At 43.4% G+C, this 144,179-nt stretch overlaps 1 protein-coding gene and 1 long non-coding RNA gene across 6 annotated transcripts; both read right to left on the reverse strand.

The window, feature by feature from the left end:
- Nucleotides 1–2,665: 2,665 nt before the first annotated feature.
- CUNH11orf24 (chromosome unknown C11orf24 homolog) lies at nt 2,666–68,245 on the reverse strand. 5 transcript variants are annotated; one of them, XM_067540475.1, is made up of 6 exons: nt 67,814–68,245; nt 45,506–45,613; nt 45,347–45,415; nt 12,418–12,669; nt 5,695–5,811; nt 2,666–4,523 (listed from the first exon to the last, which is right to left on the reverse strand). In XM_067540475.1, exons 4-6 carry the CDS (start codon nt 12,596–12,598, stop codon nt 3,328–3,330), a joined length of 1,494 nt encoding a protein of 497 aa, XP_067396576.1. In that variant the 5' UTR covers nt 12,599–12,669; nt 45,347–45,415; nt 45,506–45,613; nt 67,814–68,245; the 3' UTR covers nt 2,666–3,327. The 5 variants fall into 5 exon arrangements, with proteins under 5 accessions (XP_067396576.1, XP_067396580.1, XP_067396577.1 ...); XM_067540479.1 differs by having other exon boundaries at nt 45,332–45,415; XM_067540476.1 differs by lacking the exons at nt 45,506–45,613; nt 67,814–68,245 and adding exons at nt 54,674–54,737; nt 55,375–55,503.
- Nucleotides 68,246–85,120: 16,875 nt separating this feature from the next.
- On the reverse strand, nt 85,121–94,879 carry LOC137148037 (uncharacterized). Its single transcript, XR_010918423.1, has 2 exons — nt 94,746–94,879; nt 85,121–86,954 (listed from the first exon to the last, which is right to left on the reverse strand). It is a non-coding gene; the product is annotated as an uncharacterized lncRNA (long non-coding RNA).
- Between the last annotated feature and the right edge of the window lie 49,300 nt (nt 94,880–144,179).

A 144,179-nucleotide genomic window follows, 5' to 3' on the forward strand; every position in this document is an offset into this window, starting at 1 on the left:
ATATGGAATCACTGACATAAAATCAACATAGAACAGCCCACTGCCACTTGGCTAAGTAGAGCCACACTTGAATCATTATGGATAATTTAACGAAGATCTCTGGCTTGTGTGCAGCAACACATTCAAAAGCAAGACATGCTGGGACGCATTGCAATGTAGTAAAAAATACAGAAGGACAGTAAACCTGCTTCTAGCCACACCAGCTCTAGCTGAGGTCACCTCAACTCTAAATAAACTAAGCAAAGTCAGGCCAAGTCAGTAGTTGGATGGGAGACCTATATGGAAAACACAGGGCTGCCGAAACTGCAGAGTGCCTATGATTAGCACACTCTTCACTGTGAGCAAGTACCAAGTCTTATAGTGGTAATTTCTTTCAGCTGTGATGCTAAAGCAGCATTCTGATGGTGTCCATTATAAATCCCATGGGACTGTTGCAACAATAGGTCCAGGCCAAATTCCAGATCAGGTTTTACATCATACCTATCTAATGCCCCCAGTATTTTCAGTTTGGAAAAGGTTTTATTCTCTTCCTCCCTAAAATACACCATTTTAAAATGTTTTTTATGGCTCTCCCATCCAAAAAATTAGTACAACACTGGTGTACGTTCACACAAAACACAACCTCACATCATAAAGTGGTGGCCCAGAGAGAGAAGTGTGTTCAATGTTTGTCTCTTGCTGTCAAAACCATCCACAAAAGACCAAGTGATATGGTTAGAAGGTAGGTAGCATTCGCTGAGAAATAAAGGTTTTGCAAACATTTCCATGATGAACAGAATTAGAGAAGACTGGACAGTCATACATTTGACTTTATGGAGAACAGTGAAAATGGATCATCTCTTGCTTTTAAAATTGTTGCCTAATACCAAAAACAGATGTCATTTGAGGGCATTAAAGGGCAACACTGATATTATTTCAAAGAAACAAATAGATGTATGTCCTGCAGCACAGAATGGGCTGGATTGAGGCAGAGGCGTTATAGGCCCATGTCTAGAGACATACCTCCAGGAGTCACACGATTACACCAGAATCTCAGGTTTCAATAAATTTCTAGACTTCATGGCTGAAGAACAAAATGTGACCCATGTATAACTGATGCAGTGACATCTGCAGACAGCTTGAAACAATAGCTTAGAAAGAAAAGAATTGCCCAATGCATCTCAGTGAGATGTTAACAGCAGAACAGCTCTGGGGGACCTGCCAACACCATTCCAGCAACAGACTGTGGTGGGAAGAGAAGAGTTCTCATTCAGTGTCTGGAGAACGGAGGAAAGTGGGGGTGGGTTACAGTTCCTGCCACAATGAAGAAGGGCTATCCAAGTTACACTACCTCAAAACCCCACTCTGAAGAATTACAGGAGTTTGAGGAAATGAAGTGTATCCATCTACAAGGAAATCATGATCTGCATAGGGATTGCACTCATGGAAGTGGAGATCATGTTGAGTTTTGTGCTCTATATTGATCTTAAGTGAGCAGCAGGAAGACCCCCAAACAACATGAAATGTGCCCTATAAACTTGACATACAGAACATCCAATGCATGTGGGTTTTAATTTAAAAAATATCAGGAGTCAGGCAAACCAGTTCAGTTACAAGTCACACAGCACATAATCAACCTCTGACCAGAAGACATGGAACTGAAAATAAACCTTTTATGTTTGAAAGAAGTTTAGGTAACTTCACCACCCGCCCAATTCACCCTCATTAATCGCACACCACTGTACTTTGATTCTGGCCAGAAAGCATCAAAATACCATACAAAAGGATGGAAATGCCACAAGAAAAACCTGACTGGAAGCAGGAAATACTGGAAATCTTGCAAGAAAAAGCCTGCTCTTGTGGGAAAGTTCCATCCAAATTTTGAGGAGCCAAGAAGTTTGGATAAACAACTACACCAAACACCTACTGAGGTTTGCCTGTCACTAGGCATGTGGGAAAGAAACTGATTCTAGTCAAAGCTAGTAAAAATGGCAAGCACATATTGGTGCAGTTTTCTATTAATGTTAACATTTCACCCAAAGGAGATATTTTAAGTCAGCCCAGAACAGTTGTGGAGGATCATTAAATGTATTTACTGCCCTCACCCCTCGACTATGGTCCTGCTGTAGGGCACCTCAGGAAGAAGTCAATCGCCTTTGAGAAGGCATTGAAAAGCAAGCTTTCATGATTGCTAACATCCCAACCGTACACTGTTTTTGTGACTAGGACAACGTGGTGAGTGAATGCTTTCTTTGGCTAGTGGGCAGGAGACCGTGCTTCCACGGGCTGGTTGTCTTTTCCAGCAAGGTAATTCATCCTGCAGTGAGGATCAGATCCATGCAGGCTTTCACCCCAAATCTGAACTGAATGCAAATGTAGACCCCCATCCTGCAATGAAGTCAATGTGCTCTGTGCAGGTGAACAGGCCTGTGTACATGTAGTTCATTTGCAGGATCAGGGCCTCAGAGAATGAAGACCTTATCCTGAAAGGAGATTAGTATTTCCGGCGAGGTGCTCCGTGCCCCCAGTGCACTTGAGGGCATTCAACCCTATGCAGAGGATTGGGCCCTAAACTTGGAATTGTCATGCTGAGCTTGTTCTGGAAGCTGAGAAGACATACCATCTTGCCTGCAAGATGTGTTTTGGAGGTGGGGTGGGGGAACAGATACATAAATACAGCATTGCATGCCTACCAGGTCCCCTTTTATTGAGTAAGTGAATACAAAAATAAGATCCTATAGGTGCACCAACACAATGATCTGCACCATGGGAAGAACCATTTTAATCAGCAGAGTGTTAATAGTGTCTTGTAAACAGATCTCTTTACAAGGAGGAAGCTTATTGAAACGTGATGCTCATTGGATTAAAAACTCTCCAATACAGTCATAGTAATACTTGGCACTTCTATAGCGCTTCTCATCCAGTGAGCCCAAAGCACTTTGTAGAAGGTGGGTGAGCACTGTCATCCCCGATTTACAAATGGGAATGTGCGTGAAATTAACAAAACCCAAGAAATTTAAATCAAATGTAAACACAGAGCTTAGGAAGCACATACTGTTCTCAGAGTATGATTGCTCACCCGATAGCTTCATTTTGCAATGAAAAAATAATTGGCAGAAGCACTGTAGGAAGAGTTCTAGAAATGACTACCTCTCTATGGCAACCTGTTACGGTTGATAAAAAATAAAAATTTTATATAGTACATGGCATTTCTCCTAAATTGCACCGGAAGTAATTTGGAAGCACTTTCAGTTTGTCTTATAAGCGAACACGGGAAAGAGCGAGTCACAGGATTTCCATCTCCTTGATACATATTTAAGCCTCTCTCCGTGCCCCTGCCCCTCCTTGTCACATTTCTGAGTCCGCATACATTCCATTGATTAAATAATCCACTTGCGTATAGTCCTTTTTCTTGTAGCTTTCATAGGCTTGCATGGCAAATAGAACTAACACCGTTATGAAAAATATGATACCAAATAGAAGCACTGCCAGAAGCAAACTGGTGTCCATCAAGTACTGAGTCAGAGGCTCTGTGGCAATCAGCAGATTGTCATAATCTGTGTTTTGCTGAACTCTGCCAAAGTCCAAGGCTGTTGTTTTGGGTGCATTTGTTGGACGCATGGTGGCAAGCTTAGTCAAGAAAGTGCTATATGTTATCACCACCCCAGGCCTAGTGCTGGCCTTTGTCATTGGCTGGTTAGTTGTTGAAGTCTTGGCACCCTTCGTAGGGACTGGGAGAGTAGGAGATGGCTTAACAGCGGTCTTTTGGGGTTCCTGCATTCTAGTTGTCACAGGCTCAGGAGTTGATGGAGTAACTTTGATTGTTGGCATTGTGGGACGGACACTCATTGAAGATGGACTGGTGACGGCAGAAACTGGGGAATGTGTTTTCAAGTACTGCAGGCTGTCAGAGGTTGCAGTTATAGAAAAGCTTGTCATCTCTGGGCCAACCCCAACAGTAGTAACCATACTAAGGCTGGGAGTGCTGTATGTGGTAGCAGCTGGGTTGGGCTGCTCTGTTGTTTGGGGCACAGAAGTTCTAACTTTTGATTCAGAAGTAGCAATAACCATAGTAGTACGAGACAAAGGTTCCGGTGTTAGTGTCCTTGCAGTTACTGAAGTGGACACCTTATTACCTGTCTTTTCAAAGGTGGCTGTGGGTGTGGAGCTAGCAATATTATTTGAAGTGACAGAATAGGCAGCTGAAGATGTGGTGCTAGTAAGGATACTAGAATTTGCAGGGGTTGTGATAACTATTTCATTAGCTGTAGCTGATGGAACAGTTGTACTTATCTCACCTATGGCTCCCTTTGTGGATTGAGTGTTGTTGGCTGTGGCTTTAGTGCTGGTGGCTGTTGTGGCAGTAGTTGTAATTACTACTGTTGGGATTGTTCTGGTACCTTTCATTACAGTTGTCACTTGAGCTGATGTTGAAGGTGGCACAGTTCTGAGACTCTTTGTCTGCTTCTCTTGACTTGTGGTAGATTCTACTTGCCTGCTGGTTCGCCTGAGTGCCCGTGCTTCTCTTTTCTTAGGGACAAGTTCTTTAAAAACAAAAAACGAAAGTTCAAAAACCAGTGGGCCTAATTCTGATCTCATTCACCTGAGATGAAGTGCAGCTTACTTCAGTGGAGTTATGTCCTATTTACTCTAATGTAAATAAGATCACAATCAAACCTAGCATATCCTCTTTTATTTGCCTATAAATCCTCTCATAAGATGAGCCCTTTCCTAGGTTACTGTCTATGCCATGGACCTCTGTCATTTGTCTCTCCAAAACTGAAGCCCTCTGAATTGCTCAAAGGAAGGGTAACACTTCACCTTTCAAACTGGTTCTCAAAAACAGAGAAACAGTACCCTTCACTCTGACTTGACCAGTGGAAGTAAGGAGCCAAAGGCCTGTGCTCTTATACGTTAAAAGGCACCATTCAAGGCCTTTATTTAGGTCCATAATTTTACCCCTCTTAAAACTTTTTGAAAATTTCCCCTTAAATATGTAAGCTGCCTCAGTTAATGATTATTTTAACAGGCTTTTAGCAGCATGAATCCTATAAGCATTAAAAGGGTTAAGCTATTAAATCCTCAAGCAAGCTTTGACAACACAAAATGAACCATGGACGAGGCTTGAGGGAGTTTTTTGATTTTTTTTTAAAAAAACTCGTGTACAGAGGAATTTTTAAATGCATGTTGGCAATTGGGAAATCAGTCTTGTAACAAGCTCCATTTTGTTATGGTGTCACTTTTAATTAAAACTGAAGCCCCTGCTGCTGTAAAACCACGGCTAGCAATTGCTGCTAATGCCTCTCTGATTACCCATGCAGCCTGCTGCTTCTGGCATGACATCCTGGCAGTCAAAGGAAATCCAATTCCAATGCATCCTCCTTTCAGTTTTGTTTTGTTTTTTTAACTCCTTCTGGTTGTGTCTTCCAAAGGACAGAGTATGGGGAGCAAAACGTGTGGCTAGAGAGTCTAACAGGGACAGGCTAAAAATCATGTTGCTTTAAAAAACACACCATGTTCTTCCAGTGTTACAACTGCCAGAAGAGACAATGGGACAAATCCTCCAATGGACAGATTCTAAACAACAAACATTCCTGTGCTCCCCCTTCTCAGCCAGAGGTGCAGCAAAGCACTGAGTGTAGATAAAAAGATGGCATCATACTAAAGGTGATCGAGATACCTGGTTTTACCCGGAGCCCTACAGTGCAGAATTACCTCCAAGTAGATCTTTAAAGTCCTGAGCGCTGGCAGTCTGACACACACTCAGATGGCGACAGTGTAAAAGGGCACAGCGATTCTGGTAGAACACTGACCAGTTGCAGTAGCGATTACCTAAAACACAAGACAAGAGGCCAGATAAACAGATTCTGATTTTAAAGGACATTTAAGGGTCCTGATTTTCAAGGACATCAGACCCAGTGTGGTACTGAGATTTTACCGTTAGCAAAGCTACTTAAAAAAAATCTGTGCAACGAGTTTTACTTTATACACAACAGATGAATGGACCAAAGTGTGCTATACACAAAGTTCTCTACTCTGTGGTTTCAGTTCCAAGTTAACCTGCAAGTCCTACAAACAGTTGGTAAAAGGAACCTCTGTTACCAAGCCCGTAACAATGAGAGCTCCAGCAGGAACACATTCAGACTTGGTCCAAGTGGTTGGAACTCCAGTGAAACCAATGGAGCTGCATTAGGTGTGAATTTGGCTCACATAGATCAGTTCACAGGAGTTCCCCACTTGAGTCACTGGAACCAAATGTATCACCCTGAGTCGCCCAACAGCACTGCTACTGGCCAATTAAGAGAAGCATTAGAGGAGTCCTATGTGATCTTTATCTGCTGGGAAGTCACATCATTAGTAAAATTCTTACCCCATTTAAGACACTGCTGAGAACACTTTCTTTACTGGTGTCCTTCCCCTACACCACAAACTAATGCACTCTGGGGTGTGAAGTCCCAGAGTATGTGAAATGATCGTGACTGCGACCCTAAGAGTATGTCTACACTGCAATAAAAGACCCACAGCATAGCCATGGCTGGCCAGGCTTGGGCTGGAGCCCAAGCTCCGAGATGCCATGAGGAGAGAGAACCTCAGAGGCCAGGCTCCAGCCTGAGCCTGAATATCTATAGGAAATTATTAGCCCTACAGCCCCAGCTAAAGTCAGCTAAACCAGACTCAGACTCGATGCCATGGGTTTTTTAATCGCTGTGTAGACGAACCCTAAGAACCTTTTAATGCCCACTGGCAAAGGGCTCACTGCCATGTATAAGCAACTCCTATCAGGCCTGAAACTCACTACACCTAACACATGGCTGTCACAATATTTATCTATAAAAAATGTGTAAGGTATAAAACGAAAGCTGTTGACATTCTGGTCATTAATATCACTGTGAAATGCATAAATCAATACTCCATAAGGAATTATGGATACTCACTGATATTATGCTTTAAAGTCTGCAGCCAAACAAAGAGAGAAACAGATTTTCTTTCAGACAAGAGAGAGGATAGTTATCTGCATGTCTAATGTAAACTGAGTGTGGTGATGTCAGAGGCAACAGTTCACTCGCAATGGAAATAAACAAGAGGAGCAAATTAACATGAGAACGTGTAATCAGCATGGGAAGACGGGTTCATTCTGATTCTAATGACAAAGACAAACTTTGGGGAGAATAAGAAGCAAGAAAACATTTTGCTATCCATCAATAAGAGGGCAGAGAGTTCAGAGCTCTTTACGTTCCATGAACTTGGGTGACACTGAAAAAGTTGCTTAAAGAAGCTTCTCTTATACAAGGATTGCAACCTGTTAAGTTTTAGTCTCTAGAACATGTGATTATACTTTTGTTTTATTTGTAACCATTTTCTATTTCTATTAACTCGGCTTAGTATCACTTAAATTTATTCTTGTTTTATCAGATTCATCTCAGTGCTATTATATTAAATGGAGGTGTGCACTCCCAGCTGAGTCAACAGGCTGGGATGTAGATTCTCTTTTGGGACAGCAGACTTGGTATTTCTGTCAGCATCCAGTGACAGGGGCTGGATGCTGCACAGAGATGCTTCTGGAGGATCCAGGAACTGAAATACACCAAAGGTTAACCTGTAAAGCAAAGTTAGGACAAGCAGAGTCCTAAGAAGTTTGTTTGGCTGGCTAACAGCCTTGGGTGGCAGAGAGCTATCACACAGTATAGCAAAAGGAGAATTTGTTGGTGCTAAGGCAGAGGGGTAAGGGGGTGTCCAGAACTGTAAATCACCCTAAGAGAGTGTGTCAGTGACCTAATGAAAATATAGTCAAGTGAACATGGGAGGAGATGGTACAAGCTGGCTGGCCAATAAGTGGGGAGTGCTTGGAACGAAGTAATGAGGGACCAGTCGGGCAGTGTCCAGTTGGTCAGTCAGAAGCCTATTACACTGTACTCATACATAACAGTATACCGAGTGACTCAGCTTCATGCACTCTTAAAAACATGAAGTGTGAGCAGGAGAAGAGCATTCATATGCTGTATGTAGTGTATTTTTTGTTTAAAATTATCTCCAAAGGCACTGATCCTCACCAAGGATTATGACTATGGCAAGCTTGAAATTTTAAAAATAATTACCCGACAATAAAAAAGCATCTGGAAAATTTCTTAACTTGTGGGGAGAAAAAAAAAGTGTTTTAATTCTTTGGCAACTCAGAAAAGAGCCAAGTGGAATTTCACTGAGATCCATGGTGGTTGAGGGCATTCAGTATTTCTCAGCGTCAGGCCCTTAAGGCTCTAAGCCGCTTGGGCCAGAAAACACATCTTCAATTCAGCTGTATAGCATAGAACACACCCTTAATGCTTGGCAAATTGTAATCGAATTGCATGCATCAGGGCAGAAGCTGATCATGGCAAAGGTTAGGAAGGAATTTTTCACCCCACATATAGATGGCGCAATTGGTTAGGTGTGTTCGTTTCCCAGTCCCATCCTTTGAAGCACTACCACCAGTGCAGGAAACCAGGCTAATTGGACTGAACAGGTATCACAAATCCTGTAATGCCTGTGCTCATGGGAGAAAAAAGCCCCAAATATCTAACATATTTTCTACCTTGTCTAAATACGCAGTTACTTACACTGAAAGATACCAGAGATAAAAAACTGGACAAATAAAATCCATTCAAAGCAACTTTAAAGGGATTAGTGCAGGGACACAGGCCCCAAGACCTGGCCCTACATAGAATTTTGACACTTTTTTTAAACCAGTATAAATTAAAAGAATTCTCAGCCTCCGAGACAAGGGGTAGAGCTGTGAAGAGCTCTGCAGACAAGCAGGAACAAGCATGCAGGTGTGCAGTGTATGACAGGAGCAAGGATGCTGGCTTGTGTGGACATGCTACACAGTCCCTCCATTCTCCTGTGCTGGGTAGAATGTCCCATAATTACAACATTAATTCCACTCTTCTGAGCCAGCTGGGGATCAAAATTCCCTCAAATCCTGTGTGCCAAAGAACGAAAATATTCTCTATTTCAGCCTCCAGCTGAATAAAAAAAAATCCAAAGCCAGAATTGCTTGGAGAATGGGGGACCACACAACGCCACATACATAAGACAATCCCCTCCCAATACCCATTCCCCCCTACTAGAGTCACTGGCTTTGCTCATCCAGTACCTGAGAATTCCTGGACACAGTATTCTTGCCAAAAGCCAAGAGATTTCTCCATCGTTATTTGCATCATGGTAGCATCGGAAGGCACTAGCCTAAACCTCCTTGTGCTAGGCAGTGTACAAGCATATAACAAAGAAACTGTCCCTGCCCCAAAGAGTTTACAGTACAGTGGCAACCCTTCCCCTACACCAATGAAGATGCAGCTATATTGGTTTAAAGTGCTTAGATCAGTATAATTTATTCCCATACGGGAAGAGGAATAAGCTATATTAGTATAAATCACCTTCATACCAGTCTAACTGTTTCCACACTAGAGCTTATAACAATATAACTACATTGGTAAAAGAAAATCACCCCCTAAACTGGCATAGTTATAGTGGTATAACTTTTCTAGTTTAGATCAGGCCTAACAATACAGACAGATAGATAGATACCTTAATGTTGCTAAAAAAAAAAATAAATCTCATGCTTCAGAGGTTCAGCGGGGGGGTCAGGAAAGAAATCCTTCCCCCTTCCCCCACCCCTTAGCCCAATGTATTTTGGATTTGGGTTTTTTAGTCTCCTTCCTCTGAAGCATCAGAGATGGCCACAGCTAGAGATCAGACACTGGGCAGAGTGGGCCAGTGTCCTAAGATGGTACTGAGAATTCTGTTTCTCAGGTGCTTGGCTGGTGAATCTCCCACATGCTCAGAATCTAACTGATCACCATTTTCGGGGTCAAAAAGGAATTTTCTCCCAGGTCAGATTGGCAATGACCAGGGATTTTTTTCCACCTTCCTTTACAGTATGTGAGTGAGACTCATGTGCCAGAATTATCTATATATAGCTCACTAAATCAATTCCCTGCCGTTACAAGGGCCTTGGGCACTGGTGCCCCTTGATCGCTCCGATTCTTTACCTATGGCACATAACAGTTTAGTCTTCTGAGAGCTGTAATACTTTGGTCTAATTTTTGTTGTTGGGGTTGGTGGAGAGGGAGGTTGGTGGCCTGTGATATACAGGAGATCAGACTAGATGACTAGCCTTAAACTCTGTGACCTTGTGCTCCCCTCATCCATTCCTAACAATGAGATATCGGGGGGAGTACCAAAAAATAAATTTAATTGGGGAGGGTAGAAGCACAGAATAAGGAGGTGTATTTTTGGGCATGCACCCCTAGAAGTGTCCTTAAAGATAACCAACGAAAGGAAAGGGGAGTCATTCCTTTCTTTCCAGATGATCTTTCAGCACACAGTACATTCTTGAAGAAGCAGAGGTGACTGAGAAATTTGGAGAGCATACACCATCCACCAACGTGCATCTACCATGATGAGGGTCAACTGGTGCCTGTCCAGTGTGAGATATCAAACCATCACTTTTCTGATGGCACCAATGGTTTCTACAAAATTTGATGGATTAAAAACCTCTTCAAAGCTCTAATTCAGAAAAGCACTTACTTAAGTTGAAGCACATGAAAATACTGCAAACTCCAAGCATTCAAAAATCATAAGAAAGGCCCCTAAAATCAGGAGAATGGATTACAAAAAAATCATGCTTTCAAAAATAAAGAGATCCAGAAATTAGTATTTCCCTTCCGATTCACATTTGCAGCTTTTCTCTGCAGCCATGAGGGCTAGAAGGTTTTTCGTTTTTTTTTTTAAAAATGAAGCTAGGAATCTCATATAATCACATGATGCCAGGTGCCACGGGTGCTCTGTAAATCAATAAAATCAGCATGTAGGTATAGTGTGTCCCCAGTTTGCCAGTTGGAAAGGCCAAAGTTTTCCAAATTTAGGGCTTAAGTTCAGCACCTTGTAAGTGGTTGCTCTTAGTGCCAGAGCACCTCCTGGCATTAGGGTGTTGTAGGGGACTTTGCCTCTAGTACCTCCCACCCACCCAGCCAGTGTCTACATCCTGGGTCCTGCCACGATCTGTGTCTGTCCAAATCTTCCAAGGCCTAGCCCTCTAACCAGGTAATTTAGAAATTCAATTCCCAAAGGTCCAACTGCAAGATTATCCTGGAAGTCCAAATAAATATCCAAACTAATAGTTCCTCTGCCTCTCTTGGGCTACACTGAAGTTCTCTGCTTCCCTAAGGACCTGCAATAGTGTCCCTCAGGGATCTCCTTACAGGCCTTGTCTCAGTTTTCCCCTTCTCACCCCCCCATCAGGAGCCTGACCTGCTCTCTATGGGTCTCCACCTGCTTGACTTCTCCAAACTCTTTCCAGAGAGGGAACCCTTCCCTCTAGACTTAGTTCACAGTAGTTGTCCTCTCTCAGATACCTTTTAACTGGGGTCACTCATCAAGTCTCCATCATACTCAGCTGGGGAATAGCTGTCCAATCACTGACCAGGCTGAGCCTGGCTTGCCGTAAAGGGCCAGCCAGCCTGTGACACACCTAAATAAATGGCCTGATTTTCAGTTTTACCTGACACTTTTGGAAGGAAAAAAAAAAGTCAAGCCACATATCAAGGTATCCATATTTGAAAATTCTGGGCATAAAATGCATTTTAATGTTCCCCAATGGCCTGACACTCAAGGGAATGTGTGTGTTACTGAAGGTAAATTAGACCCTCTCAAGGACGCATGAATATCACACACACTGCAGCACTGCTCTAATTTGTCACAGAGATCAAAATTTTCAAAAGTGATTTTTTGGGCCCTAATGGAAACACTCCTCAAATGGGCCTGATCAGAGAGGGCTGAGCACACATCCTTTGAAACCAGAGGGTTTTTGGCATCTCACATTATGCACCCAAAAATCACTAGTCACTTCTAAATGCTCAATTCTCAACCAAGATAGTTCAGAGTTAAGCAATGGGCTTCTTGCAAGACAGAATACATGCAAGTGCGAATATCAGCAAGCAAAAATTGCTCAACCAGCACAGCTGTCTGCTGTAGCAAAGATCACTTACAAACATATGGCTGCATGGTATGTTGATCATCAGAGTTAAGTGACCTCACACCATTCGAATGCTTAGGGTTGCCAATTTTGGTTGGACATATTTTTGGAGGTTTCATCACATGACAATCTAATTCCTGGAGACTCCAGGACAATCCTAGAGGACTGGTAACCCTACACACACTATCAGCACACATGCACGCTGCTTCTTATGGAAGCTAGAAAGGCCCTGGGAAATGGCTGCTGTTTTCAATTTAAACAAAATCGTCAAAAATTATTGAGCCACCGCAGGACTGCACACAGAAGCCATAATATAAATGCCTGTAAACAAGTGGAGTAAAAAAAAAGAGAAACGTGTGGGGAGGGAAAGAGCCCTTTAAAAACATGGAAACCCAGACAGTTTTTACATTAAAGAAAGACAAGCTCACCTGAAGGCGACAGGCCTTTACAAGCTCGTCTGCAATGCTTTTCACTGCTCAGCCTGTTTATTCTTATCACCCGAGTGCCTCTCTCCTTTAAGATGGAAATCTTTTTTTCGGATACGCACAGGGAAATCAACAGGAAAAATACAACAGCAGTCCACATCTTGAAAGCTGGCTTTGGAGTCATGCTAGTCTTCCCTAGAGCCTGTTGTTCAGGAGAAGTATTTGCCAATTACCTTCAGATCCTAAGCAACATATCTGTCAAAAGAAAATATTTTTAAAAAGTGTATATATATATCAAGAGGATGCATTCAAGATTTAAATGGTTAACTCCTTTTCATCTTTAGATCTCACAGCATTTTAAAAAGGAAGGTAAGCAACACTCTCTCCATCACACAGATGAAGAAACAGGCAGACAGAGCTTGAGAAATGACTTGCCAATGTCACACAGGTCCCTGGCAGAATTAGGACTAAAACTCCCATCTCCTTAATCCAGCACTCTACACACTGCAACTCATAGTTTAGGATTAGTTTCCAAAGGTCCCAAGTCAAGATGTTTTAAGGCCCACACATGCACAAGGTACCCTCCACATGGACATGAAAGAGCTATTGAAAATGTAACAAATTCCTCCCAGTGTCATTCTGATCACGTCCGGGGGAACTGGTCTAACCACTGTTGAAGCACATCACGCAGAGACTGGAATAGCAGAGGGGGAATCAGTCACAAGCCATATGCAAAAGGTGATGAGATGATACATCTGCTGGAATTAGTTCACACATTTTCAAGATGTTAACTGATACCCACAACCAACATCAAAACCATGGAAGGAGGCTAATCCAGGTACAAAGCTGCATGTTGCTAATCAAGGCTTTAAAGTCAGACAGACTGGTGGGCTGTGTTCAAAACAGAGTGAAATTACAAAAGAAAAAAATCCACGTTTTACACACACAGAGAAGAGACTAAACTGAGCTCCACATTTCAGGCCAGGGGTTAGAACCCACCCAAAGTTTGGACTCATGGTTTTGATCAGTCCTTCTTACATACACAGCACATCTTATTTGGCAAGAATACTGCACGTAGCCTCAGGTTTCTATCAGTTTTCAGCCTGTGGTATGGGAGGATGACATTATTTTTTACATTACAGACCCACATCAAGCAAGACGTGTCGGTGTCACAAGCTGGCTTACAAGCCTCATAGGAAATGAGAGAGGGTACATAGCCACTGTGCCTGGGACATAGGGGTACTTTGTCCTGCTAAAGGGGTAAACAGGAGGATTCTAGGGTGGAGCAGGAGATGAGCATAGGGATCTGTACACTTGATACACCCCTAAAACTGGCCCTTTTTTTAATGTCAGGAAACATTCAGGTAACAACTGGCTCAGGTAACAACTGGCTCAGTTTCCTGCCAATGCTAAAGGTTCTTTAAAAAGTCCTTTTAAATTCAAATCAAGCTATGAATCCAGATAACCCAGGAAATTACAAGAGATCACTCAGTGTCCCCATGGTTAGTTGGGCAGGTTCACACCACTCGCAGCCTAGCAGGCTTTGTTCCTCTATATGCAACTGTATGAGTCGATGTGATATTGCTGCAAAAAAGGGAACATCACTCTAGGATGTATTAGCAGGAGTATTGTAAGCAAGACATGAGAAGTAATTCTTCCACGTGCCTCAGCACTGATAAGACCTCAAAAGGCGCACTGTATCCCATTTCCCCTTTTCCAGTAGAAACAGAAAGTCCTTGTCCAAACCTGGAGCCTGATCCCATTGAAGTCAGTGGAAAGACCACCACTGACTTCAGTGGACTTTGGAGGAATCACAGCCTTATTTTTATCTACAGTGATTTTGCTGCCTCAGAACTTGAAGTGTCTGAGGTAAGCCTGTGCTTACAAAGAGTTTGGCATGCACTACACTGGCTGCTTCCAGAGCTTTTCCCTACAGGACTTTCAGAGCCTCCCTCACCTAAGCAAGACACAAACGTCCCACAGGCAGGTATAACTCCTCTACTGGAGACATCTGTAAAAATGCAAGAATGTTTCATAACAAGGGTGGGCATACCACAGAGGAGGCTATGTGACCATCTTCCTGTCTAATCAGAAGGGAAGTTTCCTAAGGATCCTGTTATAGTCGTTGACTGAGTCTCTCCAATCAGTGCCATCCTTGCAGTTTGATGATCTCTGAAATTGAGGATTCTGAGAAAGCACTGACAAATACTTCTCAGCTACTTGAACCTATCCATATATTGCTGCAATGCACCTGTGGCTGTGGAATATGGGTGCTAATTTTTCTGAACAATTTACATTTTTAGAACCCTGCACAAGGATTAAAATCATAGAAATGTAGGACTGGAAGGGACCTCGACAGGTCACCTAGTGCAGTCCTCTGCACTGGGGCAGGGCTAAGGATTATCTAGACCATCTCTAACAGGAACTTCTCTAATCTGTTCTTAAAAACTTTCAGTGATGGAGATTCTAAAATATCCCTAAGTAATTTGTTTCAGTACTCAACTACCCTTACAGTTAGGAAGTTTTCCTTAAGATCTAAGCTAAATCTCCCTTGTTGCAATTAAGACCATTCCTTCTTGTCCTGTTCCTCAGTGGTTAAGGAGAACAATTTATCACACTCTTCTTTAAAGCAATCTTTAACATATGTGAAAAATGTTATATCCCCCATCAGTCTTCTCTTTTCCAGACTAAACAAACCCAATTTTTTCAATCTTTCCTCATAGGGCATGTTTTCCTGATCTTTGATAATTTTTGTTACTCTCCTCTGGACTTTCTCCAATTTGCCCACATCTTTCCCAATGTGTGGCGCCCAGCACTGGACACAGTACTCCTTTTCAGACCTTATCAGTGCCGAGTAGCATGGAAGAATTACGTCACGTGTCTTGCTTACAACACTCCTGCTAATACATCCCGGAATGATGTTCCCTTTTTTTGAAACATTACACTGACGACTCATATTTAGTTGTTGATCCACTATAACCCCCAGAACTTTTTCCGTAGTACTCCTTCCTACCTAGTCATTTCCCATTTTGTATTTATGCAATTAATTATTCCTTCCTAAGTGGAGTACTTTGCATTTGGTCCCTACTGAATTTCATCCTGTTTATTTCAGACCATTTCTCCTATTTGTCAAGATCATTTTGAATTCTAATCCTTGTCCTCCAAAGCACTTGCAACTCCTCCCAGCATGGTATCCTCTGTGAACTTTGTAAGTGTACTCTCTCTGCCATTATCCAAATCATTTATGAAGATATTGAATAGAACTGGTCCCAGGACAGATCCCTGCAGGATCCCATTCAATATGCTCTTCCAGGTTGACTGTGAATTACTGATAGCTACTCTCTAAGTACAGTTTTCCAACCACCTTATCAGAGTTTCTCCTAGGCTATATTTCCCTAATGTGTTTATGAGAAATTCCCATGAAAACCTATGAAATAGGTAGATAAGTCTGATTATCCCTATTTTACAATGGAAAATGCGGAGGCACAGAGGTGATGCAAATTGCTCAAGCCCACAGTAGTCCAGTGACAGACAGTAAGTGACTGAAGCAGTAACAGAACTTGGGAGCCCTATTCTCAGTGCACAGAGAACTGGCCTATACCTAAACCTTACGTTGACCAAGCTATGTCAGTGACATAGTTAAACTGACCTGAGCCCGGTGCAGACACCAGCAGACTGGCCACAGAATTCTTCTGTTTACCTAGCTATTGCCTCTTGGGGGGAGTGGTGGATTTGCTACTGTGACAGGAAAACCCCTTTCATTGCAGTAGAAAATGTCTACAGTACAGCAGTGTGGCCCTTGTAGTGTAGACATATCCAAAGTCACAACGCCTTAAAATTCAGCACATTAAACATCTATTCCAGTTATACTGTGAGCCTGCTCAAGAGACACAAAAGCTTTGTTCTGGTAAAAGGTGATATTTTGTGCTCACTGCAAACTCTTACATCTTCTTCAGTTACAAGGGAAAGGAGAGCCTGGCAAACGGATGGCACAAAAATGCCTGCACTTCTGATTTCAGCTGCATGCATTTCTTGAACTGCAGCCTGTAGCAGACAATGTAGCACCACATTCTCTTTTGGCTGAGCAGTAAAACCTGCTTGCACAGGGTTCACACTTGGGCTGGCCCTCATGGTGGTTAGAAATATTTCTGGGACTGACTTGGCATGAGTAGACCTGTTAGAGAAAGGCAGCTCATGAGCCCCATCTAGTCTTGTTCCAAGAGAACTGCTCCTGGTTTCCGCTTAGGATTTGCTGAGGCTCTGTTTACACTGTGCACTGGTGTAATGACAAATTGATGTAGCTGCTCATACAGACCCTTAACATAGATTTACTGCACTGGTAAGTAGCTGAAATAAGGCCTGCTTTCTTTTCTATTAACATTTTATAAAATTTTCTAAAAACATAGAAAAACAAAAAAATACATACATTTCTCATAATATATTAACCTTTTGCTATCAAATCTTAGCTATACTTTAAACATTTAATTAAACAGAAAGTGAATGGTTAAAATATAAATTTGTATCATACAATTTACAAACAAATTTTGCTTATAGAAATCCAACTAGTTAAAGAAAAATTATTAAAATAAAGAATAGAAGCAGAATTCAGAGGAGGGGGCTAGAGATGGAAAGAGAAGGAAGTGGGTAGAAAAGAAGGGGTGTGCATACATCTAATAGGTTAATTCAGATACTTCCAGAATAGCTCTGAAAATTTTTCTTGGGTTTTTCTATTGTGGTACACAATTATTTCCATGTGGCCAAGCTTACGATATCTGTTCTTCAGTCTTCAACTGTTGATTGCTTTTTGGATGTCTATTTTTGTAGTACTAATTTTTTTTTTAAATTTTTTTTAGCAATTATTAGTGCCCTGCTTAGCCAAAGTTTTTCAGATTTATTCAGCTTTCTACTAACATCTATTAGGTTTAAAGTCACATATTTAGCTTATAACAATTTTATTTGATATGAAAAAATTAACTTTGCAATTCAGTTCTGCCTAAAGGAGAATTCCCGCAGCATACAGGCTGGAGTAAGTCCTGTTTTGCATCAGTGCAAACCCTGAAATCGTTGAGAGCAGCAGAGTAGCTACAATGATGTGGTTACTTACGTGCAAGGCTTAGGTCTCTGCTGTCTCTGGCCCATCAGCACTGCTGGGGCAGTCATAGCTGAAAAAATTGCTGTACCAGAGCTGAGCATGGCATAGACGGAGGCATATGGGGGCTAAGATGCCTCTATGACACCTTTGCACTCCCCCAGTAGTGTGGCTGCTGGGGGCCAAACTGGATCCAATGGTTTTGTGATTATCTCCCTACAGCATGTGAGAGGAGCCTAGTCCAGATGCAAGAGGAGACAGAGCCAGCCTCACAGCCCCTAAAACAAGAAAAGAAACTGGAACCACCCTGAGGAGGAAAATGTTTTCCTCCTTCCCCCTATTACTTCTCTAGGTAAGCAGTTGCTGTAGCTCCCATGGTTGTCCCAAACCATGAGTCACTTCTGAAATATTAGGACCTAGTATTGGTCATGATCTGTCTACTGGCCCATCTTACTGTAGCAACTATGACTATGTCTACACTACAGTTTATGTCCACATAATTTATGCCTCTTGGGGGTGTGAATAAACCATTCTCCCTTCCCCCCGCCAAGTGACATAAGTGCTGGTGTGGACAGTGCTATGTCGGCAGGAGGGCTTCTCTCTCCAACACAGCTACTGCCCCTTGCAGGGGCTGGAGTAGTTAAGTCAACGGGAGAGTTCTCTCCCCTTGGCTTAGTGTGGCTACATTAGAGAATTTATTCTCTAGTGTAGTCATAGCCTTAATCTTTTTCAAATGCCCATTTAGAGTAGACCAGAAGAGGGAAGAACAGTAGTCAGCAATGGGTCATTTTCCTAGTGCGAACCATGCCTCAGTCCTGAGGTGAGGAGGTATTCACCCTAATTTTAAATCCTCCAATTTACAGCAGTTTGTCTGTGTCCCTAACTCAGCACAATAGGTGCACTGCAAAGGCAGTTATAGTTGTACTGAAATGTTCCGCTTATCAATCTGCAATTTTGTACACTTAAAAGACTTTTACGAACATCAGGAGTTTTTGTTAAGTTTGCAGAATTCATGTGGGTTCACAGATCACGGAAAGAGATGGAACAAACAGGAGTACTGACCCAGGTAAAATAAACATAGCATAAAGAGCAAATTTTACATTTTAGAGTGAGTTCTCTTAATACTTAGTGTAGACATATATACATAAGATATTACATTTTATAAGCTCCTAAAGAAATGACCCCGAGAATGAACTGGTTGTGCAATAACGCATTCGTTTACCCATTTAAATAGAATGGTAATAATATTCAGCCTTGCTGAGAATTCATGAATACAAATGCACAGAGATCCCTTAGTTTATTATTATAGATTATGTTCCCCTGCTCTACTAATATTCTTGTAGCCATAGTCACTGATCCATAAAAGGTAAACTTCTCCAGTTACACTTCGGAAATGCAGACATATGAGCAATACCATTGAAACTAAGGATTTTAGGACCAATAAAGAAACTTTAATTAATCTTAACTGTCCCAAAGACTAATGCATTTTACAGATTAAACATCAAGCACACTTTATGGTTAGGAACTTTACATTAGCATAACGTAACTATTAGCCCCATAAGCACAGAGATGCTTAGTTTCCCTAACTCTGCTAAGCTATCTGAAGTCCCCCTTGCCACATGACTTCTGTCCCACTTAGCTGCATCAGCCCCAGCAACCACTGGAAGCAAGTGAAGAAAAGTAAATGGAGAGAGGAAAAAGGATGTGTTAAGGTGACCATGATGGTACGTGGCACCTCACTGGTATCTGGAGGAGAACACAAAATCCTGCTAAACAAATCCTCCTATGCCTGGGCAGTTTAAGGCTTTTACTGGTTAACCAAGTATTAGCCAGCAGGGGAAACCTAGCTCTAGAAGTGGACTAAAATCAAACAGCTCTGGTGCCTTTAAGGGGTCAGTTGATAGACCCTAAAGGAAGAGTGTAGCAAAGACCTCACTCTGCCCCCGCCCCAGGGCCCACAGTTAACAAGAACCACAGAAGACAGCTATTGACCCACAGCAAGATTTTTAAGAGCAACTATTTATTCTGAGTGCCTCTGTTTTTGGTGCCCAGCATGACACATCTCAAAGGGACAGATTTTCAGGGGACGGGTAAGTGCCCAGTACTTTCTGAGAATCAAGCCCCTTTAAGAGGTCTCAAATCGGGCACCCAGACACTGAGCAAATCAACACCACAAATCCCTCTTGAAAATCTTGGCTGAGACCCCACCATTCCCATCTACTCCTCCAGTGCATGATTGTTCCCTAAAGTACATAATCCAGCGCTTACTCTCCCTCACCCCCACAAAAACAGGAGAGACTTAGAAGCAGATCCTCTGCTGATGTAAATGAGTGTGGCTCCACTAAAAATCAATGGAGCAATACAGATTTACATCAGCTAAGTATCTGGCCTATACCACCCACATGACCTCATTCCCATAGATTTCCTCTGTCTGGCGTATATTTCCTTGGTGTCTTTGTTAAACATTAGATTTACTAAGACTACTGTCGCCGTGATTCTAACTCAGTTTTATTTAGCACCTAAAAGCTCTCCAACGATCAGGGAAAGCATACCAATCACCATCCCATCCCCTCCAGAATAAGGATTCAGAGTTAAATTATTGCAAATTAGCCTTATAATATGTGAGCATGAAGACTGTTGAAATGAATATCACTGAGGACGTGTCTACACTTCGCACTAGAGGTGTAATTTCCAGCTTGAGGAGACAACACCATGCTAGCTCTGATTGAGCTAGCATGTTAAAAATAGAAAACTGGCTGGAAAATGTATTTTCAGGGCACAGAAACTATTCGGCAAATAAATAGTTTCAGCTGAAACAACTGAAAACAAAAATTTTAAAAATGTCAATGCAACATTTAATTTTGAAAATGTCATTTTGATTAGACATTTGAAACATTTTGTCTGACTCAATTAAGTTTTTTTATTTCTTGTTTTGTCAAGAAAAACCTGAGAAAATTCAGTTTGAGTTAAAAATTAAGATTTTTTTCAGTTTGGACACCAGACAAAAACCACCAAATTATTTGCTCAGCTCTACTCTTCCCCCTTATTTTCTTTTAAGTGCTAGCTTAACTTCAACTCTAAAACTAGAACTATTTTTTCCTCAAGTTTTACAGGCTTAACACTATTCTAAAGTTTCTTTGTTAGGAAAGTTACAATACTCCTTTTAGATTTTATAACTGGTGTGCGTGTGAGGATGTGTGATGATATGGGCAAGGGAAAACAGCACATTTCCCAATCCAGAGAGTGGATAACTAGATCCATATGCATGTTAATACAATCCAGAAGACATTTTTGTAATTCCATATCAAATATCAGAACCACCAAGTAGTTTTTGCCTCATCTGCACCAGCACAGTCCCACAAGGCCAGAAAGTGCTCCACAGTTACTTACAGCTCACTCTTGGATTAGCAGCTGCCCGTTCCAATTATAATCAATGTCCCCTTCCCCTCCATTCCCACCCTGTGGCATATCTTTAGGACTCAGTGTCCACACAGCTCTTTTTCATATTCAGTGATTCCTAGTAATCTCAGCTGACCATTTACCCCACAGGATAACAGCCAGGAAAAGCATTAGCTTTCTCTCCACAGCAGCCCTAGAAAAAACCCTCTCCCTGCCCAGCCATAACTGCAACATGAGAGCGTGAACACTAGTGTTCCTGCCAGAAAACAAACTTCCAAAGATCAGAACAAAACACTCTCTTTGGGTTTTAACGAGCCAGCCCATAATCCTCTCCAAAAGACATTAAAAAAACTGGGCTAGGAGTAGAATAAAAAAAAAAAAAAATGCAGAGATTACTTTTACTATCTACAGCTATAACTCAGCAAAGAACAAGTAAACTGGAAAGCCAGAAAAACTTGGAATCAACAACTGAATGACTTATGACTGTGCAGCACACACACACGCAGAAACCCCAGAGGCATTGTTGCAGGGCTTAAGAAATGTTCCTCTCTTGCTGCTCACTCTCCTGCATTGAACCAAGGAATTTGCACAAAAAATGTCAAAGGAACTTAGATACGGATTATAAATATTATTTCAGACCAGTTTTTATTAGAGTGGTGGTGAAAGAGGGAATCTATGAACAAAACAAATCTTCCTTTCTACCGCCCAGGCACCAAAAAACAACAACTAACCAGTTACTAACCTTTCATAACTGTTGTTCTTTGAGATGTGCTGCTCATTCGATTCCAATGTAGGTGTGCGTGTGCTGAGCCGGAAGGTTTTACCCCTATTGGGGTCCTTTGTGTCGGCTCTGGTGCCCCTGGAGTCGTGCCCTCATGGCGCCATATATGGGGCCCTGCTGCCCCTTCAGTTCCTTCTTGCCGGCTAACTCTGATGGAGGGGTAGGTGGGCAGGTCTTGGAATGGACATGGGCAACACATCTTGAACAACAATTGCCAAAGGTTAGTAACCATGTTTTCTTCTTCAAGCGCTTGCTCATTTTGATTCCAATGTAGATGGCTCCCAAGACACTGAACAGGAGGAGGGGTTGAAGCTCATAGGCACACAGACTAACACCGCTCTGTCAAATGCAGCTCGGTCTCTGGCTTGTTGAGTAATGGCATAGGTGTTGAGTTATGGCATAGGACTGAAGACCACACTACAGCCCTGCAGATGTCCTGAGGACCTGTGCTAGGATTGCTGCCAAAAAGGCTTGCACCCTCGTGGAATGAGCTGTCAGGGCAGGAGAAGGTATGCAGCTCATGGTATGTGTGGATGCAAGATGGGATCCATGAAGAAAAAATTATCTGGGATAAAACTGGAAGCCCCATCATCCTATCTGCTACTGCTACAAAGAGCTGAGTAGACCTTCAAAAGGGTTTTGTCCTTTCAATGTAGAAGGCAAGCGTATGCCTGACATCCAGAGAATGGAATCTCTGCTCCTGGCTGTTGGGGTGTGGCTTCGGAAGGAAGGCTGGGTGAGGACACAGCTGGTCCTTGTCCTTAAAGAAGACAGTGTATGGCAGCTCATGAGTAAGGGCCTTGGTCTCAGAGACCCTTCTGGCCGACATTATGGCAACCAAAAAGGCTACCTTCCAGGACAAGTAGAGAGTATGTTGCTAGGGTTGATGGTCCTGTGATCTTGACAGTACCAGGTTGAGATCACAGAGAGGGATCAGTTGTTGCATCTGAGGGTACAGCCTGCCCAGACCCTTGAGAAAACAGCTGACAATTGGGTTGGCGAAGACTGATTGGCTGATGACTCAGAGATGGACTGCCAAAATAGCAGCCAGGTGGACCTTGATTGAGGACACTGACAGCCCTTGCTGTTTTAGGTGTAACAAGTAGTCCAAGATGAAGGGTATTGAAGACTGTGTGTGTGTGTGTGTGTGTGTGTGTGGTGGTGGGGGGGGGGGGGGGGGTGTCTTTCTGCATCTACCAGATCGAGAAACCTTTCCACGTAGCCAGGTAGGTGGCCCTAGTGGAAGGTTTTCTGTTGCCAAGGAGAACCTTGCTAATGAGTCTGGAACATATTAACTCCAGAGAGTTTAGCCCTGGAGCTTTCCATGCCATGAGATGCAGGACTCTTCAGATTCTGAAGGTGGCCGTGATTCTGGGTGATCAGATCTGGGACAAGGGGCAGGCTGATTGGAGTCTCCACTGAAAGATATCCAGCAGAGTGGTGAACCAAATGCTGACATGGCCAAGCTAGGGTTATCAAGATTATGGAAGTCCCTTCTCTCCTGATCTTCATTAGTGCCTTGAGAATGAGTGAAATTGGGGGACATGCGTAGAAAAGATGCATAGAAAATGGTGAGAAACTCCCCACCACTGCAGGGGGATGCTGTTCATGATGTCCACTTGTGGCTGGAGAAGGACCTGCTGAGATGATCCCCCAGCTTGTTCTGAGACCCTGGAATGTAGGAGGTCTCGAGATGTACTGAATGGGCTATGCAGAATTTCCACAGCTGGAGGCCTTCCTGGCACAGGAGAGAGAAGCATGCTCCACCCTGTATGTTTACATAGAACACTGCTGTCATATTGTCTATCATGACTGACGCATTTGCCCTCCAGGTGGCACTGAAAGATTTGGCAGGCCAGGCAGACTGCTCTCAGCTCTCTGACACTGATGTGCAGTGAGTGCTCCGGCTGGGAGCGGAGACCTTAGGTCCTGAGCCTCCCTAGATGAGCTCCCAACCCCACCATCCATAATTAGGGGCAGTGAGGGGTAAGGTCTGGAGAAAGATAGCCCTGCACAAACTGCCTGTGGGTTTAGTCACCAGAGAAGGGTATCAGTCACTAAAGAAGGAAGTGTGACCACACTGTCCAAATGGTCTTGGCCTGGTCGATACACTGAGACCAGCCAGGCTTGGAGAAGTCTGTGCTGCAGTCTCTCATGTTGCACGACATACATGCAGGTAGTCATATGTCCCAGGAACTTCAGGCCATTTCTTGCCCTGGTGGTAGGGTACTTCAGAGGCCCTCTGTGATGAAGCACATAGCCAGGAATTGTGACACTACAAGGAACGCTCTGGTCTGGATTAAGTTGAGTACTGCTCCTATTAACTCTATCCTCTGAATAGGTGAGGGAGTTGACTTGTGTGTGTTTATTAAGAGGCCTAACTTGTCAAAAATTGATCGTATCAAGCTTACATTCGACACCACTTGTGCCCCGGTGCAGCCCTGGATCAGCCAGTCATCGAGGTATGGGTAAACCGTCACCTTTTGCTTCTTCAGAAACATAGCAACGACAGCCAGGCACTTGGCAAATATGCCAGGGGCTGCTGACAGGCTGAAGGGGAGGACAGTAAGCTGATAGTGGACATGGTTCACTACAAACTGTAGAAATTTTCTGTGGCTCAGGAGAATTGAGATGCGGAAGTACGCGTCCTTCAAGTGAAGGGCATCATACCAGTCCCCCAGATCCAGGGAGGGAATAATGAAGGCTGAAGCCAAGGAGACCATGTGGAACATCACCTTCTTCATGAATCTGTTGTGGTTTCGCAGGCCCAAGATGGATCTATAGGAGTTTGGCCATGTACAGACTTTAGTCTGGAAGAAGAATGACCAGAGCAGAAGTAATTGAGATTGACCTCTGAGTCCATAGGACTCTGAATCAGATGCATGGAGAAGGAGGAGGCAGCGAAGTGATGAGAGAAGACTGGCTAGGATTTATATCAATGAGAAAACATTACTCTGGCGATGATTTAATTCCACATTGGTACTTATCAAGTGTGAATTATAACACCTGAAATGTAGCAACAGCACTAAGCTAACAGGGTTGGGAGCCGAAAAGAGTGCCATTTTGTTAATGTTTTAAATTCTAGTCCATCCTTACAATCTTTTTCAAATCATTTCATTGTATTATATGAAGAACCCTGCCCCAGAACAAGTAAACAAATATAGTTTGAATTGTGAATTCACTACTTCAGTTACAATGCTCCACTGACTGGAAAAGTAAAAGCCTATTTTGGCTCACAGAGCATATTTACTGCACATCACCAGACGAAGTTACACCACTTTGTGAAAGGCAGCTTTATGGCTATTGCAGGCTTCCTTTGTTTCTGAAGTAAGTTAACAGCAAACAAAGAGACTGCGCCTATAAAGTTTCACAAATTAGACTTGAAACACTGTGTTTATTTGTAACCTAAACAAAGGGCATGGCATTGCACAAGGCTGAGATGCTATTTTAGATGACAGGGTAAAGAAATCATTACTGGTGACCACGTGTGACACCCTGCACCACCATGTTAACTCTTATAATGTAATTGTGCAGTGTTTAATGCAAAGTATGTCATACAAGATGTTTTTGGAATGCTCATGATGTACTGAGCATTAGTGTCATAATAATAGGTTTGTTGCAATGTCATGTGAAGTTATGAGACTCCACTATGTAATATTCCCAAAGATGTGTCCTCATGGCTTGAAACAGATCCAGGTAAAACTCTCCAAGAGCAGAGGGGCAGTTCACACTTATTAAGGTGTATGTAGAACAAACCCAGCTCAGCATTCCAGGAACAAAGGACTGGCCTAGGCATCAACAAAGGAACCATGATAAGGTAAGATACACTGACTCAGGACATGGATGAAGCTCTACATGGACATTGTTTGTCACCTGACCCTGAAGGGGGGGGGGGGGGGGGGGAGGGCGAAGCCCCAGAGGGAACAAGGAATGTTATTTAAAAAGGGAGACATTTGCCATGCTCTCTCTCTTCCACCTCCATCTACAAACACCACCAAGCAACTGAAGTGCTGACCAGACAGGACAGCCTGACTGAAGGAAACCCAGACAACCTGTGGTGAGAAACATCAAAATTTGTAAGGTTGTTGAAAGGGTTAAGCTTAGTTTAAAATGCGTTTTGCTATGTTTTCTCTTGATCAAATCTGATGTGTTACCCTTTGACTTATAATCACTTCAAATCCTTCTGTAATTAATACATTTGTTTGTTTGTTTTACTTAAAGCAGTGCATTTTGTTTCAAGTGTGTTGGAGCCTCCACTTGGAGTAACAAGGCAGGTGCATATCAATTTCTTTGTTAAATTGACAAACTATTATGAGATTGCATTGCTCAGTAGGCAGCACTGAACATTGTAAGATGGAGGTGCCTAGGGTTGCATCGGGGATTGAGGGGTATCGGTGGGGTTATTCTGTTGTATAATCCAAAGAGTGGCTGTCTAGAAGCACTCACTTGGGATCTGCTTGCTTGCTGGTGGCTGTGCGTGAACACCGTAGGAGTGGAGGTTTTCACAGGTGAGCAGCACAAAACAGGCTCCAGGAGTGGGGGATTGGGGTGACAGAGAAATACACTAGTCCAGATTGCACTATGCATGCAGAAGTTGACATACAACTGTCCCTGGTCTAGAAATTGTTCCTTTAACCAACTTTCTGCACTGATTCAGCATTCCGGTGTTAGCAATGTCTCCTGTTCTCATATAAAGAGTAAGTATTAACCCAGGGAAAACCAAAGTTACACACACACATGAACTTCCCCATGTTACCTACAGCTAATCAAAGTCCGGATGCAATAGGAGTTTGACACCACCAGCACCACTGATCACCACCCTTTTAACTGCAAGATTATTATCTTGTGGGGAGTAGTTCAGGATCCTTCAAATTCAAATATGTTGTTCATTAGGCTTTCCAGGCCTTATCAGTTGTTCCCTTATTATATAAAGTTATCATTACACCAAGATACAAGGTCTGCACAAGGAAATTGCAAACGTCAGATGATTACAGGAACTAACATACTCGCATGCATTGACAGCACTAGTGCAGCAGTGCTCATGTCAGAAGAATGCAAGTCATTTACAAAGACAGGGTGACTCTGGAAGCTCCTTCCCACCCTGTGTTTAACTGCAGGCCACCTTTCCATGGTAGCACTATGGAGAGTCAGGATAGACTGGCAGTGAAGGCAGCATACTGGGATTTAGGAGATCTGAGTTCACTTCCCAGCTCTGTCACAGATTTCCTGTGCAACGTTCGGCAAGTCACTTAATGTGTGTGTCAATTCGTAATCCGTAATATGGGGGTTGATACTACTCCCTTCCTTTTACCCCTTGTCTGTTTAGACTGTAAACTTTGAGACAAGGAATGTCTCTCACTGGGTGTTTGTACAGCAGTGGAGGCAGCTAAATTAGTGCTGAAGAGTTTTAGTTGAAAACAGCCAGGAACAAGAAATATTCAGCAGCATTTCAGAAGCCATGGAAAAAACTTTGACAGTGTTAAAAAACCAGAGTGTTAGCACCAAGCCAGCAACACCACTGGTGGGAATTTTTGCTAAGATTCCTTAATGTGTATTTGGCTTTAATCCACTTCAACCTATTATTAATCAGATCAGGGGAAAGGTTATGGAGGGGAAAGAAGAGATCTTTTCAGCAACAGTTCAATCTACCAATGCAGACAGGAAAGCTCCCTGACAGAAGCCTTGTATCATGTTAAACTCATAACAGGCAATAAATTGCAAGTATCAAGCACTTCTCTGTCATTTCTAACCCCCTTTACTCCTCCACTCCAGTGAGAAACAGTTAAGATGCAGATGTCCATCTGCAGTAACTCTGTGCATCTGTTGACACTCTGCACCAAGCACAGAATGACACTGTTTAGATGGCTGGTGCTATAAAGTGCATGCTACAGGGATCCCAGTGATCGGGGTGTTGCCAAGCTCACAAAAGGAAGCTTGTCTCAATTATCCCAGTGGAAGAAGGGCCTCTCTCTCCATTCATGCTTTTAAACCAGTAGATGCCATTCACAAGTACACTTACTCTGTTCAAGCAGGCAGAGATTAACAAAGATGTTATCTCTGCCACGTAACAGAGGCAATTAAAGGAATTGTAGGAGTAAATTGAGGTCAAAAGCCAATATGCAGCCTCTGATATGAACTCTTCTTCCCCCATCACTTCAAATTATCAGTGAAATTCTCCACATTAAGGAAGGAGGGAACTAATGCTTTCAAGCAGAGTTGGGAAAGTTGCTTATGGAGCTTTCGTTCCTAGGTCACTGATACATCAGCCAGTTCAGGTTGTTGATGACTGACAGTCATCGCCATTCGATGAATGTCCAGGGCTGCTGTATGGCAAATAAACTTCAGAGCTGCTAACACCACAAGAATCAATTCCACAATCAACACCGATTGGCAAACTTTTGATAGTTTCCCTCGGCAGAGAGAACAAAGATGGAATGGGCAATGGAGAATTAACTCTTCTTTCACTCTGTGGTTTTGTCTCCATTAGGAAATTTAACAGCATTTAAACGCAATGATTAGCAATTGAATTAGCTAACAGGATGCTGACTGGGCAGTGCAGACAAGGGCAAGTTGTGTTCAGCATTACATCAGCTGGCCAAAACTAAACTTTTCAGGACCATGAGCTCAGATACTATGGTGATATGAGAACTTGAATAAAATCTTACCCTTGCCTACATCGATCATTTGGTAACGACCAGCTTGTTTTCAGCTAGTCATAAGGGTAAGGTGACTATCTGAAATTAATCTGACCATGAAAACATGAATACTTCCCTGACATTGTCTTAACCAACCTATGCAATGCACTGCTGCAAAGACTTAGCTTAGCAAGACTCAAGAGCAGGGGTGTCAAGTTATCTGGCAACAAGGGCCATTTAAGACAAAATTGTTCACTTGGCAGGCTGCACTGTAAAAAAAAAAAAAAAAAAAAAAAAAAAATTAAAGGGGCAGCACAATGGTGCAGCAGGTAGCACTCTCGCCTCATAGCTCAGCGTCCAGGATTCAAACCCTGATCCTGGCTCTGTCTGTGTGGAGTTTGCATGATGTTCTCCCCATATCTATGTGTTTTTTTCCCCAAACACACTGGTTTTCTTCCCACCCAGCTGGAGCCCAGCCCAACCAGAGGGATTTAGGGTTTCAGGGCTGGTGCTCTGTGGCAGGCAGGCCCAGTCCAGCTCTCCAGGGCTGGGGCCGCCTGGCCCAGTCCAGTGCTCTGATGCTACCTGGCCTAGCCCGGCACTCTGGTGTTGGGGCGGACCGGCCAGCCCGGAGCCAGGGTGGGTCAGCGCTGCGCCACTGGGGCAGACCAGGCTGGCATTCTGGCAGTGGGGGCGGGGTGGACTGGGGCGCGGGCCGGAGCAGCACTCCGGAGGCTGGGAGCGCTTGGGCTGGCAGCACTCTAAGGGCTGGGGCAAGTCGGCGCTGTGCCAAGGGGGCAGGCCCGCCACCGGCCAGCGTGGGGACAGGGCAGGCCAGTGCTCAGCGCTGAGGTGCAGTGCGGGCTGGCAGTGCTCCAGGCGCTGGGACTCTGGAGCCGGCCAGCCCGAGGCTGGAATGAATCAGCGCTGCGCTGGCCAAGCCGGCCATCAGCCAGCCTGGGGGTGGGGACGGGCAGGACAGGCTGGCGCTGGGGTGGGGCATGGACCAATGGTGCTCCGGGAGCTGGTGCGCTTGGGCCGGCCAATCCAGAGCCGGGGTGGGTTGGCACTGTGCCGCTGGGGCGGGGCAGGCCGGCACTCCAGCAGTGGGATGGGCCAGACACTGGCCAGTCTGGGGGTGGGGCAGGCCGGCATGGTGCGTGGCACGGGCCAGCGGCATTCCTGGGGGCGGGGTGCTCCGGGGACTGGGGTGGACTGGCCAGCCCAGGGCCGGGTTGGATCGGTGCTGGTCAGCACTCTGGTGGGGGGGGGGGGGGGAGAGGAGAGGGGAGGAGGAGGATGAGCTAGTGCTCAGGCATGGCGGCCTGCATGGGGCCAGGGTAGGTTGGGAGCAGCAATGGTGGTGCTCAGACCACCCAGCACTGGTGCTGGGGCACTCCGGGCTCCAGCAGGGCTGAGAGTGACAGGAGAGGGGGCAAAGGCGCAGGGCTGGAGGCTAGCCTCCCTATACAGGCAGTTCATGAGCTGCCCATGCAAGGCAGTATGGGACATAAATACAATATTAAAAAAAAGTGCACGGACCACAAAAATTAACCATGCAGGGCTGCATGTTTGACACCCCTGCAAAAAGGATTAAATCCTCAAATGAAGTAAAATAGCATCTGCACTTTCTCTAGTTAGGATAAGAATTACAAGAGCCACAAACCATGTATTGGGGCACAAACTGACCAGAAGCTGGAGTCAGGAAGAACATCCGTCTCTCCTTCCACACACTGCTTTGTGCTGAGTGCACTATGTAAGGGGTTTGCATTCCTCCAAATCAATGGACATAACCCATTGCAACAGGGAGCATACCAGGTAAGTTGGATCGCTGGTCTGTCCTGATATTAGATCATACAGGAGGAACATCACAAATGTTTCTCCTCCAAAATATGCCCAGAAAAGACAGCCACATAATATATGAGTAGTATAAAGACTAACTGTCTTTCCAAAGAGATTATCCCACCAAGTGAAAAATATTTTAAGTTGCTGTAAATAATTATTTTCCTGATGTGTGGATCAGCTGCTCTAGCTTGCAATGAGGTCTCTGCCTATGGCTGAGCATCTGAATCTTCCAACAGTCTGCATATGACAGACTTGCCACTTCAAAGCCTACTGAAATGTTTATAGCAATATTATTTGTCTTTTAGGTGGAGCCAGATGGACAAATAGGATTTGAAAGTCTTCCTTAATGGAAGAACACAAACGTGCCAGGTGTTACAAAGAAAGGTTAGCTCAAAGAGACACTTGTTCAGTGCACTGGGTCTTAGAGTGTCATCAGAATTCACATCTGGCCCTCAAAGGTGGGAATTACTATTCTAGAGCGTAATGGACAAATCACTGTGTCAACAAGCAGACGGACCATAATACAAATTAATAATAATTAAATCAATAAAGCTGACTGCTCCTGCACTTTCTGAACATTTGGTGTCAGGCTGATGCTATTCAAAACCAGAAGCTGACAACTGCTGAAATCAAGACTTCTTCATGTACTTCCCATTGCAAGAGAGTTCTTCTCTCCCACTTGTGAATGGCTCAAGTAAATAATCAGGACTCTAAATTACATAACAAGCAGAATAAAAAGCAGCATCAGGAAGCTCCTATGAAACTCCAAGGAGCAGGCAGACTCTGCTGAGAAACTGATCAGAATGGAATTTGCCTGAGCAATGAAGAAACTCATGAGCATAAGGTATTTCGGAACCCTGTGTAGCTGACAATGGCACGACACATGCAGAAACCAGACTATGCTGTACAGAGCCTCGTAGCCAAAAATCCCTTCGTTACAATCATTCCACACTGCAGAAGGTGTCACAAAAAGCCTTTCCTCATGCAATGGGTGTATTTTGAATCAATTTCTAACTTTCAAAGATAGGGCTCAATACCACAGAAACAACAGAGCACCTGAAAATTCTGGAGCTGGATTTTAAAACACATCGGCAAGTGATCTTTCCCTATTTACACTGAGAAATCAGAAGTTGGATCCAGTGGTTAGGGTGCTAGCTTCAAACTTGACACTTTGGTTCAATTCCCTGCTCCATCCCAGAATTCCTGTGTAACCTTGGGCAAGTCATCTAACCTCTCTCTGTCTCCGTTCCCCATCTGCACAACAACAATTTTACTTTCCTACTTCATGGAGCTGAAATACAGTAAGAGGCTGTGAGGCACTAGATACTATAATGATGGGGGTCATAAACGTAGTATAGATTAGAACAATTCACCTGTTTGCCCAGGAGAAAGTGCTTTGAAACACTGATAGACAGATTAAGGCAAGAGAGGATGTTCTGAATCAGGAGACTTCTGGAATTTATGGAATGCGTAACTAGTGGTGCACCAGGTATTCAAAGCAATCCATATATTCAGCCCATATTGATGGCAATGTTACAAATAATCTCTCAGTCAGGAAACACAAAGAAGGTATTATTGTCTATCCTCTCCTGCTCCCAAATTCCACACTGGAGGCTCACTTCATCCGCAGCTGGTGGCAACAGAGAGAAGAGGGAGAATAAAGAAAGTTAACAGATTCCGTAGAGACTTTAGAGTTATGGGATAGTGTATTAGTTATCTCGACTAATGCAGGGGCACGCATTTGTATTTTATAAAAGGCCCTGTGCATGTTAAACTTTGACTTCAATAAAACGAGTAAATATCAAATCATCTCTCTGCTTTGCTCAGCACCCTGCTCTGGAAATATTCCTGGTAGAAAGTGCTGTTCAATGGAAGGTTTTCCCATGAAAAATGACTAAGTGGCCATTTCATTTATGAAAATGTGGCTTGTTTTGGAATATTTGTAGCAATCCAGTTTAATATAAAGAAAAATGAATAGCCAAAGGTTAACTGAATAAAGCTGGAATTGGAAAATACATGTGTCAGCAGGACTACCTCCGAGGAATGAAAACATGCATTCAAACTGCACTGTTGCCTTCCCAGCCTAATTGTGACTGAAAGGTCCTAGTGAATTTGCAAACGTGCTGTCATATGGAAATGGGAGATCTTAGTTGGGGCTCTTCAGACTATATATTTCAACTTAAAAACAATGTTTACTGCCACTCAGGCATGGCAGCCTAGTGGCCCCTGCATAAACTTAGCAGGCACCAAACTGGTATGGCAGAGGGTGTAGGAGAGATCTCATTTCAGCTCAAGTTTTGGCTTCTCTGCAGCTCCCACAAAACCAAGCACACCTCTTGCTTTTCAAGAGATGGTGGCACCAGAAGCTATAGTCAACAAGTCTCCAATGGAAATACACACAGAGTTCACCTATACAGCAATAACTTGTGCCCAAAAAAGCAACTCAACAAGATAGCTAAGTCTGGAGCCTGTAGACATTTCTACAAGAACGCTTTATGCCAGAAGGTATGGTTAGCCAAATATTACTTTGGAGCAAACAAAATGTAAAATGTCCACGATTCTGTCCCTCCCTCCCCTAGATATTTTAGCACTACACATTTCTATCCAACAACCATTCCCTAGCATACAAGGGATGTCACTTGTGGCAAGGAAAAAAACAAACAAAAAAACCCACTCAAAACTTTGCAGTTTGAGGAAATGTGAACAATCTTTCACCATAAATACATGAACAAACCAAAAGCTCCCCACCCCTGAACTTTCAAAGTTTGGAAGCTGTATTTAGAGCAACGGCAAGTAAAGGTTGCTGGCTCCCTGTTATTTGATTTTGAAGAGCATGTGAGATGCAGAAATCAGAAGTAGCAAATCTGTTTTTCTCAACAGAAATCTCAGCAGAGGGAAAAATCTTATGTGACAGCTACCATATATCCCTTGTTGACATCTAGATACTTTCCCTCCAGCTATAGATTCTTTATGGCAAATAAAAGTCTTCTCCAACCCCTACATAGTCTTAATCGTATCAGCACATATGGGCCAGCCAAACTAGTTTAAAGATAAGATGTGTATAATCAATTCTTACCTTCCCACCTCCTTGTCTTCCCGATTCCTTCCTACCCATTTCTAAAGCGAATTTAATTCTCTTTATAGATGCAAATGAGATAAATCTGGAAATTATACTATTTGGGTCCAATTCACTATCGCTTTGCACCTTACAAAGCCATGTGTAGCAGCACAGAGTGCCTGTAGACTGCTATCATTCCGATTTAGTCGTGTTTCACATTCCCTTTGCACCAGGGCCAGTGCCTGCACAAACAGCAAAGCAACAGAAAATTAGACCTGTTTTTGGAGTGGTCTATATACAAATTTGCACCAGTTCAGTTCAAACCCTTGTTTGGACCACTCTTAATTTAAGAGTGGCTTATTTTGGTTTAGCTTAACCCTAAATAGATAAACCAAAATCACCAACAATTCAAACCAACGTAAGAGACTCCACAGAGCCTTCCGCACCATTTGAAATTGCACCTTCAGTTAAGACAGTGTCATTCTTCATGTAGACAAGTCCTTTATCCTCAGAAGTGGATCTACACAGGCAGAAGCCGCTACAACCACTTCCTTCATCCTGCTCAGTGCCTGACCTGGATGGACCAGCTCCAGAAGCAAGGCTGAAGACTGGCCTCTGCACCCATTCATTCATTGGGCTCTGCTGAAGATGCCAGCAAGGGTGTCACAATTAGTACCAGAGATGGTTTGTGTGACTTGGACACCTTTTAAGCATACAGAATAGCTGGCTGGAGGGAACAACCATGGTCCTTATACACTTTGGCTGTACTCAGACCAATGAGCTAGAGATAAAAGGCTGCATATTGTAGCCTGATTTTGGGTGTTTTAGTAATTTGAATGGGGTTATAGGCTTGCCAATTGATCTGATCAGAAAATAATGAGGTTCTTGTCCCAGAATCAGGCTCCAGAAGAGTTTTATAGAGACCCCAGGGTGCACAACAGGAAGGTTCACAGTGATAGCCAAATATGAATAATTTTATAAGCTTTTATTAAAATAACATAAAATGATAGATAAATGACTGATTAAAAGAAAATGAATAGTCAAATGGATAATGGACAGGATTACAGTCTTATTTTAGAGACTCGTGATATATATATATATAATCTACAGTATGCTTTGGATTAATATACTCACACCCTTCCCTGATGACCTGGTTGAGAGAGATGTCTGGTTCCTCAACTCTTGAGTAGAGGGGTGAAGTAGGCAATGCTCGAAGGCTAAGAGCTATAAGGCTAAGACTAACACTACAAATAATACTAAGTATAAACGAAGAACAAAATCTTAACACTAACAAAAAATCATCAAGGAGTAGCTGATGATCGCCCCAAGTAACACAATTTTCCCCTTCTTATACCTTGAGCAGTAGGGGTCCTTCTTCTAAGTCCAAATTTGGATTCTTCACCCCCAAATTATTAGGGTAAACTTATTTTATAGGCTGGCAGGTTTGTACTTATTAATGACATATTCACATCCTTTCCAGACAGTTTGTTTATCTCACATTTGTTATATCTGGCCCTTTTTGTGGGTTTTGTGGTGTATCTGTGAAGTTTACCCAGGGCATAACCTGTCACAGCACCCTGTTAGATGCCTCCTGACTTATCTCGGGTAAAGGTTATAACCATATATGCCTTATCCTTTAACTCATCATTACTTATCTGGGCCAAAGGTCCCAAACATATGTATGCTAACTGCCTTAGCTTTCACACAAGATGTGGCCTGTAAGGTACTTTGCATTACAGCTATAATACTTTAATATGAATCTATGACTATTTAATAAAACAACAATATTTAAATCTATAAAGGAAAGATTATATATATATATATATGCATGCAAACATGCAGGCTAGTCCTATAGGCTACAATATCCCAACCTCTCCCCACACAGCCTTCCAGTTATCCTACTATGAGCAATCCTGAGGAGTGGGGGATGGCAGAGTAATCTACGAGATAGACTGACCCCAGGTACAGGGATCTTTCTATTGTCCTTCCGACTGTGCTGCTCTCTCCTATTTTTACCCAGCAGCAAAGTGGACAGAGTGGAATTTACAGTTTCACAATCTTTGAATGTTTTCTCCTCCTTAATGGGACTGGAATGCATTTTATATGCTGCATTCTATTCAGAAAAGCCAGATCATGGAAAAATTCTACCACAGTAAACTGCTCAATGGATTTCACCATCATACAGAAAGAGCAGGTTTAGTGAAAGAGGACTGTGGCTGCACCACACCCTTGGAAGAGAAAGAGGTCTAGTAGTTGCTGGGATTTATGTCAAGAACAGCCTGCCTTAGCATTTTTGCCCCATCCCCCCAGATATCATACACTCCCATCTTCTGTGATCAGACCATCATTTAAAAGACTGGCCTAGCCAATCCTGAGAGGATTAACAAGAGGATTCTATAGGGCACACCCCAAATTCACATATAAAAATACTATATGTAATCAACACAAACACAGTAGTTATTTATATATATCTATATTTATTTACATACCTCCTCCTGCTACAGGTGAAAGGGATCCCAGATACTTGTGCTGGGGTCTGTACATATTAGCTTAATTTGGACAACTGCCCAAGTAATTTGGGATCTGAAGATGGGAGGTATTGTGGTGAAATTCCATTTCAAGCTGTAACTGTTTTGAGCCCTCCCAAGAATCTAGAAATCTCCAGGCATGAGCTACATAGACCCAAAGGCCAGACCTGGGGCAGAAGGGAGGATGAGTGCAGGGAAGTGACCTTAAATAGCCTGTGATCTTTATAAAAAGATTAGGAACAAGCTTTCAACTCTAACAAGTCTGTTTATGTTTTCATATTTGTCTTTGCAATGAGAAGGACTGAAAAAAATTGACAATGGAAATTAACCTTGATTTCTGTCAAGATTTTAGCACTCTCTCTTGCCTTCTCCCTCCAAAAAGTCTCTTTTTCAGGCATACTTTCTTTTCAGTCATACTGAAAGATTTTGCCTTACGAATAGACACACACACCCTTGAATCCCTACCAACAAAAACACCACCACCACACAACCAAAACCAAAAATCTTATCCCAAGTAGAGGTTTGACTCCCAAAGTGTCAGAAACTCCATGAAGTCCACCGAGGACTTGGCCATTGCTAATGATTTTATGCAGAAGGTGCTCAGATATTACAGTGATGTGCAACAGTATAAAACCCCTTTTATGGAATATTTCAAATAGTCAGACTTCCTCTCCCACTGTACCAAACCAATGTATATTTTGCAAGAAGATTTGGAGCTCTTCTTTGCTCTAGCCCCACTGTCTCACTTTCGGTTGCTCTACATGCACTTCCTAATTTAACTGCAGTAGATGAAGCCAGGCTATTTGCCTTCCGTCAGGAGCTGAACAAGGGCGGAGGCTGGCAGCCAGGGCAGAGTGCCAAGATGGAAACAGCAAAGCATCAGATTCATGATGATGTGGTAAGACACACAAGACCAATGAGGCAGGGTCCAGCCTCAATTTTGAACTTGGAGTAGAGATGAGCAGCAGCACACATTCACTTTTTGGGACAATGACAATCCTTTGGGATTTTATCTAGAGTTAACATTTATACTGACATAGCTATATCAATCAGACATGGGAAAAAGCCACCACCCTCAGCAACATAGCCATGCCAACAGAAACCCCATGTAGACAGCTGTCCTGACAGAAGAGCATTTAATTCATGTCATTCGGGGAGTGGCATTCCTACACCAGCAGAAAAATTCCTTCTGTCAGCGTATGCTGCATCTACACTAGGGAGCTATGGGGGCATAGTTATGCTGACAGAACTTAAGGCTCGGTCTACACTACAGATTTAGGTTGCTATAAGGCAGCTTATGTCGACCTAACTACATCAGTGTCTAAACTATAGCCTTGCTCCTGCTGATGTAAGTACCCTACTACACTGACATAATAACTCAACCTTCAGGAGAGGCATAAGGCTTATGTCAGTGTATTCAATAGCAGCATTTCTACATCTCCTTTATGGGAAAAAGCCTCATGTCCAGCTCTGAGAATCCTAATCAGAGTCCCACATGCTGCAACGCTTTTATTTGCTATCAGAGAACAAACATACTGTGAGGTCTCTTTCCACCCCGTAGCTGACTCTAGAAAACCAGGAACCACCACATCCCTTTCAAGATAGCATAATGTGATGAAGATATTTGGCAGCTATGAAATATCTTTTCCTCACAAAAGTCTTCTTCTAGAAAATAATTAAAAATCCCCAGGCAAGTTTGTCAATGAAAACTCCAGAGAGATATTTTAGGAGACTATGCATTGAGGTAGTGGCTCTCAACCTTTCCCGAGTACTGTATCCCTTTCAGGAGTCTGATTTGTCTTGCGTAATCCCAAGTTTCACCTCACTTAAAAACTACTTGCTTACAAAATCAGACATAAAAATACAAGTGACAGCATACTACTACTGAAAAGTGCGGACTTCCTCATTTTACCATATAATTATAAAATTAATTGGAATATAAATATTGCACTTACATTTCAGTGTATAGTATATAGAGCAGTATAAACAAATCATTGTCTGTGTGAAATTTCAGTTTGCAGTGACTTCGCTAGTGCTTTATACGTATCCTGTTGTAAAACTAGGCAAATATCTAGAAGAGTTGATGTACCCCCTGGAAGACCTCTGCATACCCCCAGGGGTACATGTACCCCTGGCTGAGAATCATTGTCTTAGGGGATTGGTAACCTTCTCTCCCCTTCTAAGTCACCAGCTCAAGCCTGGCCCAATTTGGTAGAGACCAAAGGTCCATGTCCAATAATTGTTGGTGGCCTACATGAAATATTGTACTGTTCTTAGTCCAATTGCCCGTTAACCACTTCACAATTTGTACTGTGCAAGATCTGTGCTGGCAATCACAGATAAAGGCCAAGGACTGAATGGGTATAGAAAGTTAGTTCTCTTCTGAACCTTAAAGACAGATGGAAAGCGAGGCACACTGGCTGGACAGTAACAGAGGAAGTTTGTACCTTCTCTGTTTAATAACTAGAGCAGCGGTTTTCAACCTGTGGTCTGCAGACACCTGAGGGTCCACAGACTCTGTCTAAGATTTCCAAAAGGGTCCTCACCTCTATTCAAAATTTTTTTTAGGGGTCCACAAATAACCACTGAGCTAGAGGACTTAAGACTTCAGGGTTGTCAATCCAGCAGCATTAATTTCATTTAAACAAAGCCAGAAACATATTGTACCCTTTTAAGAGCTCATCTCCACTCAGTGGTTCCTTACTGTTATCTGGGATTACACTTGTATCCCAAGGTCAGCACTGGGCAGGCAGTCCAACTCTGTGCTAGGAACACAGTAGTTACATTTGAAAGAGGTGTTCTGTCCAGGAGTTGGCAAATCATGCAAAAATTGGTTTTAGACCTGTGTGTGACCAGATCTGGCCATCTCCCACCTCTGTATTCAGAATAGAACCTGTGAGATTATGACTCAAAGTCCTACAAAATTTGACAAGTGATCATTACTACTCAAACTGACAACATTCCTTACCACAGGGGAAGATTGGATGTAGGTCAGCAGGCCTCACCTAATTGTTCTTGTAGTCTTGGTAACACTCTTTGCCTCTGGCTAAGACATTCCATCTTTCATTATCTTACGATTGTACCAAACCTTTCAGAGTACATTACAGTTTCACATTTGTAAACTTACTGTTGGAATTTATCTTCATTTTACCCTGCTGTTTTTATACATCAGGTCAATTACTGAAATCATATTAACTGTTAAAGCCACTTGGGTGTTACAACAGGATTCTATTTTTCATGCATTTAAAATCTAATGCAAAATTGAAGCTGTGACAAATTGGGGATTCTGTCTGTGTCACTTCTGAATTGTGGATGATTTTATGAAATTGGTTCTATATGTGGATCTATCCTGAGTTAGCCGGATTGTGTCAAGTCTCTGCCAGACCACAGATGGTGGTGAACGATCAGCACTCAAGTAAAATACCTTGGAACCATGGGTTTGCTCTAGCTGAGAAGACACTTCCTCCTCTTGCCTCAAGGGAGGGAGGTTTGGAAGTAATGGGAAGTTACCAGGGCTTGGTCTATATTACATCCTTACTTTGGTATAACTACGTTGCTCAGGGGTGTGAAAAATCTGCACCCCCTGAGCAACGTCATTATACCAACCTTAACCCCTTGTGCAGACAGCACTATGTCAGCAGGAGAGCTACCACCTCTTGTGCAGGTGAAGTTATTAAGCCAATGGGAGATCTCGGTCCCATCAGCTTAGAGCATCTTCACCAGATGTGCTACTGCATCGGTGAAGCAGTGCCGATGTAAATCTGTAGTGTAGACCTGCATCCAAGTAGAAAAATAAGCAGCAGGTTATCCCAGCAGAAGTCTATAAAGGACTGAGAGTGAGAGCCATCTTGCACCAGAGTAAGATGAGGGCAGGCGATGGGGAGAAAGAACCTGCCTGCCTAAACACAGATGATCTCCCAAGGAGTGAGCTAATGAGGGATATTGCATTTAGGGACATTTTATTGTTTTACGTGTGCACCTCATAAAGCTAGCTAGCATGTCCAAATCTAATTTCCTCACCCATATCATACTGGGGTGCACTTATCATAGAATCATAGGGCTGGAAGGGACCTCGAGAGGTCATCTAGTCCACTCATGGCAGGACTAAGTAATATCTAGACCATCCCTGACAGGTGTTTGTGTAACCTGCTCTTAAAAATCTCCAATGATGGAGATTGCACAACCTCCTTAGACAATTTATTCCAATGATTAACCAACCTGACAGTTAGGAAGTGTTTCCTAATGTCCAACCTAAATCTCCCTTGCTGCAGTTTAAGCCCATTGTTTCTTGTACTGTCCTCAGAGGCCAAGAAGAACAATTTTTCTCCCTCCTCTTTTTAACAACTTTTTATGTACTTGAAAGCTATGCCATGTCCCCTCTCAGGTCTTCTCTTCTCCAGGCCAAACAAACCCACTTCTTTCAGTCTTGCCTCATAGGTCATGTTTTCTAGACCTTTAATCATTTTTGTTGTTCTTCTCTGGACTTTCTCCAATTTGTCCACAGCTTTCCTGAAATGTGGTGCCCAGAACTGGACATAATACTCCAGTTGAGGCCTAATCCTATGGGTTAAGGGTGTGACCTGTATTCTCCTGTGCTTTACATAACTAAAGATAAAAAAAACAATGAAGTTAGACTGTACAAAGTGTGTATGTGGCATGGGTGGACTGCTTCACAACTACCATGACCCTTTGAGGGAATTAAACTGTAAACCAGAAGCTTCACGCCTTTTGGGTGGCGTTCTGGGAGAAGATGTGTTCAAGTACTGGAAAGTCTGAAGGGTCAGTGCTGCACCCACAGGGACTAGAAGGTTGGACAGTGGATTCCAACACTTGCAAAGGGCTGCCAGATAGAAGATCTAAGCTCTGAGAGCATGCCTAGGAAGCAGAGACCGGGGCAGTGGCTGGACTCCATTTAGGTTCCAGACATTTAACACAACTCAGAGATCCAGAGCACAGGGCAGTCCTAGTGAATGGCTAGGAATTGGTGCTTGCTAAGATCTGAGACAGATGCTTCTAACAAAAATGCTAACGTAGGTAGAGTTTTTGCATTTTATGACACCTTTACACCGTCTGGCTCCTGGGCTGTTCCAGGGGCCCAAATGGCCCTTATCATAAATTACTCTACCCCTATCATTGCTGTAATTTGCACCACTCTTCAGTATCTCCACAGCAATGTGTTTTCGGGAATCCTCTTTTTACCCCTCAGCACTGAGGTTTGCAAGAAGGGCCAGTGTAGTGCCACTACAGTGGTCCTAAATTTTGCCTACATGTGGGAAATTCTCCCTCAGTCCCTTGATACACAGGGCGGGCCCTGTATGCCCTTGGAATGGCAGCTAGAGGCAGGGACACAGAATCCGTCCCATTGGCTTAGCTCCTGGGAGTAGTGGGGCAGATATGAAATGGTACAATGTATTTAGAAGGAAGATCTCAGGCAGATTTTGCCAGTATTAAAGGAAAGATCTTCATTCATAAAGTTAAGTTCTATATGAAACTGTGGAGGAACTAATTGCTGCATACGTCATAGAAGGCAGCACTTTTTTAGCTCTCACTCAGTTTATACTCAGCCAACTGTAAGAACCTCCTCCTCAGTGCTAGGTATTTCTTGAGAGCTTCAGACAGTTCGCAGGAACTCTTTGCTTCAACTGCCTGCATTGCGTTATTAGATAACTCAGATGGGGCAAAGCACAGAACAAAATAAGTGCCCTGCAGCGAGGATTAGATGTTCACACCATGTTATTTAGCATGACAACTGACTGAAAGGGAATTAGACCTGGAATACTGCTCACCAAATCCTTTGGCACAGATAGGCTGATATAGAAAGCTCTGCCTTCCCTCATCTTAACAGCTACAATATCAGACAATTTGTCGGCACTTAAACTGTTTGTAGCCCATTTAGTCTAAGTCTTTGCTTTTTGTACACAGTGTATATTTATATTCTCTTGCCTCCCCCTTCTATTCACTGTCCTGGAGCAAAAAAATAAAAAAATAAAAAAAAGCAGAATCACTCAACAATTGACATGGGCTCCTTTCCTTTACCCAGGCCTCAAAGCAGCCCCTAGGCTCCCCCTCCACCACGCCTCCCTTCATCCCTGAGGCATGTCTCCCAAAGGCAGGGATCTAAAGCACCGGATTGGTCAGCCTGCATCTACTAAGCAACCAGCAGCTTCAGCCATCATATGGAACTAGAGAGCACAGATTTCACCATCCAGATACTGCATGGGCATCCTCCTGCAACTCCAGACTATGCTCATCTAAATCTTAAAGGGGTAGCACCTTTCCTGCCAATTTCAATCAAATTTGAAACCTGACCTCAAATTCAGAGGTCATTAAGAGCCCTAACTTGAGACTAGTTACAATTCCCTTTATATACCATCCAGACAGTGAAAGATATGAAACAGCCAAATGCACCAGATACAAGCAGCATGTAATATTTTACAAAATCAATACACAAAAATCAAACTGTTAGCTTTAAACTGCAAAGTTATTCCTCACATAGAAACACTGCTGTAATGAACATTGGCTGCAGAGATTAAAAAGTAAAAGTCTGGATATTCTGAAGATAAGACTGAGTATTTCTCATTTCAACTTCTCCAATGTGAGACTTTAACTCTCAAAAATTAAGCCAAGCTATACACTTAGCACTTTTCAATCTTTGCTCAGTTGTTCTAATTCAGCCTGTTATGGACAAAGGTTTTCATAGAGATCGCTTACATTCCCTTAGTGTCAAGGCTTACACCTACCATACAATCTTAATTAAAAGATTAAACTAAACAGTGCTTAGTTAGGGCTGCTGCTTCTACTGACCAGCCAGCATGGAGGCTGCTTGTTCTGTTTTAAACATAAAACAGTGCAAAGGTGCAACTGACTGCAGCTCCTTCATGTTTGCATAGTGAAGGTAATGGCCTGTACATTGACAAGTTTCAAGTATGTCACATGCACCTATTTCTGTTCCTAGTTGCCTGCACCAATACATGTGCATTCATCTGCCAGGCTTCCACAAGCGCACACAGACAGCAAGTGTTGAAAACACTGTCCTGAGTAACTCTCTAGTGCTATCTAATACAGATGCACATGTGGAACTGCCTTTCTGGGAGCTGTTCTCAGAGACTTCACTGTGGGATCCTTATCACATGCTACAGCAGGACCCAGCACCCAAGGGACTTTTGGATGCAGCACATTATATTGGTTTCCTGCACAAATCCCTCTTGTGAAAATGCTGCTTTACAGCAAAAAAGCAGAAGCAAAGTGTGAGGAGCATGGTCTCCTAGCTAGGGCACTGTCCTAGGAGACCTGGGTTCAATTCTTTGGGTTCAACTACCTGAGTGACCATGGGCAAGTCACTTAGTCTCTCTGTGGCTCAGGGCCCCATCTGTAAAACAGGGATAAGTAGCAGTGCCTTACCTCACAGGGGTGTTGTGTGGATAAATACATTAAAGATAATGAGGTGCTCAGACACTACAGTGATGGAGACTATGCAATTAAGATTGAAAGGCACAAAGATTACTGCCAAGGAGAAGCTATCTTTCAAAATGTCTCACCTTAATCACAACAATACAAACAGATTTATTCTAATGTACTATTTATCGCTCTTGCATGTAGGTTCTCATTCCGCACACAGCAGCAAAGTATCAGAGTGTCTATTGTAATATAACAGGCATCTTTACCCTATGAGCCCAGAGGTCGCTGTGTAAGACTTTGTATGAGATGGGTCTGCAGCCTTGCTCTAGTCTTAGCTCAGTGATACTCAGACTTCAGTGGTTCAGGAGCCAAATTAGTGATCAGCATTACCCAAAAGAGCCACAGTAGTGTGAATTCATTGTTTTACTTACTATAGTACTATATATTCATATTTAAACAGCATGCCATATTTAGTTTATATTATTCTCACAGCAAAATGACTGACCAAGTATTATTATTTTATCATGTACACCTGGTTAATAACAGTAAAAGCATCCTGATTGGTTAACAGTTAAATCACACAATGTTTTAATATCATGTGCTGCAAACAGTCACAGGAGACACATTAAAAAGCCACTTGCAGCTCACGAGTCTCAGTGAGAGTATCACTGTCTTAGCTGATGATCATCACCCAGGCTGCCACTCCTACACAGGCCACTTCATTCTATGCAAAGGTTCAGTGAGCTACCACATTAAAATTGCCTCAGCTGAATATGAATATATATATATATAGGCTCTTAGAGTACAGCTGAAAACTGACTTGTCTCAGCCTACAGGCACACTGCATGTCCATGCTTAGCCACAATGTGCCCCTCTGCTTACCATCTGAGTTGAATTATGGCCAAACTCTCTACATGACACTGAATCTATACAATGACATGTGCTTCAAAATGTGTATAATAAAATAAAATACATCAGTTCCTGGATAAGAGTTTCTTTGAGTATACACTCAGTGAGGTACTAGTTTGCATCAATACTGATCGTCAACATGCATCCATTTCAAAATTGGTATCCGAGTGCAAGAAACTTTCAGATTCTGCTCTTTCCCCCATGTTGAGTATCTCAACTCTTCCTGGAACCTCTCTTTAAAAAAAAAAAAAAAAAAAGCAACTACCTTATATAGTCCTGCTTTGAGCAGCGGGTTGGACTAGATGACCTCCTGAGGTCCCTTCCAACTCTAATATTCTATGTATGGATGGCCATTGTTTGTTTTTAAGAGGAACTAAAAAGCAAATATAACATTTGGTTTACCTTTTTCAATATACAAAGATGATCTTTAACAATTAAAAGAGGAGGCAAAAGGGGTTATCTAAAAAAATCAAGAATATTAGATCCTTACTTTGTTGGAAGTCCCAGGGAAGATACTTGAATCATTTTATTAGTGATGTCACATGAGGCTATGACCCAACATGTCCAAAAGCCTCAAAGAATCTTTCTGAGAATCCCAGGACAGGTAGGAAAGCTAACTAACTAGAGAGGTGTATTAATACATTCAATGGACATCTAATATGTTTCAGATTACAGAGACCAGCTCTTCTCCAAACATCGTTCAAAGTTAAACAATACACAAAATTATATCTTGTAACCAAGTAGCTACCAAATTAAATAAAAAATGCATTTAATCAAAAGGAAATGTTTTATCAGCTACTTACATCCCACAAGAGAGAAAGTTTACAAAGAAAAACTCAATTTCCAATATACAGTCTTCATTAGGAATGGGCCTATCTAGCCTCCACTGATGCATTAACACTAATGGCAGAAGCTATTCATTTCCTCTCCCAGTAACTGAAATTTCTTTCAGCAAAGGTTTTTTATGTACATTTTTCTATCAAAACACAAATGAACCAATAATACAAATATGCTGCAAAGTTATGAAATTCAAGGAGTTACATCCACATTTTCTAATTGGTTTTCTTTCTAAAGTCCTTCTGTAACTATTGCTTCCCCATGAATGCAGAATTCAAAACCACATCAATCCCCACGGATCCCAACCAGTGGAGGTCCAAATACAGAACCTCACACACCAGTTAACCAAACCACCCACCGCAAATAAAAGGTCTAAAATTACTCCAAGGCCTTATCTCTTTCCATCCCAGACTACTGAACACTGCATAGAACATATACCTGATTCAGACTGACCTTCATCATGACCGCATTATGCATATGCTCAGATGCTGTCCTGAATAGAATGCTTCCCTGAATCAGAACCTACAAAAAGAAAGACGGTCCAAGTTAAAGTAGTTGTTTGGATTTCTTGTCCCAAGAAGTTGTATAGTGTTGCTGTGCATAGCTAAATACCTGCTTGCGATGCACCACTGAAGGGGCTGTGCACAAATTGAAAGTGAAGCCATTTCCATGTGTGAAAAACACTCTGGGATCCTTCACGATGACAGGTGCTATATAATCCTAAAAGGACATTATAAACCAGTTGCATCACATCCATCACTGAAATGGAGCAATATACTTAGACCATCAAAGGCTCACTATCAACAGACTAAGATGAAATAGGTTTTGCACACTTCATGCAATCAAAAATCAGTATTAATTTACAAGAAGGACAAAGGGAGGGGGGAGAACAACAAGGATGGAGGGAGCCTGCTTCTTTAAAAGATGATCCCAGATTCTCATAGAAGTGATTCAGCAGGTTATCTAGAAGAATGAGCAAGCATTTCTTTTGTTTTCATTTTTTCAAGTTAATGATACTCCCAAATTCTGAAACAAAGCCCTACTGGAAAGAGACAGTGAATGGTTTTCCAGGTAATATTCACACATTTATATAATACACTTTTTTTTAAGCCCTGCTAAAAACAGAAAGTGAATAGGAAGCATTCACACACCCGACACTCGTATGAGCCTTACTGAATAAGATTTTTTACCAAATACAAAAATGGAACCTGTGTGTAATCGCTCAGAGCAAGTTGTTCTGTATAATATCCACTAGCAGTATCCAACTAATTATACTAACAAAGTGGTACAGAGAGATCCCTAGATTTAAGGCCGAAAGGGACCATTTGAGCATCTAGGGATAAGCTTTCCATTGTCATTTCCAATGGAACCAGTAACTGCTTGAAATTTTTTTCCCCACAAATTTTCACTTTAGGGAAATGGAAATATCTTCATTGATTAGTCATAAGCTTTGGTTCCTTATGTATAAGAAAACAATGTTTTTTTCATGTACCCACACTCCCAGTCACAACCACAGCACAATTGTCATCTCTGCTTTTTGTGAATTTTAATTGTCCGTCTCCTTTTCTCAGATTTAGTCAGATAATAAAGTTAACTAAATAAGAGCTCAATCTTGCAAAGGGATTTGTCACATGGAAACTTGTGCGCACACAGAATCCAAAGGCTGCTTTTTAATTATTATTAACAACAACGAGAATATCAAGTTTTTCAATTTAAACCATGTCTGAAGGTCATGCTTTCTTAAAACCTACAGAGAAATGCATGGCTTCTCTGGTAGACCACAATGCTAGACCCCCTACATAAAGATTCAGAGAAATTGCTGCTAACCTATGATGACAGATGTGTCTTGTTAGATTCAACCAAGATTTACTATAATCTGGAGCATTTCTGAGGGGTAAAAGGACGCTGGAAACCACGACAGAGAGGGTCCCTGCAGGGAAAACCCTGTGACAGCCAGGCTTGAAAGCAAAGTTTAGACTGATGTTTATATTTTATTATTTAAGCTACTAATACAGCAAACCCTCAGGAAGGGTTATGGGAAATGTGTGTGTGTGTTGAACATATATTCTCTTCAGAGCAGTTCTTACACCTTCTCACAAGATGTTTCTAAGCTACCCCAATCTGCACTCCTAACTGTTTTCTTGCTGGCAGGAGTAATTTTTTGGGCCTGCAGTGGAAAACAAAGCGAACATAAACCAGGACACAGAAGAACTACATCTGAAAGCTTCCAACACCTGCAAGCTCAGAATAAATATAGAAAATGATACTCTGTACTTCTGTGGTGCCTGCCCTCTCAAACTATGAAAGCATTTTATAAGAGGTAGGGTAGTGGAAAGTAGTTTATCCTGTTTGTCAACATAGGGAAACTGAGGCACAAAGAGACAAAGGCCAGGATTCAGCAAAGCACATGCTTAAATCCTAATGAAATTAATGAGACACAGGCCTGGTCTGCGCACAGAAGTAGCACTGGTTTGCCTTAAATCAATTTAAAACGCCTGTGTAGGCTAAAATGATATAAGTATCCACACAAGGATTTGCGTCAGTTTAATACTCATTTTGTATACCAATTTAAGTTAAACCAGTGCTATTTCTGTGTAGACAAGCCCTAAAGCATGCGCGCTCAAGTGTTTTACTAAATCAGAGCATAAGTGATGCCCAGGTTCAGGCAGCAAGCCAGTGGCAAAATGGGGAACAGAACCCTATAGAGTCCCAACTCTCAAGTTTTGTTCCCCTGAAAAACAATTGTGCGTTAACTGACTCTGGGAATTTTCATGGCTACTGTTAATTTACTAGAAGCACCTAGAGGCCCCAAGTCAGAGACTGTGGCCCCCTTTGTGCTAGGCACTATACAAACTACAAAAAGATGGCCCCTGCCCCAAAAACTTACAATCCAAGCATAACACAACAAACAGGTGGGGCACAAGGTAACAGTGGGCCAATTATGGTTAGCATAAGCAGCAGTGGTCATTAAGAAAGTCTGATGAACCTCTCTCATTAGGAGAGAAACAAGGAGTCTATGAGCATATGAACAAACAGATCACCCACTTTCCTCCACACATCTGGACAGAAAGGAGATGGGATGCATTTTAGTTAGATGGGTGAATGGTGCTTGCAAAAATCAAAGGAAATTAAATGCAAAACAAAGATAAAATGCATGTCTAGGCTGATTCAATACTTCAAAAACTAGCAATACCAAGTCTAAGGCTATCCAATACAGCCTTACTTAGCTGTTTCTGCACACTGCACCTCAGCTGCTACATAGGAGATAGAGTAATCTGAGACTCCTCAAATTAAGGTTTCAAGAGACATTCTTAGGCACAAAGGGGCAACCAACACACACAGCTACAACCTTGAATTTTGAAGATTAACTTGGTTTTCAGATAGATAATCGGATCCAACCCACACTTAATTCCTTAGCAAAGTTCCCAAGATTGTGAACAGATATAACATGAAGATATATAGATGCACTGTGTGTAATACTGTGCATATATGACAGAGGCCATCTAGGAAGGTGCAACTTTGCTGTTCCTGCAGCAGAGATGAGGCTCTTTTTGCCTCTTTTGTGACAGTGGTATATAACTTTGTAGAGATCGTTTGAGGTCACAGTCTGATTGCATCAGACAGCGTTTTCTGCCACTGACTCAGATTCCTTCAATCCCATTTTTTTCTGCTGCCCAAGAACCCAGGCAATCTGTTTGGGCCATGCAGGAGAGGATACTGTGATGTTCTCCATCACAATAGTCAGGAGTGATTGCAGTGCCTCACTAATGCTTCAACTCCTTGGCCTCTTGGTTGGATAGTGTGGTAGTACAGGAGAGATAGTTTAGGGAGAAAAATTTAGTCCAGACAAGTTCAAAGATGTGAAGTGACTTATCCTATCTTACTCAGCAAATTAACAGCAAAACTGGGATTAGAACTCAGGAGTTCCTAATTCTCAGTCCCCTGTTCATCCCAACACAGCATGTTGCCTCTCACGAACCACGCACAAGAGCATACCAGGACCCGCTCCTTTAAGCATTTTTTTCAAAATTTTTTCTGAGGGTTTGTAAAGAAAGAAGTCTAATATCCTATGTGTATACTGCCTTTCATTCCAACACATTTCACACACTTAAACAGGTATGCAAACTGCCCTTAGAGACCACCTCACCCACTACTGAAATGCAGCCATTACTGAAGTGGAACGCAGCCATTGCTTAACAACACACATCAACATTATACAACAGATCAAAAAGAAATAAGGAATGCAGTGTCCAAATGAAATTGCAGTGAGAATATTAATCTGGCAATAACACACTGCCTCAAATCAGTCTAGCATCATCATTATGTCATCCACAAACTCTAGAGCAAAGATTATATATGATGTGATTTTAGATGCACAGAAAATGATGCTTCCAATGATGTTCATAACTAGGTATTCCAGGTAAAAAGGGAGGCAGCAAAGTTTCTCTGCTCATTTGGATTCTGGCTTATATCCAAGAATGACCAGAGGAAAGCAAACTTCCTAGGGCTAAATACACAGTATTAGATGACAATATCATAAAGGTCAATAGCTGAGTAGAGAAGAGTGTGGCGATCACCATGTGGATGCTAACAACTTCAGAATGCTACCAGTCAGTCGCTAATCAGTTTGGAATCGGGAAGTCCACCACTGGAGCTGCATTCTTGCAAGTGTGCAGGGCCATTAACCATATTCTGCCACAAAAGGTCTGTGACTGGGAAATGTTCATGAAATAATGGATGGCTTCCTGGCAATGGGATTCTCTACTTGTGGCGGGGCAATAGATGGCACGTATATCCCAATTTTGGCCCCGGACCATCTTGCAACAGAGTACACCAATAGAAAGGGGTACTTCTCTATGGTACTGAAAGCACTTGCGGATCACCATGGGCGTTTCACTGACATCAGTGCGGGTTGGTCATGGAAGGTGCATAACTCATACATCTGTACAGGAAGCTCCAAGCAAGGACTTTCTTTCCACGCCAAAAGATTCAGTGGTGGGTGTTGAGATGCCCATCGTGATCCTGGAAGACTCAGCCTACCCCTTACTGCCATGGCTCATGAAGCCTTACATGGGCAACCCAGACAGCAGCAAGGAGCACTTCAACAACAGGCTGAACAGGTGCCAAATAACTGTTGAAAGTGTGTTTGTCAGATTAAAAGGCTCGCTGGAGATGTCTTTATGGCAAGCTAAACCTTAAATGAGGACAATATTCCCATGGTTATTTCCGCCTGTTGTGTGCTCCATAATTTATGTGAAGCTAAGGGTGAAGAGTTTGCCCCTGGTTGGACTGCAGAGGCAGATTGCCTTGCATGTGAATATGAACAGCCAGATACTAGAAGTCTTAGAGGGGCACAACAGGGGGCCATTCAGATCAGGGAGGCATTGAGGGCCATTTTGAGAATGGGAACCAATAAGGTATTTTCGCGAACAGCTTGAGCTGCATATCAGTGCCAGGTGAAATTACTGCGTGCAACACTGAAATAAAAAGAGTTCTTATTGTTCTCACAGCTGGTCTTTATTAAACAAAAACAGTTTACAACACAAACAAAACACCGAGATGGAGGGAAGAAAGCAGTGAAAGTCAGCGTGAGCTATGACAGCTGGGTGTAAGTCCAAGTATCGCTCCCATAGCAGTCTGAAGGGGTGCAGTGTAAAGGATAATGAGACAGGCTGGGAGTTCAGTAGGAATGTGAGGGGGCGTTTGGGGAGTGCATAGAAAGCAATTCTGGAGGGGCGAGCACACATGAACTCTGTCTGCAGTGTCACGATTGTCTTTTGCAGCTCTGTCTGATCTCCATGTCCTTGATCATGTGCTCATGGCCTGCCAGCACCCACTCATGGTTTTCCCTCCTTTTCTGTCTATCAATTTTCTGACTTTTGGACACAGATTGTCTCCATGCCCTTTTTTCTCTTTTTGCCACCTCAGAGGACTGGAGGAACATATCCTTTTACCTCTCCGAGGTCATTTCCTTATCAGCTGGAGGTGCTCCACTGGTATAGGGGGCTTAGCTATGAAGGTCACATTTGCAGAAGCACAAGAAAATGAACAGAAGCATTATTTTGGGTGCCCTAACACACCTTTTTTACTGTCCTCTGGGAAGAATACAGCTCCGTGATCAGCCTGGGCATGGTGAGTTTTGCTGGAGGGGTGGGTGGGCCATCATGCTGGGGTAGATGTTCTGGGTGAGTGGTTGCTTGGGGCATAAATGCGGATACATAGGGACAAAATTTCAAATTGAGCCACCATTTTCAACAGACAGGGGCCATAGAAGCCGATATCTCACTCCTGAGAGTAAGCAAGGATGCTAGAGCACATCTCCTCTATACAAGCAGCTTCAAACCAGGTCCCTATGCTGCTCACCCGTTCGCCACTTTGGTCCTTGGCCAAGTGATTGCTGATTGATGCGGAAAACTGTCCTACTACAGGGGAAGAAAATGCCGCTCTGCCGAGGAATCTGAGGCAGAGGATTGGCAAGTACTCCAGGAAAGTTGCTTAGAGCGCTCACTGGAAGATACCTGTGAAATTTCAGTGTGCATGAATATGCTTCTCAGCCACGCAGCCTAGCTGCGCAAGGGAATGGGAAGCACATGGAAACACAGCTACTCTTGTGCATTTCTATCCCCTTAACTACCTCTATCTCATTTAGCAAAGCAAAGGACCCCCATGCCTCCTGTAAATAAGCAGCATCAGCTCCAAAAAACACTTACCAGAGCTCCCCTCTCCTGTATCCTACACACCAGAGCTGCAGGGCTGGGATGGGCTGGAACCCTCCAGAGCTGCAAAGAGAACTGACTCCCCACATCACCAAATGACCCAGTCCCCGGCTCCACTTCCTCATCCAACTCCACCTTCTCATCAACTACTTCTTCATCGGGGTTGAATCCGGTGTCCACTGCCCCCAGGCATGGGTGGAGGTGGGGTCACCACTGAGGGTGGCTTCCAACTCCTTGTAGAAGTGGCAGGGCTGTGACCCAGAGTGACTGTTTGTCTTCCTGGCCTTTTGGTAGCCCTGCCGCAGCTCCTTGATTTTCGCTCGGCACTGCAGCATGTCCCATTCATAGCCCTTCTCCACCATGGCACGAGAAATCTGGCAGTAGGTATCAAAGTTCCTTCGGCTGGAGCAGAAATGGGACTGCACGCCCAACTCTCCCCAAATGCCAATGAGATCCAGAAGCTCCAGTGTGCTCCAAGCAGGACAGCGTTTAGTGCATGGAGCTGCCATGGTCAGCTGGGAAGATGAGATGTCATCTCTCCATGCAGACCAAACAGGAAGTGGAATTTCAAAAATTCCCAGGACTTTAAAGAGGGAATGGCGGAGTTCAAACTGATGGTCCAAGCGGTCAGGATGGGCATTGTGGGACACTTCTGGAAGCCTTTTACCATGACAACCAACCATGATGTCTACACTGATGCTTTATTGATTTAAGTTGTGCGAAAAAAGCTCTACACCTCTCATTGCGGTGGTTTTATTTTGTCAAAAAACAGGGCAGTTTTGTCAGTGGGGGGGTGAGGGGAGATGGGTGATTGTAGTATGTATATCAGCACTGTTTTGTTGAAAAAAAAGCTGAAGTACACAAAACTGCCTAGTGTAGACTAGGCCTTAGGGTTATCCTTACAACAGGAAGAATTTGAAGGAAAATCTAAGAGGATTTGGACAGGTCATCTTGATTTAGGCATTGGGGAGCAGAGAGGAACTCTCTAATTTCAACATTTTCCTAAAACGTAATTAAGGGAGGTAGTGTGAGTTGTGTGCATTACAGGTGACGTTTATCTGTGAGGATAGGACTCGAGAGCCCAGCAGGCTGGATTTAGCTTACAAAATATCCATTACTGATCTGGTGGTCCTAATTAAGGACTAGCTTTGTGTGAAGTTTAAAGCCATAAACCGACAAATACCTGCATATTGGTTAACTTTGTGTGTGTGTAGTTCCATTGGTTTCAACAGGAATACCCACTCACAGAAAATTAAGCATGTGCCCAAGTCTTTGCAGAAATAAGGCCTAAAATTGTAAAATGCAGACACCTTAAGGAACTACAAAAATTGAAACACTTTCTACAAGTCACTCAAAATGGAAGATTTCTCTTCTATCCAACAACTTAAAAAAAAGGAAGGAATTTTCCTTAGATTTTCTCCCCACCTCTCAAAAAAAAGGAAAATTTTAATCTAAAAAGAAAACTTCTGTGAAGCTTCTACATAAGTGAAAAGCTGCAGTCTCAAATATAGAGTTCACTACCAAAAAGACTATAGTACTGGTAGGAGGGAGCATTTACATTGTTGGGAGAACTTATACTTTGTGGTTTAATTGCCTAGACGCTGGAGTTGGTTCCTGAACCTTAGATCCCACCACTTTCCAAATAATCAGTTTATAATTATTTTTGTTTTGAAAAGCAGTTGAATAAAATCATTCTATCCTCAAAGGCCTGAATCCTACTGTCAGACCTGGGCTATACACACTGCTTGGATAGTAAGCAAAGCACTAACCAAAAATTGAAGGGCTAACCGTTTTCACAGGATCCACATGCTGACATACAACAAGCTTAACAGAATTTGCAACCTATACTGACTATCCATTTCACACACATTCACTCTTAGGCAGAGGCAGTGCTAGCCTATTTGAGGCCCTAAGCAGGAATATTTTGCCCCCCCCCCAACACATACTAAGAAAACAAATATGGGACTCCCTTGAGCTGTCTGAGGCCCTAAGCAATTGCTTAGTCTGCTTAGGCCTACCGCCTGCACTGCTCTTAGCCTTTGCCCATTTCCTTGTTGTCAAATGTCCATAGTCACTAAGGCTACATCTACACTAGAAGTGCAGCAGCTGCGCAGTCAGAGCGCTTTTGGTGAAGACACTAAGTGGATGGAAGAGAGTTCTCTCGTTGGCTTAGTGACTCCCTCTCCTAGGAGAAGCAGTATGGGCAGCAGAAGCTATATGGGCAGCAGAAGCTCTCCCACTGACACAGTCTACTCTGGTGCTTAGTCAGATATAATTTACCTTGCTCAAGGGTGTTTGGACTATTCACACCCCTGAGCGATGTAAGTTTTACTGAAGTAAGTCCCAACGTAGACAAGGTCTAAGCCACCATACTAAGTGACATCTTAACTTCAACAGTCTGAAGGAAGAGGGCCCAGGAACCAATGAGCTTGGACCCTGAACTACCCTCCTACTCCTAGAAGTGGTACTTCCAGTTCAGGGCCCAGGCACACACTTAACTGGATCAGGTCCATGAGGCAGTACAGGGATAACTGCTCAGACACTTCCCCTGCTGTACCTGCTTGGGGGACAGAGGACTTGGGTCTCCAGGCCTGTCACTCACCTGCCACCGTTGACCAGCACTAGGTTTTCTCTCCCCCCCAACACATGACTGCACTGGAGCAAGGAAGACGTCGGCTGCTCCCCAGCAGGCAGGTGGCCTGGCCGTGCTTGGCCAGGACACGCACCTGCAGCAACGTACCGTGGGGAAAAGACACCCCCGCCGGAGGCAGGGCGCACTCCGCCCTCTGCCCGGGCAAGGGAGCAGCGGTGCAAATCCCGGGCAGGGCGCCACGCCCCCGCAGGGCAGGCGGTTCCCACCGGGAGCGGACCGGACCGAACCGAACCGAACCGAACCGCGGAGGGAAGCGGGGGGGGGGCACGAAACGCCTCGCCCGCCCCCCCGGCCCGGCACACCCAGCGCGGAGACACGGAGCGGCCCCCGCCCGCACGGAGGTACGCGGCGCCCCCCAGCTCGCTGCTCAGCCAGGCGGGGCACCTGCCCGCCCGCGGAGGACGCGCTTACCTAACTCAAGCTGAGGCAACCGCGCGCGCACGCGAACGCGCGCCCCCGGCCCCGCCGCAGCTACCTGAAGAAGGAAAAAAGCCGCTAGTGCCGGCCCCGCGGCCACAGACATGCCTCTGCCAGGCTCCGCCCCCCCATGCCCAGCGCCCCGCCCACACCGTAGCCCCGCCTCCTCCGCGCCGCACAGGGGCTGCCGCCGAGCTCAGGGCGGGGTCGCGTGGCATCCGCCCCGCCCCCAGGTACGTTCATGGGTGCACGCGGCTCCCTCGCGCCACCTCCGGAAGTGAGGTAGGAGGACGGCGGTAGAGGGATTGTCCCGCTGGGGGGGAGGGAGAAGGGACGTGGCGCTGGTTAGCAAAGGGGTGTGGTCGGGCGACTACGCTGCCGCCCTCCCCTCCCTTCCCCCCTCCGCCAGGCGTCGTCCCCGCTGTGCTCGATCTCAGGGAGAGGGCGGGGCTGGGGCTGCTGTTCCCGCCAGGGCTCTGCTGGTGTCGGCTTGTCCCCCGCACCTTACAGCCGGGGGACACCCACCCCCTTGCCCGGGGGAGGCGGCCCACGACGTCCCGCCCTGGACAGCTACTGGGCCAGCCCTGGCCCCCAGGGATCCCAGCTGGTCCTTCCCCTGGTGCATCATGAAGTCTACCCCGGGATTTGTGGCAGCCTGAGCCAACCCCTGAACCCGTAACACTATAGACAGTTACCCTCTTGGCAAGTCATCTGAGGGCACCTGAAGTCCTAATTCAGCCCTGGCATAGGTACCCACAGTTCCCATCGGTTTCAGTACAAGCTTGGCCTGCTTAAGTCTCTGTCTCACCCTTGTCTCGGATTGGTACATTGGCAGTCTTGGTGGAATAGAAAAAGGTGTAATTAATAATTGTTTTAGTAAATACCTTTCACATTCCACTGTAAGAACTTTCCACAGACAACCTCCTTAGGCACAAGTGGTCTATACTCTTGTAGTGGCATAGCAACTCACAGTTTATTCCTCTCCAGCTGCAAGACCAGAGAGAGAAAACTCACTACTTGTCCAGGTCACCCCTCTGCTGGCAGCAGGCTTCAAGAAGGTGGAAACTAAAGGCCAGCCCTACTTCTGTGCTGTCGTGCAGAATCTTGATCTCCTTCATACTTATACTTCTTTAGGACAAATCTTGGATCTCTCTGCTGATGATTTATGTGTATATTTCATTGTTCATAAATCTATTTGCCACCATTTGCTGAAGGAATGAGAATATACAGCTGTAATTGATGTTTTCTGCAGAATCAAAAGTTAAAAACTAATTAATTTCATCCCATTTTTCATATTTTGACCTACTAATTAAATTGTGTTCACAAAAGGCAGCCACAGCTGACATGTTTTTAGTATGCATAAGGCACCCTAAGTGTGCATTGCATATTACAAAATACATGGCTTTTATAGTTCAATTTAGGATACACTGGACAATTTGGAGGCAAGAAAATGTAGTCATACAAGATATTTCCTTTCTCCTTGTATTTTTTAATTTCTCCAAACACTTATTAAGAGCCATTAAATCTTATTAACTCTAATGGCTACCATCTCCTCAAAGTATTGCTTCTTGTGATCCCAGTCTAATACTAATATAAAATACAAGCAAAATTTTAAGTGAATGTTACAGGAGATTTAGAGATACTGAGAAAGGGGGCAATAGGTTGGGTAGTGTGTGTATAAACTTCTGGGTACACCACTGCCTGGGGAAGTCACAAAGGAACATACACTATGCAACAGGTTCTCATTTCATCCATCTTCTAGGCTTTATAAGTGGTGGTTAAATGAAGAACCATGTACTCTGCAGCAATCTGGGCCTACATTTTGTACCGTGGTCCCTGGAATCTGCAGTAGTCTGGTTCAGTAGACAAAAATATCTGTGGCAGCACCTTTATTTAAAATTTTAAAAAATGGAAGGTGTTACTGAATTAAAAATTAAGAATACAATTGGTACAGTAGACCCTGTGTTATTTTGATCACCATAGTTTCTGTTTTTGACATACCAAACATTTGTATAACTATGTATATCTGTATCAGATGACTGGTTATTAGGGACATTTGAAGCTTTCATGCTTTCAGCAATAAAATGGATTTTTCTGCTAAAAGATTAGCAATGACAGTTAAATGCTGACATTTAAATTATCTTTGGCTTTAAGAATTTAACCCATTGAGATAAAGGGAGCATTTTAGGCTGTCTGCAGACTCAGGAAGATAGCACTACATTGGATTACACTCTGGTCATGGTCTCCTTTGCAATCATAAGGGCTAGGAGCATAATTTTGTACTTAATGAAAAATTATGTTCTGATCAAACCTCTGCAACAAGAGGCAGATTCCATGGAATCGCAGAATACACCAGGCCTCAGTTAAACCACATATGCCCATTTTATGTCAAACACATTTTTCATAAATTACACTCCCTTCAGGCATTTGCAGATGGCCCAGGGAAGAATTTTGTGAATTCAGCAGACTGCTTCCAGTGCTTGGTACAGTCCATGTTGTGATATGCCTTATACAGTCATAGTAACATTACACATGTTCAAGAAGGAGAATGCGGTTAGCTCTAGCTATCTCAAACCATACATTGACAGGTGTTTTTACTAGTCTTGCCAGGTGGTGCTGAATCTGAGATCATTCACACACTCCTGTAGAATTTTATAACAGGCAATTTTACTGATATTAAAGGGGTTGAAACTCCAGGGGGATAGAATGAGCTGATACACTGAACCAAAAGTTAATATGAAAGCAGACAAAATGCTGGCCTGATCAACGTTATATACATTGTAAATCAGGACTGCATGTATTTATCATTACATGCACTGGTGACAACTACAAAGATCTCCCTACCGTTTCTGAGGGTGAGGGCTCAAGGAAAGTAGGAGAGACAGCTGAAAGAGAAATCAACTCAGATACCTGTGTGGAACAGTGGGATAAATGATCTGGCAGGACCATGCAATGTAGTAGGGCAAAAAATTCAGAGCTTCTGAGCAGAGCCATAGAGGAAAAACAGTAGGTGGGAAAGATTTAGGAGGCACAGCACAAGCACAGAAATTAAGAGAATCTATGTAGAGTACAAACATACTGAAAAAAGAAGCAATGTTACCAAATTCCCTCAGCACATCTTGTAATTCACATTCCTTATCTGTCATTTAAGCTGGTATATTACTCTCTGAACGCCCTGAAGGACATTATTTTGAAAGATGTCCAAAGGTCTTTGCAACAGTCTGTGCAGGTCCACATGCCTTGCGTGAAAAGCAAGGGTGCTGAATCCTGCTGGCAATAGCAAGTTCTCTCTTAGAATATTAATCAGGGATAAACTTGTGTTACCCTTCTAGATGTTTTGCATTTATTCCAAATTGTCAGGAAAGCAGAGATTACAGGATGTAAAGATATGTAGTCAAAGGAATTGGTCTGAATAAAAGAGGTATAATAAAAGATTATTTTAGGATACTGCTTTAAACAAAAATTGCTTTTATATAAATCTGAGGCTATACCATATCTGGGGATTTGGCATTGATCAAATGAGTGACCAAAAACCATAGTTTTGAATTAAGAAAACTGTGCTTCTGTTTCAAGAAAAGATGGTGACTTGGTCAGGGAAGTTTTGATCTTAAATAAATAAATAAAATAATTTTCAAAGTGCAAGGAACTTAATCACACATTTTCCATTATGTTTAATGGAAGTTGTGGCTAAATCCTATGCGCTGTTTTGAAAAAAATAATCCATGTTCTTGTTTCCTAGCAAAAAAAGGCCTCTGAAAAATGGAATGGTTACACCTGGAGGATCTAAAAGCCTCTGGGAATTGAGTGGTTCCTTTTCCTCCTCTAGTGTACTGGACTAGATGGACCACTAGTTTGATCTGAGGTAGCCATTCCTATCTTCCCTCTTTATAACAATGAAAACTTCCTGATTATATGGAGTGAGTACAACCCATTACAAAATAAGAATTAAAAAAGTTTCAGTGGGCCAGATTCACTTCTAGTGTAACTCCACTGAAGCCCATTCAATCAAAGATGAGTTTAGCCCACTGGCTTTTTTCTATAATCTTCCTTTCCCATAGGACATGCCTCTGCCAACTCTCAGGCTGCAACTAGGGAAGAATCTGGAAAGAGCGGTTGACAATATGTTTGCAGAGTACTAAATACCACTGAATATAGTCTGTAAATATTTACACTTAGAGGAAAAGATTAGTTCTTTGCATAGTTTGCATGTTAGCATCTGTTCTGCTGCATAAATTACTAATAAATAATACATTGTAAAAGAAAAAAAATCTGTGCTGGTTCTTTAGGGCCATTTGATTAAGGAAGAAGTCCTGATAAGAAAGCAAATTGCTGGGGAATTACACTAGCTCGAAAGTACAAGCAGTGGAGCATTGTATTTGTCCACAGAACAGGGACAGCACTGGCTACACTACTGCAGGTTTCCCATGTGCTGCCCTAACCCTGACATGGAGGTGCCATCTTTAGGGGTGAGGGTGAGTCAGTCCCCTTGCAGTTACACAGTAGCTTACCTTGGCATGATGCTCTTGAAATGCATTGGGCATGATTTTTTTTTTTTTTTTTTAAACCTTGTATCTCATGCAATCATTCACATAGTATTGCCAAACGTTCAAAAATCTGAGTCTGTTCCCCCCCACCCACCCTCCCCCCCACATTATGAGATTGTGCGAGTTGCCAAGAGTGGGTCAATTTTTAGTGTGTTTCTCAGGACCCCAGCTGCTGGAACCAATGCACATGAGAATCTCAACTTTCATTTAAAAAAAAAAGAAAAAAAAAAGGAAGTTTTGAGCCCTTATCGTTGTGAAGTAAAGCTCATAAATGTGAAGCGAGTGCACCCTGGCAGCTGAAAATCCAGAAGGCAAATAGAAAGCCAACATTTAAAAAAAAAAAAAAAAAAAAAATCACGATTCTTAAGCCAATCTCATTATTGTGGGAAGTTGGATTTAGCTGAGGATTGGCAATGCTGTTGGATTAAAATCATGAGATTTAAAAGATAAAATTTGGAATCTTTTTTAAAAATGAAAGCTGAGATTCTTATGTAATGTGTGTCCAGCAGCTGGTGCTTTAAGAAAAAAATGCAAAAATTTGCAAGACTCAATAAAATTGCAAGAGTTGTCAGCTCCGTTTATATCAGTGCAAAATGATACTATATCACATCACACCCCTTTGCAACAACATAAGTGACTGCAGGAGGGTGCAAAAACCAGGAAATCAGGCCCATTATGTTGAATGTTTTATTACAATGCTGACAAGAAATTGATACAAGCAAGGGAAAAAGGGTTAGGAGCTATACATTCACTGGGCATTACTGACATGTATATGACATCCCTGACAGCTGATCAGAATGCTCCATTTATGTCCAACCTTATAAATTGTGTCGTATTGGCTTTATGCTCCTTTAGCCAGAATATGCTGTTTTTCATGATGATGCTAAAGTTCTGCCTGTCCAAGCCTACTAGAATTACTGAGACATAAGTGTAGCCAGTCAGTCAACAGAGGACTCCATAACTTTAAAAGGACAGAAAGGGACAATAGTAACTAATGTCAGAGGAGGCTGGTGCAGGAGGGAGCCAAAGGCTGTGTGTGAGCAGGAACTGCAGACTGGAGATGACTGCTTGCGCAGGAGGGAAAGAAAGGAAGTAAACAGCCTGCGACCTGGGCCTAGAAGAAGAAAGTCGGACACTGTTGCCAGCAGGGGGCCAGCAGAAGGACACAGGACTGCAGCCTGCAGGCAGGAGCTGGTATGGAGGGGTCACAACAAGATTCCTAGCTCATTACCCAACCATTAAAGCCATGGTACTAAGGGTAATCCCAGTGTTCACTTCTGGCAGCACTATGAAGCAGGCCTTTGTTGTCCATCAGTCACTGAGAGTTTTTAATGGAACTCACTGAAGGCTCTTAACCTGTAGAGCCTAGTGTCTGGAGATCTGTGCTGGGATGTACCAGTCATTTGCTGCCCCTTGCCAGAGAACCCTCTGTCTTGGTGCATCCTGCCCTAAGCAGCAGTCCTTTAAGAATAGAAAGACAGCTAGTTTGGTCTTTCAGGTCCTCCTAGAAAGGCCTCCCAGCCAGGTCAACTGCTTGTGGAACCAGTGAGACTTGATCCTCCAGCAGCTAGAAGGGCTGGGAGCAGACAGAGGCCAATCAGAGATCAACAAGCCAAATAAAAAGGGCTGACTGCACAGCGCTTCTATCAAACGGGAGTTCTGTGTGAAGTCTGGAGAGGGGCGAACTGATCCTTCCTCTGCCATAGCCCAAAAAGCCAGGCCTGGTCAGAGGTCTAGCTCTGACTGCACTCTCTGCTTAGGGCAATCAGGGACTTGATTTATTCTGTGCACCGTATGGCCCAGGCGAGCACTCCTGCATTATGTCTTATTTGGAATATTGAACGTTAGCTGATTTCACTTTGCCAGGCGCCCATTGGCTCAGGAGAGCTTGGGACAAGACCTAACAGCACTTGTCTTCAAGATCATTGCACACCCACTGTGCTATCCAACACTTATGGGCTGGCATAGCATAGTTCTTACAGCAACCTCCTGCAGTGGGATGGGTTACAGATTTAGGAGGTACTGGTGCCTGGTGACACAATTAAGTTTACCAAGTAGTATATTGCATATAGTCTCTCAGCTGCAACCACTAGAGGGCAACATAAGCATGCTTCCTTGACCAGCTCTGATGTGCATGCAGGGAGGAGGTGGTCCTGACACATTTCATAACAGAGAACATATTTATTAGTAGGGATGAGCCAAAACTAGAGGGAAGAGGGTTGACTTTAAATCTCTGGATCTGAACTAGTCCCTACAGTTTTCCAGGCCTATTTTTCAGTTCTGGTTTGGTTTTTTAGCACTTATTACTTATATTACAGTAGCACATGTGGGCCTCAAAAGATTAGGGTGCCGGTGTGGTAGATGCTCTACAAAACTCTGCAAAAGACAGTTCTTGCCCCACTGAACTACAATCCAAACAGACCAGACAGCCTTGTCTTTGCTAAGAAGAAAGGTGTTTAATCCTTGTTAACTGGTCAGGGTCAACTCTATGAGGAAGCCACTTAATGTGTTAAAACTGCAGCTTGTCTTATGTACAGTGGGATTTTAAACACATCTTTTTTCCTAGGGTAGATATGGCCACAGACAAAAATGTGGGAGGGTAAACAGAGGGACAGAAGTGAAGTGATTTGCTCGGGATGTGGCCAAAATCTCATGAAAGCTGCTGGTGGCCATTTTTCTTCTCTGCTGTGTTTGGTGGACTCTTGTATGACTCACTTGCATCCTGGAATCCTTTATGCTGGCTGACACAACACCTATTTCTTTCTCTGAAGGATTGCCACAATTGATGCAAAGGATTCTGGGATGTATTTGGGAACTAGAGGCACCCACCACACAGAACAGAGCTGAAAGAGGGACATAGGCAAGGATACGGATTGGGGAATGGGTGGGCTGCTGAGCAAGATGGATTGGTGAGAGAAGGAGATCACAGAATGAGCAACAAGAGGTAGGGAAAATTGCCAAAACACATCTTTGACTAGGGCTGGCCCTGTATATCCTAGAGCAGTTTTGTTCTAAAAGGATTAAAGTCTGCTTACAATAATAATCATCTGGAACTTGAACCTGTGTCCTTTGTACTGGGAGCAGATTTTGTCCGGCTGTGAGGAGAAGGAATACAGCTCGCATGCTGCCTTCCATGTTACCAGGCAAGAGACTTTCCACAGGACCTGATTGCTGTAGCATGCATTAGTTTCAAGTATGATCTTTCCTGCCTCCACCCTCCTACAAGGAGGACCTTGATCCCATGCCAAGAACACCTGGAGTTTATGGGAGGCCAATGCTGGAGCTGACTGAACGCTGTGTAAATAGTGCTATAGATTTCTGACTGTAATTTCTCTGGTCTTTTTGTGTGTAGGCATTTGCTTCACTGGATATGCAAATACATTTTGCATTGTTTGCGTGCTGCACACAAGCTTCATTGAACCACATCCCCATCCCCAAAAGCCCCTTAGAGAGACAGCAGAATGAAAGGACCTTTCCTGGTTATAAAAGTCTAAGACATGGGGTTTATTATAGTCATGCCTTGCAGTGCTGCTGCCACTATAAACACAAAAGTCTCCATTCCCTTCTCTCCTGCCACCCCACGGGTTTAAAACTAGGATATTAAAATCTGATGTGAGCAAAAATTTGGCACATATGACTTAGCCTGGGGCAAATTTTTTAAAAAATGTTAAAGAGGGGTTGATTTATGTATAAAGCATTCTGGCTGAATTCAGCCATGTTTTGAAGCTACTCTAGTTAAATAAGCTGCCATATTTCCAAGTGAGCATTGTCCACATTTGTAGATTTAAAAACACGGCAATCTAAACTGTAAAAATATGGAAGGGGAAAAGGCAGCTGTTCAAATGTTTACAGCATGAGCAGAAAGACCTGCTGGCCTTTAACTGATTAATTTAGTGTCAGTGAAAGGTGAATAACAGCTCTGCAGAGTAACATTACCCGTTTCCCCACAGAGCAGGTCCAGTCAGGGAGTTGAACCCTTATTTATTTTGGTTTGGTTCAGGTGCAATTGCATTCAGTGTTTGCAGGTTCAGTTCCAGTTCAAGCCACCAAGAAAAAGTAATAAAAGTGGTTCAGATACTGGTTTGAACTGGATCGAATCAAATTTCAATCTTAGTGGAAGTAAGCTTAGAAAAAGAGTTGAAACTTAAATAAATAAATGGGGGAAATCAAAATAATTTCATCTATCTATTTTAACTTTAAATGAGTTTTCCTAGTGTATTTTGTTGTCAAATAAACATGATTCTATTTTTTAAAATGAACAATCGAAGCAAATGAAAACAACATGATGTTCTAATAATTGCTCTGTCATATTGGACCTCTGCGGTGAAAGAATAAATTTGAATTTGGGACCTGGTCCCTGCCTCTAGTGGGGCAACTGGAGGAAGGATCTGTCCCAGGGGTTGGGGATGGGAGGGAGGAAGCCTTTCTAAGGGGCAGAAGGATTGGGGAGCCATTACCTTTTTCCTTGAAGAGTTATTGTTAACTTCTGGGACCAGGGAACATTCCACCTCCTCTCCCCCACAGGATGAGTCTCTGAAATGGTTCAGCTATTTCTGGGTTCCCCTGCTGCCTCCTGGGGCATGCAGGCAAGCTCTTAAGCATCCCCTCTCCCTCACTTTTGTTGCCTGGCCTCCTAGTCTCATTCTCAGCTCATTAACCTGGTAGCAATCACCTGCCCAGTTATTTGTCGTCTTGTTTAATAACGAAAATAAGATCACAGTAGTTAAAATATTGAGCTTAAAAACGCTGAACTTTTTTTAACCAGTAACCCTTTCCACCCCCCCACCCCCCCCACCCCAGTTCAGTTCTGGTTTAATAAGTAAGACAAAATTATGGTTCAGGTTCAAGTAAAAATACCAGTTCAAATTGGTTCTCCAGTTTGAGTCCCTGGTACAGTTAGAACAAGCTTCCTCTCACACAGCACTGACAGTAGGTTTCACTCTGATGTGGTGGGACCATCTGCAGTGGTCAGATAAGAGTTCAGTCTCCACAGCCCATTCAGTTTTCAGCCTTATGACAAGAATGCTAGTTCAGGTCACTAAGACTTACTCTTCTTTTCTACCATCTCTCTCTGACTTTCTCTTCCCATCCCAGACAGTGAGTTGGAGCAAAGCTATGCAAGTTGTATCTGGAAACTGCAATGAAGAGCACATGCCCACACTAATGCATAGTGCATCCAGCAGAGAGATAAAGCTGAATGCAGCGTTCCAGTATCATGACTGTATTCTTCTATAAGAATGTGAAAACTGCTATTGAGACCACGCAGACAGACTCACAGGCCAGTGAACAGTGTCACTTGTGACAGGGGCTGGATTTGATCAGGTGATTTAGAAGTGAAAACAGCTACATTATGCTATTATAATTTCCTTCTTAGCCATCCAGTCTACCACCAAAGTTTTTTTTGTGTAGCCATCCACTCACTTTGGGACTCTGTCTCCCTCTAGTGGTAGCTAGACCACATACAGCTGTTGATGAGCCTTGGCTAACACACCTGAATCTTTTAGCTCAGGTAACCGTGTCGCATGCTTTAAGATCCCAGAGGTCCCAGGTTTACAGTGGCCAACCATTGTTATCCCATCACATCTTAGCCAGTCTCACCACTACGTGGCAGTAAAGCAACATATATACTTTCCCTTATTCATTTACAGTAGCAATGGTCTTCGAAAAGTTTTGCTGCATGTACATAGTTGTCACTTGTACTTTTCCAAAGTATTTCTATTTCATATTAATGTAGCCATGCAGTTTATCCCCCATTCCTTTTAGCCTACATAGGCCAATATAACAATTCCCCTTCTCCTCTGAACTTCAGTGTATTCTGGGAGGGTTTTTTTTAATTTTTAATCTCCTTCCTCTAAAGCATTGGGGATGGCCATAGCTGGAGGTGGGACATTGGATGGGGAGGGCCAGGCTCTGAGGTGGCATCCAGCAGCCTGTCTCTCAGGTGCATGGCTGGGTGCTTCTTGCTCACATGCTCAGGGTTTAACTGATCACCATATATGTCATCAGAAAGGAATTTTCCCTGAAGTTAGATTGGCAGTGAGCTTGGGGTTTTTTTGTTTACCTTCCTCAACACTGTGTGGGTGTAGGTCACTTGCCAGGATTATCTGAGTGTATTTCACTTATTCACTTCACTGCCATTGCAGGATCCTCAGGCACTGGTGCACCTCAGTCCCTCCTACTCTCTCTCTTTCTGTGGCACATAAGTCTAGTCTTCTGTGGGCCATAATACTTTGGTTATTGCGTTTACTGTGCAGGTGCTGGGTGCTATTGAGGGCCTGTGATATACAACAGGTCAGACTAGATGATCTGGGTGGTCCCCTCTGTCCTTAAACTCTATGACTCATCTACGCCATAATCATATTTCAACTCAAAAAATCCTGACGTAACTGAATAGCACTTTGTGTTCCTGTGTCTCAGAAATTGGTTGCCAAGTTCTGGCAGACAGATTATTCTCTATATCTTGCTGCACATGTCTCAGCTTGCTGGAGCTTACTGCTTGGCAGCTCCTCCTCCCTCTAGGAATGTTTAGTGAGAGTTGGTGTGTAAGGCCTACCCAAACTACCTATGGGCTTCACTTTGAACAGTGACTTCCCAGCACAGGAGACCTCTGTTTTTTTTCAGCAGGTTCAGATCGGTTTCCTGCCAGAAACAACACTGCTTCAGTAATATCCTTGGGGTCCCCACACAGAGTCTGAGTTTATGTTTTTAACAAATGTGATTAAACCAAACATTCAAAAACTAAAAAAAAAAAAAATTGGGAAATGCTGCTATGATGCCTCAGGGGAGTTTTAGATGAGGTGCCTCCTGCCCCCCATTTTCTCTTATGGAAATCCCAGCTGCACAACATCTGCCATGATGCACTGCAATCAGGGGCTCGCATGATCCAGACCCTCTGCAGCGTGACATGGAAGATGCAGGCTGGCCCGTAAAGCAAAGCAGGGGTAGATGAGGCAGTTGAACTACAAATCACAAGAAGCACCATAGTGACATTTCTGAATTCAAAATTTTGGTTTTCAGCCAAAAGTGTTTGGGTTTTGATTTTTTTTGCCAGAGTTGAAATGTTCTGTGCCCCCCTTCCACCCTTCCCCTTATAGCCAGCTCTGCACCTCAGTAGCCTAGCCTGCTAGGGCTAACCTTTTGTCCTGAAAAAATCCTTCAAGATAGACAGAGTGATAAATAACGATGAGGACAGAATAGTCATCCAGAGTGATCCGGATTATTTGGTAAATTGGGCCCACACAAACAAAATGCTTTTTAATTTAGCCAAATACAAGGTCATACATCTAGGAACAAGGAATACAGGTCATGTCTACAGAGTGGGAGGAGACTTTATCCTGGAAAGCAGTGACTCTGAAAGGGATTTGGGGGTCTTAGTAGACTTACAACTGAACAGGAGCATCCAATGAGATGTTGTGGCAAAAAGATTCTTAGCTGTCTAAATGGGAGTAGTAAATAGGGAAGTGGTTTTACTTCTGTATACAGCATTGGTGAGACCAACACTAGAACATGGTATGCACTTCTGGTGTCCATATTTTATAAAGAACATTGAAGAATTGGAAAGGGTGCAGTCTCCTGTGGGTTAACTGGAACAGGCCTGTTGCTTGCTGTGCATAGGCAGTCAGAAGCCTTCGTTATAGCAGAAAGATAATTGCCTTCTATTGTTCTGTCCTGAGGACTGTTAAGGGATACAAAGGAAGCAATGCAAACAAGGCCCCCTTTCTTTCCTTTTACTGCCATGACTTTTCTAATTGGGGGGGGGGGGGAGGGGGGATTATTGGTCCATATGTTTTCCCCAGTTCCTTTATTTTTAGGACGCACCATAATCCATTTCAGTTGCCATCTGGACAGAAGAAGGCCAACGTTTTTCACTCTTAAGCTAGTGACCTTAACTAGTTACATTTCATGCCAACAGAGTCGTTCTGTGAGACCATTCCAGTGAAAGATAGGTCTCACAAAATTCCATTTGGTGGGAGCACAAGTTCAAGGATAGCAGCTTGGATGGCTTGGTGGCTACCAATGGGGTATCAGTGTTTTATCTTTACGGTGTGAATCGTATTTACCCAAACCAGGTTTAATACAAAGTTTTTTGCGTCCCAAGTTCTCCAACAATTAAAAAGAGAAGAATGAGAATAGAGATTTGATGTTCTAAAAGAGCAAAAAATGCAAGCAGAAAATAAACTTAACAAGCAAGCAAGCAAACTGCTCCAGGTCTCCTTTATCCATCATCAAGAAGCAAAAATGGGTACACACCACATTTCCCCTCTCCTCTTTGTTGATGACTTTTATAGGCCAAATACAAATCTTGCCTCCAATTTTGGCCAGACATAAATGCTTCCAGCAATGATAAAGTACTCAAGTGTGAAATCTGCAGTAAATGTAGGAAACAATGCACTGAGAACCATTAACACCAGATGAGATTCTGGATTCCTCTTGGGCCAAGGTACTAGAGTGCAATTCTTCTATAAACTGAGCTGTTGCACAACATATTAAGTAACAATGTCATAATACACTGTAAATTACAGATTGTTCTCTATGGGATTTCAGATAACAAAAAAATCAGATAATGGCCAATGTAACAGCTCATATTTACCTCAAGTAGTGCCATCTTGTGCCAGGATGCAATGTTGCCAGAGGTTCTCTCTGGTGCCACCCAATGATCACTTCCTCAGACCTGCAATGGCCTGTCTTTCTCTGGGGCCTGGTTCTCTGGTCAAGTTACCTAAAAGTTCACTCCCCTTCTGGGGCAACTAAAGGGTCCAAATGAAAGTCCAAAACAAGTGCCCAGATTTATAATTATTCTACCCCTTTCAGCCTCCACTGAAGGCCACTGCAGAAGTTTTGTTTGTTTGTTTTTTGTCTTAGCTTCTCCCCAGCAGGATTCCCCCACTACCTCCCTTCCACAGGGACTCTGGCAGCCTCATTTACAACCTATGAAGAGCAGAGAGATCCCTAACTCAGGGTTCCCCCAGGGAAGCTACTCTGCTCCCTGGAGGTCTCTTAATTTCTCTATTCCCTTTCCAGAACACTAGCACCAGGACTATTTCCCTGGATACCTAGCCCCTTATTGCAGGGGCTCACCACAGGAGTTAGTGTTGTTCCTGTGGCTGAGCTATCTACTCATAGCCATCCCCAAACTGTTGCACTTCACCTGCAGAACACTCCTACCACCTCTGCTGTCTCTCTCCCTAAGCTGACTTCCCAGCCCTGTTTTATGCATTGTGGTCCTTTTTGATTCCCTGCAGCTGGGGGTCACTAATTGTCATTGAGTTGCCATATTACCATCAGCTGGGGGCGAGCTGGTAGGTCACAGACAAAGCTGAGCCCTGCTTGCCTTAAAAGGCTAGCCAGCCTTTGACAACTCACAATTCATAACTGGCTCATTTTGGCAATTATTTTTGATACATCCGTTCAAGCATGCCACACCAAGCCCCGAGCAATAAAAAAAAAAAAAAAAGCAAATCGCAAAGAACTAACTAAAATGTGCTGGCATAGTCACAATCCATAGTTGGCATTTGTAGCATATCACCATGCATCTCAAAATACTTTATGAGGATCATCAGTTCAGAGACTCAATAGTACAGAAGGACAGAACCTTTAGTGCCAACATCAAAGAAGCTTCATGAGCTAAAGACGTTACCCGTGAAGTACTTATAAAAGAGCTATAGGCCAGGATACCAGAACAAAAGAATGAATAGGATAAGAGCTCCTGATAATCACCTCCATTGTACATGAGAAAGAATGATAGGGTCCAAACATGAAATGGCTGGCAGCCTGCCAAAATAATGACTGTACTATGTACTCCAAATTCATAGGTCACAGCTAACCATTGAAGGGTTTTATTCTTTATTGATAAGCTATCAAATAACCAGGCTCAATCAATTTATTAATCAAAGATAAATCAGAAAGGTTAATACATTAGCAAGCTGGAGAACAGTCTTGCAGTGTTATTTATTCAGTCTGTTCCAAAATATGACCTCAGTTCTGATCATATTTATATTCCCCTTATTTACAACAAGTAGAAGATTCCTCAAACTCCACAGACCTTACACCCTCTTTTTTCTTACCTGGTTTCATACATATTTTGCATGGCACAAAGACATCTGTACCAACCATCCCTAACACACTGCACCTATCCATACCTAGTACCCTGTTCATATTTGACAAGCCTCAGCAGAACATATATTTTGTTGCTGACAGATTCAACACACATAAAGAACGACGTTACAAAAGTTTCACTTCTAGTACATTTCCACAATAAAGCTTAGCATAATACAAAGCATTGTGGAAATTATATAATATTGGCTAATGTACCTATGTGCCCCAGTTCAAAGGTCACAAGCCACTCCTCAGGAGGATGGGAAGGCATCTAAACAAACCCAAGCAAGACACTGGCTCTCTGTAGTTGTAGAGCCTCCAGAATGGTATTGATTGTGTTCCTGTGCCAACTAAAGTAACACATAGCCACTGACAGCGAAAAATTATCAGGAGCAGCAAAGGCAGGCTCCAGGAGCCAATCCACTTCTGTGGCTAAAGAGGCCACTACAGAAGGAACTCCTGTGAGCAGAAAGGTTGGGAGGGTGTAGCTATTGACAGATGTCCAGTAAGAGGCAGAATACTCTCAAATGTCAGGGGGTTTCAATAGTCTACCCCAGTGGTTCTTCACCTCATCTCTGTCGTGACCCCTTTTCCTGTCAGGACCCCTAGAGCCTCTCTCCTATCTAATCCAGGACCTCTCTCACTTAGAAATATGGGAAGGCAGAGTGGTTGTGACCCCCCAAGTTGAGATCCCATGGTCTACCCTGACCTCCAGTGTTGCATGTGTTTCACTACTTGGCTGGGTTAGTTTGTGGTTGTAATGTTTAGCAGGTATTGTGTTTCCTTTGCATTTGATTTTCAAAAACAAAAAGGGAAGACGAAAACAGTAGATGCGGCGGCCTGCCATGTGACACCCTTGCTGATCCTGCCCCCAGCCATGTGACTGGGTCAGGAAATCGTAATGAAATACTAAACTAAATCATGTTGTGTTGTTCAGCCACTAGATGATGTTGTGTGTAACAAATCTTATTTCAGCTAACCACAGCCATATCTGTCAGAGCATTAAAGGATTTTATAGTGAACACATCTGGTATATCTTTCGAGGGAGGAAACTGTAGTCACTGCATATCGGATACAGAAACCTGACCCACTTGTAGCAGCCTTGCAACCTACCATGTACAAGGTGTACATGACAAAAATAAATCCTGGTCTCCTAGCAGCCTTCCCATGTGTCACACCTGTGTTTCAGTACTTGCCAGGGACACAGTTACACGGATGTAGAGTCTCCTTTGGAGGCTGCATGGCCTAGAGGAATGCAACTAAAAGGAAATAAATTAGTCCCCTGTGACTCAGAGGCTTAAAATGTGACATTCTGAAAGAGACAGTGCATTTCAGGACACAGGTTCCTGACACATTGCATTTGCAGAAATGTTTTCTGGATTTGGGTCCCAAGTGTTTAAATGGAAAACTACATATTTCAGGGACAGCTGCCTCTCGAGCTACTGTAAATACAGTTCAGTCACACACAAGAAAAAGGGAGTGGCTCAAATGGGTTTCTAGTAACATCCCTGGGTGGGATGATTTAGCTGAGGTTAGTCCTGCTTTGAGCAGGGGGTTGGACTAGATGACCCCCTGAGGTCCCATCCAACTCTAATATTCTATGATTCCCCACTAACTCTTTCAGGTCCTTGGATTGGAGATGATATAAATATGCCAAGTAACTTACTGCCATATCAGGGCAGTCCTGAACAGGTGACATGATTATAGCAGTCACAGGAGTTGGAGAGAAGGATGGTCTTGTGGTCATCACACTGGTTTGGGACTCAGCGGATCTGACTTCAACTCCTGGCTCTGCCATAGCCTTCCCGTGTGATCCTGGTCAAGTCACTGAGGGTATGTCAACACTGCAATAAAACACTCATGGATAGACAGTCAGCTGACTCAGGCTTGTGGAGCTATAAAATTGTTGTGTAGACGTTCGAGCTCAGGCTGCAGTCTGGGCAGTGTAATCCCAGGGCTCAAACTCAGGCTCAGGCCTAACCACCCTTCTGTCTACACACAAATCACGCTGACCAAAGGTCCCAGGATCCCACAGGGGTGAAGGGTCCAAGCCTGGGTCAAGTCAGGACCCAGGGTTCAAACCTATTGCTTTGTAGTATAGGCCCAGCCCCACTGGACTCATGCTCTGGGAGTCCTCCACAAGTATCCCAAAAGGCAACTTTCTTTGTCCTTTGGGCAGCCCAGTTTGCTCACATTGCACCTTGAACAAAGGGCTAGAGCGGACACATTTTGGGAGGGCACTAGGAAGACTGGGATATGAGTGGTTGGACTCAGGCCCACATAAAGCAGGGTAGATGCTGGAGCCCCAGGTTGGGGCCCAGAGTTAAAAAATTCCTAACCTGGGGTTACAAATAAGTGTAGATACTCAAACCCAAGGTCTGCCAACTCGAGTTCTACTAACCCTGGGCTAACATTGCATTATAGATATACTCTTTGGCCCAGATCTCAAGGGTATTTGGTTGCTCATTTCCACTGAAATCAACAAAAGCAAGGAGCCTAAATACCTTTGAGGATCTGGGCCTTAGTTTCTCTGTGCCTAAGACCTTCTGTCTGCCCAGAGGAATAATAATACTTCTTTTCTCCCACCCAATGTCTATCTTTTCTGTTTAGTCTTACTAATTGTTTATACAGCATCTAGCAGAGTCGGATTCTGATTTTGGTTGGAGCCTGTAGCTCTAGTTGTAATACAAATAATAAATAAGTTTCAGTTACAAGATTAGATATTTTAAAGGGCTGGTTAGCTTAATGACCAGCAATAGCACCTAGCTATGAAGGGGAAGTATTGATGTAGGTTGCTACGTATGTGAGAAAAGAATTCCCCACTTATCCCTTTGCACAGTTCTCACTCCCTTTGTATTCTAATTATGTCACTCAGACACTGTTTCCTGTGGCCAAGGCCAGTTGTACATGTGCCCATCCATGTTGTATAGAAGAGCGTTGATTACTATCTTTAACCTCCTTGGGAAGCTGCTGCCTGTTTCTGAACTCCAGGATTGTTACCTGCTGCCATCAATGAAAGGCTGATTATTTAGCCAAGAGTCCAGTCCAACTTCTGCTAGCTGAACCTCAGCTGTTGTGCTAAATATCAGGGGATGTCACCTCTCACATGAGATATCAAATGTTTACTGGCTGTATTTTTCCTGTTAGGCTTTCAAGTTAGTCTCAATTTGCTAACATTTAGTTCCCTAGTGCTGTGAAATGCATCTAACTTTTACCAGTTTAAGTTTCAGTCAAATTGTGTTACCGTGTGTAGTATGTGTCCATGTGTATTGCACGTGTGCGAATAGTCCTATGTGTATTTCTGAGCTCATTGTGCTTGCAGGCTTGTAGGTATTGGTGCATAAAGGAGGTCTCCATATTACACATATTGTTGCGGGATCTCTGGATTGTGTATTAATTACTTAAGAGTTCCCAGTTAACACTCTGAGGTTTGATGGGTTCTTGTCCCGAGATCAGACCCAGTATTATTAAAATTGTTCAGTTGAGAACCCCGATATGCAGCACTCATACTTAGGAAAATCTGTGTGCATATGTACTATTTCCCAGTTCCCCAAAACTCAGGGTTTTAAACTCAGGCCATTTATCTGTGTCAAAGTTCACAGGCCTCAAAGCATTATTGCTAACTGCTTAAGCCAATGTCTTACAGGATACAGGCTTGTAGGCTCATTGCTTTACTGCCTTAACTTATAGCAAATACCTATACCTATAGGCTACAGTATGTATTGCTATATGCACACCTACTCTGCGTATTTTGTGCAATATGCAGATACGTGCTATGCATGTGTCACTTACTCACTGCCTAATCATTGGGACTTTGTCTCTCTGACCTCTGGGGTGTGTGTGTGTTTGGGGTTCAGTCTGCACAGATGTACTATGTAAAGTATCCATATGCCTATATTGTGCACAGTACGCCCAGATGTGCTGTGTGTTACAACTGGTGGAAATTTTTTTAACAGTTCCCCCTCCCACCATCAAAAACTGGCTTATTTTCCAAAATCAGTCAGTTTGGGGGATTTTTTAAAATTTTAATTCTAATTTTTCTCAACAAAATTGAAAAATTAAAGAATTAGCCATTTTAATTTTTTCTTCCCCTTTTATTCCCCACACACCTTCCCACCCCATCTGCACCCCCCCCCACCCCCCCGCCTCCATCCCCCGTTTTAAATGGCAAAAAGAAAAAGAAAAAGAAAAACAGGAAGGGGGAAAAGTAGGGGAAAAAGGAAATTCAGAAAATGAATGGTTCCAAAACCAAAAATTTTCAAAAAACTAACCTTTTCAATAAACATTTCAAATGAAGGGGAAAATATATCATTCCTTTCCAACACCTGCAGAACTAAAATCTCTTCAAAATTTTCCATGAAACTTTCCCCCACACACACCTTTTTGACCAGCTCTAATAAGTGTGTGCTTGTCACTTGAAGTCCCAGCCGTTAGACTGTGGGTGCTTCTCTACTCTCAGATGTTCTTCTGGGGACATCTGCTCATGATGCAGCCCCAGGATCCTCTATCCCAAACCAGGAAGTAGAAACTGGGTGCCAGGAAGGTCTGAGGTTCACCAATTACCTGGGGCCCCAAAGTGACCACAGGAAATCAAGTGGGTGAAGTATGATCCCATCTGATCCACACTCAGTTTTGATTTACCTTTCTCTGGAGCGCTAAGGTCTTTCCCTGCCAGTCTTGATGGGTGGGTAGCACCCAACATGCAATGCAGACATGGGTGACATGCAAGTGTAGCAATGGTATGTACGTTGCACTTCCATAGCACCTTCCCTCCAGGAGTCTCAAAGCACTTTGCTAACATTAATTGAGGCACACAACATTCTTAGACTTTAAGGCTGATCTGGCCTCCTGCATAACAGGAGTTACTGTGAGAGAGAAGTATTATATCCATTTTACAGATGGAGAAACAGAGGCACAAAGGGTGTAAGTGGTTTGTCCAGTTTGTGTAGCCTGAAGCCTGTGGCAGAACCAGGAATAGAACCCAGCTGGCCTCATTCCCAGTCACAATGCTTACTTCCTTTCATATGCTGAATGAGTCAGGAATGAATTTCATCAACAGATGAGCTGGTGGTAGGGTTGCTCAGAACTACAATAGCAAGGATGCTGGCGGTTACAATGGGGTATGAGCAGAGTCATGGGCGGGTGGACCCAGAACTGGACTAGCAGGGATTCTGCACGTCAGGGTTGAGGTGCATGGCTAGAGATTAAGGAGTTGGAGGTTCAGACTCCTATAGCAAAAGAGTGCAGCAGGACAGAGTTGAGGTACATTGACAAAGATGTGGGCGGTGGTGCTGGAGCAGAGAGGAGTTTACATAGCACCTATCAGAACTTCCTCTTGTTTTGGTACAGGACCAGATCATCAGCTGGTGAAAAGTGGTGCAGCTCCACTAAAGTCACTGGAGCGATTTCAGTTTACACCAACTGAATATTTGGTCTGTTCTCTCTCTCTCTCTCTCTTTTTTTTTTTTAATTAACACTAAAATTTATCCAAACATTTTAGAAAAAACACAAACACAGCTCGCAAATCAGCATCTATTCTCTTGGCATCTTGTTTTAAGTACTTTTTTAAAAGCCTTTTTAAAAGATGCACACTTCTATGAATCCCATTCCTATCAATGGAAGTATGTTTGCAAAGTAAAGCAGACAGCAAAGTCTGTGCCATACATTACAGAACAGAGGGGAGGAGGAGAGGTTGCTGTTTGAAGTGTTTCCTTTTAATCCAAACTTAGGCGCATGGATAGGAATTAGCAAACATGCTGAAATGACTGCTTTAGCATGTGGGGGTGTGTAATAGGGGTGCATGCAAGCCAGCCCTATTCACTAATAAGAATCAGATGAGAAGGGGGCAGGGTTCCCTACCAAGAGATGCAGGAAAAGAGGAGGACCTTGTATAAGGGGATGTAAGGAAGAGGGGTGTCTAGTTAGGGAATCTTTGCCTGTGACCTATTAACTGAAGTGTTTTGCAAGCCACAAAAGCCAGACTTGTTAATAAGGGAGGGTACCTAGCTTCTCCTCTCCAGGCTGCTGCACAGTATAAGACAGGACAGAAACAAGCCTCTTAGGATGCCAGCATTTGTTCCTTTCATCAACTGCCTCTGGAGAGTTTAGCTGATGCTGTCTCCATCTCCTTTAAATTTCTCCACCATTATCAGCTAGAGGCTCCTCTGTTTGGGGCATAGTCACAGTCTTAGCAGTATCAGCATAGTCTGCCAAGGAGACATAATTTCCTTTCCTGGGTTCCCAACTCCAAAAGAGTAGGGAGGGAGAACACAGAGATCACTGCTTCCAGAGTGGCCTTACCACTGTTGTAGCCACTTCTCACAGCTCCAGGTGTCAACCTCACGTCCTGGCAGAACATGTCATTTCTACCCTTAGGGTGCCAGTTCCCTTTCACATTGTCCCGCCATCTGGAGCATGCCCTGCAGTTGCTGAGGGGTGAGGCCTTCCTGACCCAGAACTGCCTCATGCTTTGCTTTGGTTCAGTGTGGGGTCTGTAAGCCCATCACATCAACTCTCATGACTTTACTATGAGAGTTACAATAACTGGGTTTTCTTAAATCCCCAGACCCTAGACTGATGTGATTATTTGAGAATCACAGCCAGTTGCGAAGAAACACCAGAAAACCTGACCTGATTTCACCTTAAAGAGCCCCACATTATTATTTTTTTAAACCTCATTATTTCTGAATGCTTGGGATTGGCAAAGTTCCACATGATGCTATATTTCTCCCAGAAGAAAGAAGTAGAGACCTAACTCTGTGCCCAGGTGTAGGAACTGTCCCATACCCTGCCCTTGGCACTCGCCTGGACTAAACCCTTCACAACAAGACCAAAGTCCCAAAACCTGATCAACCAAATCATCAGGCACCTGGCCAGTTATACTGCACTTCCAGAAAGCATTCCTCCCGCCTTTCAGCTGGTGATTGGCTTGTGCCCTGAAGCATGAGATAGTCCTTGTAATTTTTTATCCTAGCAAACACAATTGATGAAGCTCTCTGTGTGCCAGTTACCTTACCATGTATTTAATTTCACAGAGTAGACGTGAACCCCTGTTGGAAGCTGACAGGTTATGTAGTCTCCCTTTGGCTTTCCAGCTGAAAGTGATATCACCTGAAAAGCAAACAATGGGCTTTATTTCTGATCAAGCCAAAGATAGAAGGTATAGCTTAAAAACTGCTGCTTCTGTTTGCATCTGTTCCTCTTGACTCTGGCAATCTTTATTGATGACCAGGCATTTCAGACATTTAATACACCACGAGTGAGTGCCCAAAGATATGCTGTCCCTGCCCACATCAATCCAAATGGAGTTACCTAGATGTATCCATGTCCAGAATTTGAAGCACACACTGTGAACACTTCAGTTTTCACCTTTTGTTTTGACTGAATTCTTCAATTGTTTCCTCTGATCTTTGTATTATTAATGCCCTGGTCCAGTGCTCTGACTTCCCAGTTATTTCAAGAAACACTGTCAGGTAATTTAGGCTCAGAATTCCACCATGTAAATTAATAGAGGGAACCCACTGAGTCAGCAGCAATGCAATATAATTATGTTCCAGCTCACTTAGAAAGGCCTCTCCCTTAGGGCTTTATTCTTGAAGGCTACACTTTGGTGTTTGCCAAAAGCAAACAGAAGAGATTTAACAGTAATAGGTAATAAAGAAAAACACTTCCCAGCTAGGGTACAACCCAGTCCTGTGGCCAATGGGAGTTCTGCCTTCACCCACTGAGATTACTAAGTAGGTGTCTGCAGAACCTTCCTATATTCCCTCAACCCTCATCAATTGCTCAGCCCCTAGCAGGATCATGGCCACTTACTGTCATGCAATATGTAACCATATTAAACAGGAGATATTTATTGAAAAAACCAGCTACAGACACAAACAAAACGGAGTTCCACACAGCTTGAGCCCCAGTTTTGTCTCCCTTGTTTGCCAGCAGCTACATCCTGTTTGGAACTCTACACAGCACACAATATACTGCAGGAATATTTCATTATACTGACAGACTGACTGAGTCTTCACTCTCCAGCCTATCCTCTATACGTGTGTGAGATTAAGTGGCGAGTTAGCTTCCTGCTTTCCAGAAAACAAATAAGACTTCTGCACCCTATAATATTCTCATTTTAAAGTTGCTATACTAAATGATAGAGAATGGCCTCTGGCCTCTAAATGTACCCACTCTGTCACAAGGAAATAATTTAAAAATATTATCCAATGTTTATGTAATGCCTACTGCAAACAACCATATTTTAAAGCTGACCTGAACTTGTGCATGCACATTTTTACAAGCCTACAAAACATATTTGCAAACCCCACATTTGGATTTGCAGATCAGGCCACCAGCTGGGCAGGTACGGAAATGAGTCATCACTGCATTACTTCACCGGCTGGTTTACACTGTCATAGAGCTGGTGTAACACAGTGGTGAATCAGGCCCCCTATCTTTTGCTATGCTCTAATGTTGGTGCGGCTCAGCCCAATGGGAACACATGTAAAATATTCAGGCTCAGAGGCTGCTCTGAGTGTGACCAATAGTGTTGGATGGGCAGAAAAAGCCCTGCTACCATCACTGGTGATGCTAAGTGCCTAACGAGGAAAGCTGTGTTTGTTTCAAGCTCCATTAGGTTCAGGGGTGGGGGTGCTGTAAAATGTTTGCCACGGACGCACAGCTGGCATGGAAAGAAATGATATGTAAGTGTTTTAGAGTGTTATAAATAAATGGGAAGTGAAAATAAATGCAATCCCGACTATAGCAGTGGGGTGCACAGCCCTGCTGGAGCAGCAGAGAACCTTTTTCCTGGGCTCAAGCAGGCTGTTTTCCGCGATGACCTGGGAAAAATGAAAGCGCAGGGGTGACCTGGCGGGGCTCCCACTGGAAATCTGGAGGCTGGGAGGTAAGAAGGAGAAGTGCCCTATTCTGTGTTGGTTTTCTGGCATCTCTCTTTTGATTTTTCAGGCTTTGATCTTCACTGACAGAGTCTGAGACAAAATTTATTGAAGGACTGCTTTCAACCTCAGTGGACTTTGGACCAGGCTCATAGTACTGAGATCTGAGTGAGAAATTATGAAGCTATCCTTTTTTTCCCTTCATCACTGTGGAGTTACCCCAAGGATGAATTTGGCCCCATATGGCTGACTTTCATCCTCCACCAACACAACACTTAGAATGAATCTATAACCGCAGACATTACAGCTGTCAGCTAAAGCGCGTGCACGCAAACACAGCATAAAGTATAGATCACAGGACCATCTGCTCTGTTAGCTGTCAAAAACATTAGGGCGTACCTAGCATGTCTTCTTTATAGGTCACTCCCTAGAAGGCAAGATGCACATGCCCATCTCTCTCCTTCCCCCCTCCCCCTCTGACTTTAGTGGAATCACTACAGCAAGTCCTAAAGGGTGTATGACATAAATAATCTGGGCCACTGTAGCCAAACATATAGGCTGCCAGCCCCTTTGTGCCACCACTCCCTGCTCCTCTTAGAGCAGCTTAGCTGAAGTGCCCAGCACTGCATGCAGGGAAGAAGGATGCACCCTGCTGAGTTATCTGCAATGCTCTCTCCTTCCCTGTAGATGGTAGTATGCCCAACAGAAAGGCATTGCCATTGTGACTGTCAGGGTACCTCAGAAGGGAAGGGGAGAAATGGCTGTCATTGAAGGAGACACACAAAAACAGAGGAGACATTTCACTTGCAAATCTGGGGACAGTTACCCTTCCAATTATTTGTCCTGTGGTAGCATTCGAAGCCCCCAGGCAGGATCAGGGCCCCTCTGCACAGGGCACCCAACACATGCATAGTACAGATGGGGTTCCTGCCCCCCCAAGAGCTCACAGTCTAAAAAGATAAGTAACAGACACAGAGAGAGGGGAGTGAGACACAGCACGGAAACAGTGGGCCAGGGGACACAGTGAGCCAGTTGGGGGTCTTCTTAGAACATACATTTCTTTGTGCATTTGTTTGTATTACTGCAAAAAACCCATGACTGTCTGGGGCTGAGGCACTTGGAGTTGGACTGGGGAGAGATAGAGATTGCTGAAGTAGGGGGAGGGCAGTTGGTAGTGGGAGAGGAAGCAAAAAGGAAAGCAAAGAAAGTAAGATGAGAAGCACAATGGACTGGGAGGGACAAAGGGGGGTGGGACCAACAACCAATGCCAGGAAAGTGCATTAGGCTGGGTGGGGGAGCTGCAAATCTAGAGGCCAAGGTTCAGAATTAAATGAATGTCAGGTGCCTGAGGCTCCTCCCTGCTGCTGCTCTCCACAGGAGCTGCTGGGATTTGGTCTGGACTCCGTGGGGCTGATAGGAGAGTGGGGAGGGGTGGGAGGCCCTGTCTTGCTCCCTTCACCCTTTAGCTGGTGGAGGCTGTTTTGGGAACAGAGCCCCATAGTTTGCCCCATCAGCTCCTCCTGGGGGCTGCTGTTCTACCAGCAACCTATATCCCACATCCTCCTCCCCTCCTAGGCCAGGGGGAAATCACCTCAGACCATCCACATTCTCTACAAGCTATGCAATAAAAGGGGCCATTTCCAGACAGTGGGGAGGATTTGTTGAGTCCCCATCCAACACCCAGCAGATCCCTGCAGTACAGGTGGCTTGCCCAGAAGGGTTTCCTCCTGCATGTCCTGTTACAACTTCTCCCCACAGTCCCATTTATTACCTTTGACGCTACACGTTGACTGCCCTTTGAACACGGGCAACCTATCACTGAGAGCAAAGAGCAAACTCTGGAGGAGCGCACTGTGACCACAACGTGGCTTTGCCTTCTAATGCAAACAAAACACCCAGCCCAGGGTGGTTTCACTTACTGCCTCCCTGCTGATGACTAATGCACTGGCTACCCCCAGCAGGCACGTGCCTCTCCAACCTTGCTGGGAACCTTCCACATTCCCTAGGCTGCTCACCCTCACTGGATACCTACAGCAGCTGGGTGCATCTGCCACGGTATTCTTTCCCTTATAGTTAGATACCTACTTCCCTGCTGGTACCTGCAACAAGCAGGCCATCTCCCTGTGCTGCCAGGCCTCACTGGGTAGTGGCAGCAGTTTGGCATTTTCCAGGCCTCACCACTTACACCCAAGCATTCAGTGGAACATAAACATGAGAGATCCAGCAGAGAGGGGGTTAAATGTGTCTTAAATCCAAGTTTGGAACAGGACAGCGATTCTGTCCCTCCCACTGATTTTCAGCTATGCTCATCAGCAGCCCTTCTAACCTTCCAGGCATGCAGGGGACATCCGGCTGCTCTTACAGAGGCAGCAGCACCTTCACCTTCCTAAGCTGCTGGGAACCAACTGGCTGAAGGAGTTATCTCCATGGCCAGCTTCAGAGTTGGAGGGTAACATTAAAAGAAAAAATAAAGAGAGGCGTAGCCCCGGCCAGTGACCTTTAGAAGGGAGGCTGCAGTTTTGTGGCTTGCATTTTCTGCACTCAGGCAGCTTTCAGAGGATCATTTTATCCAGTTTAGATTTAAAGACCATTTTAACAGCAATTAGCACTCCAGTGTGTGTGAGAGGAACACAGCTGAGTAGGCCTCCAGGCTGAATTTTCACAGGCTGGCTGAGTAGATGGAGCAAGAGGTAGGAGTAGGGAGAGAAATATGGGATTCAGTGTGCTGTGTCCAACCCTGTCTTTCAGCCTCGGGTCATGCAGTGTCACATCAGGCTATGGTGATGTGATGGGATGAAGCCCGGATAGACCAGATGACGAGAGAGGCTCAGGGTATATCTACGCAGCAACTAGATACCCGTGGCTGGCTCAGGCTGCAGGGCCATTTCATTGTTGTATAGACATCTGGGCTCTAGGACCCCTGAGAATGGGAAGGTCCCAGAGCATGGACTCCAGCCTGAGACCAGAAGTTTACACAGCAATGAAACAGCCCCACAAGCCTGAGTCAGCTGGTGAGGGCCAACCAGGGGTTTTTCTTTGCTGTGTAGACATCCCCTCAGACTCTGGTCTCACAACGCGGGCTGCTTCCCTTTGCCTGAAAGAGTCTAAGAGGTCAGGTGCCCACTGTCTCCTTTTGCAATCAGATATGTCTGTGAAGCAGGCCCAGCCCACCTCAGAATCCTGCCCAGTCTCTAGAGAGGAGGTCCCCACATTCAGAACCACTGGCCAATTATAGAGGTGGTATTGTCAACAGACCACCAACACCCTGTTCCTCTAGCCCAGGGATGGGCAAACCTTTTGGCTTGAGGGCCACATCTGCGTATAGAAATTGTATGGTGGGCCACACAGAGGGGTAGGGCTGTACAGGGGAAGTGGCCGCTGCGCAGCGCTGCTTGGGGCCGGGAGTGGCTCCAGTCAGGCCGCTGCTGGGCCCACGTGGTGGGAGAGGGGTGGGGGAAAGGGTGGGGCTGGGAGAGGGAGCAGCCACCGCACCGCACAGCATTTTTCCGCGGATCACTGGTTGAACTGGAGGGCCTGATGAAAAGCTCAGATGGGCCGTATGCGGCCCGCAGGCCATACTTTGCTCACCCCTGCTCTAGCCTCTCTTTGCTGCAGTGGAAGCCAGAAGCCACTGGCAAGCATTAAGGTTGGATTTTTATTGTTATTTCTTGGACTGGACCCAGGACTGTGAGGGAACCAGAGAATTGTTACACCTACACTGTAAAGCGCAAGAGCCAGGAGCAAAGCTGGAGCCACAGGGTGGAAGGAGAGCCCTGTGGTTTCATCCAGGATGACACCTTGTTAAGTGATCAGAAATGATGAGGCTGGTGACTGGAGAAGGGGTGGGCGTTGCTAGGTGTGCGTGGCTGTGGTTCTCAAATCTCCTACAGAATCCTTTAAGGCTTTTGGGGAGCAATTCCTTGTGTATCTCCTGCTTTGCCACCCCATCAGGTCGTTGTCATTCCCAAAATCATCTGATCCATGCTACTCACCCATTCCATGCTAATCCCTGGGCCTCCCACGCCATCTAGCATGTGCCACACCCCTTTTCCCATCAGGCTCCCTGGGGGACTTAGGGAAAGTCACCTCAGTTTCCCCCATCTGTAAAACAGGGCAGTTGTGCATGTGTTTGTTTTAAGCCACATTGTCACTGAAGGCTGGAGAATGGTGGGTGGATTCTCCCACCTCCCAGTCCAGTGTCTTAACCCCAAGACCACCCTCCCTCCCTGCCTGAGATGGCCCAGGGTATGTCTACACTGCACTGTACCCAGGCTCTGCATCAGGCTGAAGCCCAAAACCCTTTGGTCTGCACACAATTCTGTCTGGCTCAGGCCCAGGGTTCATGACCTTGCAGGGTGGCTGGGTTTGAGCCCAGGTGCCACTGGAACTCAGGCCAAAACTCCATCATTTTGCAGTGTGGATATAGCTTTGTCCCAGAGAGTCCATCAATGCTATCCCACAAGCCAACGGGCTGGTGTTCTTTGTCCGCTCTATCCCAAGAGTAGGCAGTCAACTCTAAGAAATGGAACCAACCCCCTGTGTCCAAGTTCAGCAGCTTGGCATTTAACTCTTCTGTTTTATTCTGACAGCTGAGCAGCAAATACCATGGACCTTCTTATGAGTTTGCAATGGCCACCAGCCAGAAGAAGTCCTTTGCCAAGCACGCTGCTCCCTGGTCATGGGGACATGGCCAAATTTTGGTGACTTTTTGGTGTGAGGTGAACAAAAAGTTCAGTTTTAGCAAGTATACCAAAAATGACTACATATACTAGGAGACAACCAAGAGGCTGGCAGTGGTGGGGATTCACTGGACCGGTGACCAGAGCAGATCAGAGCAGGAAGCGGACTGAGTGGCTCAAAACCAACCAGCAGAAACCTAGGGATGAGAACTGCACCTCTCGGAACTCGCCGTCAGCCTTCTCCTTTTACGAGGAGTTTGACCAAGTGCTCAGTACGGCACCAGCCACTGAGCCAGTAGAGCTTCCTGATGGCCTCGTCAGCCAACATGGCGATCTTCTGATCCCCAAATCCAATATAGGACTGGAGGGGACCCAGCGGGTGCTGGCTCAGGCTAGCGAAGAGACTCTGGAGCTGGAACCGATCTCCAAGGGGGTTTTATATCGCTGGAGCATCTGCAGCACATCCTAGGTCCATGAGGATCTTTTTGATGCCCCATGAGGCACAGCCTGCCACAGAACTGCCTGCAGAAATGGAAGACACAGACCTCACCCCCGGAGCCTGATAAGTTTCCGGCTTCATGTTTGTTTATATCGGTGTTTCTCAATTGGTGTTCTGCGGAACCCTGGGGTTCCAGGGGAACACTGTTAGGGTTCCGCAAGGAAGTGGCATCGCGCCGCCGAGAGAAGCTGTTCTCTGTGCCGCTGAAAAAGGGAAGATGTCCCGGATTTTTCGGCGGAGGATATCGAGTATGCGTGTAATTTAATTGAGAAATGCTGGTATATAATTTGCTTATTTTGACATTTTTTTTGGCCCCATATGTAAAAATACTGTTAAGAGTTTGGGGGGTTCCGCAATTATTTATCGAGTTCTAAAAGGTTCCATGGCCAAATTTAATTGAGAAACACTGGTTTATATTAATATAGGAATGGGAAGGATTTCTGGGTTATGAACCAATGCAAAAGCTATTACAAATCATGGGCAGCAGCGGGTATCCACTAATGGTGGATTGCACACCTGCCCCTTGCTGTTCTCTCACACACACCTCCCAGCCACCTGGAATTAAAAATGGAGACCAAGATGCCCGAAGAGTGAAACAATCCTTTAAAAATGAAGTTTTACTAGAAACTCATAAATTCTTGCTAAGATGTGCTGGGGAGTTAAAAATAACTTTCCATTGCCTTCCCTGTCAGTATGCAGCTCCCTACTAACACAATGGTCTAACAAGACACCTGTAAACAGTGAATTGTCCTGGATGTGAGGTGTGGGAGGTTGAAATACAGTCCATTTATGCAAAATGTAGTCCATTTGGTCCCTGGATGACAAAATTATTTGTCTGAAATACAGCTGGGGGTTTGTACGCAGTCCAGAAATATGCCTGGGAGGGTGCATGAGTTTGGAGTTCTTTGCGAGTCTGTATGTGTGTTTGTCTGCAGTCATTAAAAGCTGTATCAGGAACTGGGGGAAACTGTAATCCCTGTGGATGCTAACTCAGCTGCCTACGGATTCCTCTGAATTTTGCCCCTCCTGGGTGCTGATAGCTGCAAACTTTTCCATCAACAGATAAGTAGTCACATTTCAAGTAGGGCCTATTCTCCAGGGCCACCTTGGTCTGTGGCCAGCCCACTCCACTCATAGATGTGCTTTTCAGTCACCATAAATTTGACTACTTTGGTGGCATACATGCGTGGCTTGCCATTGGAAGTTTGGAATAAAATATCTTTGCCATTCCTGAACTACACAAATTTTTATGTCCTCCAACATGTGGATTGCCTGAAATGATAGAGAAGGCTGATGTGGCCATCTCCCTACTCCCCAAACCCCTGGTGGTCTGCAATTTTTTTTTAATTGGGGTTTTTAACTTACCATTCTCTGTGTACTCCTGTTACTGCTATTAACCCACTCGGGTCTACAAAGCTTCTAGAAGTGAAGCATTCCTTTCCTCCCACAGCAGTTCAGGTTTGCAAAGTATCAGTTTTTGTCTTTGAGATTCCATAGGGATTTTGAGTGCATGTGTGTGCTGATGCACTGAACCATTTGTGGACCACTGAGACAATATCTCTTTTATGGCAGGCACTTCAACCTCTGTTGGCCATTGTACTTCATCAGCTTGTGCCTACTCCAGCAGAAGCCTGGATCTCTGTACCACCTTGGCTCAGTCCAAGACAAAGTGGTTCTGATGGTTGGGTGGCCCCTGTATCCATGCCTTAACAGCAGCTGGACAGGGTAACTCTACCCCAGCCTTTTCCATCCCTTTCTCCCTTGCAGTCTGCCACTGCGCCTGCTGGCCTCCCCACTCTTGGAGCAGCAGCGAGTACAAGCTAAACACATGAGAAAGAAAAAGGAGACCATGCCTACAGACATGCAAAATTAGGGTTTTAGGGGAGGGCGATGTTGTTGGCGGCACTATTTAATGTTTGGTTAATGCACTCCATTTTTTTTAGTGATTGTGGGGTTGGTTAATTACTGTTGGTTTGGTGTTCTAATGGCAGTTGGCCTGACTGGCACTGCTTTAATATTGTTATTGTTGTAATACAAATAAAGGCTTGCATTTTGTTAGAGCTAATGAGGAATTGTGTTCGGATACAGCTTACCCATTGTGTGTCTTACTCTGTTGATTTTTATTATGCAAAATACACACTGTAAGACACAATGTACTAATGGCAATAAACTCTTCTATGTATATCAATCAGTAATGTAAGTGGACAGTTGTCCCTGTTGCATTAACAGTTATGTCATTCAAAATAAAAAAATTCATGGCAGTCAATACCTCCCTCCATTCACTGTGTACAGTAACCTTACCTCCCCCCTTTCATTGTGTGATGTGTTAGTGCCTCATTTACTGTAAACCTTACTGTACAAGAACATTACTAAATGTACTATTCTCCATTAGCCTCTGCAAATCCCTAGTACGGGAGCACAAAGCACCCCTGATTTCTGTTGCTTGGGTGCATCTTGCTCCAGCTTTGATCGGGGCACTTTCTGGTTGCTCAGCAATCCTTTATTTTCATAGTTCCTTTCCAGGGGAAAAGGCTCACCTTTGGCTACACAAAGATTGTAGCCTGCAGTGTTCTGCACACTAATGTGGACAGCATTGTGGAATCCAAATCGGTCTTCAAATAGTGCCAGCAGGATTTCAATCTGCCAGCAACTGCTGAGTGTAATTAAACCACCTTTTGTCAAGCCCTCTGATAGCAGGATATGGTTTCATAAGCTAAGGCAAGAGGGGGCTCATGGGATCCCTCACAATAAATGTGGAGGACAGTAATTCTCTTTATGACATCATTTGGTGAAAATAGGGTACCAGCCTGTCCATAAAGAAAGACTCCTGACTGGCTGAAAACCCTGGCATCATGAACCTTTCCAATGCAGCCCATGTTGGCATCCATAAATTGGCCTCTGTAGTCCACAGTGGCCTGCATAACAATGGAGTATTATCCTTTGTGGTTTCTGTACTCATGTGCTCCTTAGGAAGACAAGCTATGGGCACATAAGTCATATCAATGACCTTGGTGCAGTTTGGAAAGCCCATTCTCTCAATACCGATATTACTTCTGGGATATTGTCTATACCCATCACTGTTGGGTAAATCATGTGCTTGATCACCTCAGAAACCTCCACCACCACTTTACCCACAGTTGATTTTCCAATACCAAATTGATTAGCAACGGACCTGTAGCAGTCTGGTAGCCAGCTTCCACATGCTTATAGCAATTTGATTCTGGACCAGTATGGTTGCCCTTATGCATGTGTCATGATGCTGGAGGGTCAGGGTCAGCTCACAGAGCTCCAGAAATGTAGCTTGCTTCATTTGAAAGCCATTGCTGATCATCCTACGTTTGGTGGATAATGTGATCCCACTAGTCTGCACTTGTGGCCCTGCTCCAGAAGTGCCAATCTACATAGGGATTATCAGTGGCTATATCAAGAGTTGTGAGCAGCATCAGTCAGTTCCAGTTTAAGTCTGTAGCATCCTGCTCTTCCATCATTAACTCCATCATCAGGTACCATCAGTGGATCAAAAACCACCATCAAAAACATCCACCAGCGTCTCATGGAAGCTCTGCCTGTTTCCTGAAATAGAAATGAAAGCCCAACCAAGACAAGTTCTTAAAATGACAATGTCTCCATATTGCTGACTTCAGTTGCTGGAAGCGTGCAAACCAAAATGACGGTGCGGGAGGATACGTTGGCAAGCTGTCAAAACTTCCTGTGACGTGCAAGCTGGGTAGCCAAGTTTTCCACCATACACCACGAACAAAGGGTTAGAGCAGCTGCATTGCAGGAGGGCACTAGGTAGTCTGGCATATGGTTTGTTGGATGCGAATCTGTGTTCTCCAGTGTGGACACTAGCACCCGGTGTGGGGCCCAGGCTCAAAAATTCTTAACTTAGGGTCACTAATGAGTGTGGACAGTCAAGCCCTGGGTTGTCAAACCCGGGATCCATGGACTCAAGTCCCACTAACCCTGGGCTTACGTTACAGTGTAGACGTATCCACGGTTGCTACTGCTGTGTTGGAGTAAAGCTCCCTTTCAGATACAGCTGCTGCCTGTGGAATGTGCAGGTCTCAGCTTGAGTGCCAGCTCCCTTAAAGCATAGGACATTGAAAGGCCAGCAGAGAGAGACTGCTGCCTCCACTTAAATCTGCTGCTTCCCAGGCTGTATCAGCTGATTTCAGTCACTAGGGATGGCTGCCCATCCTGTCTATCTACAATGACAATAGAGCAGAGGCTAACATGCCTCCTTACTCTGACCAGTGGGGACTCCAGTCCCCCTGCCCCTCATAGCCCCAGCTATACTTACTGAGTACTCTAATTTGGTCAGCAGCTCAAGGCAGTGAGCGGGAAAAGCATTCCAGTAAGGCATCACTGAACACCTCTGTGCGGCTTGGTTCCTGTGCAGGCCCCTGTAGTCTCACTACCTGCTCTTTAGTTCATTAGCCTCAGCATAACTCATCCCCCGCCCCGCATCCCACTTACAATGGACATGGGGTGGTTCTGTTTGGCTGTATATAGCACAGTAGCTTTGCCAGAAGGCCAGGAATAATTTAACTGGTGTCTCAGCGTATGCTCAGTGTGCCCTGCCACTTAGCAGGTGGTAGCACTGGATTTAACTCATGTCAGTCATTTATTTGGGCATACAGGCTTTCACAGATTGATACAAGGATTCTGAGATCAACTCAGTTGCCTGTGTTGTTAAATACATCACAGATTGCACGTGACACTGACTGGTCCAATACTTTAGTGATATGATATTAAAGCAATGTTAGCTCTGGATGGAGAACAGCCCAAATGCCAATATTATTAATATAGCACCATAAACATACATTGTACTGAGCACACAGAGATGGGGTCCCTGCATTACCCAGGACTTAAGGCCTGGTTTTCAAAAGGGCTCTTCTCCAATTCAGGCACTGCTGCAGAGCACCTCTGACAATCTGGCCACTTAATTTAGATGCCTGAATGGGAGAGGAGCTCTTTGGAAAGTCTGGCCCTTGTAGTCTAACTCAAAACCAACAAAAAGCACAGGCTAGCCATTCAAATACTAGAGCATTCATTTCACATGCAAAGGCAGCACTGGGCTGCTCAGCACAGAAAAGGCTTTGCAAACAAACTGGGTTTAAGAAGGGATTTGAATGGGGTGGAGAGAGTTTCAGCTGCAGCATGGGGAGTGGAAAGCTCAGGCTATTCCAGACAGATGGTAAGGAATGGCAGGTGTGAAACTCAGGCAGCCCCTACACTAGGGCATTTTTGCTAACATTCCTTTCCAGCATCAAAGGAGAGCTCTGGGGGTGGGGCCCATGAGCCTCCCTGTGCTTTCCTGGCTGGGGGTGGGAGGGGAAGGTTATACCTCCTTGGCCTCTGTAGGGACTATGGACCCAACTCTCCCTGACCTTGCACCTTGTGTGATCATTTATACTTTTGCAGGGTGGATTTGAGCCACTGCCAGATCAGCAGGATAGTGTTTCACACTTCCTTTGCACTAGGGTAAAGGACTCTGCCCAACATCCTGGAGAATCAGGCCCTTACTCTTCTCCATTTACTTAAAAGAGCTGGGGGGGAGGGGGCAGGGCTCCAGCCAGCATTGCAGTTATTCTACAGGGGCCGCTGGCTGCACAGTGATAATACAGCAGCTGCACTGAACATGGATGCTGCAGAACTGCAGGAGGGCTGCCTTATGCTCCCTATGCCCTGACATACCATTTACCTTGGGAATAATTAGAGCCTGGGGGCCAGCTCCATTCACTTCTTCCTGTGATTTGCTATTAGCAAAGTGTGTGTGTGTGTGTGTGTGTGTGTGTGTGCGCACGCATATATGGGGTTTGGGGGTAGAGAAGGGTGCTCAGAACTGCTTAGAATCCCTCAATGCTCTTTACACTGACAAATGGCTAAAGACAGACATCAGTAGTGTGCTACACAGGAAAAGGATTAACCCTGTAACAGGCCAGCATCCATGTGGTGGCATTTGCAGTGCAGTGTGCACAGAGATGCTGGGTTGTGGAACCTTTTGGAGACTGGGGCTGAACTCTGTGGATCTGCCTGTGATTTTTTTTACTGCTTTCAATAAAAAATAAAAAAAAAAATAAATAAAAAAAAAAAAGACAGAACTGCCACCTCATTGTGTTTTCTAGTAGTTAGAACAGCAAACACAGAGTCAGAACTCCTTGAACATGCCTGCACTGCAACTAGACACCCTCAGCTAGCCCATGTCAGCGGACTTGGGCTCAGGGGGCTGTTTCATTGCTGCATAGACTTCCTGGCTCAGGCTGGAGACTGGGCTCTAGGACCCTGTAGAAGGATCTCAGAGCTTGGGCCCCAGCCTGGAAGTCTACACAGCAGTGAAACAGCCCCGCAGTCCAAGCCCCAGCCAGCTGGCAAGGGCCAGCCGTAGCTTTTTCTTTGCTGTGCAGAAATACTCCTGGGTTCCAGGCCTGATTCTAGTACTGATTCACTGTGCAACCTTCAGCAAGATGTTACAAGCAAAGTTGCCCTGTCACCACTGATTTTGGGGTCCCCCCCCAAAAATATGGCAAACCATTTCTCTCATCAACTCTGGAGCTGTAGCTTGGTCCTAGGAGGTTCTGAGCAACTGTCATCCTCCTGTCAGTTCCGGTAGGAGTTGCAGGGGCTCCACACAGCTCAGGCTGGCAAGTGAGCTGCTGATAGAGGCCATGGCAGTTTTGGCCAGAGAAGAGCATTAGCAGTAGTGTCGTGCCCAAATCCCAATATCTGTGGTTTAATTTTGCCACCCTGACTTCCCCATGCCATTTCCAATATGTACAGCATTGTTCTTCACTTCTAAGCCTTTGGGTAGTGTTGCTGGGGGCTGTTAGATCAATGGGAGTTAGGTGGCTAACTACCTTTGAGAACCTGGGCCCTGCTGCCTTCCACCTCAGATGGCTGCATATCTTCCATAGGGGAAGCATTGCATATTTGGCTGAATTTTCAGAGGTGCTGAGCCACAGCTTCATTGGGGGAATTGGTGGTGCTCAGCACCTCTAAAAAAATGGTAGGCATATAATCTGTCCCTGGGGAGGAAAGGTGTGATAACAGGAGTTATTATTCTGCTTTGAGAAATTAGCCCAGATACTGAACAACAAGAAGTGGCCACTAGCACCTCAGTCTGCTAGTCAGGGGAGTAGATAGGAGCATTCTTTTGCCAAGTCCAGTTTGGCATCTAGGAGTTTTGCATGCTCATGTGGCTAAAAGGAGGGAATGTATCAGCTCCAGTTCCTGACCTCAGCACATGGTGCTAGGGAGCCAGCATCTAAAACTGTTCCAGAGGATGAAAGATCACTGAGGCCTTGGGAAGAACAAGCTGCAATTTCAGAGCTGAGCTGGATGGAAACGGCAAATGGGGCCTGACGAATTATGGAAAGCAGGGAACCAGGAAGTGCGAGAAACAAACCTGCTTATAGAAAGGTAACAGGGGGCAGAGAGGGAAAAGCCAGAGCACTCAGTCAATGCAAACAGTCAGATTGCTTAATAAAGGTGCTGTTTCCTACAGGAGATGGATGAGACGGCATCAATCTGGAGCCCCTATTACAAAACCCCCAGCTAATTCAGTGGCTGCACAGGCGACCTCCAAACAGGGGCTGGGTCAGCAGCAGGGGTAAAGAAGAGACAGCTCTGGAGGAAAACAAGAGTCCCCAAAGCAATGTAGATTTGAAGAGTGTAAGAATCACCCTGACAAGCCCCAACTGGGAACAAAGCCCCACATGAGTGCCATTGTGACTTCGATCCCAGGAGAAGATGGGCCTTTTGCATCAGGCTGAACTGTGACTTCCCAGGGCAAGAGATGCCTGACAAGTCCAGCAATGGGAATGTTCAGATGTTGCCCCCTCCCAGCTCCATGTCTTGGCCAGTCTATTTCCTTCCACCTTTCCCATAGGACTGGCCTGGGCTACATTTGAACAGTAACCTTAAAGGAGAAGGGCTCTATTGCCCTACACCCTAAACATTCAGAATTACTAAACTGGAGAGTCTGCTGTCCTATCCCTGCAGAGGTGACTTCTGTGATTATAAACAGGATCAAACAGGATTTCATGCCTAGCCCCTATGCACAGAGTGGATTGGCTGGAGAGGCAAAGCCCTGAGAGCTCCCATAAGGATCCATACAAAGAATCTAATCAGATTAAGGCTGGATGAGCCATTTAAAGGTCATCAGCAATGAGAAAACAGAACTGTAAAGAGAAAGCCTGAAAGGCTTGATTAGTTGGACTGATTTTTAAAGAGCTCTTTTCTTTCTTAAAAATGACTGGAAGCAATTCCTGAATTTTGTTTGGAGATCTTAGACCACAGAATTGAAGTAAGAGCTTTCTCAGCATCAGAGGTGGTAAAACTTGCAAAGACATCCTTTTTCCCAGTGGTTTGTTAGGCATCTGAGTTAAATAAGTCTTGGCAAAGCCAAACACTATTTTAACAGCTCCCTTCCCCATTCAGTTGCTCAGGTTTCACATAATCTTATTAGCAGTTCATCAACCGGCCACAGAGTTTAAGAAAAAGGTGAACATGATTTAATTCCTAGTGTAAATGAGCAGACCCTCCCACCCCCCCACTATTTTACTTTTTAAAAATAAAAATCATAATATGAAAGCAGAGAGGGACATAACCCCTTCTCATTCTGAGGAGGGGAAGGATTCTCCAGTGATTATGGTTCTAACCTGGGACTCTGGAAATGTAGGTTCAATTCCCTGTTTGCTACAACCTTACTGCACAATCTATGGCAAGTCACAGTTTCTCAAATCCCCATCTGTAACAGGATGATAATAGCACTTCCCTATCTCACAGGGGTGTAGTGAGGGTAAATACATTAAAGATTGTGAGAAGCTCAAATAGTATAGTAAGAGGAACCATATAAATACCCAAGGGAGCAGGGACATGAATGTATGTTTGAGACTATCTGCACATAGCCACACACTTGAAGGGAGAGTCATCTACAAAACAGTGTGGTTTAGCCAGATTAGGCCTTTGTTTAATTTCTGTGAGGTCCACTTCACTTTAAACTTGCTGCTACTAAAGGCAGCATACAGCTGAAGTCACTCTGCAAGCTTCAGTTACTGAACTGCTGTTGGAGACTAGTTCGTGGTAATTCTCTTGTGTTTTCACATCTGGCATGAACATCCTCTCCCCCCTCCCCCCAATGTAACAGCAGCCACTGGTGTCAGTGTCTACTGCCCCCTGCCCTAGTCATAAATTGTCTTTTGTAGTTCCTTCGCCCTTCCATGCAACTGGCATCAGGAAGCATAGATCAGTCTCTTACCAGCACTCCTGTTCATTCCCCCTTTATTGAACCAGTCCTATTATGAGTTTTAATTCCACAGGGATGCTTAGGTGCTGCCCATCCATCCTTCAGGGAAATCCTATGGAAAGCCACAGGGCTGGTAGCTTAGATATTCATATATAAAGAGATGTGTTACTTTGTCAGACCCAGGGCTGTGACCCATGCTGAAACATCTTGCTGCCAATGCAGTTCTCAACAAGGGCAGCAGGAAATTTCCCTGGCATGTATTTCTGTACCAGCGTGAAAAGACAGAGGTAAAATAATTCCACAGCTAGCAATGAGGAGCCATAGTGTTGTGGCTCACAGGCCAAAATGCCAAAGGAGAGACAAGTGACTTCTTTACAGCCTGAAACTGGTGGCAGAAGTGACTAGATTTCCTGCTGGGCATTTTCATGCAAGTGCTGACAGCACGTAATGGTTGGAGTGCAGAAGTGCCTATGTTAATAGCAGGAGAAAGTAGGGTGTGGATGGGATGGGAGACAAAGGAAAGAGGGATCAGATGGCAGCAAAGTAGGAAATTGGGGATTGCAAGTGGAGAACAGAATGTCATGGAATTGAAAGGGCCATTTCATTTTGAAGGGAGTCTTGCATGTTTCTTGCAGGTATGTGTTGTTCTAACACTACAGAGCTTTCGTTTATACACCATGTTTAAATAAAAATGAACACGGCAGCAACCAGATCCTTATGTTAACTACAGCCTGCAGCTCCCTGCTTTCCAGAACCTGCCTTCTGACATGGAGAATGGACATGGGCACATGCTAGTTTGTGGAGCAGCAAAATCTGCTTTTGTGTGTGCACCTCATGGGCCTTCAGCCTGACCCATCTAAGTGCATTCCGCCCCTCTGATCAATCTTCTGGGTGCGGTTGTGTGTGCTCACCTCTCACAGCCACAGTACATGAGAGAGAAAGAAGTGGTCTGAGACATTGTTCCTTTCGTCATTATGATCATCATCCCTTCCTCTCTCCTTTCTGTGGAGAATTATTTAGTCTGGAAGGAAGTGACCCATCACTAATCAGCCCTTTCCCAACCCGTGAGGCAGGGGGGTGTCATCCCCATTTACAGGGCAACTGAAGCAGGAGCAAAGTGACCTAGATCACTCAGGAAGGATATATATCAGAGCTGTATTTTAAATGCGGGAGTTCCTAGCACAGCCCATTACAACATTGCTCAAGCTAATGGTTGAAGTTATTGCCATTGACTCAGCACATCCAGTTTTTAGACATTTGATTAATTTTCTGATTGATTCAGATACTGACTTGTGAACTAACATGTTAAAATAGGGAAGACCTTTGATCTAGTTAAGAAAGAGTGAAAGGAAGAGGAATGAGCACCTCATGCCTTAACTACTAGAGTTAAATGAATCCCATATGCTCACTTCCTCTATATATAATCTATTCTACAACAATATCCTATACAGTTTATACTGGTATGCACATGGATAGCAGCTTCCACACACACTGCTGCTAAGGCCTGGTTTGTCTGGTATTCTGCTACGTTGTATAGCCCTTTCTTTGTGTAATGGGATGTCATTCCCCTCTCACAAGGGCCAAGTGCTTCTGCCTGCACTTTCTCTCTGCTTTTTGGTGAGTCTTCAGTGACACAGCCCTCCAGCTGAGTCTCACACAGTCTGTATGTGAAACAATAACTAGATATACCCCAGAAGGGTTTAAATCCAGAAGGGCCTATCACAGTACCCTGGTTCAAACTGTCTTTCAGCCCCTTCTGGTATCTTTCTCAAATGGTCCCTCGATCCTCAGACAATCCCAATCCTGGTGTAGGGCCATGCCCACAGGGCTCCCTCCCCAGAGATTCTTCACTCCTCTAGTTCTTTTTGGCCCCAGTTCTCCAGCTAGACTATGAAACAATTCAGTTCCCTTTCCAGGGGTGTATCACAGTTTGATATCCAGACCACACCCCCAGTGGCTAATGGGAGGGGGACAAGGGTCTACCCACTACTACAGACTCAGCCCAGACACCTTATAGATAGCAGTCATCCACTGTGTCCCTTTAACTAAACTGCATTGTTGCTATGATTCCCTGGGCCCCTTCCCTGCAGCCCTAGCACATTCTTCACCCTTACCTCAGGGCCTTGTCCTGGTTGATTCCCAATCAGTTAGCCAGGAGCACCTTCTTACTCTCCCAGTCCCTACCAGCAACTGTTCTGTCCAAGGTCCTTCAGCTGCCCAGGAACACCAGCTTTACTCCTCTGTCTCTAGGCAGCAACTAACCTCTACTGGCCACTGCAGTGCTTTTTATATGGGCCTGCTGGGCCTGGATTGGCTGCTCCCTGCATCCCCTCTAATTGGCTGCATGGGATGCAGCCTCTCTAGGCTGCTTGGAGGACTCACTTCCACTGTTCCTTTCTGGGACGGGATATGGTAGGACATTGAGGCCTCTAGCAGGAGGCTTCAAAGGGCCTGGTACACCACATCACACTTAGCTATTTAAATCTAATCGCCTAATGTATTTTAGAAACACTTCTGTGTTTGATGAGTTAGCAAGGAGAGTTCTTCTGAACCAGATACTTTGGATTGCATTGCCCCAGACATTTCAGGAGGCTGTAGCAGGAGCCAGTGACTTTTGGGAAAGCCACTCATCCCAACCTTGTGTGATCTGAACTTAAGAAGATACAGCAGGCCTGAAAAAGATGAAGTCTTCTCCTGCCCCTTACATTTGAACCTGCACTGAGACTGAGCTCCAGCTAGTGCAGGACTTCCTCCTCAGTCATCCACACAGAGAACACCTTTGGGGAAGTAGCCCCATGGGGAGAGGGAGATTTGTTTCACCCCCGTGTCTGCCTTAAGACAAACGAGGGATGAAAAGTAGGGCTGTCCCCGCCCTGCTTCTATACAGATTTCAGCTCAGACAGGAGGTGGGGAGCCAAATGTTTTGCTGAGGATTACACAAAGTTATACCTCTTCAGAAGAATCAAGTTGGAGGTTCACACTGCTTTTTTTTCCAAACCCAATTTTCCTTCACCTCTATGCACACATCAAAGCTCTCTCCAGAAGCCCTAGCTACCTTCTCCAGCCTGACTCATTTGCTGAGACCAAGTTCTCACCTTTGTATCCAACCCAGCATAATTTGTTGGTCAAAGACTGGATTGTGCCTAACACCTGGATTATTTTAGGGAAGGTGAAAAAACCCTATGCCCAATAAAACTTGGTGCCCAGCTCCCTGCCAGGGCTGTAGAAACAAAGGTTATATCTTCACTGTGGAGTTAGCCTGGGTGACTGGCATCAGGTGTGAGTAGCCATACTGTAAAGCCCTACCCAAGTTATTGTGCTCTCCTGTGTCTGTCACCAAGACTTCTGGGGGCACATCTCACAGTGCTTTGTGCATCCGCAAGTTGAGTTGTTCTATAATTCTTTCCCAGTGAATTGTGGGAGAACTTGTCTATCCTTTTGGGAATTGTGGGGAGGCACCGGAGGACTATCAGCACTCATGTGGATGGGAGGCGGGGCTAGGGGCAGTACCTGGGCACAAGCCTGAGTCAACTTTGCAGTGAAGACATAGCCTTAAGAGGCAAGGAAGTGAGGGGCCCAAGACAGAATGAGAGGCACTAGTAGAGTGAGCCCTAAGGTGTTTGGAATGAGTGGAACAGGCACCTCAATTAATAAATGACTAAATTCTAGCAAATGAACCACCAAGAATCTGAGCTTATAAATTAAAGTTCAAGCTCAGTTCTGCCTAGTACCCCAAATTAAAAGCTCAGTTTAACTATAGAGGAAGGTGACCAACAGCAAGTGTGTCAAACAGGGGATTACCCACTTCACTGCACAGAATGCAATGTCATGCCACATGCTGTGTAGCCCAGTAGCACGCACACCCGGTGCAAGCAGCTTGTGGCTGCCAGATGCAGCATCCTGAAGCCAGTGTTGGATGGAAGGAGCAGAGACAGGCATCATTTAAAGAGACATCATAGAGCATTCCCACCTCTGTCCCAATCTTCCAGTTGATTCAACCAGTCTCATGCTGGGAGTACACCAAAGTGGAACTGATTCTATTAGAGAGGATCTAACTCAGGACACATCTACGCTGCAGTGGGGTGTCTGATTTGCAACTCTTGTAAACATATCCTTGCTAGATAGAAGTGAGGATGCAGCGGTGTGGGCTCCACAAGCAAATATAGACTTACAGGGGAAGGAAGGCTTCCCTGAAGAAGAGCTCTGGGTAATTTCAAAAGCTCATCTCTTGCACCAACAGGTGTTGGGCCAGTAAAAGATATTACCTCCCCCACCTTGCCCCTCAAGGATAAATGGTCAGTTTTCATCCTGGTAGAATGTTAATTGCAGCACTAGGAGATTTTGTACTAGGAACAGTGTTAATATATTTGTTAACTGATATCTAGATGAGTGGGTGGGCTTAGAATCAGTAAGATTTTTACCTGCTTGAGACACCTAAAAAGTGATGGTGAGCACATGGCTTACTGTGGGATAGGAAAAGTGACTAACTTCCAGGTAAACACTCGCCATTTTGGTCATACCAGGAGTCTGAAGGTTCATAAGGCATTTGCAGTGCTGTAGCCGTGTTGGTCCCAGGATATGAGAGAGACCAAGTAGGTGAGGTGATATCTTTTATTGGACCATTATTGGCTCACTGGGTAGGCAGCAAAGCTCATCAGGATTAAATAGTGTGATATATTTTAAAATAAATCCCCTCCCTCTACTCCACATGGCAGCAATGTCTGTTAAAGACCCTACTCTCAGAAATTACTTTTCAGCTGAAGGAATTCTTTATCCATTTTCTTCTTCTCAATAGTGAAATGTCTGGGAAAACAGCATTTTAGTATCTTCACCACTAACAGCCTGATCTGAAGAGGGACCATATTTGGATGGCCTATATTTTAACTTTATTCTGATTGTTATAATCTGCCAGGACTTTCCTCTGAGTCCTAATATCTCAGTTTTTAGTAATTCATCACAGGCACCGAGAAATCAATAAGCCATGGCCAAGTATGAGACCCTTTGCTTTTCTGTTGCACAGCCAACCAGCAGAGGGAGCACAAGTTTACTGTGTTCCCATGTCTTTGGATGTAGCTGATTCCCAAAGGTGAATGAAAAATAACAAAAAAAGATGTATTGCAGGCTTCTGGGAAAACAAGCTGGGTGAGTGTGCAGACTGCCATATATGGACTGGATTCCCCACTATGTCAAATAGACAGAACCATCTTTTTTAATATCCCCCCTTTTGAGACCCATCGGTCAGTTTTTAATCATTTAATGTGTGCCATGTTGAATTTGTATCATTCTAGTTGCTTAATCAAAATGTCTTGTAATACCAAGTCAAATGCCTTGCAGAAGTTTAAGTATATTACATCAACACTATTACCTTTATCAACCAAACTTGTAATCTCATCCAAATAAGTTAGCTGAACAAAATATTTTCCATAAACCCATGTTAATTGGCATTAATTATATTACCCTCCTTTAAATCTTTATTAAAGAAATCCCAGTCATCCATTCCATTATTTTACCTTATATCAATGTCAGGCAGACAGGCCTATAATTACTTGGGTTGTCCTATTTGCCCTTTTTAACTGTTGAGATAGACTGTTCATGTCAGTTGTTTTTTGATATTGTCAGGATGCTTAGATACCATATCAATGCGCTGAGTGTAAAACTGTGACTAAAACTGACCAAGAGACTTTAAGTGTCTATGAGTGCCTCTCTAAGCATGTCCGCTTACTCCTCCAGATCTTGCTATAGGCCCTGATCCAGGAATGAATCCTACATTGGTCCACCTGCATGGAGTTCGCTCCAGAATCAGGGCTTTACTCAGGTCAGTTGCAATGAGCACAATGACAGACTTCTCAGACTCCATCAAGCTAGCTCTCAATCAGTAGGCAGAATCCTCAGAAGTATAGAACACCTGCCACTCCTATCAGTTTTGAACAGGGGCTGTGGACACTTTTCACCTTTCAAGTGTTTTTGCCAGCAGAGGAGTCCTGTGTAGTTTTACTTTAGATTTGATCTCACCAAGATCATGTTTGCAGTCATGGTGTGTGGCGTTTTTTTAAACAGAGAGCAAGCTTCATTTTTGCTCTGGAAAATTCTTCATGGTAGTAATTTGTGGTCAAAAGTTAAGAAAAGTTAAACCATCTGTGGAAGACACACTTGTGATCATTGCAATAGTGAGCCTGTTCTTATCAAGTCCATGAACAAAGACTTTATTTTCTTCTTCAAAAAGCTGTTTTGTACTAATGATTCTAATAAATATATTGGGATAAACACTGTTGTGTTTATCATGTCCATCCCAATGGGAATCAAGAGAAAATGGGAAAGGATAGGGGTTTGGCAATGTAACATCACTTTGATATCCTTGGATGGAAGATGCTAGAGAAGGGCAAAACACTTTACAAACATGAGTTTAGCCTCAACACCCAAATTAGGCAGGGAAGTATTATCACCCCCGTTTTATAAGTGGGGAAGACAGGCCCAGGGAGTCTGTGGTGACTTAGCTCAGATCTCACAGCAAGTCAGTGTCAGAACTGGGAATAGAATCAGAGTCCTGAGTTCCCATCCCCCATGCTAACCACTAGGACAGTTTTGTTTTTCTGTAACATTGGTTTGGACAGAGTTTGGAATCAGATGCTACCGTTTCAGCAACATATTAGTAGCTCCCACTGCTCTCTGGGGGAAGTGTCAATATTAGCCAAAACCTAACTCTGTACATAGTTTTTATTGGTTTCTCTTTCCTGCCCTTCACCCAACCCTTTATACAATATACCCTTCTCTCATCTTGTGATGGTGCAAGTGAGCCACATTTATGCACACTTGCCTGCATCATTGTGGGTCACTGTTTCAGTACGTTGATGAGACAGTTGTATGCCCTGTTTTTGGACTGGCCATGGAATCTCTGGATGGGCTCACCCTGTGGCAATAGAGCTTTTTGGGGGCTGTGTTTCCTGTGGCTGGTTCACACCATCATGGCTGCCAGTCCTGGGCTGTGGCTTCTTTTACTTAAACAGCACATCAGGCAATAAAGCAGGGAGAGGACAAGGAACGTCTGTCTGCCCACAGAATGTACACAAACAGCTTGCACTGAGGTCAAGACCAGTTTCTGAAAGTTATTAACCCTGATAATATGTGACCTTCCCCCATCAATGTCATACTGGACGTGCCTTATCCCATCATGTTCATGCATTGCAGTTCCTTGGAACATTTTGACATCAGGAAGCCCATCTCAGTGAAAGACAATCTGTGCTTCGCTGTGTGTCTCGTATTAGGGGGAAGATGACTAGGAAAACAGATACAGGAAGCCAATTCCAAACACTATGCCTTATTCCTATTTACAATAAATAAGCAATCTAAGAAATCCAGCTGAGTCTCTTTGCCTCTTTAGACCAGGGCATCAAGCACCTCCCCACACACATCTCTCAAGGTCTTCTCCTCAATAAGCCCAGAAACACTTCCTAGGGACATCTTATAAAAGCCCCAACTGCTTTCCTTCCTATAAGAGAGACTGAGCAGAAGGAAGATTAATCAAGGATTAGGAGCAAGAGACAAAGCACAGCATCCTCAAACTCCACCCTACACAGTAATGTCCCCTAAAACCACCTTATCCCCTGCTCAGCAGCACCTCCTGGGATAGAGTTAGAAGGCCCCATTTGCCCTCAGGAGCAGTGGGTGGAAAATCAAGGGCACCTTTAGTTCCAAGAGCCTGCTTGTGCCCTCCAACACCAGCAGGTATTTCCTCAATGGAGTGTCAGTTTGTTGGAGAAGGTGGAAAGGAGCATAAAAGGACTAATAAGCAAGAGCTACACAAATCAGGTTTTGAGAGGGAAGAATTTTAAAAGAGCAGAGGGTTGCATTCTTTCCCCACTATTGCCTCGATGGAATTATGGCAGGTTAGCCTGTTAGCTCCTCAGGGCAGGGACCTCTCTTACTCTGAGTGCCAAACTCCTAGATTGCTTAATGCCTCCAAATGGGCTGTTGTTTAATACCATAGGATTCCTTCAAAGGCTTCATATAAAGGGCCCCTCAGGATGGTTTGACAATCTAGAACTACACCCAGGAGAGGCCCATCATGCAGGACAGAACCACCCCCAGAGAACTCTGTCAGCTTTGCAAGGCATGTTGAGATCCTTAAATTAAAAAATACAAGATATTAGGTATGTTGTAAATTCTGAAACCATATACACGAGAGCCTTTTGTCATGGTCTAGATCAGTGAGGGTCATTGTAGCAGTGATTGGGCATGCTTCTTTGATCATACCACTAGACTAAGGAAGGAAACAGTTTTCTGCAGGACCTCAAGTCAGTGACAGTTTCCACAGGATGCCACAGGGCTTTTGCTGCATCTAGGTAAGATGGGCTTTTCATAGACAGCTGAGTTACGGAGAGAAGGAAAGGGGAGATAGAGGAGTGAACAGATCCTTACTCACACACCTATTCCAGCCACAAGATATCTCCAAGTATCACGTATAACGTTGGCTGTGTGTACACTCGTGAATTTTAAGCCTTTCCCACCAGTAGTGACACTGGTTCAGATGAGCTGATATTACCATTTCGATGAGCAATGGTCTAGAAAGGATCCAGTCAGTAGCTTTTGTTATTTTTACCACTGTGTCAAAGTGCCCCCTTTTGACCACTTATACTGCTGTGAGGGGATCCAACAACTGGTTCCCCTGTGCTTTAAGCCTCTGGAATCTGAACTGAGTCCAGGAACTTCCCCTGTCTTTGAGAATCCAGGCACATTCTTGGGGTGAAGACCTTCTATCAAGCACACCCTCCTGAGACCTGAAGCTTCATTGTCCAAATGCCTAGAGCCAATTACCTGTGCTAACCCCTGCAGGCTTCCCTTTAGCTTAAACACACTCTTCCAAAACTCAAGCCAAGTGGCATGTGGGGCACATGGTAAGTGCAACACAAAACACATGCAGATAGATTTTGTACATGATTCTGAAACATCAATGCTCTTTCTTTAATAGCATGAGAAATGCACTGCTCTTTACAGAAACAATATACTGTATATGCCTTCTACAGAGAACAAATGTCACATAAATTTTAAAAGATATGCTTAACATCAGGTTTCAAAACAGGTTTTGTCATCATTAGTAATTTCTTTTGGTTTTTCTCCCCCACAGTATTCAGATAGCAACACAAATATGCAAATGCCTTAGTCAAATTGCTTATATGGAATTATTATATGCCAAGACTTGGGTGTGTTTTAGGGATAGGTCACAGAAATAATGCCTGGATTCCATTCTAGGTTACATAACCATTTAGAGACAAACTTAGAAAAGGATTTGATAGCACTAAGATCTTACCACATATTCTTGAAAAATTTCTACCATGTTGAACTATATCTGAAATAGATATAAAAACTAGGTTCAATCTAGCTTTAGATCTGAAACTAAAAAGGCATCATTCTATCAGAAGCACAACATTAAAGCAGCTCTTCTCTGATAGTTTTCCGATTATTATCAGCTCTGTCCTTGAATAGATTTTTTTGCCCCCCTGCATGCTTTTCTGGCACCAGTCCTTTAAATCTGGCACAGCTAAACTCTTGCAGCCCTAAAATAGTCCTTTTGTAGCTGCATCTTTCTTTTTCACCTAATAAATTCCTGTTTTCTTTTCGTTTTTTTGACTTACTAAGGGGCATGGTATGTTTTCGCAGATGGGCTTGAGTCTTCAAATTGAGTTCCTTTGTTCTCTTCTTCAAAATTCAGCGAGAGGTTGGGGTTTGTTTCAAGCCCTTATCTAATACACAGTCACTATGATGAATAAGTTACATGCATGATTACTAAGTTTTGTTAATTTGTAAATGAATACAATTCTAGGAGCTCTACAAATGTGTGAAGAAGAAGCTGTTGCCTCTTTGCCTCCGGGGAGATCAATGATGCCTTGAATCAGTTTCTTAGGACCTGAAGAGGGACTCTTTAATTTAGAAAACCTTTGTGGCAAAGCAGGCCAAGAGCTTCTTTCAGTGGGCTGTACTTGGTTCTACACCTCGACCGAGATTGTTTAGGTTCACTGATTGGCTCACTATCCAGAAACCCAGTCTCTGCAACAATGAAAAGCTTTGCACATCTCTAGTGTCTTCCAAAGCAATTCACTGAAATTCACAACACCTTTCTGAGTCAGATAAATATTATCCCCATTTTACAAAGAGGGAAATTGAAGCAGAGACTGGTTAATGCCAAAATTTTCAAAAGGGACACAATTTTTGGGCACCTGATATTAGATACCCTAGGCCTGGTTTTCATAGATGCCAGCCACCTACCACTTCTGTTGACTTCAGCCCCAAATCAGCCCGAAGGTGTTTAGAGTTTGCCATCCAAAAATTTTAGACTGAGCCAGGAATTAGAACATGATGCGGCTCTAAATTCTGTGCTATAATTTTAGGCCGCACAACCTCTTTTACAATGGATGCCCATAAGTATCAGAAACTTAGCTGGCCAATCGGATTTTTGTTAATCCCATTTGAAGTGAATTTAGTGATGGTGTTAGGTGAAAGTCCTGGAGACTGAAATCTTCTGGGATCAACAGACCAGGTACATCATAAGATGCAAGCTGCCCCCATGGTGTCCTGCTAATGTGCCTCACCCCCTAACTGGAAGCATAGGTGCAACCATCAGAGGTGGGGTGGATGGTAGTTTTAAAGAGAGATTTCCCACATCCATGCTTTTCTGTACTGCTGCTGCTCCCTCAACACAGACACAAGATTCATGCTTTTCACTTTTGGTTCTTCCTCCTGCAAACACTTCTTGTGTGGTTGCATCACTCTTTGGAAGGACCAGATCTAGGGCTAAGAAAGTTTTTCAGTTTCTAGACCCATTAGGTTCCTGGTCTCCCTTTTGGGACTTTCATTTGTGATGGTCATTTTCATTAGGAACTGGACTAAGACAACTGACTTGCTTCATATAAATGGTGCCAATCAGGTTCTTTAATTTCTCAAGGCTCTTGTATAAATGTCTGTTGCTACAGAGCAGATAGTGTAAGACAGTTTGCTCTAGCTTGGATGGATAGCTAGGGTAGATTTTTTTCAGACAGATTGGGTTGCAGTGTCTCAGGTTACTGGAAGCCTTAACTAGTTCATTAAGACTTTGTATTAAAGTAGTCAATTAAACCTACTAATTCTTTACATCCAGCAGTGCACCTGGTCCAATCCTAATAATATATATTGATTCTGTGTAATATCTGAGATGGATTCCTTAGCGCTTGTCTGAGTTTCAGGTGTTTAAAATGCTGGTCAGGGGTACAGAATGGATCTGTCAAAGATCTAGTGTTTGTGAGCTCTCTCCAACTATAAAATTGTACATCTTATCTTTAAATAAAAACATGTCATGTAGATAAAAAGAGATCATATGTTGTATAGCTAGAAAGTGGAACACTTACAAAGTTTCTTGAACTAACAATCAACCTACCATACAGTTTTAAAACGTTTTTGCAAGGTCCATGTTATTCTTTAATCTTTGTACTCTATGTTGGTCATAGCAACCAAATACTTCAAATGGATTTGGGTTTTTTTTTTGGTACTACAACAACCATTATTGTCAACAGTCTAGTTCCTCTCATGAAAATGTTACAATAGCGAGCAAGATAGTGTGCTCATGCAACAGTGAGGAGGAAGGTGGTAAGGAGGAAACACATTTCAATTCCTAGCATCAGTGATGTATAATAAGTGATTACAACACTGGCATTTTGCAGACTGGCAGGCAAACAATTCATACTGAGGGAAAAAAGTGGTGGTACTCATCTTAAAGGTTTATTTAAAAAACATCAGCAGTGAAATAATTAATAATCTGACACTTAATTTGTCATCATTGTGCTTCATAATTAACAGCTCCAATCAGGTGAGTTCAGGTGTATAATGTAAACTTAGATTCTGACAGTGCCCCCAGAGAAATGCTCATATGGGACATGGAACACTGGCTCAGTTTAGCATCTGGATTATTATGTATATACACTCAGCATGTCTGCTGTCATTGAAATTAAAGACAGAAAAGAATTCTGTTATCTAGTTAATTGCTCTGGGACCAGTGCAGAATTGTCCTTCAAAGGCTCCAGAAGTATGAAATATCTTGGCAGTACCCTTTTACAATGTGTCTGTTTTTCTTCTTGTGTCCAGCCAGTGATCATCATGCTATTATTTATGCTGAACTGTGCAGGATGATAGTACCCAACATGCTGGGAGGACAGCATGCAAGTCATTCTTAGTCTGGGTGTTGCAATAAAAAGAGCACTGGCTCCAGCTGTGCACTTCCTGAAGTATGATTGCATGAAGCAACAGAAGTGATTTGCAGTGTTTGGGTGTGTTACTTCTGGCACTGCAACCCAGGGCCTCCCTATCTGTCAGTGCTGAGTCATTTTTGCATGGATCTGCAACAACATTCACTAGTTTTTTCCCCCAAAACACCTAAAATCTTTAGGAGGAGGTGGGTGTGCAGGCCAGTTTATAGATCAGTAAAGTCATGGACATTTTGTTCCCATGTATTAAATGAAGATGAAGAGGTTGTTGTGATTTTATTTGCTTCCTTTTGCTTGATATATAACATTAAAGAGAATAAGAAACTGGAGAAACCACAAGTATTCTTCTACCTGTGAATAGAGGTATCACCCTGCTAATTTCCGTAAGCTTTTCATAGAAGTTCCCTGTAGAACTTCTCCCAATTAAATTTTGTCCTGCAACATCCTCTGTTATTCTTCAATTCCTAGGTCTTCAGCTCTCCCAATGAACCACAGTCCTGACCTGCAGCAAACCCTGTTGTTCCAATTTTCAATCCACACCTGGATTGGCCAGTTCACTTCAGTCCTGACCTGCAGCTTCCTTGCTCCTTCCCCAATATCCTATTCCTGCACCACTCAATTCTACCAATTTATCTCTACCTTGGCCTGCAGCACAGTCTCCTCTTTAGCCCAGCTGCACCTTATTCAAGCAAACAGCCAACAAGACACAATCAGAGATGCTCACTGCTAGTTTACCCAAACAGGCTATTACAATTTAGAAGCCCCACCCAGACTAATACTACTCCTTGCAGCATTACATTATAATCCCTGGTTTCTACCACACTCAGAAATGGGAAGGTGTTTTCTGCAGATCAGAACTGTTATAAATACTATATACCTAGTGCCATAAAGCAATCTCTGTCACTGTTCTGTCTTGTTCCACTAGACATGTTGCAATGGAGATAGAGATAGGCTGGGCCTATGGTGAGTGACATTCTCCACTCACCACTGCTATCTTCTGGGGTAAAAAGGACTCATGGCAGTAGGCTTGCATGGTTATAAGTGGAGGCTGAATTTGGCCTAGGGTCTTGAATAAGAATTTATTCTAGATGCAATTGTCCAGGCATAGTGTGATAAATACTAATTTGTTAACTCTTATATTGTGAACTGCAGATGCAACATGTAATCTAGTCAAACCAATTCAGGTTCAGAAAATGCCATGTTTGTATATTGTGTGTTACTGATATTTCTCTACCTTTCCTATTACTATCTTTGTATTACAGTAGCACCAGGAGGCCCCGGTCAGGGATCAGGGCCCCATTGTGCTAGGCACTGTATGCAGATATATCAATAAGACAGTCCCTGCTCTAAAGTGCATATAGTCACAGATAGGGGACAGTAAGTTGGACATGACAGATTGGGGAGAGCAAGGTAACAATGAGATGGTGCTGAGTGCAGTAATAAACAGTGGTTCTTGCAGACACTATGAGAGACATTTGCGTGAAAATGGACCTTTGTTTCTGAAGAGTTTATTGGCTCCTGCTGTTCTCATCGAAAACACACAATCCTTTGTTTGACATCACAGTTGGTTGCTATGGAAATGCTGATGTTTCCAAAGATAGGACTGAGCTGGAGGGCTTTAGAAAGTCCTTGAGACCCAGGAAAGGTCAATGCCTGGTTTATTTTAGGCAGTGGCACTGGAACCATCAGAGTAACAGAGAAAGCAATGCTGGGTAATGGCACCTGGAACTTCATAGTGTAACAGAAGGCAGTGCTGTTTCTGCTAGGGAACTAGCATCACCTGGGTAACGGAGGACCAAGCTAGAGGAAAAGGAAATAAGCCTTACAAAGAGAACTGTTTTTATTGGAAATATTGTTTTTCAGTTTCCCAAGAGAGATCATATACTCTTTAACAGCCATGCAAAATATGTGTCTGTTAACGAATTACTAAACATGTCTTGATAACATATTATAACTCTGCCATTATTTAGAGCTAATCTTCCACCATAATCATCTATAATATTTTTAGACCTGGTTGAAAAGAGGGGAGAAATGTTGTGGATGTTTTTTGAAATTTTTCCTTTTTTTTCTAAAATAAAAAAAAAATCTTAAATTCAACCAACTCTACAGTTAGTGCAAAACTGGGAGGACATTTTGAGTAAACTTCATCAAAACTGTCTGATTTTTGATAAAGGATTGACACTTACACTATGTCTACAGTAGTTGTTTACCTCAAATTAACTGATTCCCAGGTAACTACAGAGTAGCTATTTGTAAAGGCTAAGGTGAGAAGGATGTCCCATAAACATTTGTTCCAGGACATGCGTTTGGAGGTCAGACAAGATGATATAATGGTCCCTTCTCACCTTAAAACCTACGAGGCAAACATTTGTGCTTTATAGAGTAAAAATAAATGAGTGTAGACATAGCACAACAGGTGTACATTTATCAAACTCTGTGATTGTACTTGTGTGGCCAGTTTGCTCCTATTCCAAAAATGGGCTTTGTTGACATGTCTCCTTCCTGTTTTGTTATCACCAGTATTTTCATTCAGAATTATTATTTATTTGAATTACCATAGTGCTTAGGAGCTCTGATCATGGACCAGGTCCCCATTGTGCTAGGGGCTGTACAAACAAAAACCGAAAAGATGTAAGCTCTTTGGGGCAGAGATCAATCTATGTAATGAAAGTAACCCAAACCATATGACAGCAGCCTGTTTCATCTGAAACAACGAGAGTCCTGTAGCACCTCAAAGACTAACAAATTTCTGTGGGCATAAGCTGTTGTGGGCTGCAACCCTGATGCATCTGATGAAGTGGGTTGCAGCCCATGAAAGCTTATGCTCACAGAAATTTGTTAGTCTTTAAGGTGCTCCAGGATGCATGTTGTTTTTGCTGTATACAGACTAACACAGCTACCCCTTTGGAACTGGTTCATCTGGTGACTCCTCTCCTTCTGTAGTATTAGGTGTGTCATGGGATCTTTCATGCGCTATATTTTATATCTCATTCAAAAGATGGGGGCTCCAGCAGTGCAGTGCCTCCCCCAAACACCAGGCTGTGGCATTGCTTCAGTACTGAATCAAAAGGAAAAGTGCTGCCTACTATATCATCAACACCATTTAGGTGTCCTTGGAGGGCTCTCGTCTAGCTCAAAACTGCTTAGTTTGGGAGGTTCAATGGAATCTGATCTGGTGATGGTCTGACTGCCACTGCACTGACAGTGTGTGCAGACACGCCCATTTGTGTGGACACCACATTGCATTTTCACACAGCAAAATGAAGCAATATGTACAAATGGATTAATAGGAGCACAATTACCCAGTCTGCACATGCAGATTGATGCTTCTGCAAGACGTGTAGGAAAAGTTAAGAAGGCCTTCAGAAAAGCAGGGAGGAGAGATGGATACTGTAGATTATACAAATGCAGAGAGAGTGATGCAGTAGATTAGATTATATATTTTTCCATGAATTATATTTAGGACACTTCATTCCCACTGTTACCAGAATTGCCAGAGAGCTGTTACACCCTCTTCTCACCTTCTCTCAGGGGCTTAGATGTGGCCCCTATGAAAATGAGTCATGGCACGTCCTACAGATATAATTTCTTCATCACCTCTTAGTCCTCTCGTTGGTATATGCAGTAGTAATTATCCATGAGATGAATTGGTACAAAGCATTTGGGTGCTAGAGAATGGTGGGGTGTAGGAGAATCTTTCTGGCTAGTAAGTAACACAGATGCTTCCCTGACTATTCCTGTCTCAGTTTAGTAAGATGATTCATTTAGAATTAAAAATCAAGTTGCCTGATTTAAGATGGAGCCTGTCTGGCTGCAATGGGAGCTGAAATGGAGCTTTGGGGATTTTTCCTTCCTCCCATTCTGCTATTGACCTGTGGAGTCACACAGTGTGTGTTTGTTTATTGTCTAGGATCATTTGCTGCCAAGTCCTGCCTGGCTTTAGGTGATGCATTGGATAAATAATGGTGCAATGGGTTCTATGGTGTGTGCGCACCACTGGCCCACTCAGTCTATTATACTGTCCCTTACAGTGGTCAGCACAAGCTACTTCAGACAAATGGGCAAGAAGCTCTGCAGTAGGTAGTTATGAGATAACCTACCCTCAGGGAAAGTTTCCCTTGCCTCTCCATAGATGGAGGCCAGCTTATGCCCTGAAGCAGGAAGGCTATAGTTTTGGGTTTGTTAAGGCCATTTTGCATCCTCTAACTGGCACACAGTGGCCTTAAAACATTCAGAAATAACAAGTGGAGAATTACCCCTTTGTTGGGGAACTCTGGACTGTGCAAATCTGGTGGACGGAGCATTTCTTCCTTCTTGCCAGATCCCACTGCACTGCTGGGGTAAGGGAAAGGAAGTTGTGTTGGGGGTATTCGGAGGGGAGGGGACGATGCGTGGGCAGGACACAGAGGGGAGTAGAGCTATGACAGATCCTTTACTGCATAGGTACCTAACTTGTGTCAGGACTGGATGGCCCTGAATCAGGGAGATGCAACTGACTGGCCTTTCTAAGCCCTATGCATCCCTTCATGCAGGATTTAAATGGTGCATAGGCCCAAATTTTGACAAGTTCAAACATAAAATGGCCCAACCTTACAATAGTTTCAGAGAGTCATTCCAGATGGGTGGTCAACAGAAAAAGCCCAGGCACCTCCATGCATAATATATTGGGTCTAGAGAAATGAAATTGCTTCATAGGATGGAACTCTATGCAAAAGACATCATGTCACAATGTTACACAGCATGAGGTCAGAAGTGTTAAGCACAGGCTACAATGCCGTTTGGGTACAGAGCAGTGTGAGATCAGAGCCCAAGATGTCCTATGCTGGTCTGATATGAATGCTGCCATCAAAGACGAGGTATCTATGATGAGGTGTACAGACGCTATCCCTTGAGTGGCAGTTCATTCCCATTTCCTTTGAAAGGCCAACAGCTGTCTCCTTACTGCAGGGATCCATCAGGAAGGGGTTAAAAGGGCTGGGGAAGATGGAAGGGCTGCCTCCTCAAGCGCTCTATAAGGGGGTCAATACGTATTACTGCACAGCAAACTGATGCCTTACAATGCATATGCTAAGTGGGTTAGCAGAAAAGTATGTGCAAATAGCAAAGAACTGGATAAAATCCTCTGGCTTTTTCAAGGGAACCATATGTAGTATCGTTAGAATATTTCAACTCACTTCAGAAATACTTTGAGGACCACAAATTCAGAGACTCATAGGAAGAAGGACAAAAGTCTTATTGCCTAATCTCCAACAAACTTCTTGAGTCAAAGACAATTAACCTTAAAGTTACAAAAAGACTTCTATGCCAGGAAACAAAAGCAAAAGAACACCAAACAATTACCTCCATTGTAATTAGGATAAAATATCAGAGACAAACAGATATTGTCTGAAAGTTTTAGGACAAAAAAACATTTTTCATTGAAAAATGCCAGTTTCTATAAACCAAAATTTTTCACAGAAAAGGATTGGTTTTGACAAGTTTCTGGACTCAAAAAGTTGTTGAAAACAAGTTCTAAAATTCCATTTTGACATTTTCAAAACAAAAAAATTCCAGTTTTCTAGTTCTAAATTACTTTTAATTTTAAAATTTAAGCTAGTTAGAAGGGAAAAAATGGAAATGGCTGAAATAGATACAAAACATTTCAAATTATCAAAACAATTCAATTTTTGATTGGCAAATATTTGAGACATTTTTTTGTCCCTGTTTGGGATGGGAAAATTTTTGAAAATCTCAAATGTTTATGCGATGGGATAACTGATTCTCAATCAACTCTAGTGACAATGACAGCAGGAGCAGCAAACATAGGCTCCACATGTCACAGCCACCTCTGTGGACCAGAATGGCAGAATGGACCATGGTAATAGAACTCCCATGATGCATTGCAGTGGTTCAGCCAGTGATCATGATGCATCATGGGGGATAGATTCTTGCCAGGGAGCTTGAGCCATATGTAAGGATGGGGCATGTGGTTCCTGAAGTATAATTCCCATGAGGCAGCATGGCAGTTTAGGAAAATGCAATTAATGTTGACCTGATCTGAAATGTTTTGCTAGTTTAAAATTGAAATGTTTTGCTATTTCTTATTCTGTGAAATTTTTTTGATATTTTGACTTTTTAATCATAGTTTAGGCTGAAAACAAATGTTGAAATATCGGAATTTCACACGGAATGGCAATTTTTTGTTTCAGCTATACATCCTAGATGTTTCAGTGATATATATGTGTGTTAATGGCTGCTACTTTAGAGTAGTTATTGGTTGCTGTTCTGTTTTGTTTGTATTTCCCTTTTTCAAATAAAAGGGAAGATGTAGCAATAATCACTGGAATCCATGGATGCTGATCCCTGTCATGTGACAGAATATAAATAACTTATTGTAATCCTGATCTATGTTTTGTGACTTGTCACAGGAAATAAATATTAGTCCCTTAATAGCATTTCTGTGTGTTACATCTTTAGTACAGTATCCATCCAACATCCTTAAAACATCAGCAGTGTTATTAATGGTTTATTATAATTTGAATTGGGAGATGTGTCTGTACTCACGTTGTACTGTAGATCTATAAGGGGGTGCATTTCATTCACTGATTGGGGAGAAAAATGGGCAATGATAATACACAGGGTATTGTTCAAAGAATGAAATCACTCTGTGGAGTGGAACAAGGGGTAGATAAAAATTCCTAAGAGGTTCCCTTAAGAAAGCCAGCATCTATCAATACATGTGTATTACATAACCTTACTGCACTGGATTCTTCTCTCTGCAGGGAATTAAGCGTGGCCAATCACTATTACTGGACCTATGCAAAACATTTATGTAAATCAGCTGCATTTTGCTTGGTTTCAGGTTTGATTCACTGAAACTCACCATGTTTCACAAACTTTTGCAAGAAGCTTGGTAGAATTAGTTTCAGATGGAAGCCCTGAGAAGCTTGGTAATTCTGCATGGTTTGTACCTGCTTGGAACCAAAAAGTCAAAGAAAAATTCAAATCTCTGTGCAAATTGAATCCACTGAGTTTTGCAGTATTACTAAAAAAATTTATTATTCTTCCCTGACAGAATTATAGCAGATACAATAATCTACATTAATGTGATCTTAAGGATGCTCAGTTACTTAAGGATATGCAAAAGTAAATGCTATATGTGCAACCTTAGTTCTGTTCTCCTTGCATATTTGTACTGCTATATAGATGTAATGTGATCACATGCATTTTTTAACAATCTTAGATACTCTAAATCATAAGCTAATATGAACACAGCAAAGAAAACAGTTTTGTAGTATTGAAGTGATTCTTTACACTCTTTTGTTCTCCGCCTACATGAAATCAGAGCCTGCCTCTGCAATACAGACCACACTGTAGTTGACCAGCTTATCTCATTCCAACAGATCTGAATTTGGTCAGCAAACCCTGCACCATTTAGGAACTGGGAGTGTGTCTGGGCAGTGGGCATCCTTTTTCAGCACTGAAATTGGACCTTCTCTCTGCCCATTGTGTATAGGAGATTACAGTGGGTGGGAGAGAGAGAGGGTCTTATGAACAAACTCCCAAGCATTTCTAGAATGATTGCTGCCATCCTGGGCAGAATTTCCCATACAAAATAAGTTCTCCACATGGATGAACATTTTCACTGCTCCAGGCATTTCATCGTCACACAAGCACAGATCTGTCAAGCCAACTCTGCCTCCTCTTCAGCTTACTTGCATCCAGACACCAGTCACAGAAAAACAAGCCAGTGTCAACAAGACTCAAACCAGAAAAACTAGCCTTCTCTCATTCATTCCTGGATTGCAGCCATACCACTGCTGGCTGTGATCTTGTCATACTGTATCTCATAAACTCAGAAGGGTCAGCCCTGGTACTAGTCATATGAAATGTAGCAGTTTAGGCATTAGGGGTTTTTTGGTTTCAGTTTGCTGAGTTTCCATTCTCATGAATTTCACCTTCTGTTTTAGGTTTGAACCCCAAAATCTCCAAATGAAGGTCAGCAAAAATCAGTTTCTACGTGAAACCCAGCTTGGACTCTGTCTGACTTCAGATTTTGTTATGAAAAATTTGGATAAACAGATTAGATAACACTTGAATAGGAGGCTCCCAAGCAAAACTTAGAAGCTGCAAGAAGTCGTGATGGTGATTCAGTAGGTGTGTTCTTCTTTCTGAGTTGATACTGGGCCAAGTGTAAAGGGTGGTGCTAGACTTTTAGAAGTCAGCACCCAGCACGTTGGCCTCTTTTGAAAAAAGGTACTGATGGGGGTGGTACAATCTTTTGGCTGAGTTTTCATGACCAGCAGTGGTAAGGATCTCAGTTTTAAAGATTCTGTGCCATTTTTTACAGCAGAAAGCATGAGACTTGATGCCTTGGCCAACAATTTCAGACAACTATTTGTTCTTTCTGCTACCTTAATTCACCCTGACAGTTTCAGTTTAAGACGTTCTCTTCTCCATCTACAAACCATTGTGTAGGGTTAAGGGTTTAGCAATGACTCTGTGTTGCTGGGGAGAACAGGGTTTGGAGGAGTGGAGTGAGTACCATCTGTGAAGTGCTTCAAGATTAAACTGGCAAATGCTCCAAAAATTAATCTCTGAATGTAGTGTTGGAAAAAGATTCCAAATGAGGTTCGTTTACCCTGCACCAGATAAAAAAGAGATCTAAGCAGGTATTTGGGCAGTCTCCAAGTTTTATTTCTGCAGAGGTCGGACACTTCCCAGCAAGTGGTCAGTGTGAGACCCCGAAGGCATGCTCTCTTGCATATTTATACAAACACAAACAAAGAAATTACATATGCATAAATTCTTAATGCTTATTGGTACACTCAAATTATTATTATTATTGCTATTGGCTTTACACTTTCTACATCTTCTAACTATAAACATATGCATAACATAAAAGATAAGGGCAGAAGATTTCAACTTATCTATCAAAATTGTCTCGTCTATTTCCCAAGACTGAAGAAAAAGCAAAAACTACTACAGGCTGACTCCTCATTTCTCCTGTTAATCTTTCTCTCTGACCTTGGCAGAGATAAGCACCATAAACAAAGAAAAGAGGAGGGGGTGGGTGATTTCAACAGAAAGCAGAACACTAAAACAATTAAAATGGAGTAACTGTGGTCAAGCAAACAATTATTTTCCTTCAGTAGCTACAAATGTGATAATTGTAAACCCCACCTAGGATTTAGATAGTAACTTTCACTTTTGGATTGTTTTACAATAATACAGTCAGAAGACTGAGGTGGGTAAAGTATTATTATTCCCATTTTACAGATTGGGAAACTGAGTCAGAGACTTCAGGTTTGTCTATATGAGACAGTTTAACTTTATGAATTTAAACCAATTTAATTAAATGGGTGCAACATTCTTGTCTGGACAAGACCTACGTGTCTTCTCCAAGGTGACTGCATCAGACCCAGGATTAAAATTTGGAGTTCCTTGCTTCTAGTCATGTGTCCAGGCCCCTAGAGCTTTTTTATATACCACTGTTATTCCTAAACCTGGCCACCTTAAGGTCTCTAAACGGCACAGGATGCAGGGTCCTCCAATTTCTTGTCAGCATTACTAACTGCTTCAATGTGTACTGGGCTCCATAATGAGAACTGGAAGATCTGGGTTCTGTTCACTGCACTGCCACTGACCTGTGGTGTGACTTTACCTCTCTCTGCTTCAGTTTCCCCATCTGTAAAATGGGGATAATGACCCATTCCATTGTAAAGTGCTTTGAGGTCTATGGATGAAAAGTGCCACATACTTAGTCATACACTAAGTATTAGTAATTACCCTATGTTCACTGTGTCAGCAAAGACATCTGCCATACCAACACAGTGATTACTTTATTTTTCTCAAGTGACCCTACATAGTGCAAATGGTTAAAAATTACAGATTTAATGACCCAAATGCGTTTGCATTAGATACTGTAATGTGAACTGAGTTAGGACTTAATTTAAGAATGTTGTATAGAAATGTAAGGGCTCTGAGGCTAGCTGTGCAAATTACAGTTCTCTATCCTCTTCCCCCATCCAGCCAGACCATCATAAAAGTGTGATTAGCTTGCCATAGAATTAATGTGCTGTTATCGCTCAAGAAGGAAATGAATTTTGCAGACAAATTTTCTAAACACTTCAGTGACATTTAAGGAATGTTTAACCAAACACAGTTTCACCACCAACCCCTTCCCCAAATAGAGAGGGGTTAATTTTGAGATTTTCATTATGGATTGAACCTATGAATGTAAATAAAGGATTCCACAGCACATTCTAGTCTCTCCTTGTGTATCCCACAGTTAGCATTGCAGAGAAACACACGTCCAACCACTTCAACCTGCCTTCCTCTCTACTTGGGTCTGCTTCCCACTTGCTTCATGGAGGTTAACAGACTGTGTCCCCAGCTAATGTTCTGCCTTAAATTGTCCCCCAGGGGATTGTCAGTTGGCTGTCTTCTGAGTTACAGACTGAGAATAAGCTTGAGTTCATTTCCCTGAATGGTCAGAGTCACAGTCATTTGCCTTGTGTGCAATATTTGGATGATTATATTTGCTTGGACTGGGTGAAGGGTTCAGGTGGAAATTTGGGCCCGACTGAGTCTGCCAGACAGACCCAAATGTTTACAAGTTGAGTGGCCGTGTGAACTAATTGTTAGGACAGGCAACTTGTAGGTGTTTTCTGGGACTGGCTCTGCTATGTATCCTGCTTTGTGGCTTTGGGCAAGTTACTTTGCTTCTCTGGGCCAAATTCAGCCATGCAAAGGCAGGCAAAACTTGCACTACTTCAACTGGAGTGGCACCTGCTGACACTAGAACTGAGCTTGGTCTTTTGTGCATCTTTCTTTTCATCTGTCAAATATTACATTGTAAGCAATGCATGTTCTGATACTTACACATTAATACTTCCCTAAAGCACAGGGCATTGTTAGACTTAGGCCTGGTCTACATTACGAACTTAGGTTGACAGAAGCCGCTTTACGTCGACCTAATAATGTATGCGTCTACGCTACCAGTAACTTCTGCTGACCTAAATTGCCTGTAACATAGCACTTAATTTGATGTTGATGGGGCGACAGAGAGGTATTGTAGATGCAGCATTGTGTAAGTCGACTGAATTGGCCTCCAGGAGGTGTCCCACAATGCTCCACTGTGACCGCTCTGGAGATCGTACACTGTCACCCAGATCTCTCTTGAGGGGAATACAGTTTACAAGGGAAGAGAAGGCAGTAAATTGGGATTATCTTGATGAAAGTGATAGTGGTAGATGCTGCTGCATGAGCATAAGGAAGAGACAAAGAAGCCAGGTAGTGATCAGAAATAGATTGGAGAGGGAAATGTCTGTAGGTTTTACCAGAGGGATTTAAAACACAAATCCCCCCAAAAAACCAAATCAACTGTGGGGAAAATGAAGCCAAAAGAACTAAAGGACTCTGAAAATAAACATGGTTACAGGATGGATAGGGGATTCATTGTGAATAATGAAGTCAAAGAAGAAGTTGACTTCTTGGCAATCTGATCATTAATAAGCAAGTCAGATACAGCTCCCCCAAACTCTAAAGGATTTCAGAGTTATGCAGCTCCAGGCCATCGGAACACACAGTGATCTGAACAATGGACAAGAAGGAAAACAGGAAGGCACACAAAAGAAGGAAAAGAGAAAGTTTTGGCAAAGAAAAGAAAAACCTAAACAACAATCTCAATGGCCATTCCTGTTTTGCACAATGAAACTCCCATCCACAAATGCTTCACACTCTTCTCTGCACGCCCCCTCCTCAGTACAGACGCTGTCATTACTACACAAGGACATACCCACAGACACGTACCCCTCTCAAAAAAAAAAAAAAAGTCTTGCAGATAGTGGTGCTTTGACGCTTCTGTATCCTAGGATCTCTCATATTCTGGTCCATCAATAAAATTCTTGCAAATTTACAAAGTTGTACCTCTGTCTGGAGATCGTTGGAGGGACCCAGTCAACTTGGAAAATGCCCTTTCCTTGGCAAATGTCTGTCTTTTAACACTAAATAACACTGCAGGTTAAAGCAATGGTAAGAACTCAGAGAAAATTTGTCTGTTCACTTGAAGCACTTTGTATACAATCAGCTTCACTTTACAGCTGTGCTTAGGCTGTGTGCGTTGGGTGGGACAGTGTTCCCTTTCACATGTTTTTTCCGTTTGTTAAGATGTATAAATGTGATGATAAAGTAACAAAAGTTAGCTGTGGGAGGGGGCCCTCACTGGGCAGATGTGGTACCTAAAATTGATTTTCTTTTAAAAAATTGGCTATATTTCATGTTGACGGTGTCCCTTTAATACTGTCCCACAACCTGGTCATAAGTCAAATGTAAGACCTTGTTGAAAGGTGGAGTACAGTTGTCTAGGGAGAAATGCCACAACTGTCATCACCCAATCACCTAGACAGAGGTACTCACTGAGTGCCAAATGATACAGTATGTTTTTTATATTTCATATCATACAAATACAGTTAAAGTAGCTGAGGGCTCTAAGGCCACACAAACACACGCAGATGCTGATGACCTTGTAGTAGTAACCATCTCATAAATCCTCCTCTTGTCAGGAAAAATCCACAGGGAGGCAATCTCCACTAGAATGCCTTCCATTTCACCATATTGAGGGGGAGTAGCTTAAGTCCTGGATAGCTACAAGATGCCAGCAACATCTACACCAGCTCTGGCACCAGCCAGCCAGCTCTCTGGTTAGAGCCAAGTTAGAAGGAACTCCCCTTTCTGCGACTGCTTTAGGGATCCTGGACGTAGAAGTATGGGGTAGGACTCTTCAGAAAAGATGGTACAACTCCAGGCTGCATTTTATTGACTTTTCTGTGGGAGCAGGAGTGAGATAGAAGGTGGCAGAGGACATTTCATATTCCCCAGGCCTGCTTGGTTTTCACTCACGCCCCAGCTCAGACCTGGACCCCACAGAGACACACCCTCACAGTTTTGGTGGAGGGGAAGTGTGGCTGTGGATGTGGCTGAGTCTGCTTTCCACACCAAAGGGGTGGATATGCATTGAAGAATGCCTCCATGTATAGATATAAGGGATAGAGTTTGGGCCGCTGACAGTGAAGCTTGGGTGCTCTGTGATAGTATCAGAGTGTTATGGGGAAAGCATTTCTAACTTCTGTATATTAACTTGATTTCAAAACAGTCTGGAATGAGTGCATTGCTGGGTAATGTGGGATTGTGACATCAAAGGCCAATCATAATCAACTTAAACAGAAAATGGTCTTTTTTAAAACAAAATTTTTTGTTCTACTCAAAACTTTCTGGGGTTTTTGACAAGAAAAAACATTTTTTTTTTTTGGTTAAAAGTTTTGAGTTTTCATTTAATAAACTATGGAATTTTCACAGGCATTTTTTTTTTAATTTCCCACAACAAACAATTTGTCAGTTTTCTACCAGCTCTAGTTTGTAGCTTTTCAGATGCTTTCTCAGACCCAGGACTTGGCCCTGGCAACCCATCTTCTCCTTCCCACTCATCAGTTGTAATAGTCAGGGGAAGGGGGAAAACCACCATCAGGTGGGATCCTCCATCATCCGATCTCCTCTAAGTCCCCAGCAAATGGCTCCAAAAACCTGTTTTCCACCCCCACCTACCTCCCTCAATGTAGGGATCTGTGGAAAAATAATGTGATCATGTAATTAAAGACTCTATCATAATGGCAAGGGAAACCTTAATTCCAGCATCTCTATTTTAGATTGCTTAACTTTGCAACATTAATAATGTTGTTTTTAATGTAGATTTTTGTATGTCAATTCCTAGCTTTAAAAAAAATAGGGTGGAAAAAATCTTATGTGCAATTATAAGCTACACCCATGTGTGTCATCATCATCAGGACTTGAACTCAGAACCTTTGGTGCTGTAGAACCTCTTGAGCTAAATAGGTAACTAAATTAGTTGGTAGAAGTAGCAAAAATAACAGGTTATCTGTGAATCAGCTACTAGTAGCAGAAATGTAACAGATGTACAGTGGGTTGTATATATAGGAGTTGCCCCATTTTTATAGATAACATAGCCAATTGCATAGAGTTGTAGGCTTTTTCCAAGAGGCATTGTATCTAAACACCTGACACTGGGGTCTATGCTACTGAAGACCTGGTTTCAAGTCCAAATCTGTTAGTAGCGACCATGTGCAACCTCTTAGTTACTCCTGTCAAACCAGAGAGGTTGGCTGATAACTGACTGCCTTGTAAGAGAATGGTATAGACCTTGCTTCTTAGCAGGTGGTGTGGGATGTGGAGGGTTTGGAGGGATGGGGAGCATAGTCAGTGTAGATTAAATGTTTAGAAAACTAAGGAGCAAGCCACTAACAAGTTCTACTGCATGTGCAGAAATAGTAACTTTCAGAAACACTGCCAAATCTGGCTGGATTTTCATGGGGACAGAAAAAGGCATCTCTGTGATTCCAGGACGAGCCCCTTGCCACAGCTCAAGTTCCTGCTCCAAACCCTTAATGGACTAGAGGTTTTTTTTAAAGTCAAACATTTATTAACATTGGCCAAATTACCTATTTTTCAACTAAACTTGTTCTCTATTTGGCTGCAGTTGCCAATGAAACTTGGGGAGGGGGGATCATCTTGCGCCCAAACATGTTTTATCTCAAGAGTTTAACAAATTCCTAAGCAATAAAAAAGAAGGGGCTACAATGAGAAGTATTGGGCAGCCTAAATATAGAGGTTGTTCCCAGATCCCCCTGCATCTGAAATAAATGCAGATGCCCATGCTGTACTGTCAAAGTGGATAAATAAGACTCCATTCTTTACAGCTTTTGGTCCAGAATCTTTCATGCCAGAGGCTCTCTGCAATGTGGGGCCATATTACTTGTCCTCATTTGTGCACACATCCACATAGGTGATGTCCACTGACTCCCTTAGTTGTTCTCACAGCAGTGAGCATTATCTGGGGTTCTCCACTTGGTGTCCCCCACTGACACGCCTTTATTATAGTTTTGTCCTTTTTAGTTGACTTTGGTTCCTTTGTAGCCTCTTCTCTCAAGAGATAGGATGACCAATGATGTTCCCATGGGTAGCCCTCTTAGAGACTCCTCCTTGTCCTAGTGATGTCAAACAAACCAGAATCTTTGACCACTAAATTAATATATTAACACAAATTAAATAAACTCTCTTTAAAAAGAGAAATCAAATGTGCTTTGGAAGAAGTTAGTGTTTGTGATTGAGCACTGTGCAATGAGGAAGTTTCTCTATAATTGGTGGCTATGACTCTGAACACAGATGTAAACTAACAACATGAGAGGCAAAAAGAAGAACAGAGTGGGGGTGGATGGAAGATATTTTTAGAGGTTAACTCCTTCCATCTTTATTTCAAAGCTTCCTACCAAGCTGTATCACATTGCCAAACAACTTAGCAACAGGCAAAAAAACAATGCCCATAAATATTGTTGCTCCTCCTGTGGCTGGAAAGCTGGCTGGGACTGTACAGAAATGCTTGCAGGTTGTGACTGAGATGGACTCTGCTTAATCTGCCCTCACCTCAAATCCCATCGAGGGAGGCCTGACAGCCCTCTATACTGAAACATTAGCCCTGGCTTTCTTTTCAACTCTTACTTAGTGCTTCCTGGCTCCTTTTTAAATTGTTGGATTTGTTCCCATTTTCATTCACGCAGTCCTCCTCTTGCTGGTGCTCACCACCTCTCACACTGCCGTTTGATTTTGCTGAATGCCAGTTGCCCTGACCACGATGCTGTGTATTTGCTATAGTCCTCACCCATCATTCTTTTATAAATGTTCCCTTCGGGGACAGGAAATCCTTTCTTATTATAGGAGACAAGCCTGCGACCTGGACAGGAGATGGCAAAATTTCAGTGTTTAACTCTTTCTTAATCTTGTTTAACTCGTTGCTGTCAACAGAGCAGTCAAATGGTGCAAAGCGAAAAAAAGTGTGTCTGGGAACGTACATGCAAACTCCCAGTGGCTGTTTGGCTGAACTGTGTCTGTACCCCTTATTTGCTATTTGCAAGCACTCAGGCTAAAGGTTGTTTGTTTATCCAGGATGTTTGGAGAATGGCTGCTTTTCATATTAATAGCCATTCTTCCAGGCAGACAGGAACATGAACAAAAGTATTGGCTCTTCATCATTTACCACTATCCTCCTGTTTAAAAAAGTGACAGTTATCCAGTCAGGGAGCAGGAACAATATGATGTGGCAGGTAACTGATCCCCCACTGCACATCACAATTGTGAATAATTCACAAACAACCCAGAGGCTGAAAATTGGTCAAACCTCCCCCTCTCTTCCTCCCCCTTTTGTCTTTGTTTTGATGCAGGACATAGCTGGGGTCTCACGCTGCTGCTGAGTTAAGTCACTGCTACTAGGCGTTATCAATCTGCCCCTACTGTGGAACAACTGGTTTCTGCTTTAGATCCACAAACCCAGACTCTTGCTATCCTAGCACATGATGACTGTATTCAGTTCCATGTAACCAAGAGGCAGCATGGTCCAAGCAGTAGGGCACCAAGCTGGGCTGCAGGAGACCAGGATCTAATCCTGGTTCTGCCAATAGCTTGCTGTGTGACCTTAGGCAAGTAATCTTTCTGTGCCTCTGTTTCCTCTTGTCTAGTTAGACTGCAAGCTCTACCGGGCAGATAGATCATCTTGAATGTGCATACAGTTCCTAGCACAAGAGGGATGCAATCTTGGTTGATCTCTAGGCACTACCATAACCCTATTAAGAATACAGAAGGCATGATAATGCATCCATCTGGGCCATATTAAAGAGCAGTTTTAAAGAAACTGAAGTGGAGGGAAGGTATAAATAAAAATAAAAAACCCTACCAAACCCATCCAAATGCATGTTGGAGATTTGTAACCCAGATATTCACAGGTACTCAGTGTCCCTATGTTCAATAAGCAATACCTCAGTGGGAGCTGTGCATCTGTGAAGTCCAGAACAGTGTGAGCTTCAGCCCTCCTCCTATTTAAGTCACTGTGTAGCAGCACTTGAGACTTTGCCAGACAAATTGCTTTATTTAAAAAGACTAATTCCTTATTCTCTGCAGGACAGAGATTGCTTCCAGTTGAGTTAGTGGCTTGTGTCAGGCCCCTGAACTATGCATCCCTGTCACTTTTCTGATATGATTGTTACTACTATTTCACAGTGTCCAGTGAATATTCTTGTCTCCTATTTCAGCCACCCCATCATTTGTGTCTGATCTGATTCTGCAAAGCATAGTCAGAAGAAGGTCTGCATCCTGAATCCCAGGAAATTCATGCTTGGGTTTCAGTCTTTTTGCGGATTTCTTAAATAACTTAAAATAAATGGAAAATAAGAAAAAAACAAAGACAGTGTCAGAATTTTAAAAAAACCTTTTCTCTCCCATTCCTCAGTTTATTTACTCTGTGTATCTGGCAGCACTTGATGTATAGTTACTTTCACTGCTTCCCTTGTCTTGTTCTCTTCTGTGGGCATGAAGAGTTATACAGAACCAGGCACACACAGCTTCCCTTTTTTAGATGTGGAAATTTTGCCATACTGAAGCCTCTCAAAGAGAAAATTGGGGAGACTGAAAAAAATTAGTGAGTATCCTGAGAAAGCAGGCCACTTTTTTCTAACCAGACCCTGTAACTCTAGCTGGAGCAATCACTACCTAGGTTGACCTTAGTAGTCTGGTCTGAAGAAAGTGCCTTCTGGCCCTTACAGCTTCTGATATGTTACACCAAATGCCATCAGTTTGAATTATGCAGTGCTGTTTTTATACTACAACCTGCCTGCTAACTGACTTATTGCATTTTAGTGAGCATAATATCTCTGTGCATGCTGGTACTAGCCACCTCTCAGGATAGGCTGGGGAGGCAACATGGCCTGATAGATAAAGCACCGGACTGGAAGTCAAACTTTCCTAGCTCTGCCACTGAGCAGCTCTATGACCTTGGACAAGTCATTTCCCCTGTTTCCTCTTCCACACCTTTTCTGTCCAGAATGTAATCTCTTCAGAGCAGGGACTGTCTTGTGCTATGTTTTTGTATAGCACCTAGCAGAAGGGGGTCCCCCCATGTTTAGCTGATGCGAGTGTGCTACAAATAAATAATGTTAGGACTGAAAGAAGTTAAAGAATTCCCTATTCTCAGTTTATTTACTCCACATTTGACAGCGCTATATGTACAGTTAGTTTCACTGCTTCCCTTGTCTCGTCGGTCCATTTCCCCTGTGGTTTGTGCATGTCTTTCATACAGCACCAGGGAAGACAAACATTTTTTTTTTTTAAATAGAAAGATGCATTCTAAAACTGCAACAATTTTTTGGGGACACAAGGGCAGGGATAGTATCTGAAGCTACTTTGGACTCTTTTTGTTTTGATTTGACAAAACTTCATATTGAAAATGCCCCTTTAAAAAACAAAAACAAACCCAAACACAACACTATTCACACCCAGTATCTCTCTGCACTCTGGGTCTGTCCTCATAACCCTGATGGTCAATATCACCTTGACTCCAAGTATTAAATGCTCCTCATTTTCTACTATTAAATGAAGTCACTTGGCCACTGAGCTCAAGAGATTAAATCAGAGCAAATAAAAGTTTCCTCTCAGAACATGTTTATCAGATTCAGCATTTGCAGTGTGGCAGGCAATTAAAAGGCTCTAAACTATTAATACATTCTCCATCACCCCAAAGTGTCTGGTGCACCAGATTCTCAATGTACGAGGACTAGAGTTATTTACCTTAGAAAGGTGACAAATAAGAGGGGATGTGATAAAAGTATATGAAATGGCGAAGAGTCTAGAGAAGATAGATTCAGTGTCCTCCCTATCTCTTAGTACAAGAATAAGGGGACATGCACCAAATGGTGAAACATGGCAAATTTAAAACTGATAAAAGGAAATAGCTTTTTCACGCAATGCATAACTAGACTGTGGAACTCACTCCCACAGGATGTCAGTGAGGCCAAGAATTTAGCAAGATACAAAGAGGGGTTGGATATTTAAATGAATAACTCTGGATTTTCTTGTTAATGATGATTTTTATTTCTTTATTTAGAAAGTTATAAAGCCTGATGCTTGAGAGTTTAAGCCAATCCCAGAATAGTAGGGTTTAGGATGAGACTTTCAATAACAGGGGGTGGGCAGGTTATCCCACATTTGCCTGCCATAGGTTTTCCTGCAACTTCCTCTGAAGCATTTGGTGCTGGTCACTGTTGTAAATGGGATATTGGACTAGATGGACCAAGGGTCATTTATTTGTCTTCTGCTTCCCAAATCAGTGCCAGGGGACACAAGAGAAAAGGTCTTCATGAAGAGACTGGCACTCTTTAGGTCTTAAATCCCTTCCACTGTACTCCTTTTCTTCAGTTGTTCTGACTGGTTGTGAATGGATTTTAAGGGTTCGTGGGGTAGAAGAAATCTGGCCTTACTCTACCCAATGTAAGCTCTCTTGATTTATTTAAATGTGTTCAGTGGAAGTTGTTTGTGAAGATCTGGAGAGCTAGTACTTGGGTCTGGTGGTCCTGGAGTAACTGCCACATCCATGCCCCCACCTCTGGCACAGCAGCAGTCAATGGGCTGGAGCCCTTGTGAGGCTAAGTGCTACAGGATGTGCCACCCACAGAGGGCCTGATTGGCAGCACTCCTGACATTCCTGATTGGTCCAGGTGCACTACTTAAGTCTAGAGAGGATATTAGGAAGTTGTCTATGGTGGATCTCCTGCTGGCTGCTATGACAGACCCTGCTCCTTTGCCTTGCTTTGGTTCCTGGCTTCTAACTGTTAGTTCTAACCCTTGGCTCTGGCCCTACCTGCTAGGTCCAACTGTGGCTGCACACAATAGACTTTATGGCCCATGCCCCAGCCATGACAGCGTTGCTCATTCAGTTCTCCTGCACAGTGTAGGCATTTGATTTAACTGTGATTGTGTGTCCAGGTCAATGGGTAAATCTGCTTCTAGCATATCTATTCTTTATGGCCTACTGCTTGTTACATCTGTCTTGTAGGGGAGACTGTTTACCAGTACATATTTTAATTTATTCTTTTACAAAAGAACATACATCAGTGTTCTCCTGGAGAGCAATCTGTCGGGAACACCATGGAGCTGGCCACCTTCTCAAGGAAGAGATGTCTCCTTGTGTCAAGACTCCTGGGGTTTAGGGTGCATTGATCTTTTGGGGCTTTTTATAAAGTAGTGTCATGGGGTGCATCACTCACCACCGAGCTGGTGCCTCCTCCTGGTCGCTCTGGTGATTAGCTCAAGGCCAACGCCCCTGTCCACGGTCTGCACACTGTCACTCTATTTCTGTCTCTGTTGTCCATCTGCAGCCCCTCTCACAGCCTCAGGAACTGCAGCATCCTCTTCGTGGCTCGTCCTACCAGCCGTGCCACTATCCATGTTTCCCCCTTCTGGGTGGGGGGAAGAGAGGGTTAGTATCACAGTACAATAGTCCAGCCACTTCCCAGTCTCTAACTTCTCTCAATACTGCTATATTTCCTTGGGCCACTTACCCACAGCCCCAGCACCGTCTTTGCCTTCATCTCAGGGCTCTCAGCTGCTCAGTACCAGCAGCTGACCAGGAACTCCCTCCTGCTTCCGTGGTCCCTGTTTGCAGCTGCTCTGTCTAGGATGCTCACAGTTCTCTCAGCCCTCCAGGAACTCAGCCTTCACTCCCAGCAGCAGCTGACCCAGTCTGGCCCTGCAGCTCCTTTTTATCTGAGCCTGCCAGGCCCGGACTGGTTGCTCCTTACAACTCCTCCTTGACTGGCTGTGCTTCGTTCAGCCTCTTTGGGCCACTCAGAGGAATCACCTCCATTGCTCCCTCCAGGGCAGAGCATGGTTAACCTCTTCTATGCCTGTGTGGGGAAGGCTCCCCATCACAAGGGGTTTACATAAACCGGTAAGGCCCATATCTCTAAAAACTAGGGTCCAGATCCTCAAAGGTATCTAGGCTCCTAAATTCCATTGATTTCAATGGAGCCTTTCATTGGGGCTCTGGTGATGCTATGAGATCAGTGTGGTCAAATTCCTATGCCCACCTGGGGCCCCACTGGAGTCAATGGGGAATGCTCAGGCAGACCTCACTGCAGGATCAGTGCCTGAATATGGAGGTCATGCCCCCTCACAATCTCCTCTGAATCCTAATGGGCTGCATTTAGGGTTGCCAGCCGTCCAGGAATTAAAGATTAATCTTTAATTAAAGGTTATGTCACGTGTTGAAACCTCCAGGAATATGTCCAAACAAAATGGGCAACCCTAGTTGCTTTTGACGGTTCTCTGCCTTTTTCCTGAGTTCCTGGTTGGGCCTTCACTCCCCACCTCTGTTGCAATCCTCCATCTATACACCAGAGGTTGTGCTAAGCAGGAAGTTAATCATCTATTGCTATCCAGGTGGGGCCTTTGCACCACATCAGACCCATTTAAGATTTTTAAGGGGCATATGTGCAGGCCAAGAGAAAAAACTGCACCTTAAGCGCACAAGGATTTCCTCTCTCTCTCTCTCTCTCACACACACAAACACACACTTTACAAAACCATTGAGAATGACCTCCAAGTAAGTTTTTCCCCCACTGTTGATGTTGACATGACAAAATACCCTTCCACCTGATCGGCTTTTACCTGTCCTAAAATTAAGCAAAAGAAACTGTGTTCTATTACTCTTAGTAATTCTCTCCTGTACCAGCCTGAACAATTCCACACTCTTCATACTTTACGCTCTCCAACTACATTTAGATAGTTATCATACCTCGTCTTATTAGATGTAGCCTAGCCAAGCTTTTCTCATATACTAGCATTGCTCTGGTTCACCGTTTTTTGTTGGTTTTTTTTTTTCTTCTCTCTGCCTTCTTGTTTTAGAGGAAGTGTGACTAGCAGTGGCTAGAAGCAGAGGCTGAGAGTTAGGATAAACTAGGTTCTTTACACAGCTCTTTCACGAATTTGTTATGGGCCTGATCCCATGCCCACCACAATGAATGAGTTTTCCATTCACTTATAATGAGTTTTGAGTTCCTTGGCTGCTGATCATCTAGTGAGATTCTTATATTTCTTTTTACTCCTAATCACTGCCATTCCACTCCCCTCTGTTCTCCTTCCTTTGCTACTTACTCTATGTCCTAATCTTTCTATTGTTGGAATGCAGGAAGCCCCTCCTCTGGATTGTTTGCAAACTAGCTAATCCACGATTTTTGAAGATGGATGGGTGGGCACCGCCACCCGGGCACCCCCACCCATATTAAATTACAGCTCTGCCACAGCCATATAACTTCAGGATTTCACATTTTATAGTAACTAATCTTGTTTCTATGCATGAGATCTGCCAAACTTAAATATGGAAACTTGGTGAAAAAAATATTTTGTTACATTTGTATAGCACTCTTCATCCTAAAACACTTCCTAAATGACACATGCCATGATACATAGAATCATGTCCTAAACAGGAGCCATATGTTAAATAATTACAGACTACAGACTCAAATGATTTTACACAACTTAAATTGTAGTTTTGTCTCTTGTTTACCAGACCACACCATCTCTGGAACTCTATACAGAATACAGACACCTAGTGACTAAATAATATACTGAAATTGAGCAACACAGTATGCATTCAGCATCACTGAAATGTAGCTGTACCCTGAGAGGACACTGGGGCAACATTTCTTTTATGGAAAATGTCATGCAGAGCAGGGAAGAACTCTGTTTTTAAGGTCTCAGGTGAAACATACCCAATGTATCTGTCCTGGAAGAATGAAAACTCATGGCTGTCAGGATCTGAACCTGTGGTTCTAAGTATTTCATACCTGGGGTTTAGACTACTACGACAGCCTGTCTGTCACTAAAACCCTGATAGCAGAATATTTAAACACATTTAGAAGATATGCACAATAAGTTGCAATTGTTTCTATGTGGCACATTTACTATGGAGATTACTGTCTTTAACCATGAGGGGGCTCCATTCATCAACTCTAATACAAACATTGTAGCCACTCATACCATTGTAGAATTTTGGCAGGGAAGAGTATTGCTTTCATATTTTGTTAATTACTGGAAAGAAATGTATCCAAACCAGGAAGTTCAAATCCAGACTTGGGTCACTCTCAAAATCTTGGGGAGTTTAGATCCAGTATCCTGGTGTGGACTCCTTTATAAAATTTAATAAGGCTCATAAGGCTTTTATAGGTAAAATACACTCACCTCCTCACAAGACTATATCCCAGATTAGATGTCTACGTGATTTATTTCCCCCACTTATGTTTTTACATCATGTCTCTTATTCTTCCTCTCTCTCTCATTCCTTGCAATGTTTCTCGTCTCTGTTTAAAAGGAGGTGATCCCTTGGGCTCAACACAGGTACTGAAGCAGAACACTGGGTGATGCCACTAAAAGTGCAGCCCTCCCTCAAAGCATTCTAATAAGAAGGAAAATGCATAACTAAATTCTTTCTGAATCTCTTATTTTGAATCTAGATCTCTCAGATTTTGCTTGGTTTACTCATCAGAGAATCAAGAATTAATCCATCTACCTTATGGAGGGAAAATGCTGCAGGTTAAGCAAAAAAGGGTTTAGATATGAAACATAATATGCCCAAGGCTATTTTGTTACCCAATTGTGCCTTCGTTGACATTCACATATTTCTTCTTAAATGTGCAGTTCTGCCTTTAACTTGCAATGCGTATACCCTGTATTATAAAACATCAAATTACACTGCCGTGTTGAGGATTATTTAAACAATCCCAGAAAGTAGGTCAGTCCATAATTTACTCTTGGTTTATTAGGGGCTGTTAAAGGAAAAGAGCAATATTTGTTAAATGGACAGCTGTTTAGAAAGAGGCCGCTGGCTGAGAAAACAGTTTGCTAAAACATATATCTTGATGGAAAGTATGGCAAAATCTTGTGTTCACCACAAATTTCCTAGCTAACAAATAGGATTAGAGCTGTGTCTCTTTCAAGAGCAGGTTAGATAAGGCATCAGTAGGAACAATGCAGTGAGCAGTCCTGTAAAACCCGGGGAACTGGAATAAAGGAGCCATTTGGTCTTGTATGATCTTACTAGTCTAATTCTTCTTACAAGAACAGTCCTGAAGTTGCCACTAAGGGGGGAGGAGGGGAAAGAGACAATTCAGATTTCCTCCTCTTGAATCATAAGGAAAATTGCCTTCATTAAGTTGTGATTTTAATATACATAAAAGCAGAATGATTAAGTTGTCCTTATTAAACCAGAATGTCCTTCTGGGGCCAGAGCTCAAATGTTTGCTTGTGAACTAATCTCCAATTTCCTAGTGTTCCCAATGGAAATTCTCTCCGGTATTCTGATGTACTGTAAGAATTTTAAAGACAAGGACATTGATCTGGGAATACAACTTTATGTAAGAGGGGCACTGTTAGGATAAAAATCATGAGACAAAACAGCTCCTTACTGTGGAGCATGGAGGGGATGAAAAGGGCAAAGATCCTGTTCCTAATGTTTATTCCCTCCCTCTGACAGTAACATAATTGCCAAGCAACATCATTGCCTCCTCCCTCTGAACCACAGAAGCTCCTTCACATAAGTATTCTGTGGCCAGGTCTTCTTGGGACTTGGGGGTGTGCAGTGGGGAAGAGGTGGCCTAAAATTGAGAGGGGGACAACTTGTTTATACAGCATTATCCCCAGCAAACCCAAAGGAAAATTCCCATAGTGATCCAGACCTAGCAGTGTGCATGCTCGCACTGATACATAAAAAGAGAGTAAAATACAGATTTTCACCATTTTCTCTGACAAAGCTAATACTGTCTAGATATGGGAATTCTGTAGCAAAGTGAAACACACAGTGTGCTCATTTGCTTATTTCCCTATAATGTTCTTCTGTCTCATAATTATTTTATAACAATGATACTAATTTGTGACTGAGCTGTTGGAGAAAACTAAAAGCTTTGCTGGCATCTGCACAGAGATTTTTCCTTCTGTTACGGTACCTGTCTTTCACCATTTACCTTAATTTTACTTATGAGCCAACTCTCATTATCTTGCAAACAGAAAACAAATTGTATTCATGAAAATAATTTTAATTAGCTTTCCTCAGAACATAAGTAGGCTTTGAAATGTTTGAAGGCTGGTTAATATCCATTCTGAAGTGTTTCTTCTTGCGTTGTCCTTGGTAGACAGTGAAGCTTTTGTCTTATATCTTATTTTACAGTTTTAGTTCTCTCACTTGTCCAGACTGCATATATTTGGACCTCCTAATATTCAGGACATCACAATATATTTTCTAAAATAATCTGCTGAACTCTTGCATAGTATTCCATTTTATAAAATATATGGTAAAGGCTCGGTATATTAAAGGACAAGAACTGAGGCCCAGATCCTTAAAGGTATTTAGGCTTCTAACTTCCATTGAAATCAATGGAAATCCATTATATACATTTGAAGATCTGGGCTTGAGACCCTTGCAATGGTGGTATTGTTACTCAGGAGAGAGGGCTCAACTCTGAGGCCCCACAGCAGCATCTAGTTTAAAGTGAAATCTCTTTATGATCTCACTAGACTACACAGCCTCCCAGTTTCAGTGCTTATGACAGGAATGTAAGAGAAATTGGGTAAATGTAGTGATCTGGGAAACTGAGCAGAGCAAGTTCTTTAACACCCAGAAGCCAGATGGCTAGATTCTTTTCCTATCTCTTTCCATGTAATCTCTGAAGTAAAACTTCAGCAAGTACCCTTCCAACTCACTGTTAAAAGGCTCCATGGTAAACTCAACTTCCAAGAGAGGCCCAAAAGGCTCAGATATTGCTGTGTTACAGCAATACTTACTTATTTATTACAGTTCATTAAAATCCTCCTGAGCGTAGGCTCAGTCTTTATAAAAATGCAGTAAAACAAACAGGACTGTCATGTCCCTCACAATCAAAAAGAGATGGGATGCGTGTTACCTGAACTCCTAAATTTAAGATACCCCTCCTCCATAGACTCCGGTGGACCATTAATTCAGGATTGGCATTTGTGTTCCTGGCCTATAGATTTGGTAGGCCTAACATATAGCAATTGAATTCCCTCAGTGCTGTGTGAAAAATCTAAGTGTCGGGTGCAACGATCTGGGGGGACGTGTGAAAACTGCCCTAGTATTGTGTGCATAAACTTGATGTGCCGTGCGCAAAGGTTGAGCACTGAGTGCAAAAGGCAGGAAAAAAAAGAGTTGTGATTGGTGGATATTGTCATACTTAAGATCTGGGAACTTTCTCATGGTTGCTGTCCACTCAGATGGCAGGGTATCCCCCAGTCAGTTCATGCTTGTCCTCTTCCTATGAGCCCCGCAGTTGCTGTGTTTACCTTTGTTGTTCCTGATTCCATTGTGAGTGATACATCTTGTTCCTGTTTGTGTGCTGATCCATCCTGTCATGTGTGGTTCCCATCTCTGGCCTTCATCATTCCCATGACTCCCTGTCCCGTGTTCCTGGTTCCTGTTCTGGTCCCGGTGGTTCCTGTCGTCATCATCACCTTCATCATCCTGATCCCCTTCAGTCCTGAGTTGTCCCAGCCTTCGTCTCATCTAACCTGTCCTAAAGATAGATAGCCACAAGGCGCAAGTTGTAAACTTTCTGATCCACTGTTTCATTACCCAACTACATTATTTCCTTTGGGTTTAGAGCTTCAGGCTCACTGATACTCTGGTTCAGTGTTAATAAATGTTTATGGTTTACTTTAATTTGTGTCAGTCTTCCATACGGTGAGGCTCTGGTTGACAGAAGCCAGTAGAGGGCAAACCTGTTAAGATCCTAATTATAAATTTGGACTTGTTACTTAAATTGTGTTTGCGGTGGGGTACCGGCCCATATGGGAGGGCATTGGGACTGGGTATCACAACACACACACCATCTTTCGTAACATTTTCTGGAGATCATGGTAGGATCTCAACAAATCACCATGGAAGCTGTTTGGTTTAGTTAAAGGATCCTGAGAATAGCTTGGTGGCTAGAATATACCAAGCATGTACAAAAGTATATCAACAACTGTTTACCATGTGTTAGTAATAATGCGGATCCCAAAGTAAACAAAGGTCCGGTGGACTATATCGGACCACTTCTCCAGATGGGAAGGGGCAATTAGTCATAATCGACTCTTTCTCAAAGTGGATAGAGGCGTATCCAAACTGCAACAAAACAGCTATAACAACTGCTCATGTCTTGCTAAAACAGACGTTTTCAAGATTTGGCATTGCCAAGTGTATAGATTTGGAACAAGGTCCCCGTTTTGTTGAGGAACTAATAAAGCATGTCTGCATAGCCTTTAACAATCAGGCAAAGGCTACATATTGCAAGGCATCCGCAGAGCTCCGGTCTAGTCGAGCAAACAAATCGGACGCTAAAAACTGCTTTAAGGAAAGTCATATCTAGTAGTGGTAAGGACTGGGACACCAAGCTCCCATTTATCTTGATGGCAATCTGGTCATCCATTGCATCACATGGCTACACACCCTGTGAGGCGTTGATGAGGAGAAACATGTGCACTCTAGAGGAGTAATGGCTGGAAGGAGCACCATCCAATGAGTTCCAATCGAGGAATTTAACAGACAAATATTTGTCAAGGCTATTGGACACAATCAGCCACACTCAAAGAGGGATAATTAAGAACCTGAAGATGAATGAGAGGAAGATTGACAAATTACTAGGACACATGTTGCACCCAATAGAGTGGGAAATTGGCAACATGATGCCCTATCATTATTATTTGGACAAAGGTCACTCCCTAAGCCCTCATTGGGTTGGTCCAGTGTCAACTGTTAATAAAACAAGCTCATCAGTTTACCAATTTGAGATCATCAGTAAAGGGAAGGGAGTCTGTAAATGGTTTCACTCTTCACAGTTGAAGATGTGGAAAAGGGCCATTGTGTGATTGCCTAACCCTTGTTATCTTTTCCGTATTGTTTGTACCTCAGCTTGACACTTTGCAAATATGTATATTGTAAATTCAATCGTATGTATGTTCCCTTAATTTTGTATATCTATGTCTATGTACCTATCTGAAGGTCAATATTATAGAGATTTGATTAATGAAAGCTGCAATATTGAATGGGAAAGAACTATGGGAAGAATGCGTATGGTGCTTCCCACATGGCTAAATGGCCAAGTAGACCTTTATACATATGTAGATGAGGGAAGTGTTACCTCATCTGGGAAGAAGTGATAGGGGACAAAACGGTCACTACTTATTTAGAATGTGGAATGCCCTATTCCCCACTTAAGAATTTAGATGGTGAACCATTTGTATGAGTAAGAAAAGTAGAGGGTAACTGTACATGGAATTGAGGTCCAAATTCATTGTTTAGTTTTATGCATGACTGTGAGAAAATGGCAAATTTATCTTATCTGAAGTGTGCCTCTCTGATGGTCAAAATTCCCTCTTTGATGCAGGGGAATTCAACAATTTGTGTAAATATTTCTGTAAGTGTTTGATATTTTGTTTCATCTATCAATTTGATCTGATTAACCCCATCTAATACTGTAATCCTGGAAATTTATTGTATCAGAAGCAATGTTAGTACTGTAAATTAAATTGTGAGTTTAAATAGGTTTTGCTTAAATGGAGAAAATAAAGTCGAAGGGTTATGTGAACAAGAACTGGAAGGATGAACAAATTCCAATGAGTCAGGAAGCTAGTAGATTTATTGATACTATGGTCTGAAGGTTCACCAAAAACTAAAGTTAATCCCACCTCCTGGGACCAATCTCATTGGCCCAGTAGTAGTAAAATGGGACGCAAGAAAAATGGTGCTCCATCCACCCCAGATACGCATTAAAAAGAATAGAGTTATCTTTGCAACTGAATTTGAATGATCTCTAACCAGAATTCATTCAGTATACAGATATGATTTCAGAGGGGCTGGTAAAGATGGGTTAAAAACCACCATCTCTAAGCCTCAAGTTATGGGAAAGCGGAAAAGAGATACCCTAGCTAAAATCTTGGGAAGGGTTGGCACTGGCATAGGTGAAATAAACACTGTGGACCAGGAAGTCCTTGCCAGTAAATTTGCAGCCTTGGGAAAGGACCTGTCTTCATTATCCCTTCCACTGACTTCCTCATTGGATAAGTTGGCATCTATCCAATTTAAAGTGGCAGGTATCCTTCCTGATATGTGGAACATTCAAAAAAAGGATAATGCCCATTTGGTGGAAGCAGTAGCCCCGTTACAGTAAAACATGTCAATGGCTCTATCATCTTTACAAGCCCAGATATGGTTGGTCATAGTTGCAAAAGATATAATTTGTGATGGGTTGAGTGGGGTTCTGCCCCTAGAAGTCTGAAGACTGATTAAACATCGTTAGTTAGATTCTTTTCTAAGGTCACATCAAGATTGGTGGCAGATGATTAATTTTACTTATCTGAAAGTTAACACCACCATTGTTACCCATGTCTTGACAATTAAAGAAGCTCAATTGGAATGGGTGTATCCACTTGTGTTTTTAGGTATTAATGTAAATAGTTCTGTCCTGATTCCCATTGATTTGATCAAGTGGGTTCACCTAAATTACAGTGTTTGGAGCACTGTAATCTTGGATGAATCTATAGAAGAACATAAGCTTGGATTCACCTGTGAATCTCATATAGTAGAGCAGACACATATCTGCTTGAACCTAATAGAGGGTAAGTGCCACTACAGCTTAACCCACGTGGAATCTAATAATTCTGCAATTGTAAGAGTAAATAGATCTTGTTTATGTGTAAGGAGCTGGTGCTCCAGTTTTCTTGTTAATTAGTTTTATGTAATTGATCACAACCCGCAGTTAAATTTATGTCTGTGCAAAATGATTAACATTTTAGGATGTGATATTAATTTCACAATGGCATCAGTAAATGTTGAAACACTGAAAGAGGACTGCACATTGTATGATAATTTTGAGCCAGTGCATTTAGGAACCAACTTAACTACTCTGAAACAATTGGTTTACCACCCTGATATGGAAAAACACCTGGCAGAGCTCCAAGAAAATGGTAAAGAGGTTTTGCTTACTGTACAGCATTCTGTTGATCAGATCAAAACGGTTTTTAAAAGAATTAAGTGAGATACTTCTCACCACCACTGATAGGAAAGTATCTTTGGTTGGAACAGTACAACCTATAGTTTCATATGTTATGTTACTCTATCCCATTGTAGTTATGTTGATAATACAAGACACAATTATCATTTATTTAGTTGCATTGACTTATTAGTTAAAAAAAGAAATTCAGATGGATAAATAGAGCTAATTTTAAGGTGCTCTCTGTTTAATTCAACTGTTGTCATGTAAATTAAATTTGCCTTGTTTGGGCATAGATGGTTATTGGGTATCAGTATTCATGACAGTCTATAAGTAACATCATGTGATGGAATAAGTGACCTTTCAGGTGCACTTATCCATTAAGGAGGGGATGCGTGTTACCTGAACTCCTAGGTCTAAGATTCCCCTCCTCCATAGACTCTGGTGGACCATTAATTCAGGATTGGCATTTGTGTTCCTGGCCTATGGATTTGGTAGGCCTAACATATAGCAATTTAATTCCCTCGGTGCTGTGTGCAAAAACTAAGTGTCGGGTGCAACGATCTAGGGGGGACGTGTGAAAACTGCCCTAGTGTTGTGTGCATAAACTTGATGTGCCGTGCACAAAGGTTGCGCACCGAGTGCAAAAGGCAGGAAAAGGAAGAGCTGAGAGTGGTGGATGTTATCATATTTAAGATCTGGGAACTTTCCCACGGCTGCTATGCGCACAGGTGGCAGCCCCCAGTCAGATTGTGCTCATCCTCTTTTTATGACCCCTGCAGTTGCTGTGTTTACCTTCGTTGTTCTTGATTCCATTGTGAGTGATACATCTTGTTCCTGTTCGTGTGCTGATCCATCCTGTCGTGTGTGGTTCCCATCTCTGGCCTTCACCATTCCCGTGTCTCCCTGATCCTGTGTCCCTGGTTCCTGCCCTGGTCTTGGTGGTTCCTGTCGTCATCGTCACCTTCGTCATCCTGACACCCTTCAGTCCCATCCCTTCTTCTTCTTGCTGTGTTTTATGGTGGAGCAGACTCACTTGCTGAATCTATGGCTACCAACCACTGGACGCCATAGGTTATTCAAGAATTAAATTTTTCACCTTTTCCAGTATTCTTAAAGAATTCCAATTTTTTTAAATAAGTCCCATACGCCTAATGCTCCTACTAGGTGCCACAGCAAAAATATTGATACTTTAAGGCTTAAATTTTTCATATAAATACCTCTTTTTGATGGCACATTTTTTGCCCTCCTAAAGGAGATGATCAGCTGTTTCCTGGACCTTGCACTGTTTCTTGCACTTTGCACCTGGACCTAACCCACATAAGCCACCTTTGCTAATACTTGTTTCCAATAAATGATTTAAGCCACAATGACCAGATAAATTTCTAAACAGAGCCACTTCGCTCTTTCTCACAAGGCCTTAGAGTAGATCAGCATTTTTTAACCTTCGGGCTTATTTCACACAATCTTTTCCCGTTTATTTCTTTTGCCCATATTTCCTGCCATTCCTCTCTAAACTCATTTTCAATTAGATTTTTAAACTCCAGTTTACTTACAAGGATTTTTAAATCAACTTGCTCCTGCTTGGCAGCATTTTTTGCCACTTTGTCTGCCAGCTCATTGCCCACTATCCCTACATGTGCTGGGATCCACGTTTTCACTATGATTATACACTAAATGCATCAGTTCTGTTAACAGAAATATTTCCTTAAGTATGTCCTTTCTGCTATCTGAAATGCCATTTTTGATTGCCAGTAGTCCTGGTAAGGAATCAGACAGGATGACCATAGTGGCTTGTCATACATCTATGACCCAGTTTAATGCCAGCATTATCCCTGCCAATTCAGTCATCAAAATAGCTACAAAATTTGATAGCCGTACAAGCAAAGGAACAGAGAATGCTGTTCTCACTCTTCCTGTTCCTACATCTTTGGAGCAATCAGTATACATTAGGTAGCAGCATCCCCACTTATCATAAACTTATTGATTTGCTATATCATGCACATTTAACACTACTATTCCTCTTTTTTAATTTTGTTATACAATTCCACCTCTATCTCAGGAGGAATCATTTCCCAATTATAATGCATTTCCCAAAGCTATAGACTAAAAGAGGTTAAAATCTCTCTTTTCATGATTCTTTGTCGACTCTTTAATCCTACTTACATGAGGCATTTTGAATTTTTGCCTTTCACGTCTGTTGTGTATTTTGTGTCTTTCCTAATTGCCTAGGTTGCCGTAGCAACAGAGCTTAGCTTGTTGCCATAGCAATAGAGTTAGACTATTAGGGGATAGCTCAGCCAGTCTTGGCTGGTTTTAGTGTTAGTTCTATAAAGACGCTCTCTGTATTGCATCTCTCTGTGATCCTGTGCTGATTTCTCTCTCTGAATACAAGCAATAAAAAGGAATTCAACATAACAAAAGTGGCGATGGAGGATGGGTGTTGGATGGCCGTCTGATCCGACCAGGTCGCTGCGGCCCTTCCTCGGGTCCAGACTCCGGGGAAGGCCACAGTGCCTTCCTAAATGGGAACAGCGTCTCTGTATGAGTCGTAGTCCAGACCCTCAGGCAGGGCGGACTGCCAAGTAGTCTATTGCCCCAGCCCTTGGTGGGGTGGGCGAGCGAGCAGTCTATCACCCTGGCCCTCAGGCGGGGTGGGCGAGCAGTGGATCCGCTATCTGTAGCGGTAGGGAGGAGTAGGCTCTCCTGGGGTGGCTAGGGAAGGGGGGAGGGGGACGCAGGCCCACCCATCTCTATTGCATCCCAGCCCAGGACCCTAGAAGTGGCAAAGGCGTTGCCACTGAGTCGGCGGGGCTCCCACCACAACACGCCGAAAGGGACTTGCCCCTGTCACAGCCTCTGTCTATGGCTGTCCCTGGGCCACTTCCTCCCTGTATTCCCAGGTACCTGTCTCGTCAGGGTCCTCGGGATCACTGGGGTACTCGGTCCATGGTAGGCCCACCAGTCCTTCCTCATCCACTGGGAGCTCCTCTGTGAGGGGCAGCTCCTCCAGGTCACAGGGCTTGTGGGATGGCTCGGCGTCCGGCAGCTCCTCCAGGTCCCGTCCGGCCTCAGGGGGTATCTCTCACCCGGGTTGCTCAGGGGTCTCGGTCCAGTCTCGGGGTTCTGGTAGCCTGGTTCAGTCACTGTAGCCTGGTGGCCTGGTTCAGCTACCCGAAGGGCCTACCCAGTCTCCAGGCCCTGAGTCAGGATCGGGGAATGGTCAGGGTCTCTGCTCGGGGAGGCGAGCATTCCTGGTGTCGGCTCGGCTCCACTCCAGCCTAGGCCTCAGCCAGCAGGGCAGCACATCAGCCTCCGATGGCAGTCTCTTCCCTACTGAGCACCGGGACCTGCCTTTATACTGCCCCTTCCGGGAGAGACTCCGCCCTGCTGCGGCCAATTGGTCTGATCGGGTGGTCCTATCACTGCCCGGCCTTTCGGTTGCCAGGCAGACTGGCCTGCCGGCCCTATCACAGCCCGGTCTTTCTGTTGCCAGGCAGACTTGGCTGTTGGGTCAGCTTCGGTCCCGCCAGGTCACTATGGCCCTTCCTCGGGTCCAGACTCCGGGGAAGGCCACACCGCCTTCCTACAATGGGATTGACCTGTATTGCACTGGCGAAAAAGTAAAAGTCAACGTAAGAAAAAATCTTTTTGCTGTTTGCGGGGCTGGGCTGTTTACACTGATGGTTCAAAATGAAACTAAAACAGGCTCTGCTTTGTTCTGACTGAAGTGCAGCAGACAGAAACAAAGCAGTGCTAGTGAATGGAAATCACCAGCAATTGTATGTAAACAACCCCATCACACATGAATAAAAGACAAGAGAAAGAATGGGAAAAAAAAAGAGGGGCAGCAATGGTTACATTTACGGAGCCCCTGAGACCTTTCAATGAGACTCCAGAGAATTGGAACTCATATATTGAGCGTTTTCAGCTTTTTGTTATTGCAAATTAAATTACAGATGCAAAGAAGGTGCCCATTTGCTTAAGTGTTGTAGGAGCGAAAACCTACACTTTATTGTGCAGCTTAGTGCACCCTGATAAGCCAGAGATATTGTGAAAATCCTGGAGGCACATTTTTCTCCAAAACCGCTGGTAATTGCAGAGAGGTTTAGGTTCCACAAAATGAATCAAGAAGAAGGTGAAACAATTGTGCAATTTGTAGCAGCTTTGAAGAAGCTTGCTGAGTACTGTGAATTTAATGCTGTGTTAAATGATACCCTACATGATAGGTTAGTGTGTGGTCTGCACAATTAAGCAATACATAGGCGCCTATTACAGAGGCCCAGCTCACCTGGCAGAAGGCCATTGAAATTGCAATGTCTATGGAGCTGGCCGCAAAGGAAGCCCAACAGCTCAGTGATTCGACCAGACTGCATAAGGTGTCACAAGAACCTACCCACAAGACAGTGGGGAACCGGGAATGTTACCACTGTGGAAAGCTGGGTCACCGTGCATCGGAATGCTGGTGTGTTGATATTGCGGCAAAAAGGGACACATTGAGCATGCCTGCAAACAAAAGAAAGAAGAGTCAAACAGAACAGGCAAACCAGAGAAAAAGAAGCCCATTGTATGGTGGACCAAAAAGTAAAATCTGCACGCGATAGAGCAGACTCAAGATGAGCAAAGTGACACCCAGTCAGAAGAAGTGCCACTCCATGTCTTGTCCATGGCAATTGGCTCATATGAATACTGGGTAACCCCGCTGTTGGAAGGTAAACTTGTACGCATAGAACTGGACATCGGTGCAGCAGTTTCGCTGGTCTCAGACACTGTGTATAAGGAGAAGCTAAAGCATCTCCCGCGTAAGCCGACAAAAATTGTTCTGAAGACGTACCCTGGAGAAGCTATACCCATGTTGGGCACTACTGATGTTAAGGTGGAGCTCAATGGACAGACTGCTAAATTGCCACTGTTTGTGGTGGAAGACAATTATCCAGCCTTAATGGGAAGATCATCGCTTAAGAAGACCCAGCTGAACTGGGCAGAAATGTACAGGATGGCTAAAGAAGAAACAGGTCTGACAACTGTATTAAAGAAACATGCTGCTGTTTTTGGAGAGGACCTGGGAAGTATGAAGGGAATCACTGTGAAATTGAACATTAAGCCTGACAGCCAATCAAAATGTCTGAAAGCCAGAACTGTGCCATATGCCATCAGGCCAAAGGTTGAAGCGGACCTGGAGCACCTGGTCAAAAATGGAATCCTAGTACCAGTTACCCACAGCCAATGGGCAATCCCAATCATTCCAGTATTGAAGAAAGACGGCTCCATTCAGATTTGTGGGGATTTTAAGGTCACTGTTAACCCAGTGTTGTTTCTTCCCCACATCGATGACCTCTTCGCTGGCTTGGCTGGTGGACAAAAGTTCAGCAAGATTGATCTGAGTCAGGTGTATTTACAGATGCATGTTGATGAGAAGTTCCAAGAGCTGTTGACCATCGTGACACATAAAGGGCTGTACCGATACTGTTGCTTGCCCTCGGAATAATGTCTGCTCCAACTTTGTTCCAGAGGGCTATGGACCTGATCTTGAGTGCCTTGTCAGGAGCCCAGTGCTATATTGATGACATCCTGGACACATTAATTTTTCCTGCACTTCTTCGAATTAATGCATCTTTGCCTTAATATTCCGAATCCATCCCTCCTTCTAGAGCAGAGAGAAGGTGAATGCTTGCTTGATCACTGACTACTACAGAAAAGCCTAAAGGGCCTCATATATTGGTGCAAAGGTAACAATGATGCTCGTTATTGTACCATTTATCTACCACTTAAAATCTTCAGAGCACTTTACAATCACTAAGCCATCCACAAGGTAACTGAGTAATATCATCCCCATTTTACAGATGGAGAAGCTGAGATTCAGAAAGGTTCATTTCCCCAAGGCTTGTCTATCAGACCTGGGATCAGAACTGGAGTGCGTGGTCCAGGCTGACTGGACCACACTGCCTTTTGTAATGGGATGGGATGTCAAAAACAAACAAGGATTTCTGTGTGCTTTTAGGAACAGCAGTGGAGTAATACAGAAAGAGTAGAAGCTAGGAAGCGCTCAAACATTAGAGCAAGTTACATAGAATAGGGCGGTACTTGGAGTTTTGCTGTTGACCAGCCAGTGCATAATTTGTAATGAAAGAGGTGCTGGGACTCAAGCAACGTTTTTACTTTAATAACTGATGTGGCAAGCCCAGAGGTGCTGGGGCTATGAACAGCGAAGCCTAGAGGTGCCAGAGCTCAGCCCTGGCAAGCTCTGCCACAAAATAAGTACTGTGACCAGTATACTACAAATATCATCTCTTCTATCCCCCTTTAGTGTTATTTATACTTCATCCAGACCAGTGGTTTTCAATCTGTGGTTTGCAGACCCCGGGGGGGCCATAGACTAAGTCTAAGATTTCCAAAGAGGTCCGTATCTCCATTCTAAATTTTTTAGGGGTCCACAAATGAAAAAAGGTTGAAACCACTGATCCAGATGAATACTTCTGCCAGCAAGAAACAATCTTATGAGGAAATAATGCAACTAATTGACACTTCCTTGTTTGTTTTGTCTCATTTAGGCAATAAATGGAGTGTCTCTTGGGCCACTCATAGCCCTATCAAGAAAGCCCATTTGGGCTTTAAGAAATGATCTGTTTTGTGCAGCGATTTCCCTTAGACTTTGCGTTACAAAAATGTGCCTGACAAGCTGTCAGCTAAAATTTCATCCCCAGAAGGAAGGAGTGGGGGAGAAAATGCTTCAGTGAAAGGCATTCCATGTTTCTATGGAAATGTAGAATGTACTGTCTGAAATGCACATACCAGATTTTGGTTCAAAAGCAGGGAGTTCAGGAATTATCAACTAAATGAAGTACAGGGTAGCAAGAGACCACTCTGGCAACAGGGTGACTGGAATGAGAATAAATAACCAGCTAAGCTGTCCATGTCTGATGCCTCATTCTTTAATGGGAAGATTTAGATTAGTGTTCCTGCTATTGAGGAACTCTGGTTTAGAAAATTCTTCTGACTGTTCTCTAACTTTCCTACAGTAAAACTTGGTGCTTAGTGTTAAGCTGTGTCTGTGTCTCAAAACGTCACTTGGTGTGACTTTTGGCCCTCTTTATAAAAAAACATCTGTACATATTTGCTTTTAGTGAAGTCATCTATTTGTTGTGTTTATTTGCAAAGTTTCTTAACCCGCAGACTGCCTACACTGTGCTTTATGTGACAATACAGCAGTATTTGTTTTTCTGAAACAAGGGGAGGGAGGAAGGGTGTATCTGTATCAGAAGATTGCATGAAGCAGCTGTTGTTCAAGGATGTGGAATGAGTTTGCAGAGGTCAAAAGGCTTGCCTTCCATATTGGAAGGTGGGGTGTGGGCATGCAGGGACAAAGAGTAAGCTATGGGCTGCTATGGAGAGCAAGTTCTGGTTTCTTTTGTTTTAGAGTTATGTAATCTTAATAGTAATAGTTCAGTACAAGCTCTCTTTGCTTTAACGCAAAGAACAACACATGGTACCAGGAGTGGGATAGAAATGGAACGAAAGGATGACTTTTCTTCCATTTTTATCAGGTCAGGTGCAGATGTTTTGTTGCTTTAATGTGAAGAATGTCACAAAGCTCCCAGTAATTCCTGATGTCGTTGGGGAAAATCCAGCAAAGAAGGGTGCTTAGATAGGGGAAGCTGTGACTCTCATAACCTCTCAGGTTGAACTTACATTGTCTGTATCAGACATTCACACAAGAAGGTGCAATGGACCTTCCAGAAGTAGAATGGATTCCCTTTTGTTTTCCTTTCTGTATAATCACTTATAAGGGATCTGCCATGAAGAACCAAGGTACTTTTAATGGAAAATGATATGTCTCATCAATGTCCAAAAGTTCCTAGGAATGTTTCTCCTGGTGCCAAGTATTTTATGACCTTTACATGTGTGGTAGGCAGGGAGGAAGGCAAGTGAGCACTGTCTTTTTCCCTCAAGAGATACATACCCCTCCAGCTTCTGAAGCCAACTGGCTTCTGCCCTGAAGGGGCAAAATACATTTAGTGACATACTTTATCCACCTCCCTGGATTTGCTTGTGGGATGGTTATCCTTGTCACCCCATTCTTGTCTCCAATGACACTGAATATGGAAGTAGGTAGTCATGCCAAACATTCCTTGCCTATCCCAATCCATCAACTGGGCAATCCTTTTAAATTTCCTACACATCCCATACATCTGTCTTGGAGAGCATGACTCTTTAGAAGAACGGCAGAGTAGTGGGCTACTAATATTACCAGTGAGTATTTGGTATTATGGGGATGATCTTCAGCTGCACATTAAAGGCCCTGCATCATGGGAGCCAGTCTTGGTCTCAGTGACCCTTTGAGCGAGATCAGCATAACTTTCTCCCCTCATCAGTATTTGGTGGAAGCAACACCTGCACATCAGGTACCCCTTCCTGCACAGGCAGAGGTAAGGGTATTATATACCAAGATCAACCATGCCCCCAAAAAATCCTAATCCAGAACCTCCAAAAATGCATGCACTGTTTTCAACCATGATGATATTCACAGATCACTCTTATCTGTAATGGTCGCTTTTCCACCATCAAAGTTTTGCCTACCCATAAAACTGGCAGACCTTGGGGAATGTGCACTCACCATCACCATCTCCTGTGTCAGGAGAACAAGTGCAATGCTCAAGTCAAGAAACTCATGTGAGTCTAATAGTCAATCTGCTGAAGGCACTGCTCTGTGATTTAGGAACAACTGTTAGGAGCCCTGGTCTTTTCAGAGCTCTGCAAATAAGAATATCTATTTGTTATTGTTTTCTAATGAGGGCATCAAAAATAGTTACTTAACTCATTTGTGGATGGATGGCACCTCATGCTTTTTCTCTGTAGAGGAAGAGAATAATAATGATTTAAATGTGCTGTATTTCTATACCACCTTTTACCTGATTACAGTGCACTTTCCAAACACTACTGAATTAAGTTTCACAGAACTGTCATAGGATATGGTTTTTATTCCCACTTTACAGCTATGAAAACTGAGGATCAAAAAGAGAGAGAAAGTGATTCAACTAAGAATACACAACAGGTCAGTGGAGTGAGTCAGTTGCAGAATCAATAATAGAATCCAGGAATCTTGGTTTTCAGTACCTTGCTCTAACCTCTAGAAACACTGCCTCTCAGAGGATGGTCTTGTCACTCTCAAATGCCTCTTCCCTACCGCTGTAAGCAAGCTGTGAAACTAATTAGTAGAGGACACAAGCAGCATCTCCTCTTGTTTTCAAAGGAAATATACTTCCAATCTGTCAAATCCAGGGAAACAGGTAGACTGTGCTGCAAGGAGTTATTTCCCAGCCCTCAGTAAATCCATTTAGTCCTATCCTCTATCACTAACAACATTAGATATGCACATCAAGAACTTAGCACTGACTGTGCAGTCACTTCT

This window comes from Emydura macquarii, unplaced genomic scaffold, assembly GCF_026122565.2.
Source record: "Emydura macquarii macquarii isolate MOO-44397 ecotype Brisbane River unplaced genomic scaffold, CSIRO-AGI_Emac_v2 contig_587, whole genome shotgun sequence".
Classification (NCBI taxonomy): Eukaryota; Metazoa; Chordata; order Testudines; family Chelidae; genus Emydura; species Emydura macquarii.

What these genes read in the sequence shown, in the direction of transcription:
- CUNH11orf24 (XM_067540480.1), bottom strand. Translation starts at nt 12,598, where the DNA reads ATGACTCCAAAGCCAGCTTTCAAGATGTGGACTGCTGTTGTATTTTTC. An exon ending in TAAAGGCCTGTCGCCTTCAG is followed by an intron (nt 5,812 to 12,417) that starts GTGAGCTTGTCT and finishes CTTGTGTTTTAG; the next exon opens with GTAATCGCTACTGCAACTGG. An exon ending in CTTTAAAGATCTACTTGGAG is followed by an intron (nt 4,524 to 5,694) that starts GTAATTCTGCAC and finishes TTGTTTTTAAAG; the next exon opens with AACTTGTCCCTAAGAAAAGA.